This window comes from Hyla sarda, chromosome 1 (genome assembly GCF_029499605.1).
Source record: "Hyla sarda isolate aHylSar1 chromosome 1, aHylSar1.hap1, whole genome shotgun sequence".
Taxonomy (NCBI): Eukaryota; Metazoa; Chordata; class Amphibia; order Anura; family Hylidae; genus Hyla; species Hyla sarda.
Window position 1 is genome coordinate 383,302,782 of NC_079189.1, and position 144,179 is coordinate 383,446,960.

Sequence of the window (144,179 nt, forward strand, 5' to 3'; positions counted from 1 at the left end):
GCAACAAACTCCAGGCAGTCATTCAGCCACTATATGGTCTCCTCATACTGATGCCACCTCCAGGCTCTGTCATTGTGCTGCCATGTGACATGTGACTCCTTGTTAAATTTGGTCCTTTGTAGCCACACGCAGGGGCCTGGGACAGTAAAACTTGGGAGTGTTAGCTAAAATTTAAATTTCAAAATCTTACATTTCAATTTCAAAATCTTAAATTTCAATGGTCTCCTCATGCTTCTGCCAACTCCAGGCTGTGCCATTCAGACACTATATGATCTCCTCATACTGCCACAAACTCCAGGCACTCATTCAGCCACTGTATAGTCTCCTCATACTGATGCCACCTCCAGGCTCTGTCATTGTGCTGCCATGTGACATGTGACTCCTTGTTAAATTTGGTCCTTTGTAGCCACACGCAGGGGCCTGGGACAGTAAAACTTGGGAGTGTTAGCTAAAATTTAAATTTCAAAATCTTACATTTCAGTTTCAAAATCTTACATTTCAATGGTCTCCTCATGCTTCTGCCAACTCCAGGCTGTGCCATTCAGACACTATATGATCTCCTCATGCTGCCACAAACTCCAGGCAGTCATTCAGCCACTATATGGTCTCCTCATACTGATGTCACCTCCAGGCTCTGTCATTGTGCTGTCATGTGACTCCTTGTTAAATTTGGTCCTTTGTACCCACACGCCGGGGCCCATGACACTAAAACTTGGGAGTGTTAGATAAAATTTCAATTTCAAAATTCTAAATTTCAAAATTTTAGATTTCAAAATCTTAAATTTGAATGGTCTCCTCATGCTTCTGACAACTCCAGGCTGTGCCATTCAGACACTATATGGTATCCTCCTGCTTTAGTCACCTCCAGGCGGTGCCATTCAGATACTATATGGTCTCCTCGTGCTTCAGCCAACTCCAGTCTGTGCCATTCAGACACTATATGGTCTCCTCATGCTTCAGCCACTTCCAGGCTGTGCCATTCAGACACTATATGAAATCCTCATGATTTCGTCACCTCCAGGCTGTGTCATTCAGCCAATATATAATTTACTGATGCTGCTGGGCCAGGGACATTGACTACAAATATTTTATGGTAGCCCTAGCTAACATAATTCTTCAATTTCAATTTTAAAATTCATCTTTTAATCTTAGGGATTGTGAAGCCCTAGTGTCTACTGATGCTGCCGACTGCTCCAGGCTTTGTCATTCAGCAACTATATGGTTTAGTGATGCTGCTGGGCTTGGGACATTACCTTAAATTCCAATTCCAGGCTGTGTCATTCTGCCAGATTATGGTCTCCTCATGCTGCTGCCAACTTTAGGCTCTGTCATTGTGCCGCCACGTGACTACTTGTTGTATTGGGTTCTGTAGTCATACAGTATTAGTTCAAAGTAAACACCGTGACATTAAACTTTGGAATCTAATATAAATCTTAAATAAATAAAAATCGATGTAATCTTTTCAAGACTGAGGTCCCATGATCGCCTATAGCATATTATCTGTGGATTTATCACAAGAATCCAATGAAACAGCTTGGAGCGATAACAATGAACCAAAACTGATGAAATGAAACACTCGCACTTTCATAGTCAGGGGGGTGCTGAGAGGCAGGGGCTTGAACAGGTGGTATCTCGCCTGGCGGAGGACCGCCAGCTTGATGCTCACCAGAATGGGTACTGAAAAAATTTAAATAAATTCTAATTAAATTAAAATGAAAATTACATTAAAAAATCTCTTTATCCTCTTCAATTTTGACACCATATGGTCTCCCTGCTGCCACATTGACGCTCTGCAGCAATGATTCTGATAGCAATGCCTGTAAACTGCATGTCATACTGAATAACAGTATTATTTCACCAACACAGCACACTCCCTATGCATGTTAGAACAACGCAAACTGTTCTACGCCCCTATTGAGGCTCTCTGTAGGCCAGAAATGGCAGTTTTGCCGCAAATAAAATCGACTCGAAACAATTTTTTTCTGAAAATTCGGCCGAATCGAATTTTTCTAAAGTTCGCTCATCTCCAGACAATACTGTACTTTTTTCATGCCTTTGTTCTGAAATTCCAGTGCCTATAATAGTGTTAGAAGCATTATGTACAAAAACCGAATTTGCATCACAGTCATGTCTTATTTACACATAATTGGACTAATTTATTAGTGAAAACAGTATATACAATTTTACAGGGTGCCCCTAAAGTCCGGACACATAGGAAAAATCACTCACTATAGCTAACTGCAAGGAGAGCAAAAGATTGTGGTGCAGTTTATGGAAATCTCATGTCCTTTGTGGACATACCTCACCATGTTAATAGACCAGTTAATCCCCCAAATTAAAAGTTTAGTTTAAGAACTTCCTAACTAGTTGCAATAGGGCGGAGCCCTTGCCTATTAGTCCATGGTAGTAAGAGATTGGCAGAATGACAACTTCTCTATCTGGATTGGAAGATTTGGTCATGTGGAATGATTCTTTCTGGAGCTATCATAGCATAGGTATATTGTTATTTAACCAGTTAGCTGCTATCAATTTTACAATATACGTGTTACAGCATTTTTTGTGTACCATTACCAAAGCATTCTCCATCCAACCAGACTAATGAAGAAGTCAAAATATGTATTTAAAGCACATTATTTATGTACGATAGAAGTAATGCTGTACATGTGTATGAAATCAGTGGAGTTATAATGAGGCCGCAGATAACCGAGAGTCGGGGAGTACAGTGCCTAACCCCCTATGGACAATGGATGTACATCCTGGTGCCCTGGCACTTAATGCACCAAGACGTACATTTATGTCATGAGCGGCCTTTAGACTATAAAGTGTGCACAAGAGCAATCAGCAGCCATGCACTTACAGTCAATGAGGGAGAATGGTGATCCCGCCGTTCTCCGTCATTAACCTCTAAAGTGCTGTGATCAATAACGATCATGGAACTTAAGTGCCACAATGACAGTCCCCCTAACCATTTGGCACCTCCAGCTAAATTTATGTGGGGGTCCAAATGGTTTGTTTGCAAGCCTGAGGTCCTCTCACCTGCTCTGTGTGGGTCCCAGGTCTGATCTGCGGATAGATCCTGCTGAGCATGCATAACATAAAACTATTCAGTGTTTGCAATCTAATAAATGCTTTTAAAAGTTTGCTATGGGGGCTTAAAAAGTGTACATAAAACAATTAAAACAATTTTTAAAACACACATACGCCCCTTCTAATAAAAATAAAAGCACCCCTTTTTCCCATTCTTCAAATAAACCCCTCTCCTCCATATGAGATGACATAGGGAAAGCAGCAGATCACATGATAACCCAGGTTACTCAAGCATAAAGGCCAATAGGACACAGCCAGGGACACATAAAAGGGCATTGACATCACCCACAGCGTTCAGAGCGCTGGGAACTTGTGCAAAGAGCAGAGAGAGGGAGGGAGACAGACATAGGGACAGTTAGTGGTTAGAAAGATAGAGACTGAGATAGAAATTACAAAGAGAGGAGAAATAGGAACAGTTAGTGATTACGAATTCGAGTAGAATACAGACATAGCGCACATCTACAATCTTGTATAATGATCTGATTGCTTCTCAGCATAATATCAAAAACTAACAGGTTGTTAGTATACATTTTTGATCAAAAAGTACAAGCCCACTCGCCACGTCAAGGCCACCTATTCAGAGTGGGTCCCTAACGTCCCTAGCATAAAATGGCGTAGCACCAGGCGGCGACCACCACCGCCGCGACACAGGTGCCCACGGGGGGGGGGGGAGCGACCCACTGGCAGAGCGGCCCCAATGCCTCTCAAACCAGTCTATAGGCCGCACCCGCCCGCAGACACAGCGCCACGGCAGCAACAGACACCGCCCCGCACCACACCAGTGTGAACAAGGTGTAATGGCTTACTTACCTTGCTCTCCCAGTCAGACTGGGAGGCAGCTAGGAGTGAAATGGCCCTAGTGTGGCTAATTACCACCTATATAGGTTTGGGCTGAGGGGGGTGGGGAAGAGTGCAGCACATGTTCAAAAAAAAAATAATTACACTGACTGAACACCTTCAGTAATCATTGTGCTGGTACCATTGGATTGCTATGCTCCAAATAAGATTCCAGTTTGCTCCACCGCTCCAGCAGACTTAATTCAGGATTGTGATTTAGTGCTTACCAACGCTATCAGCGCTTACCAGCCCTACGCCTGTGACGTCAGACGCTGCTCCTGTCCTCGCCAGCCACGATCCTGGAACATTAGTGATACAGGTCTCACCACCAACCTCTCGCAGACTCTGAGTACCAGCTGCTTCTTTGCATGCAAGCATTTGTTCGGCTCCTGCCAATTATTGTGCCAGCAATTATTGACCCATCAAGGACTGTTTCCTTAAAGGGGTACTCCGCCCCTGGCATCTTATCCCCTATCCAAAGGATAGGGGATAAGATGTTAGATCGCCACGGTCCCGCTGCTGGGGACCCCGAGGATCGCCGCTGCAGCACCCGGCCATCATTACTGCACAGAGCAAGTTCGCTCTCTGCGTAATGACGGGCGATACAGGGGCTGGAGCTGCGTGACGTCATGGCTCCGCCCCTCATGACATCATGGCCCGTCCCCTTAATGAAAATCTATGGCAGGGGGCGTGACGACCGCCACGCCCCCTCCCATAGACTTGTATTGACGGGGGCGGGCCGTGACGTAACGATGCTCCGGCCCCTGTATTGCCCATCATTACGTGCAGAGCGAACTCGCTCAGTGCAGTAATGATAGCGGGGTGCTGCAGCAGCGATCCCCGGGGTCCCCAGCAGCGGGACCCCGGCGATCTGACATCTTATCCCCTATCCTTTGTACAGGGGATAAGATGTCTAGGGGCGGAGTACCCCTTTAATCATAACGTATTTTGGGCATGTGGCACAGTAATAAGACTGAAGTCCAGTGTTTACACACTCATACCAGATATATCAGATTCCGGACAATCATATCTACTTATCATATCTACTACTAATCATATCTACTACTTCTTAAACGGTTTTATTGTTTAAATCTGCCGAGATCTTTGCCTAGGACCAATTTTTTAATGCCATTTACATTTAAAAAAAACCAAATCATATATTTTATCTTTTATTGTATATATATTGGCAACAGTTATATCTAAATTTGTATAAAGCTATATTTATATATCATTCTCTTCTATTAGCAGTCCAGCATATATACTAGGTGTTTTATATGTATTTACATCTAACTAATCTCCTCACAAGGGCCCTGTGTTGAGATAGTATTATTCATATTTTAATGTTTTAATAAAATCATCTATATTTGAAGCACAGTCTCCTTACCATATATTCATTATTGGGTTCATCATGTACCAGATATTTTAGGTTTTGTTATGTGCTTGAGGTCTGAATCATTTTATGCAATTGTATTGTATAATTCATAGTCTTATTGTATGTCCTTTTGCGCCATAGGGTATTGGCAAACATCCTTAGTCACCTCGGACAGAATAGCTGTGAGCTACACTTTCTATTTAAGTCTCTGTCTTTGACTGCATGGTAAGTGTGTTTTATCACCTGTTCACACTGGTGCTGTTCTTTGTGGCAGCCATTGCTGCCGTGGCGCTGTGTCTGTGGGGAGGCGAGGCTCAGGGTCTGGTTGGGGTGGAATTAAGGCTGCTCTGCCAGTGGGCCATTCTCCCTGTGGGCACTGGTGTTATGGCCGCTCAGTGCAGCGCCATTTTATGCTAGGGACCTGCTAATAAATTTTGCTGAGAAGCCAAGGATTACTGAGCGACCATGTCTGTTTTTTTTATTTTATTTGAATTCCATCAATTTTAGTCCTTATTCCATCAAGCAACAATGCATCTAGTAATTGGAATAAAGCCTACCTCCCCTGAAACCACTATCAGTAACTTTCCTGTATGCTTTCTAACAGCCACTAATTTAAATATTGTAAGTATAATGCATTCCTTAAATCTTCAGACACTTTCACAATTTTTCCATGTTGTTATGCTGTGAATACTGTGGCCTTGTGCTAAAATAACACATTTTCCCCATAATGATCAATCCCAAAACCCAGGGCACAAAGGCCCGGGGCACTAAATCTCCTTATAATCCCTTCTCTTAAAACTTAACTTTTATTAACACAATATAGACAAAAATATCAAATACAGTGGTAACAAACAATATGTGTGTTAAAAGATATAACTGTCCCTATGCACTGAAATCTAGTATAATTATACTTGGGATAACTATCCCTTTTGCAAATTTATATTTAGATCACTTAGGAGTCTGCAGAACCCCTAGTGTAACACCAGTGCCCACAGGGAGAATGGCCCACTGGCAGAGCAGCCTTAATTCCACCCCAACCAGACCCTGAGCCTCGCCTCCCCACAGACACAGCGCCACGGCAGCAATGGCTGCCACAAAGAACATCACCAGTGTGAACAGGTGATAAAACACACTTACCATGTGCTTCCAGTCAAAGACAGAGACTTAAATAGAAAGTGCAGCTCACAGCTATTCTGTCCGAGGTGACTAAGGATGTTGTAAGGATCATACATACACTTGCCCCTGCCCCCCCCCCCCAAATCATATATTACATACATACACACATCACACATCCACTCACACCATATATACACAACCACCCTTCCTGCCGCCACCGCCGCCTGCATTCTTGGCCTCCTCACCTGAGCTGGTCGTGAGTGGACATCAGAGCTGTAGTCCCGGCACAATAAAGACCCGCCTGCCGGTGTGAGGTTGCATGGGTTTGAAAATATCAACTCACACCGGACATCCTATCCCCTCCCCTCGCTCTGTGTTTTCCCCGTGCAAACTTTTAACCTCCCTGTGGTAGATTAGGTCCTGTGGAGACAGAGCAGGGGGAGGGGATGGAGCTGTGTGCGGGGGAGAGGAGGAGCTGTGTACTGAGCTGTGTACGTCCTCGCTCTCCCCCTGCTTCTTGTGTAATGTAGAGCTGCGTCCTCCGGGGGGGGGGGGAGATAAGGGGGCTCTGCCGTCAGCTGGGGGCCGCCCCCTACATACACCCTGAGCGCCGGTGTGAGGTGCAGACTTGCATCCGCTCCTGTGCCTCACACCGGCATTAAAGAAAAATACGGGGGAAGTTGGTCTGTCCCTGCTTGCCCGATACAGGGCTAAATCTATAAAAAAAATTCACCTGCCCGGCGCCCAGAACTACTTGTCCCGGGCGTCGGGTGATATGATTTCCACATCCCTGACTTTTTGATCAAAACGAGTCCCCAATCCACCACACGGAGTTAGCCTCAGTTTGGATGAGACCCTAACATGCTCATTCCATTCACCTCTGATGGGCATATAGGGGGAGATTTAGCAAAACCTGCCCAGTTGCCCATAGCAACCAGATTGCTTCTTTCATTTTGCAGAGGCCTTGCTAAAAATGAAAGAAGTGAGCTGATTGGTTGCAATGGGCAACTGGGCAACTTTTCCTCTGGACAAGTTTTGCTAAATCTCCATCATAGCCTTTGACTAGGTGACCTTTAGGATGCAATTTAAAAAAAGCTCCTGTGAACAGGGAGGGGTGCACGGCTAAAGAGGGTGCTACTCCCCCTAATGTACATAACTTAAAGGTTCTCTCTGTTTTGGACATAAAAACAGAGAAAACTGACAACAGGAAAAGGCCACATTGTCCATCTGCCCATCTTACATCTTTTTCAATTTTTTTTATTTTATCTTAGAGTACCTGTCATCAACTAACCCCCCCCCCCATCTGTCCCTGACACTAACTAACGCTATCCCTGTCTTTATTTCTACTTAAAAATGCCCATACATTTTCCCCCTCACTATGGCTGCTCAGTCCTTCTGCTGTCTGCGAGGGAGGAAGGGGGAGTGGCCCGGCAGGCACAATGTCATCTGAAGCCTGGACGGGCTCACTTCCGCCCTTCTTCCTGATATATATCAGGGTTTCACAACCATGGTGCTTGCAGCTGTTGCAAAACTACTACTAGCAGCTGGAGGCACCCTATTTGTAAAACACTATGTCCAAACGTATATGCCCATGTTAACATTAGCTATCACATTAGCTATCACCTGATCCTCATTCATAGCAGCGCTGCACTGACATATGGCCAGCGCTCGTCGGCTCTCCTTCTCAGGCAGGAGGAGCCTGATGAACTTGCCAGAAAGTAAGCCCAGCAGCATGCACAATGATTGCTCCCGCCTTTCTGATTGACAGGCAGGGAGCAGCGCTGTGCGCCTCATGTGTCCCGGTTGCACTATGAGATTTCGGACTCATGCCAGGCCAGGCATGAGTCCGTTTATATCAACTAGCGGCCGAGCCATCGAGGGAGTGCCCTAGTGGTAGATTTTCAAACATAAAATTCCCAATAAAATATACATTATATTTTTTTTTTTTATTATATGCATTTAGGAAAGTGTTCCAAATGCATTAATGTAAAACATATCAAAAGTTTTTTTCGGGACAGGTACTCTTTAAAGGAGAACTCCAGCCAAATGAAATAACCTTTATCTAGCTGCACATATTAACGTTATGTAACTTTGTACATAAAGTTATATAATCTTTGCTGAGCACATTCCCTATTTCTCTCAGCTTTTCCTTCAGACAGGAAGTCCAGTAGTTTCCATCACAAATGCTGACTGGCACCACTTTCCTGGGCCCGGCACATCACTTTGCAAGGTCACACTCCCTACTCCTCTGTTCAGAACTTCAGGCTGAGGCGCACACACCTCCCTCATCTATATTCACTGCATCTCTAACCATGTGACCTGCTAAGCTTTCAGTCTTTCAGTAAAATAATATTTTCTAATACTGTAGATGGATCCTTTGACAATAAGCTGATCACAACGTGCCCCTCTTCCTTAAACCCAGCAAACTATGGAACATCCTGGCCATAAATGCCCAAGTTCACTGCAGTGCCACAAGTGACATTATACAATGTCCATTTATATCAATGGGTTGCCTGTGTAATGCAGAACAGCACAAACAAGTCACCACCCTCGGCTTAGTCCAGGGAATAAGGATCCTGACCAGGGGACCCTACCTCTATCTATTTAGAATTACCTAACATTTTTTTATAAAAATGTTTTTCAATAAGTCAAATTAATCCTAAGGCTAGGTTCACATCTGCGTCAGAGCTTCATTCAGAAAGGTCTGTTTGCAGAATCTGTCAAGAAAGTAAGGTATGACAGAGAAAAAGTACTGCGAGCAGTAATTCTCCACTTATATCCTGCAAATAAGTGGACAACAGACGGACCACAGTAAAGTCAATGGGATCTGTCAGGATCTGGTGGTGTCCGTTGTGCAATGGACTGTCCTGCACATTTTTCTTTTTTACGTGAGCAGACTCTGCAACAGTGCTCCCAAAATGAGTTCTGACGCAGATGTGATCTTAACCATAGAAAGATAAAATGTATTGCCAGATATGAACCCTTTTACTCATCTAGTCTGCTCAATATTCTGAATACTATCAATAGTCCTTGTCCTTATCTTATATGAAGCATAGTCTTAAGCCTATCCCTATCTTATATGAAGGATAGCCCTATGCCTATTCCATGCATGTTTAAACTCCTTCACTGTATTTGCAGCTACTACTTCTGCAGGAAGGCTATTCCATGCATCCACTACTCTCTCAGTAAAGTAATACTTCCTCATAATACTACAGAAACCTTTGCCCCCTAATTTAAAACTATGTCCTCTTGTGGTAGTTTTTCTTCTTTTAAATATACTCTCCTATCCTGTGTTGATTCCCTTTATGTAGTAAAAGTTTCTTTCATTACCCTTTTGTCTCGGCTTTCTTCCAAGCTATACATGTTAAAGGGGTATTCCAGGCAAAACCTTTTTTTATATATATCAACTGGCTCCGGAAAGTTAAAGGACAACTGCAGCGCAATATACACTTATCCCCTATATAGAAGATAGGGGATAAGTGTTTGATCGCGGGGGTCCGACCGCTGGGACCCCCCACGATCTCCTGTACGGGGCCGCGGCTGTGCCGTGGCTCTCCCGTGCAGGGGGCGTGCCAGCCGCAGCATGACGTTGCGGCCGTCACGCCTCCTCCATGCATCTCTATGGGAGAGGCGGGGAGGCAGTGTTCGTGCCTCCCCGGCTCCCCCATAGAACTGTATCGACTGTATCTAGGTCGACGCTACGCGCCTTATCGCTCACTATGAGCGCTAATGGCGGTGCCCCGTTAGGGAGATCTCAGGGGGGTGGGGGGTCCCAGTGGTCGGACCCCCATGATCAAACACTTATCCCCTATCTTGTAGATAGGGGATAAGTGTATATTGCGCTGCAGTTGTCCTTTAAACAGATTTGTAAATTACTTCTATTAAAAAATCTTAATCCTTCCAATAGTTATTAGCTTCTGAAGTTTTCTGTCTAACTGCTCAATGATGATGTCACGTCCCGGGAGCTGTGCATGATGGGAGAATATCCCCATAGGAACTGCACAGCTCCCGGGATGTGAGTCATCAGAGAGCAGTTAGACAGAAAACAACAACTCAACTTCAGAAGCTAATAACTATTGGAAGGATTAAAATGTACAAATCTGTTTAACTTTTTCTGGAGCCAGTTGATATATAAAAAAAGTTTTGGCCTGGAATACCCCTTTAAGGTCCTTTAATCTTTCCTGGTAAGTTTCATCCTGCAATCCATGTACTCGTTTAGTTGCTCTTTTCTACACTCTCTCCAAAATATCTATATCCTTCGGGAGATACGGCCTCCAGTACTGTACACAATACTCCAAGTGAGGTCTTACCAGTGTTCTGTAGAGCGGCATGAGCACTTCCCTCTTTCTACTGCTAATACCTCTCCCTATACAACCAAGCATTCTGCTAGCATTTCCTGCTGCTCTATGACATTGTCTGCCTACTTTCAAGTCTTCTGAAATAATGACCCCTAAAATCCCTTTACTCAGAATAGGTGTTACAGTCCTAACCTCAATATATATATTCTGCTCTTAGGTTTTTACACCCAAGGTGCATTATCTTGCACTTATCCACATTAAGTTTCAGTTGCCAAAGTTCTGGCCATTTTTCTAGTTTTACCTAAATCCTTTTCTATTTGGCGTATCCCTCCAGTAATATCAACCCTGTTACAAATCTTTGTGTCATCAGCAAAAAGACAAACCTTACACCGAGTCCTTTTGCAATATCACTGATAAAGATATATGACCGTTCATATGAAAAGAATAGTTTTTCACTGGAATACCCCTTTAATGTGTTGCCACCTGGTTCCCCAGTGTAGCTTTGTATTAATGGGATATTCCCATCTTAAGGGTCTATGCAGCCATTCTCCTGATAACTCATGAATATCAAGGATGCCAAATGCTGCGCAATAGTCCTATCCATTACATGAATGCACTCTGTAGACCCCAGTATACATGAGGACCAGCTCCCAGGCCACTGATTGGCAGCTATTAGTATATACTGTGTATAATTAGACAGCTAGCTGTCAATCAGCAGCCACTGAGCGGAGGGAGTAGAGCAGCACATAGCCTTTTCCCCCCGTATATCAATAGTTACACAGAACAATGAGTCATATATCCTTCTGTTCAGTGTCTCCACCACTCGTTGACGCTGCATTAACATTGTGACAGAATGCCTTAAAGTTTGCGAGTTGCCCTCACACAGAGGTGCTACTAGCTGTGCAGGGAACTGCAACAAGCACCATTTACTAAGCCACACTACAGTTTAAGGCACTTTACAGAGATTGGTAGGGGTCCCAGAGGACCTAGCAATGTGACCTAGAGCTGAAGGCAAAGAAAGATACGGTAGGGTCCCATTGAAATCAGCCCCTGCCCCCTTATGAACTCTGACATTGTATGGGGCACTAATATGTCACTATGAAATGTACACCAGCTGTCACATTTCAGATACATTTTAAACAGCAGAAACGTACTGTGGTAGGTTTGCGTGTGAAAAAAAGACAACAAACAAACTGCGTACCCAATAAGTTATAATAATTTTTATTCATGTTAGAAATTCTATCAGTGTTCGAACATTAATATTTAGAGAGTTTGTACAATTTCCATTTTCAATGTTTGAAATGTAAACCACACTAGATCACAAAAATGAAACAAACACATTCTGTATGGTAAGGATTATACCGCTCTCTCTCCACATACTTAACCCGTTCTCTGCTGAAGTGGTTTAGCAATAGCCATCGTATTGGTGTCTTGCTGGCCAACTCAAAACCATGAAGGGGCTAAGTGATTATTTTTTTGTCCGGTGTTATTTAAAGTATGTGTGCACTGTACCCAAATTTCATGTCTCACAATGGTATCAATACATATAAAAACTCTTTAAAAATATACTTCTGTCAAAAAGACTTGATCGCTACTATGTACACTACAAAAATAAATTTTCATATAAATAAATTATATGGCATATGTTTATCTTTGTAAATGAAATGACACAACACCCACTCCTGCCAAATAAGGCAGACAATGAGACCCAGTTTGAATAGTTTTCCTTTTAACTCCTTAATCTAAAATGCTATGAGTCTTCAATGTAAATGTTATATACTCTCTCCTATTTAACATTAGTAAGCACTCTATACAAATAAAAATTCCATTAAAAGTAGCCCATAGCTGTAATAGTGTTTTCCAATAGAAATAAAAAAAATATCCCTGCATTGTTTTGTTATAAACTGGCATGACAAATACTGTAAAAACACATTCTTATTATACAAAAATATAAATATAAAAAAACAAAACAAAATAACAAACATACAAAGAAAAACATTGCCAGCTACTGTTCTCCCTTTGCCAATGTGACTATAGGAGATATAGATATATATATATATTTATATATATATTCATTTATAAAGTCTATACTGTGCAGAAGGCAGCAGACACACCAACAAGGGAACGGGGAGATTTGGCCATGTAAGTGTGTGTAGTATGAGACTTAAAGGGGTATTCCGGGCAAAAACACTTTATCCCCTATCCAAAGGATAGGGGATAAGATGTCTGATTGCGGGGGGCATGCCGCTGGGACCCCACCGCGATCTCCCTGCAGCACCCGCAATTCTATGCGGGAGCTGCGTCACCAGTTTCGGAAACCTCCAGGTTTCCGGGACTGGGGACGTGACGCCACGCCCCCTCCATTCATGTCTATGGGAGGGTGCGTGACGGGAGATCGCAGGGGGTCCCAGCGACGGGATTCCTGTGATCAGACATCTTATCCCCTATCCTTTGGATAGGGGATAAAATGTTTTTGCCCGGAATACCCCTTTAAGGAATGGGGAAATACAGCTTAGAGTCTATTATTATTATTAGAAATGCCAACATGTCATGATAGCACAGTGCTGCTCAAAAATTACAGTAGCAAGTAAAATAGTGATCAGCTTAACTTATCACTTTCCAGACATGGCATCATTTCTTTGATCTATGTTCACACGGCAGAATTTCTTCACAAAATTCTGCAGTAAGTTCCGCAGAAATGAATTGCCCATTCACTTCAATGGAATTCCTGCAGCGGAAATGCTGCTGCAGAATTCCTGCAGAAATTCTGTCATGTGAACATAGCCTTACAGATTAAGAACTGAACCTACTTGGGAATTGTCTTATATCATAAATATAAATAAGTTATTTAAATGACATATTATAGGAGGTTGAATTAAAGCATTAAACAATTTTCCAAATATTCTTCACAGCTCCAACCAATCTAGGCAGACTAGAAGAATCTTCACCTAGAGATATAAAATATACTGCCAATAAGTCAAAGTTGTCCCAATGGCAGCCTGAAGCTTTTATGCGTTCTCATACAATGTATTATATTATTTCCCCTTGTATGATATTTTAAGAGGATATGGCTCCAAGTAGAGATGAGAGAACTTACAGTAAATTCGATTCGTCACAAACTTCTCGGCTCGGCAGTTGATGACTTATCCTGCATAAATTAGTTCAGCTTTCAGGTGCTCCGGTGGGCTGGAAAAGGTGGATACAGTCCTAGGAAAGAGTCTCCTAGGACTGTATCCACCTTTTCCAGCCCACGGGAGCACCTGAAAGCTTAACTAATTTACGCAGGATAAGTCATCAACTGCTAAGCCGAGAAGTTTGTGACGAATCGAATTTACTGTAAGTTCGCTCATCTCTAGCTCCAAGGTTAAGCAGCACTGGAAGCTGCAAGGTGAGACTAATACATGACCAATACTACCAACTCTTGGTTTGCTTATCACGTCTATAGCACTGTACATTGTATAGTTGAGTAATTCTGTCTTGCACCTGGGGAGCTTCCACTGTTTAGCAATCTTACAAATTCTAATTTGGGGCTGAATGGTTAACGCTCACTGCGCCATACATGACCATTTTGTAAAATGAAGGTAGTTTTTCAGGTTGTGCCATTAGGGTTTCGCTTTAAAGTGTATTACAAACATGTATGTGGATCTTAACACTGCAAGCAAACAGGGTCCCTTGTTTTATTGCTATTTATACTGATGGCAGTGATCTGGACACAGAGACAATTGTGGTGGTCTCAATGTGCTTATATAACAATAGCTTATCGTAAGAAAAGGCAGCTACATATTCCTTGTTAGATTTGTTTTGAAGACAAGTGCCTTAAAGTTTGAAGTATTTCAATTCAACTTCTTCAATGACAGAGCAGCATGCAATGTGAATTATATACACTGCAATGCACAATGGCACATGAAGAATGTATACAGTATATCAATGTACAAAAAGAAAAAAAAAACATAAAACTTATCATCTGAATTAAATTAATAGTATAAAGGTAAACTCTGAGCAAAACAACATATCTATGTATGTAAAAGAGGAAGGGAGGTAGATAGGGACCCATTTACATTTTCAGAGGCAAAAAGGAATAGTAGCACCAAAATAAGGAAAAGTTCATGTAAGCCATATAAAAATGTATCATTCAATTGTTGTTCTGTCCCCTTTATCGCTTGAAGTGCTTTTTATCACAAAAAAAAAAAAAAAAACTAAAGACAATTTTAGCGCATAGCTACTGGTAAATGACAACGCCCATGATGGCCAAGTAGCCTCTAAGTTGGAATGGCAGCATATCATGTTGCCAGTCACTATTTCGTAAAACTACACACAAAGGGTATAAATAAAAGACTGAATTGTAGAGTCTGCAAATCACATTTGCTACTGAGAATGCAAGTATCCTGCAGGTAAGTGCTGATGGTGGACGGGAGGAGGCTCCCAACATTGCAGGTTTACATAAGCACACCAATAATACAGAACACAGTGGAACAGACTCTACAGTATCACATGAGACAGGTGCACACATCCAGACACAAGGACAGGCAAGAAACGACATTGGCTACGACAAATTCTTCATATCTGCCCATTTGAACGAAAAGAGATACTCACGCATAGCGTGTTTGAAAATTATCAGTAACATACTACCACAGGGTTGTGATATAAACATTAAACATCAAAACAGGAAACCTTTACACATATAAAATAACACCTATCACATAAGCAATATTTGCATAGAAATTATACAAGTACATTATACAATATTTAAGCAGCAGAAAAATATGCTGGATTTTATACCTAGATTAAAGTGTGGCACAATTCATGTACATTAAGAAGAGAGGGCAAACAAGCTTTGCCCTATCTGTTAAAAGGAGTCAAGGAACTCCGCAGTTATACTAACTTTACATAGTTCTTTTGTATATTACATATGTATACATCTTTTAAATATTTATATCAATATTTAACACATTTGTACAATAGATACAGTAATAATGAACTGTTAATCTTGATGCAGCATGTCCATTATATAAAACCTCCAGCAGCTTTCACAAACAGTCTGGAAATTCTGTCCCGTCTTTGGCCATCAATGATTCAGAATGTGTAGACTCTGTAAGAAAACAAAACAAATGGCTTATTACAACTGACATGATTTTTTCCCCCTAAGTTGTTCCTCTGTTATTCCTCCTGGAAATATATGGTTAAATTGTCAATTGTATGTTACAATTTCCCTTTGTTAAAAGAGAGTGTCCCTAAATTGTCTGACATTGTCAGAAAGAACTCCACTGAAAATGGTGACACCCCACTGACAATGTCTATTCATACTGAAGAATAACAGAGTATTATGACACCGTTCTTTGATTATCCAGAGTTGTTATTTTTACATGGAATGTTAGAATTGACTAAAACAGAGATGACAGGAAAGTTGGACCTATTTCAAAGCCTTCTTTCCAAATGTAAACTACTTCATGCTATATAAAGTTTTCTTTGATGATTCTAAATGCATTCTAGAGATTTTCCACCTCTGCAGGTCTGTGTGATAAATTAGTACAGGGATATTTATTTAAACCTCTAGGTCAATAGAAATAAAAAGAAAGAAAATACTGATAGAAATTTGTGAATGCATTTCTTCATTACTGCATTGTACTTAGGCTGGTGTTACATAAAGAAAAAGCTTTTACAAGAGGTCTTTATTAAACATTTTGCTTAGTTTCTCTTCTGCAGAATGCTCTTTTGTGTGCTGCTATATATAGTGCAAGGCATTCTGTCCTTTTCACAGTGACCAGACCAAAGTTTATTCTGGACAGAACACAACAAACTGCACATGAAAAGAAGGATAAAATGTTAAGTAAAGACTTATCACAAATATGTTTTCCATTAAAATAAGTGTATTGAAATAAAATAACAAAAAATGCTCATAGTTATTAAACAAATAAAGTACCTTATTTAGAGACATTCCCTCGTGTCCTTTCTTTGCATTCAACTTCTTGCAGCTCTATCACTTCTACTTTAGAGTCCCTTCTCTCATAGCGCACATTAAAAGGCACATGAGGATCCTCATAAGGTCCATGGTCGTCTTCGTGATAACCACTGTAGAACGGGTAGCTACCACGATTATTGTGGCTACACACTGAAGGGTGAACAGCAACAGTAACTAAAGCCGAAGCAGTCACAGTAGTAATAGGCTGGCAGTATGCAGGCACTGAAGTACCTGCTGGAGCAAAAGCAGTTCTCCTATTGCTTTGTAAGTGTGGTCTGTGTCCTGAGCGATCTCTGGTACTAGGACCAACATGGTTTTCAGTAGAAGTTTCAAAAGCATCCCTGCGTGGTCGATAAGGAGGTGGCCGTGACTGTTCCCTTGACTCCCACCTCTGATTTCTGTTAGGGTGCCATTGTTGTTGAGGTTTTGGATCTTGTTCCTGCTGAGTCCTCTGATTTGACTGGCTATGTGTGGCATCTGGCATTACAACCTGGAAAAGGAAATACAAAATTGTTTTAACGATAAACTTGCAAGAGTATATTATTTTAGAAAAGAAACATTATATGGTTTACACACTATGGGGGAATTTTTGGGAAATGTCTGTTTGGCATCTTTTCGGGTTGGAATTTTGTCTGTCATGCAAGTGACAGGGGCTGCACTCATTCCCTGGCCAGATGTGACAACCTCATTGGTAGCTTGGTTTCCTATTCTTTATAATGATGCTGTAAGGGAAACCCTCACTATATGGACTATATGCATATGAGCCTATGCTGAGCTTTGGCTTTCACGCAGTAACTATTTTGAGTATAGAAATAGGGCAGTAGCTGTAGCCATTGATAGGACAGTAGGTGCATGTTCAGTCTTTCGTCAGAGTTTGGACTACCATGAAGCTTTGTTCTTAAGTCTGAGTATAGCTTGTTCTGATTAAGCAAAGCTGAAAAGCAGCCAAGCAGCAAGTATCCCTCATAGGACAGAGGCTTATAAATCATTTTTTGGACCTCAACTTCACTTTTGGTAGCTGTAGACAGATTATAATTATCCGTATGGTTTACCATAAGTACATTTTAGTGTATAATGCAACTTTTAGGTACTTTCACATGAGATTGATTCTCTGTGTATTTTCTGCTTAAAATCTATAGTTTTCTACATGTAAATTTGCATAAAATCATGCAGATTGTGCTGCATACTGGCAGCTGTGAGCTCCTGTTGACAAAAAAGTTATTTTTACTGAACATGTAGCATCTGAGAAGGCTTAAAGGTACAGCTTCAGAACACTTTGCATTACAGCTAACAGATAATAGGAGAAGCTTACAGGACATTAGGGAGCTGACAGGTTTCCTTTATGTCACTGGTGCCACAAGTCCACAGGGTATCCAATCTGTGTGAAAGTACTAGGGATCGACTGATATTGTTTTTTTTAGGGCCGATACCGATACTCTATGGAGGTTAGGGCCGATAGCCGATAACTTATACCGATATTCCGGTATAAGTTATCGGCTATTTATCCCCCCGGTGACACCGCTGCAGATCATTGATTTAAAGCGGGCGCTTTAAATCAATGAACTGCAGTGGCTTTTGCAGTGCCAGAGACCGCTGCCGCCACCCACTTCTCTCCCCCTGCCTGTCCTGCCGCCACCACCATACCCCATGCACCGCGCCGTGCCGTACCCCCCACCGCACCGCCCACAGACCGCCGCTGCCCCATTGCCTCCCCCATCCCCGGTTTTATAATTACCTGTTCCCAGGGCCTGGGGTCCACGCTTCTTCTGGCTCCTGCAGTGTCCTCCTGAGCTGTCACTGTGCGCACTGACGGTGACATTGCGTTGAGAACATCACTCGTCATTGCGCTACGCAGCGCACAGTGTAACACAGGACGCGCAGGAGCAAGAATAGCACGGACCCCGGGAACCTGTAATTATAAAACGGGGGATGGGGGAGGCAATGGGGCAGCGGCGATCTCTGGCCGGACCGGTGTGGAGGTGGAGGGTGCGGCTGAATATCGGTCGATCCCTAGAAAGTACCCCAAAAACACATTTGTATAAATTACAAGCAGTACTTACAGAACACCTAGGGAAGACTGGATTTCTTGTAGCCTCAACAATAACTTGATGTGGGGGTGCTCCACGTCTTTGGGCTTCATACTGGTGAAATTCCTCGCTGAAGCCAGATACTGTAGTCTGTGAGCTTGATTCAGAGTCTGAAGAGTCAGACCCAGTATGTGTTTGTTGCTTTAACACTGGAAACCTCACAACGTTTGGTGGTGGACCTAAAGATGGTGTGGGTAGCTGGTCTGCACCATTGGCTGGGGACACCTAGAAAAATATATTGTTTGTTACCTACTATACCATATGTACTATATGTAGCTTTGTTATGAAGCAAATGTGTATTTCAACACAAAATATCTAAACAGCATTTAAAGGAGTCATCCAATTTTTTGAAAGCGAGTCAGGGTGGTATGAAAAAGTAAAGATAGCCTACTTACCCGCTCCCGATCTGCCACAGTGGTCATTCTGATGACTCCTGGTCCCACTGCTTCCTGTGATGTGTTGTCCGTTTAGACCTTTAGAAACTTCCGATCAGCAAATCAGTGGCTGTTGCGGTGACCCAACTTAGTCAGTGACTGACTTAGGCAGGGTTCACATCACATTTTATGCGCTTTTTCCCCGGACCTAAAACTGTGGTCAACCACGGTTTTAGGTCCAGTTGTATAAGCGCATACCGTGCAAAAATGAGCCGACCGGACCGAACGTTTCACTCTGGCCGGCTCATTGAAATGAATTACATACGGGAGCGCATAGAAAGGCATACGGGAGCGCAAGGTTTTAGCTCCCCCCTGCCATATGCGCTCCCGTATGGGAGAAAACGTGATGTGAGCCAGCCCTTAGCAGGCAGTTCATGTAGGGACAACACATCACAGGAAGCAACAGCAGGTCCAAGAAATGTCAGAACAGCAACTGTAGCAGTTCAGGGCAGGTGAGGTGATTGTGTTTTTGTGTGGTCTTTGAGCCTGGATTTCCCCTTTAAGGCCATGTTCACATCAGGTTCACGGGGCTCTGTTAGAGTTGCTGATAACTAGGCTGAGACATCAATGGATTACCCCCCCCCCCTTCCATTTGAATAAGGTAATTGGGGCTGTTAGATGTCCATTATTTTGCAAGACTTTATCAGAGAGAAAAAAAAAAAGACACCTGCAGAATTTTCTTCTTCTCAAGTCTCATCATTTTAGCAAAATCATCCAACAGAGCTCCATAATAGAGCTCCGACCGCTGATGTGAACATAGCCTTACATATACATACCATGTCAAAACAGTTTATTAGACTAGGATACCTACCTCAGGATAAGGACCAAGGAAAGACAGGAGTACCGGAAGGAGCACCAAGCCATTTAATACACCAAGAAGGGTTAATATTGCCAACACAGCAAAGAAGTACCTGCAAATAGAAAACAGCACATGAAGGGCCACTGTATTTCAGAGAAAGATGCAGTTTATTAAAACAGAACATGCAATACAATGGACAAAAAAAAACGACATTACAGCACACATCCACAACAACAAGCATCGGAAGCACTTGTATTATTTTACCTTGAATGTTAAATCCCACAGTTCGCTCTTAGTTAGCAGGAAAGAAAATGGTTAGATTGTTACGACAACAGAAGGCTTGATAAATTGCTTCTATTCATGAAAGTGTAACACAAGAAATATGGAATGTAAAGTGAATAAAACACAATACCAGACTCTGCTATTCTGCCCATTAACTAAGAAAAAAACCTACAAGAGCAAAAGAGCCACTTCTCCCAAATGCTAATCCACAGTCCTAAAACCTACTATAGCAATCTCCAATTAAGTCACTAGTTGTTCAGGTGAAGACCTTTTTCCCTGGTCTCTAACAACTATATTCCTCCTGGAATTCAATGTGTTTCAGTTTTACCACATGGCTTAAATTGCAAACCGTTTTGAGTAGAGGAACAAGCTTTTTGTAAAAAGAAAATGCTTTCCATTCTATGGTATGCCTGAGCATTGTATGCAGTAAAAGGCTCCACAATGGCTGAGCTGCATTGCAGCCTAATCTTTTGTTGATCAATTTAGCATCTCTGAATACTCTTGTTTTGAGTCGGCCAATTCAAACATAAAGGCTAAGGTAATGGGGAAGAGGAGGGAAGTGCACAAGTGGATGCTGTTTCCCACCACTAAGGTTTATTCAGAAATACGCTGGCGGACCCTTCCATAAAAGTTATCACTGAAGGATGTTTATTTTTTCTAAAAAAAAAAAAAAGTTCATAAAAGTTAATAAAATGTAGGATTATTTAGTGAAGGTTTACGAGAACAAAGAGGTGGCTGGCAGAAGTATATTTTCCCCTTCATTTCACATAATTTAGATGTGAAACACTTCACAGAAAAGGTTAACAAAGGCTTGGCTGAGGATGGAGCTCTTGTTTTCCTTGTATTTCTTTTTCTAGCAAAATCACAACATACAAATAACCTGGTTCTGTAAACATCTTGGAAAATCTTAACTCCATTAGTACAATGAACAAGCCAATGTCCTCTACAAATGTAAACCAAGCAAAACTTTAGACTGGGATTTGTATCAACAATAGGCCCCAGAAACATTTGCATGTCATCCATCTAGCTCTAGAATAAACAAGAAGATTAGATTTCGGTCTGCTTTGCATATACAATGTCTGTTAATTTACTCCATTTTAGTGGAGCGCATCGTTGAGCTAATCTCTGTCTTTCCAGAACATTTGGAACATTGGTAATCCCCTGGAACAATGGAATATCATTTGATCACTTTATATCCAACCCAGAAAAGAACCAGGCTTCTATTTAGCATAAGCATGTGTTGAGAAGGGGGTAAACATGATGGTTCCCCAGCAGAATGCCAGAATGCCAATATAAATACCATCTCACATAGCCATAGAAGCCATCTTACTGGAAGGGATGTAGAAAAGATGTGGGACCTTAACAGATTGCGTATACAGATGAAGTTCGGCTACAAAATGAAACGGAGCAGAATTGACTCAAACAACCAATCTATAGGGGCCTCCCCAACCGGTGCTGTATATGTACACCATGCCTGATTGATTCTCTGTTCCAGTGGGAGACATACCACACCAAATGTTTGATGCTCTCCTCAAATAAAAACTTAACTCTGTGAGTCCCATGACAATGGCCTCTCAGCTAACCAGCACCTGGCACTGTACTAAGGAAGGGCAAGAATCCTAAAAGACTTGTCTACGGATGGGTAACTCATCATTTTGGAGGAGATTCAGATAATAGACGTGCAGGGAGGCTACCTCCAATAGGTGGCAGCACAGAACTCTCTTCTTTCTGCACGTGGGTACTTTGCAGACTTTTTTCCCAGTGGAGCACTGCATGGCCTGTAAGACTCCATATACCAGAAAGATCAAGTAAAAGGGTCCACTGGTTCAAAATGTGTCAGACAGCATGGCAGAATTCAACATTCTAATTCCCAAAGTACAATGGTGGAAAGCTGGGTCAACCTTGTACCCATAACACTATCTGTTGACAATAAGTATGGGAGGTTTAAGGAGGCTGGGGTACTATAAAAACACAAAGTAGGTCATTAACCTCTCCAATTCCCCACCGCTGCTGCTCTGATACTCCAGGTCTCTTGTCACAGCTTCTTACTTGTTCCTGTAACATATCCCAATGAAGTGCCCTGCTCAACCAATTACTGTCTGTGGCGGGACACTAGTGCTGTCAGAATTGGTGGTAGATATGTCAGAGGAACACGTAAGAAGCAAATGACAAATGTAGACTTGAAGCATCAGAGCAGGGAGGCTTCAGGTTATAGGTTACACATACACAAAACCTACACATGCCCAGTTAGCATTCAGAACCCATTAAAGGGGTACTCCCCTGCTCAGCGTTTGTAACAAACTGTCCCGAACGCTGGAGCCAGCGCCGGGAGCTTGTGATGTCATAGCCTCGGTCCCTCATGATGTCACACCCCGCCCCCTCAATGCAAGTCTAGGGGAGGGGGCGTGACAGCTGTCACGCCCCCTCCCATAGACCTTCATTAAGGGGACGGGGCATGACTGCATGAGGGGGAAGGGCTATGATGTCAAGAGCTCTCGGCGCCGGCTCCAGCGTTTGGAACAGTTTGTCCCAAACGCTGAGCAGTGGAGTACACCTTTAAAAACCATATAGAGATAAAACATTTCTACAACAGATGCACATAGTCTACACCTTACTGACATTGAGATAAAGCAAGCCTGATGTCCAGACGTGTGATTTTCCTCAGCTTACATACCACAAAATGACATTTTCCAATCCATGCTACAACGGATTTTTACACAAATTACGTCCAGTGCAAAGTAAAACATGGCAGTCAAATTTACATGGTTATAAGTATCTATTCTAAATAGAAGGAATTTCATATGCCCATCCTCCATCAGGCTTTGTTCTTGCTCTCAGGCATTTTTTTTTTTTTTTTGCGAAAGTAGTCCACCACAATGAAGCAGTGTTACATCTAAGATTAGTCATTTTACATAGCTCCACAGGTTGTTTGTAAGAGAGAGGGATCTATTTCACTGCACTTATCAAATTCCCTTCAAAGAAAACCTCCCAGAGCTGACAAACTTACATTCTTAATTAAATCCACAAGAAAACAGCCTCCCTTTTAATTCCCTGCAGAAGCCCCCTAGCCCCTAATGCCATCTAGCAAATGGGAATGATAATGCTGCTGCTCAACCAGAAGTGCATTGTTCTGGGGGTTCTAATATTTACCTGGACCAAAAATATAAAGATAAGCTAAGTGATCTAAAAAGCACAGTGGTGTTATATAAGATATTGTGGGATATATTATAAAGGGGTACTCCGGTGGAAAACTTTTTTTTTTTTTTTTTTAAATGAACTGGTGCCAGAAAGTTAAACAGATTTGTAAATTACTTCTATTAAAAAATCTTAATCCTTTTAGTACTTTTTAACAGCTGTATGCTACAGAGGAAATCCTTTACTTTTTGGATTCCTTTTTTGTGTTGTCCACAGTGCTCTCAGCTGACACCTCTGTCCGTGTCAGGAACTGTCCAGAGCAGCATAGGTTTGCTATGGGGATTTTCTCCTGCTCTGGACAGTTCCTGATACAGGCATTAGGTGTCAGCAGAGAGCACTGTGGACAAAAGAAATTCAAAAAATAAAGATTTTCCTCTGTAGCAAACAGCTGCCAAAAAGTACTGAAAGGATTAAGATTTTTTTATAGAAGTAATTTACAAATCTGTTTAACTTTCTGGCACCAGTTCATTTAAAAAAAATAATAGTTTTCCACCGGAGTACCCCTTTAAATATCTTGTGTTAGATTACTGTCAGGATCAAAAACTTGTACAGTGGTCCCTCAAGTTACAATATTAATTGGTTCCAGGACGACCAATGTATGTTTAAACCATTGTATGTTGAGACCATAACTCTATGGAAACCTGGTAATTGGTTCTGAAGACCTAAAATGTCATCCAAAAATAGGAAAAAGTGAGGATTAAAGAAAACTAAGTAGATAAGTAATTTAAATAAAGCAATTCCTTACATATAAAAGTAAGAAAGATCTGCTGGGAGCTGTAATCACTGTCTATGTAGAGGACAGGAGCTTCTTCAGGGTCCTGTACAGTACACAGTGTCCCAAAAATGTAAAATGAAGCTGCCCCACCTGGAGCAGCTATCCCTGGCACAGGTAAAGAGTAGTACAGAACATGTAATACCTCCCTGTACTGTAGGGGACGCTACAAGACAGCCAGTCAGTGCATGAACTATAGGAATACAGGGGTTTTACCAGTGAAATGCCCATTCTGATTGGTTGGTTCTTCCAGTCATTGACAGGTATCACAGATCTGGACTGTCTGAAGCATTGTATGTGTAGTCTGGTTTCAAGTTACAATGGTCCAGAAAAGACCATTGTATGTTGAAACTATTGTATGTTGAGGCCATTGTAAGTTGAGGGATCACTGTACTTGTTTGCACATCCTGGCAAAACATTAACCTTTCTAACATACCTAATAAAAACACTGTATCTCCTTTCATGGAAACCATGGCTGTCTGGTTGCAGTATTATCTTTGTCCCAGCTGAAGCACAGGCAGGGCCAAAAGGGGGAGATTCATAGCAATCAGATTGCTTCTTTAATTTTTGAAAAGTCCTCTGGAAAATAAAAGAAGCAATTGATTGGTTGCTATGGGTAACTGCACTCCACTGTGCTTACTCCTGTTCTTTCTCTCAGACAGCGGCATGAGACCAAAGAGGAGGGTTTACACAGCAGTCCACAGTGATTGGATGAAGAGATCCAGCACTGCACAGCAGACTAAGGGAGGGAGTAAATGCATGGTGAGTGAGGGTGCGGCTCAGATATGCCCATTCTTAAGCAGTGGATGTCAGAATGAGTAAGCAGAAGACAGAGGGATTTGTGAGCATGCATTTACCTGACAATAAAGTCGAATTCTGATCCAGCTAACATAAGGACTCCCAGTAAAGTAGACACAGCCCCATCGAGTACCGGAGCAAACATATGTTCCAAAGCCAGGACAGCCCTACGGTTCTTATCTCCAATAGCTGTGAGAAAGGCCTAAGGATAAAGATAACATTTTATTAGTCTTTAGAACTAGGTTTAATGAAAACAGCAGTGACACAAAATGCATCAGGGCCCGGTATATGTGGGCACTATGGAGACCACTGGTCTAAACAATTGTTGTGTACACTTTTCTGTCAAACTGCAGTCCTCCAGATGTTGCAAAACTACAATATCTGGAGGGCTACTTTAAACACCACTGGTCTAGACTGTCAGCCCTATGGGCCTTTGCATCTGCCCAGATCCAGATAGGCCTGGTGCTGATGCCAGCTCTGCAATGCATGTTTTTGTAAGTCTTCGATATTTGCCAGCCTTCTGTCCAGTAACTGCAATCAGGCCTTAGATAAAATGCATTGGTAATGGTAATTTTTTTGCATGTAGCCATGCCAATTAGAAGTGTATTGCCTTCACTAAATATATGTTTTTTCAGGGGTCTGTATATAGACAAAGCACAGTGCAGATGATATAGTTTCTAAATTTGCTTTGTGAAAAAAGATAATAAATAAAACGTTATAGCCAATAGTAGGAATCAGATGAGTACAAGTTATGCTATAATAAAATACATATTCAGAAATTAATAGGTGGTCAAGAGTAATGTGTACATACCAAAGCTACATGTACAGTAAACTCTACCCCAATGCCCACAGAGGCTATCAGGATCACCACAGGCACAGCACTCAGCTTAATCCCAATGAGCCCCATCATTCCAAAGAGCTCTACTGTCATAAGGGCCAGGACCATTACCTACAAAACAACAAAAACACAACACAATGTCAAAACCCACAGAAGATGCATTAAAGGGGTACTCCGCTGCCCTGCTTCGGAAGCTCCGTTCTCCAGCGTCCGGAAGTTTCTTGCTCCGAACGCTGCGTGATGGCTTCCGTGTTCAGGGCCGCCCCTCGTGACGTCACGCCTGCCCCCTCGTGACGTCACCCCCGCCCCCTCAGCGAAAGTCTATGGGAAGGGGGCGCGACGGCCGTCGCGCCCTCTTCCCATAGACTTTTGTTGAGGGGGCGGGCGTGACGTCACGAGGGGCGGCCCTGAACACTGAAGCCCTCACGCAGCATTCGGAACAAGAAACTTCTGGACGCTGGGGAGCGGAGCTTCCGAAGCAGGGCAGCGGTGTACCCCTTTAAGTAAATTAAAACCGTTGACTACATCAATACATTGAAAGAAACACAAAATATGCATATAATAAGAATCTGTATATCTGAAATGTAATATCCTTCTAAAGCAGCGGAGAATGTTTGACATGAAGAGGCTTTCTCCAGCAAGTCATAGGACAACTGCTTACAGTTCAGCATTTGTCCACAAGAGGGACTGTAAATAGAACATATGACCTTGTTTGCCCTTGCATCAAATAAAGAATATAAAAGACATTCAGAGAAGTATGACAACAAGCACTTTCCAGGATATTTAATGTTAAATCCTTAGCTAGCCAAAAAATAAATAAAAAATAACTGAGAAAACTAATGGGTGTCAGATTGCAGGGAGGCCTCCAGGCTTTTAAGGAACTAGGGAAGATTGCTATAGACAAAGCAGGCAGTGAAGCACATTTCACTGATGAATTTGAGTTGGGGCTTAGAAAAAGTAGTTGGCAATTCTGCCAACTAGTGATAGTAATATGTGCTATACAAACAACATGCGTTCAAGGAGATCTTTATTCCTGTAATAAAGAAGCCCGGCCTAAAGGTTGATAATGAGAAAATTGGTGAATCTTAATACAGTGGTCCCTCAAGTTACAATATATAATGGTTCCAGGGGGAACATTGTATGTTGAGACCATAACTCTATGGAAATCTGGTAATTGGTTGCGAATCCCCAAAATGTCATCCAAAAATAGGAAAAAGTGAGGATTAAAGAAAAATAAGTAGATAACTAATATAGATAAAGCAAGTCCTTACATATAAATAAGAAAGATCTGCTGTTAGCTGTAAATTACTGTCTATGCAGAGGACAGGAGCTTCTTCAGGGTCCTGTACAGTACATACAGTGTCCAAAAATTAAAATGGAGTTGCCCTTACCTGAAGCATCTAACGCTGGCACAGGTAAAGAGTAGTACAGGATATGTAGTACCTCCCTGTACTGTAGGGGACGCTCCCAGACAGCCAGTCAGTGCATGCACTTCAGTAATACAGGGGTTTTACCAGTAAAATGTCCATTCTGATTGATCAGTTCGCAGACATTGACATGTATCACAGATTTAGACTGTCCATACCATTTTATGTTGAGTCTGGTTTCAGGTTACAATGATCAAGAAATAATGATAATATTGTAACCTGAAACCATTGTAAGTTAAGGGACCACTGTACTGTACAACATGTGACTTTCTCGTAATTCTGCGACAGTCATCTATGTTATGTGTCAAAAACAGAATTGCACTATTATATTGCTTATTTCTCCACTTGTAAAAAATGCCTAACAGGAGACTAGCCAAAACCACTGTGTTCATCATTTTCACACTATATGTGCTTAAGTAAAACTCCATTGTAAACTAAAGTTAATTTCTATCAATTAAAAATGTGCTTGTACTTGAGGGAATATGTGGATTAAGTTTTTCAGGTTTACTCTGTAGCTATGAACCCTCCCTTTCTTTCCCCTTCGAAGTCGAATAAACATATCATGAATGATGTAACATACTTTATTCCACCAGAGATCCAGACATAAACAAACCTTACGGGCTGTAGCAAGAGCTATGTTGAAAGGAATTTCACTGCAACAAAGAACTTTATTAACTTACAATGATTCCAGCAGTCCAGGGGTTCAGAAGAAAGAGGGCACACACTAGGAATGTGCAGGCCAGAACCACACTGATGGATAAGAGCAGCCAGTGCCGTAGCCCAATGTATTGCTCCCAGAAGAGGAATGGGTAGCCATTTGGATAACTCGATACTCCCAGGCTGGTGTAATTGTTGCAAATGGCTCTAACTTTCTCTATAGCTTCCACAAAATCTGAAGTCTCTCGTAGTCCATTGAGGTAGAAAGGAAACTGGGCATACTCTATTGGCTCAGCTGCATGGACTGAAAGACAAATAAACACGAAGATCAATGAGGGTAAACACAAAATAGAACATTAAAAGAAGTTTATTGTACGGTGCCGCATGAAAAAACTACACATACAGAAGGACTGGTAAAAGTTGTTGACAATGACTGAGCCAGAGAAATATCTACGAAGATGAAAAGGTCTTTGTTTTAAGAAATTTAGAACATATGATCATTTAATAGTCTGGGAACCTTGATTTTCCCTGCTTCTTTTATCATGTAACGGTAACCCTAGATCTACCACAATAAGGGAGAAAAAAAGCTAGATATATAAATTCCAGTCAGTCATACTGCTAGCGTTCAGTTACTGTCGTTGTGTGTTCCAGACCCTGCAGGGTCATTCAGTTGACTTGCTAAACATGATTTGCCCTATTATAATCTCAACTATAAATTTTCATTAAGACAAGGTTTGGCTGGCAGCCAGAAGGCTCTAGGGTTCAGATACAGTAGAGCTATTTTTTTTCTTGACTTTTTAGCCAATCACATTTTTTCCCTAAATATGTAAATCTCCCTCAAATCTACCATTCTTAACCGACGTCACAAAAAATAAATGCTAGAAAATAGGAACAAAAAGATTTATGTAATAGCCGGATTTACTAACATATTATTTCAAAACATACAATTGGGGCAAGCAGCAAACAAACAAAAAAATGCAAAAACAAATATTGTATTTTTTGTTTAATAGCTAGTAAAAGCTTTTATGTAAATTAGCAAATAATAAAATCAATCAAGTGTTGACCGTTAAGGCAACCTTTATTTCTGGCTGAACGGAAAAAAGCTATTTTTTTTTTATTTTAACAGAAAATGTAACACTAAAATGGCTGTCAAATTAAAACAGACCAGTCTTGGAAAGTGTGGTAGATCTGCACAATATCATCCAAAAACAGAGCCAGGATGGAGGAAGCTGTTCATAAACAGTTTAAGGCTTGAGGCAAAGTCCTACTTACTTGTCCTGGTTTCAGGCATGTAGTCTGCTTTGTCGTGGACCCACTCTGGAGGATGCGGGCGGATATTGGCCTGAGAAGCAGCATAGGCTACAGGGTCATTACTCACCCAGGCCGTTAAATAGATGTAGAAGGCATTTGGATGAATGATCCCATCTGCATCCACAAGGCGCTGTTTAGTCAACTGTAGAACAGACATAGATGGAGAGATGTCACATAACAGAATTAGATTTGGCTCATAGATAATATAAAAAGCTAATTTTGGGAATGCAAATATGTGTAATATGACAAACTCTTAATATGTCAATAACAGCCATTACAACTTGCATTTTTGATATCTTATTTATCTGGATTGTCGTGCAAAGATAAATAACATTTTATTCCCACACAATATAACAGTGCATATGAGCATTACATAGTGGACAGATATGAGATACATAGATATAAGCTAGACCTAAAAATATCAGAGATAGCAATACAGTTGCAAGAAAAAGTATGTGAACCCTTGGGAATTATATGGAATTCTGCACAAATTGGTCATAAAATGTGATCTGATCTTCATCTAAGTCACAACAATAGACAATCACAGTCTGTTTAACTAATAACACACGAAGAATTAAATCTTACCATGTTTTTATTGTACACACCATGTAAACATTCACAGTGCAGGTGGAAAAAGTATTTGAACCCTTGGATTTAATAACTGGTTGAACCTCCTTTGGCAGCAATAACTTCAACAAAATGTTTCCTGTAGTTGCAGATCAGACATGCACAACGGTCAGGAGTAATTCTTGACCATTCCTCTTTACAGAACAGTTTCAGTTCAGCAATATTCTTGGGATGTCTGGTGTGAATCGCTTTCTTGAGGTCATGCCACAGCATCTCAATTGGGTTGAGGTCAGGACTCTGACAGGGCCAATCCAGAAGGTGTATTTTCTTCTGCTTAAACCATTCTGTTGTTGATTTACTTCTATGCTTTGGGTCGTTGTTCTGTTTCAACACCCATCTTCTGTTGAGCTTCAGCTGGTGGACAGATGGCCTTAAAGGGGCACTCCGCTGCTCAGAGTTTGAAACAAACTGTTCCGAACGCTGGAGCCGGCACAGAGAGCTCGTGACATCTTAGCTGTGTCATCACGAGCTTCCGGCACCGGCTCTAGAGTTCGGAACAGATTGTTCCAAACGCTGAGCAGCGGAGTACCCCTTTAAGTTCTACTGCACAATGTCTTGATAAACTTGGGAATTAATTTTTCCTTCAATGATAGCAATCCGTCCAGGCCCTGATGCAGCAAAGCAGTCCCAAACCATGATGCCTCCACCACCATACTTCCCAGTCGGGATGAGGTTTTGATGTTGGTGTGCTGTGCCTCTTTTTCTCCACACAGTGTTGTGCGTTTCTTCCAAACAACTCAACTTTGGTTTCATCTGTCCACAGAATATTTTGCCAGTACTGCTGTGGAACATCCAGGTGCTCTTGTGCAAACTGTAAACGTGCAGCAATGTTTTCTATGGACAGCAGTGGCTTCCTCTGTTGTATCCTCCCATGAAATCCGTTCTTGTTTAGTGTTTTAAGTATCGTAGATTCGCTAACAGGGATGTTAGCATATGCCAGAGACTTTTGTAAGTCTTTAGCAGACACTCTAGGATACTCCTTCACCTCATTGAGCAGTCTGTGCTGTGCTCTTCCAGTCATCTTTAGAGGATGGCCACTCCTAGGGAGCGTAGCAGCAGTGCTGAACTTTCTCCATTTATAGACAATTTGTCTTACCGTGGACTGATGAACAGCAAGGCTTTTGGAGATACTATTATAACCCTTACCAGCTTTATGCAAGTGAACAATTCTTAATCGTAGGTCTTCTGAGAGGCATCATTCACATCAGACAATGCTTCTTGTGAAAAGCAAACCCAGAACTGGTGGGTGTTTTATATAGGGCAGGGCAGCTGTAACCAACACCAACACTCCAGTTTCATGACACCTCACTCCAATTAGCTCTTGGAGATGTCATTTGTCTAGGGTTCACATACTTTTCCACCTGCACTGTGAATGTTTACATGGTGTGTTCAATAAAAACATGGTTTCATTCTTTGTGTGCTATTAGTTTAAGCAGACTGTGATTGTCTTTTGTTGTGACTTAGATGAAGATCAGACCACATTGTGTGACCAATTTGTGCAGAAATCCATATAATTCCAAAGGGTTAACATACTTTTTCTTGCAACTGTAACTAGAACTCATAGGGCCTCATAGCAAAATAAGATTCACCACTTAATAAGGTTCCACCACCTAAACAGTAGCATAAATGGCAATTATTAGAAAACCAACTTAGTAGTGCTACGAAACAGAAAGCCATCATCACCACCATAGTTATTCCCTCGTCTAGACCCCCTCAAACTCTGGGCTCTGAGGTCAATATGGCTACAGTTTTGTCCATGGACTGACAAACACAGATATGGTAGGCTTTTGACTACTGCATTAGGTCTTGTGCACATGAGCATATGAAATATTGTACAAATACTGTATGTATGAGCAAAATGCTGTATAGAATGCCATGCTGGTTCTAGGATTCTGTTTTACTCTTTATGCCCATGATAGAACACAATATTATTAAGCATGTGTGCTTTGCCAGTGCAAAGAGAATCGTTTTATGAATCCACAAACAGTACATTTTTGAGGTTTCATCTTACATATGTCATGCAATAGATCATGGCTAATAGCTGTCACGCCCCCTCCCATAGACTGGCATTGAGAGGGCGGGGCGTCGTGTCATGAGGGGGCGCGGCTATGCTGTCACAAGCTCCCGTCTTTGGCTCCAGGGTTCGGAACAGTTTGTTCCAAACGCTGAGCAGCGGAATACCCCTTTAATGATCCTTCATTTAATGGACTGAACATGACTAGTGACAATGTTTGGGCATCTTCCTGCACATACATGTTTATTTTGCTAAACTCAATAGTACAGCAGCCCACGATAATGAATCCAGCAAAATAGCATTTACATATGGGACAGGGGCCAAAGATTGTCACTAGTTGACTACAGTTTATCCATTAAAGTAAATTAACCAGCTGTCAAACACTGCAGTGTAAATCGGCATCTCTTTTATGAATAAATGCCAAAGTATACTGTACCTGGGATGTACAGCAATAACTTTGTGTGAACCCAACCTAACATTAACTGGGAACTCAAAGCAAAAGACGGCCCACATTTATTTAACAGATAATGAAATTTCATTATCCACCAGAACAGAATACTATAACTGTATCCTGTGAAAAAGAAAATATACGGAATGGATAAATCCTATGTGGCTGGAGCTGTGCTTTTCTGCCTGAACTCCATAAAACCGGCAAGATTTCTAAGTTGGGGGCCTCTCATTCAGAACACTGGAAAAAGGGCTGTTTGCTTAAGAGTTACATAACAGTATATCGTCTTGAAGCTCAGTATACATATAGCCACATTGTCCTCCTTAAGTGATTCTATTGGAAGTAAAACAGGATCTAGCCATATGAGGTTGATTTGTTTTCTTAAACAAAAATGATAAACATCTCTGTTTTTTAATTACCCTTGAAGTGAATGGAATGGCAATGAATAAACAGTTGCTGCATTCCAAAGAAATATGACTCCCCATCTAACAAAAACATTTCTCCTTTCTTTCCCTCTTTCCCTTGTAATTACACTAGCAACCCTGTTCCATTCTTGAATCCAAGCCCCTCCTGATGGACCAGTGTGCTCAACAAATGTCTACAGCTGGGGGGTGAGTGTGGTTCTGGGAGGGATGACCAAGCTAGAGAAACATTTTGCAGAAACAAAGCAATGCAAAGAAAAAAAGAAAAAGACCTGGCAAACATCCCCCCCCGCACGTCTGGGTGCAGTTAACCTCCGCTGTTAACACTGAAGGAAATGCCACCCAGTAAATGAAGGAGAGCAATAAAAAATAAAACATCTGTATATGTGATCTTATGACTTTTCTTCCGTGGCTTGAGTATTTACTAAATGACCATTTATTTTAATATTAACTCACTTACTGCTGAGATCTGACTACAAGCAATGGCGGCCCCTGTGGGGCCAAGGAGGGTGACCTTGCAAGTCGAGGGCGGTCACAGAAGGATAGGCACATTTACTTAACCACTATTTTTAAAACAAGGCTACACACGAAAATTCCTGGCACAACTCCACACTGAGGTCTTCTGAATGAAATGAGAAACAGTGACAGCAGCACAACTCTCTCATTCGTGCCCCCAATGATTTGAAGGATCTGGACCTAATTAATCGTCTGGAGATGGAATAACAGCATGTCTTCAAGATGTGTCTGGCATAGAACATCTCTACTGCAAGACCACTGCTAGGAGATATTTCATCTCAGCATCAGATTCCACATAGGACTTGAATGTGATTACTGCAGCAGAAATAATTAGGGCTTCTCGTCGGCTGTCTCCACACTTTCCATAACAGTCTTGCTTCCTAAGCTGAAATCAAATGTCTATGGCAGCCTTAGCTCCTCGGAAATCAACTATGCCCCCAATAAACAATCCCATATAATCGCATCTATATTACCATTTGTGGCTAAACTGGACCGACTGATTGACATTTATCATTAAAGGGACCTTCTGGGACTTTAATATCAAAATCTGACTTGTGGGGGTCAGTAGGGGGCAGCATGGTTAGCACTGATGCTTTTCAGCACTGGTGTCCGAGGTTCAAATCCCACCAAGGACAACATCGACAGCGATGTTGTATGTTCTTTCAGTGTTTGAGTGGGCTTTATTCGGGATCTCCGGTTACCTCCCACACTTAAATACGTACTGATAGGTGAATTTGAGTGTACAGCGCTGCAGAATCTGTAAGCGCCATATGAATAAAGAATTATTATTATTAGAAAAGCCCATTCATTGTTTATACATGCTCAGTGCTATACTAATGTGTATAACCACCCTTATCTTCATTCTACTCACAAATGGTTTCCCACCAGTCAAAGATTGATGGCCTATCCTAAGGAAAGGCCATAAGTATTTAATATCTAGGACTTAGGGGGTGTTCCAGGCAGCATCCAATAACTTTAGGTTTGGTCATCTGACATCACTGGGTCATTATGACATTGCAAGGACATCAAAACATGGAAAAATTACTGAAAAAATTACTAAAAACAATTATATTAAAAATTGTGTAGTTTCTTTATGAAATGGTAATTTTTTTTTTAATTAATTTAAAATAAACTGAGTTTATATTTTGAATTACTGTCTTACCCGACTGAGGTCAATAGGTTTATCTGCGTTGCCAGTCTGTATTAACAATTTGTAAGCTAGTACGGCATCATCAGACCCATTCCTGTAATTGTTATAGGTAATTTTCCCAGCTTCCCATTCACTGTCAAAGGTATCTTGAAGTCCTATTTGGGGGGGAAAATTTTTTATAATTTAACAATATAAGTCCTGCATGCCAGAAAACTGTTAAACATTACATCATCATGTCACTGGAAATCGAATTTGCAGATAAGCTCCATATTTTACAAATTATAATTCATATGTTATTGGTCAGCTACCCACTCATCATAAGGCCGAATCTATTACAATAACTAACACCAGTTGTTGAATAGGTTTTTAAAATTTCTATCAACATTTGTTAAAAAGAACATGAATTATTCAACAGAATAGAATAAAGAACAGACAATAGATTAATAGTTTTAAGAGATTTTATTGAATATGATGAATATATTACTCAGGAAAATAAGAAAGCTATTAATGTAAGTAAAGGCAGACAAATACATCTATGTGCAGGGGAACTACCTTCTTTAATTCTCTTCACATAGGGTTGACTTAAAGGCTTGTCTCTGAGGAAACAGATAAAACACTATTAGGGTGCATTCACACGCTATTACTAGCAGCGGGTTGCCAGCTGCGCGTTACGCTACCATTGATTTAAATGGGTCCACAGACAGTCCGCAATAGTGTCAGATTTGCGGACTGTCCGCGGAACCATTCAAATGAATGGTAGCGTAACTCGCAGCGGGTTTCCCACAGCAGGAAACCCGCTGCTAGCGTGTGAACACACCCTCAGACTGAAAAATCCAGATGTTCAGATGAATTCAGTGATGGCTTGAGTAGGAGACGCTTTATGACCCCTACTATAATGTCTACAGGCATAATATGAACAGGGCCAAGAATTGCCATATATTAGGAATCAAGAACAGTAGTCATAACTTTGGTCATTATGCTTCTCTTACAAATACATTTATATTTAACTGTTTAGTTTGGGGTGGCTACTTTTCTGGCAATAAGAAGGACATATTGGTAGCTTCAGTAGCTTGAGTTATGATATTATGTTCTTAAAGGGGTATTCCGCTGCCCCAGTGTTTGGAACATTTTGTTCCAAACGTTGGGTGCGGGCGGTCTCTGATGTCATGCCACGCCCCTCAATGCAAGTCTATGGGAGGGGATAAGATGTCTAGGGGCAGAGTACCCCTTTAAATGGGCACTGTCATTTGCAAAAACTTGTCTATATACATGATATATATTTTTGTAATATACATAGGTTAAAAAATGTGTATACATATATAGTTATTTTCTGCTTTATATAAAGTTTTTGCATATGACAGTGCCCATTTAAAGTGTTACTATCATTTGAAAAAACTTTTGACGTTGTCCAGACATTTCAAAAGTTGAATTGCATGGGGTCTCACTTCTGAGGCCCACTGCGATTGCTAGTTATAAGCCAGTAAAGTGCACAAAACCATGCTCGACGCCAGTTCTGACCTTTTTGGTGCATAGCCTTCTATAGTGAAAAGGTCGGATTTGATTGACAGCTTGGGAGTGAGGCACACGCTGACATGAACTTCCCCGACCTATAACTCAAAAGTGAGACCCCATGCAATCAAAACTTTTAACAAGTTTTGGCAACATGTCCAAAGTTTTTTTTTCGAATCATCGTAATGCTTAGTTGAGTATCCAGGATTTTTTTTTTAAATCTTCTTTACTGATATGCACACAGACAAAAATCTCACCCATGTGCAGTGCTGTGCTGCAGCATGGAACCCAGCCCCAAAGCTCCCATTAATGTCAATGGCAGTGTGTACATACATAAAGTGATAAGTATGCAAAGTTTTCAAATATTTACATATATTTTAACTATATGGACAACTTTCAATACTTTCTGCGGAAGCTGGAACAGGAATTTCTGAGACATATGTTTTTGCAGCGAAAATTCTACCGTGTGCAATGGAATTTTCAAGCAGAAGTTTTCCGCTGTATTCCGCTCAGAAATTCAGCAATGCGAATGGGGCCATATAGAGAAGTTAGATTGAGCAATCTTAGGTGCATAGCACTGTGGAACATGGTTGTGCTATGTAAGTGATGTTAAACAAGTACATATAACTGGATTTGTGTTAAAATGTAAATATTTTACCACCCTTATAGTGATATTTTCAATAGTATAGATTACAAGCTGTGTACATATACTACTTTAGGGAACTTCTGCCTCGCAGAATTCAAGACTGTAAAGTTCACAGACGATGTACAACTAGAATACAGCAAATGTTGCTAGGCATGACCAAGAGAAGGGGGGGTGCACGCAGTATTCCTTATGAACCATACCAAGCTACTGTTCAGCAGGTTAAAATAGAAAGTTTTGTGACTAGAGAACACAAGAACTCATAAAAGTGCTTCAGTTTTTGGGCTTCATATAGCATCTCAGCTGCTTCTTGAGCACAGTGTGAGGGAACACGATTTTGTCAATTTGTTCCATCTGTTCAACTTGTGCAGCTAATACAAGATGTGGGATCTGCTGCCAGCATGTGTAAAGATCACAGCCAACATCTATTCACTCTCAACTGCTCCTTTCCTCTCTGCCATCCTGTTAGGGGAGAGGGAGCAGAGAGGGAGAACGCAGGGACACTGGATGCCTCTCAGCACACCAGCGGTGGCAGGCAGGTAATGTGGAGCACATTTCATGCAGGAAGCCATAGCTCAGCACATGCTGACCACTGCACAAACATACAGAACAATTCACAGCCCGGACAGAAAGAAGAATGGCAGACCCCCTACACTTGCACTAGAAATGTGAAATCCAACCCATCATTATAAACCATCAATCCCAAACACATGTTGTCCTTCTCCTGGAGAGGTGCTGAAACCAGCATTCTTACTGAAAGCCAGTTAATGCCTTCCATTGTTTTTACAGGAAGTAATATTGAGTACAAGCAATCCGTGCAACTATGACCATGGTTTATTCATTTATATACAGAAACACAAGTAAAGTTATTCCCATATGTGTCTAAGGTAGTGTGTATGACTAGAAAATGCCTGAATGGTTAGGATAGGGCCTAGAATGCACTATAAAACAATATTAGGGGAGATTTATCAAAACCTCTCCAGAGGAAAAGTTGCTGAGTTGCCCATAGCAACCAATCAGATTGCTTCTTTCATTTTTAACAAGGCCTCTGCAAAATGAAAGAAACGATCTGATTGGTTGCTATGGGCAACTCAGCAGCTTTCCCTCTGGACAGGTTTTGATAAATCTCCCCGATTGTCTGTACACCTCGTGTTCAGCAAAATATACACATATCTTATATATGTTCAATGCATTCAGAAACCGTGATTTACCTAACCACTTTCTAGGGGTGAGTCTAAACAGAACCACCACAATTTAATTTTAAAAAATTGGTCCCTTTATGCCATTTTATCACATGGTTTTCAAACTGACCACTAGATTTTGCTTTATCTGTAATTTTTAAGCTGCACCAACTTTTAAGCTGCACCAAATGTTGGTTGGGCTGGGCGGTATGGCCAAATATGTGTATCGCTGTATTTTTGTAACTTACAGCCGTTCCACGGTGTATAACGGTATTCCCACCCCAAAAAAAAAATTTTTTTTTTTTATCAGTAGCCCAGCGCTGTGCTGTCCCCATCAGGGTACTACTCACGTCACCCGCAAACACTGCCCTACTCGGCATCCTGTTTGTTGCGGCCACCGGCGCTGACACTCTATAGCTGTATCACTATGCCCGGGCTGCAAAAGGTAAACAAAAATAAACTTTAACGCATGTTCCTACGTCAGCCTTACGCTCTTCCTGGGGACGTGAACGTTGGACAGCCGTCAGCCTATCACAGGCCGCAGCGATGTTCCGCCTGGCCCGGTGATCGACTGAGCCCACTGTCATGTAAGAAGCCAGCTTCTTAAATGACAGTGGGCTCAACCTATAACCGGCCGAGGCGGAACATCGCTGCGGCCGGTGAGAAGTTGACGGCTGTCCGACGTTCCATTCCCTAGGAAGCTGGTCCGGACCGACAGGGAAGGTGAGTTAAAGTTTATTTTGTTTACCTTTTGCAGCCCGGGCATAGGGATACAGTATAGAGCAGTGGTCTTCAACCTGCGGACCTCCAAATGTTGCAAAACTACAACTCCCAGCATGCCTGGACAGCCAACGCTGGGAGTTGTAGTTTTGCAACATCTGGAGGTTGAAGACCACTACGATTAGTTCCCCGATGTGGGGACAGCGCACTGCGGCTGATAATTCATTCATTCCTGAGGGGGAGGGGCCAAACCGGTATTGCAGTATGGGGAAAAATGAACCGGTATACCGCCCAGCCCTATATGTTGGTGCAGTTTTTCGCCTGGTCCATGTGGCCTTAGCCTTAAACCTCCGGTCTTAACAGCTGCAGAAGAAATCAGAGTACTGTTTCCCAGATGGAAAGCAGGGGAGCTCGTAAGATGAAAAGATATCAGATTAAAAACAAATATAAAATTACAATCAGAGTACAAAAAAAGAAATCACTTGGAAGGGAGATGTTATCATTTTTAAGGAATGCAATTACACTGCTACAGTTGCTTAAGCAGAATTTAGTCTAATCTGTTATCCTTTAGCTATGTGGTGTTTTCTTTAACCGATCACTGACACTTTCTTTGCTTTGTAAAACTCCCCAAAGCAGTGAAAGGCCTAAAACAATAAGACTAGTAAAAACTTGTGAAACCCAGAGAACAATGAAGCATGTCTCAAAGAGATTACACACAGCGAGACCTACCCGCCAGAGAATGTGACCAGAAATGCAATACCACCCAGGTCTAGCAAGCCACAAAACCACAACTGACACACAAAGTTCTTCCAATAAATAGCCAACAAAGACTTAGAAATAGATCAGAGTATGTGTCAGCCAACAGTAAGTAAAGCTTCCCTTTATCACTCCTGGTATTTTTTCCCAATCTGGTGAAAGAACAGGATAAAAGGGAATCTGTCACTAGAGTTATGCTGTCTGTGCCGGCAGTATCAAGAAGACAAAGAGACTGAGATTCCAGTACTGGGCCACTCACTTTTTTCTAGCAGTTTTTATGAAATCAATGTTCATGAATTGTAGTGCGCAGTAGTCCTCGTTGACGTGTGCACTCTGTCGTCCTCAGTACTCATGAGCTGCCACTCCACCGCCCGCCCACTGCTGCCTGACAATAGGAAGAAGGCTGTCAGTCAGCCACAGGAGGAGTGACAGCTCATGAATATAAGTCACACAAAGCTTCGCTCATGCTGCAGCTAATAAACATTAATTTTATGAAAGCTATTGCAACAAAAAATAAGGGTCTTGGTGAACTATTTTATGTTGCCTTCAAATAAGCACTATAAACATGGTGGCAGATACCACTTTAGGACAAAAAGAAAAAAAAACCCTCTCTTTTCTACATTCCCATTTACAGTAACAACATCAATAGACAGAAAAAGTTGAATGCGAAAGCCCTAAACCCATGATTTTCAAGTGACAATGATGTCAGACATGTATATATAAACTGTAACAACAAAGCATTTTCACCCATTTGCTAACAGACCATTGGAAGACTGAACCTGGAAATCTATGGTCAAATATTTCAGAAGGAGCTAAAACATTTCCAGACAAAATCTAACCAGTCCCTGTATCTCTCCCAAATAGCCTGACTGACTTTCTACTGACTTTGTGTAGTGAAATATGTAATTCTAGAATATATTTAAAGCCTTCTATGTAAATAAATTACCGTATATACTCGAGTATAGCCGACCCGAATATAAGCCGAGGTCCCTAATTTCCCCCCAAAAACCCAGGAAAAATTATTGACTCAACTATAAGCCTAGGGTGGGAAATCATCCCCCCATGTCATCACCCCCCCCCCCCCCTTCATCATCACCGCCTGTCAATCCCTTCAGCCATCGGCTGTCCGGGCATGCTGGGAGTTGTAGTTTTGAAACCTCTGGAAGTCCGCAGGTTGAAGACCACTGCGGCCTTTGTCATCATCCAGAACCCCCTCCTTGAGTTTTCTACTCACCTCCCCTCGGTGGGAAGGAAGGGTGAGCTGATCCGGGCCATCTATGCTGCAGGGACCGTCCGGTGGGGAGGGTTAGTCGTTCCGGGCTGTCCATTTTCACCCTCTACTACGCGCCTGCCCCGGACTAGTGACGTTGCCTTGACGACGACGCACAGGGACGCGCATGAACGTCCCTGTGCGTCGTCGTCAAGGCAACGTCACTAATCCGGGGCAGGCCCGGAGCACGGAGAAGAGGCCCCCCCCGGTGAAGATGGACAGCCCGGAACGACTAACCCTCTCCACCGGACGGTCCCTGCAGCATAGTTGGCCCGGACCAGCTCACCCCTCCTTCCTACCGAGGGGCGGTGAGTTAAAAACTAAAGGGGGGGTCTGGATGATGGCGAAGGCCGCAGTGGTCTTCAACCTGCGGACCTCCAGAGGTTTCAAAACTATAACTCCCAGCATGCCCGGACAGCCGAAAAATCGTGTGGAAAAACTTGGCTTATACTCTAGTATATACGGTACATCACATTCATTATTCTGTGGGATTTCTAACTTCATATCCTAAACTTAAATCCATCCATTCATGAAATATACTGTTCCTTGGTGCACTAATCTATTCATAGGATGATATGCAAGGATCCATGGTATTTATCTGATATTTATGGCTCCTTGTAGTCAATACAGACATTTTTCACAGACGTCTGGGTTTGTACATATAGTCACATAATCTTAGATTAATCATCCTGCTACATCTTGGAAAGTGGCATCATATAACCTTACCTTGCAGCCAGTCTCTGAAGTAATGGAGCCACATTTTAGGAAGCTGTTTGTCTCCCTCCAGCAAAACATATTTAACACTGGAAAAACTCTTGTGCAGGTCATAGAGCAGTCGCTGAGCACGAGGATAATCTGCCTTCTGTGTCACCACATACATGTTGTAGAAAGAAAAGTATTTAAATTGGGCTGCAATGAAGTCATACTCCCGGGTTTCCCGAGGCACAATGTCAGTGAGGTCCAATCCATCTCGAACACATGTGGTACCATATAGGCTAACTCCAAGCAAGGCCAAGAAAACTAATATCACCACTATCTGAAGAAAAAAAAAAAAAAAAAAAAAAGAAGGAAAGAAATTGTAAGCAACTTCTACAGCTCAAGACAGAACTAGTATTTATGCCATAAACTTGCATGCATTGATAAATTTAAGTGATTAAACTAAGTATAGTGCTGTATATTTAAGTAGTTAAGGAAAATGGTCACGCGTTCACTCACACTAAACCCGATACACCAGGGCATAATGCGGGTGAACAGGAGACCGATGCAGGGTTTCAGACCGATATACGTACCTGCAGTCCGGCGCCCGGTCCCTCTGAAGATCCGCTTCTGTCTTCACTGAATTGCGCGCTGGAGGCGGGCCCGCCAGCTGAATTTCAATATTCATGGTCGCTGGTCACGTGAGCGCTCAGTAGGCACAAGTACTCATGTGACCAGCGCCAATGAATAATCAAATCCAGCCGGCGGGCCCGCCTCCAACGCGCAATTCAGCGAAGATAGGAGCGGATCTTCAGAGGGACTACAGGTACGTATATCGGTCAGAAACTCTGCATCGGTCTCCTGTTCACCCGCATTATACCCCGCTGTATCGAGTTTAGTGTGGATGAACGGGATGACCGTTTTCCTTTAAACATATATAATTCTGTATATTTACTGTATGTCTTGTTTTACTTAGATAGATAGAGATAGATATATATATATATATATATATATATATATATATATATATATATATCTATCTATATATATGCTTTAAGCCTCTTCATTGCACATTTTTTCTAAGCATATTTTCATTACTGCTACACAATGTAACGGTTACAGGTCTAGGTGGGGGGTATAAAATGTAGACTGGAATGTTTGTTTTATATCTTTATATGGTTGCAGAGGGGATTTACCTTGGTTGTTGGTTTTAATAGAAAAGGGGCATAGTGCTTCTCGGCAAATGATGAAAGCGTCCACTTGGTGCAGGAAGGTGCAACGCAGTTAAAGCTAGACTCAAGTAGGTCCCGTGTAGAATTTGTGTTCTCGGGAGCAAGGCTGTTGCCATCATGGGATGTAGAGATAGATGGCTGTACAGAGATTTCAGACAGAGGCTCCGCTGTGGTGTAATATGACTGTGTCCGAGGGTCATACTCTGTCCGCAATTGGACGGTTGATTGCATAGTGATTTGTGTCTCGTGAGCAAAGCTGTGGCTACTATATGGTGGAGGAAGACTGTAACTTGAATTCTCATTGTTATCCATGTAGGCTTGGGGCTCAATCTGGATGACTCTACTCACACAGGGACTAGGAGGAAAAAAAAGAGTCGCAGTTAATTGCAGAAAAGCCTTAATTCCAGTAGGGAAATCATATCTCCTTTAGTACTCCTTAAATGGGTTGTCTTACCGTATATACTCGAGTATAAGCCGAGTTCTTCAGCACGATTTTTCGTGCTGAAAATGCCCCCCTCGGCTTATACTCAAGTGAACTCTCTGCCTGCCAATGCCTTCTCAGTGGTCTTCAACCTGCGGACCTCCAGATTTTGCAAAACTACAACTCCCAGCATGCCCGGACAGCCATCGGCCGGGCCTTCGTCATCATCCAGACCCCCCCTTTAGTTTTATACTCACCTCCCCTCGGTGGGAAGGAAGGGTGAGCTGGTCCCGGCCATCTATGCTGCAGGGACCGTCCGGTGGGGAGGGTTAGTCGTTCCGGGCTGTCCATCTTCACCGGGAGGCCCCTCTTCTCCGCGCCTGCCCCGGACTAGTGTTGTTGCCTTGATGACGATGCACAGGGACATCCCTGCGCATGAACGTCCCTGTGCGTCGTCGTCAAGGCAACGTCACTAGTCCGGGGCCGGCCCGGAGCGGAGAAGAGGGCCCCCCCGGTGAAGATGGACAGCCAGAAACGACTAACCCTCCCCACTGGACGGTCCCTGCAGCATAGATGGCCCGAACCGGCTCACCCTTCCTTCCCACCGAGGGGAGGTGAGTAGAAAACTAAAGGGGGGGGGGGTCTGGATGATGACGAAGGCCCGGCCGTGGTCTTCAACCTGCGGACCTCCAGATGTTTCAAAACTACAACTCTCAGCATGCCCGAACAGCCGATGGCTGTCCGGGCATGCTGGGAGTTGTAGCTTTTCAACATCTGGAGGTCCGCAGGTTGAGGACCACTGATTGAAGGGATTGACAGGTGGTGATGATGAGGGGGGGAGGGGGGGGGGATGATGACAGGGTGATTATGACGGGGGTCTGGATGATGACAGGGGGGGATGATGACAGGGGGTATTTCCCACCCTAGGCTTCTAGTCGAGTCAATAACTTTTCCTGGGTTTTTGGGGTGAAATTAGGGGCCTCGGCTTATATTCGGGTCAGCGTATACTCGAGTATATACGGCATATCACAGTACACAGAAGAGGTATCCTGCATTAGACTCCCCTATATAAACCAAATCAGAAAGCTATCAACAAAGGGCAGCTATTGCTCTGGAAGACCGGGCACAGCTATGTATTACATCATCGTCATTCATAAGCATGGGAGCCATGCAATAATACAATACCTCTGCCTCTACCAATAGCATGAGATAGTTGTGGTTATGAAACAACCACCTTCTTAGTTACAAGCTTAGCTGTGCAATAGGAAATGAGATATACATTCTGCATAACAAAATCCTAATTGAATCTGTAGAATAGTACATACATGAGTACACGAGATGCACAAAGTTAGCTGCTATGTTAAAATAAGTGAGATATGTATGGACAATCAATGTGCATAATATAATTTTAAGCAGGTTTATGAAAACCAAAATACTATCCTAGTATAAATGCTTACTAAAATAATAAAATTTACCTGCTAAAGCAGCAAAAGATATCAAGCCTGCGATCTCTTCTGCGATACAGGTCCATGCTTAAGATGGCAGGAAATATCAGAAGGACCATGGCAAAATTGAACACTACCACGACAGCAGCCTGAAGCAAACAACAAATAGATACATAGGTTTTGTACATAAAAGCAAAAAAATAAATGCCAGTTTAAATGTTCCTATTATCAATACACATAGCTAAAAATAGCAACATTTGCAACATTACCATTTTCATTATTTTGTCTCATAGACCTAGCATATGTATCCAGTTACATTATGAATTATACTTTGGTTCCTATGCATTGCGCATAGGCCTTAAGCTTTTGTAGCAGAGTTTATTGTTTTCCCTTTCTCCAGCAATACTATGGTTACTAAGACCCAGAACGAGCAGGCCACATGTCCACTGCAGCAAGTGATCAGCAGTGATCAGCTAGACTACACAAGTCTTTCCTATTTGGTCCCATTTAAATCCCTTGTAAGGTTTCACTGTTCCAGTGTTTAAAAATCTGGAGCTTTCTGCCTGTAACTGATGTCAGAGAAGAATGGGAGGTCTGTGTTAGAACTACCCATGGAAAAGCTAGTATGCCTCCTCAGATGGGGCCCTGCCCAAGGTATGTGTGTTTTCTTTGCCATTCCTGGCAGACCACACAGGGAGAGTGGGTGTACTGCATAGCTTGAAGTGATGAGCAGATGAGGATGCCTGTCAGTTCAAGCTCCACATTACAGCTGCTCCTCAGTAACTCCCTTCTTTTTCCAGCTATTGTGTAAAGCCTCTTTTTGTCCAGAACATGACTCCAACATTACCTATTATCTATTTAAGACAGAGGTTAGCAAAGGTGACAGCAGCACTAGATGAGAGGCAAAGAAACTGCTACTTTTTTCCTAGAAAGACTTTAAAATCCATACACTGCTGATCAAAACAGAAGCATGCATAGAAGAGCACAACTTGATTCCATCTCTACAAGTGTATATCTAAGGGCTCGTTCACACGGCCGACTACCTCTGTTAATAAATGCCCATTATCAATCCGTTTGATCATTTTTCAAACCGGTTGTAAACAGCTGCCAAATAATCCCAATGATGTCAATTAGATATTTTTTTACCATCCTTTATCACCTGCTTTCTTTCTGTTCAGTTTTTTTTTTTTTGATGGTCACAAATAATGTAATAGAAATGGATATTATAAATTTAACATTGAAGTCTATGGCAAATGGATGAGCCTTTAATGTCATCCGTTTCAACCCGGTTTATAATATCCGTTTTTGAACCGTTATTACTTCTGAGCATGCTCAGAAGAGGTGACATCAGCAGACTCCTGCAGTGCTGAGGGACTACTACTACTCCGATCATGGAACAGACTTGTTTCTATGATGGGACTAGTAGTTCCCCCGGCTGCAGGAGTCTGCCGGTGGCTGGGGAGGCTACATTAGTGATTGTACTACTTACCCTCATGTTGGAACAGAGTCTGTTCCATGTTGGGAGTAGTAGTACAGGGGCTGAGTGATTGATCGTACCGGGTATCATTTCTGAGACCCGATACGATCAGAAGTTATTAAACAGGGGAGCGGGCGACATGCTCCGCTCCCCTGCGATGTATATAGTGAATTTTCACTTTCATTTTTTAATTCCCCACCAGGAGCCCTGAATTGCCGACACACAGTGTCCATTCAGGGCTCCCGGCAGGGTTTTTAAAGTGCCATATGTATATAAAGGACCATATGTATATAGATGAGCTGCGGGGGGCCAGACAAATAGGCCCCCGCAGCGCTTCTATATAGATATACACACACACACATACATACATATACACACATATATATATGTACATATAGTATATATACGCCCTCCACAGCACTTATAAATATTTACGTCTACATAGCGCTTTTATATATTTATGCCCCTGCAGCGCATATATATATATATATATATATATATATATATATGCCCCCGCAGCGCTTTTATACATTAATGCCCCCCGCAGCACATCTCTATATATTTATGCCCCCATAGAGCTATGTGTAAAAAGTATTGTATTAGTGCACCGGACTGGCGTGGGAAGCAAGCAGAATTGCGCTGGGGTCCCCTGCCGGCCTGATGCGCTAATACAATACTTTTGACACATAGCGCAGCTATATATTTATGGCCGCCACTGCGCTGTGTGAAAAGTATTGTATTAGCGCATCATGCCGGCCGGGGACCCCAGCGCAATGCCACTTACTTCCCACGCCAGTCCGATACACTAATACAATACTTTTGACACATAACGCAGCTATATATATAGCCGCTGCACTGTGTGTGAAAAGTATTGTATTAGCGCATCAGGCCGGCCGGGGACCCCAGCGCAATGCCGCTTACTTCCCACGCCAGTCCGATGCATTAATACAATACTTTTTACACACAGCTCTAAGGGGGCATAAATATATAGAGATGTGCTGCGGGGGGCATTAATGTATAAAAGCGCTGCGGGGGCATATATATATAAGCGCTGCAGGGGCATTAATATATAAAAGCGCTACGTAGACGTAAATATTTATAAGCGCTGTGGGGGGCGTATATATATATATATATATACACACACACACACACACAAGTGCTGCGGGGGCCTATATGTCTGGCCCCCCGCAGCTCATCTATATACATATGGTCCTTTATATACATATGGTACTTTATAAACCCTGCCGGGAGCCCTGAATGGACACTGTGTGTCGGCCATTCAGGGCTCCTGGCGGGGAATTAAAAAATGAAAGTGAAAATATACTATATACATCGCAGGGGAGCGGACCATGTCACCCGCTCCCCCCCCCCCCCCAAGATGCACTGGGGGACATAAATACATAGAAGCGCTGCGGGGGGCATTAATGTATTAAAGTGCTGCAGGGGCCAGACATATAGCGCTAGATGTCTGGCCCCCGCAACGCATCTATATACATATGGTCCTTTATCTACATACGGTACTTTAAAAACCCCGCCGGGAGCTCTGAATGGACACTCTGTGCCAGCCATTCAGGGATCCCAGTGGGGTATTTAAAAGTGAAAGTACAAAACAAACTATATACATCGCAGAGGAGCGGGGCATGCCGCCCACTCCCCTGGTTAATAGATTCTGATCGCATCGAGTATCAGAAGTGAGACCCCATGCGATCAATCCCTCAGCCCCTGTACTAGTACCCCAAACATGGAACAGTAGTAGTACAAGCACTACAGTAGTCTCCCCAGCCACCTGCAGACTCCCGCAGCAGGGGGGAACTACTACTCCCATGATGGAAAAGAGTCTGTTCCATGATGGGAGTAGTAGTAGTCCTAGCTGCAGGAGTCTCTAGCGGCTGAATTTTCATACTAACGGATGAAAAACTGAAACAAAAGGATGACACTAAATGGCATCCCTTTGCATCAGTTTACATCCGTTATTAGTATGGTCCATTTCTGCAGAATTAACTGAGAATACCAGGACGGGAGACAGATGGCAATCAGATGGCAATACATCAGTTAGCACCAACATATCTAAACAGGATATTACAAGTAACACTCTTTAGCACTACAGTGGCAAGAACTACAAATTCTGATCTTGCATAAGATGAGCCAATTTTTCATGCTCCAGGACGTTTCTTACAGTGGGGTGCTGGTATACAGAGATCTCTATACACAACATTAACGCTAAACTATTGTCACATTACCACTGTGTGAACTCAGCATAAAGGAGTACTCTAGCATTTAAAAACGTACCCCCTACCCACAGGACATACAAGAATACAGAGTTTCGGCCCTCCCATAGAGGATGCACAGAGCTTGTACTGACCATGTGCTCCATTTGACCCCCCCCCCCTTCCCCTACATTCGGGCAATCACTTATCCCCTAGTGGATATGTCTTATAAAAGCTTTAGAGGGGACTTGCACATGCATCAGAAAATCCACATCATTTTTCCCCATGTAAATGTTGGTGTGAGCTTTCTGCTGCAGATTTTCAGTTTAGAAAGATGGAAACAGTAGAGGATTAAACATCCACAGAACTGCAACATTTTCCACAGTTAGATCCTCAACAATTACACTAAAGTCATAGAGGAAAATCTGCAGCAAAACTGTAGTGTATTGGAGGATTAGGCTGGGTTAACATGACAGAATCTTTGGCAGGAAAATTTTCGGACTGAGATTCAGAGGGCAACCAGCGCCGCCAGCAGTCTCCATAGACAGCAATGCACTTGTAATCGGATCTGCCCCAAAAATTAACATGCTCATTCTTTTCAGCGGAGTCCGGAATAAAAATTTCCCCAGCGGAGATCTCCACCGTGTAGCATAAACCCATTGAAAGCAACAGGAGGCTGCAGCACCAGAATTTCCGTGTGGAATTCTGCAGGGGGAAAAAATCTGCACAGAATTGATCTATGTTATGGATTTTAAGGGCAGTGAATACCCAACCTTAAAGGGGTGCTCTGGTGGAAAACAATTTTTTCCAAATCAACTGGTGCCAGAAAGCTAAACAGATTTGTAAATTACTTCTATTTAAAAATCTTCCAATACTTATCAGCTGCTGTATACTACAGAGGAAGTTGTATAGTTCTTTTCAGTCTGACCACGGTGCCCTCTGCTGATACCTCTATCCATGTCAGGAACTGTCCAGAGTAGGAGGGGGAATTTGCTATGGGAATTTGGTATAGAAATTTTCTTGTACTCTGGACAGTTTCTGGACAGAGGAGTCAGCAGAGAGCACTGTGGTCAGACTGAAAAGTACTATACAACTTCCTGTGGAGCATAGAGCAGCTGATAAGTACTGGAAGGATTAAGATTTTTAAATAGAAGTAATTTACAAATCTATTTAACTTTCCGGATCAGCGGATTTGAAAAAAAAAAAAAAAAAACTGTTTTCCATTGGAGTACCCCTTTAAAATCCACACCACATAACAGGTTAATTGTAGATGTTTTTTTTCTGCACCCCGTGAAAAAGATTTCCTAAAACCTCATTCACATTTCTGTTACTGTATTGTGCTGTGGGTTTTCCATTTGTAAATCCATGTGGAATATTCACATTGTATCCAACCTTCATAAAAGAACTCTAAGGCTAAGTTTCCATGGAACTCTTATGTAAAGCGCTTCAATCCATTTGTGTTTGAGCATATTTCATACATAGATCTTTAGATGAGCTGGTCCCTATCCTTAAAAAATTGCTTATCCAGTGTCCAGCAATACAGAGACTTGGAAGACTTTTTGTCTACTAGGGGGAGGTTACTTCCTTTGTACAGACCACATGTACAGCCCATATGTGTGTCACTAAGGCTAAGTTTCTACTTGGTTTTTTGCTGGCAGTTTTTGGAACACTGCCACTGTAGTTTTTGAGCCAAAATCAGAAGTGGATCCAAAAGTAATGGGACATATAATGGAAGGACTTACACTTCTCCTCCCTTATGGATCCACTTCTGATTTTGGCTCAAAAACTACAGTGGCAGATATCCAAAAACTGCCAGAAAAAAAAACACCAAGTGGAAACTTAGCCTTAGTGACACACATATGGGCTGTACATGTGGTCTGTACAAAGGAAGTAGCCACCCCTAGTATACAAAAAGTCTTCCAAGTCTCTGTATTGCTGGACCCTGGATAAGCAATTTTTTAAGGATAGGGACCGGTTCATCTAAAGATCTATGTATGAAATATGCTCAAACACAAATGGATTGAAGCGCTTTATATAAAAGAGTTCCATTAGAAATCTATTTTGTATCTGGGGACACAAGTGGAAAATAAAGTCTTACCTGCAGAGAGAAAGCCCTGAGTGCAGGAATGGGTATTAAGGCAGCCATGAAGAAGGCGGTGACATTGCTGATAGAGGTTAGGGCTACACTAGCACCCGTTCTTTTCAAACATTCCCCAGTTCTGTCCTGAAATAAGAAAAACATTTATAAAGTAGGAAAACTGCTTAATTTTCTTATAATAGTATTAAACTGAATTACTAGCAAATACAACTTCAAGTAAGTCCATAACAAGAGACCGCTACGTCCCTGACGTTGTGCACTGAACAAAAAAAAATTCTAAGAATCGGCCCAGAATCGGCGGGGGAGCAATCCAATATTATGTGGATTATAAAAAAGGACAAGGCATATCATGCTAAAGTCGGCACTGCATAACGTAATGTCAAACTCTGTTTTTAAGGCATAGCACATGCCTCCTGGAAAAAATAACTTGAAACAAAGACACTTTTTAATTTTCTAGTTTTGTAATTACCTCAAATGGAATCCTATTATTTTGGCCCGTTTCACTAAACGCATGTGCCAACAGAAAGACATCGTCTACACCAACCCCAAGAGCAAGAAAAGGCAGAACCTGTGGGGAACAAAGCAGGCAGTGAACACTTGACACACACATCCAGTCTTTGGCAGCCATACATGCACCCTAAGTAACATGTCCATTCATCTCAGAAGCTTGCTAGATTAGAATGCTGCCTTTAATACAGACATTTTTTGCATTCAGGAAACTTTCATTGGCCCTTCTATAGTCTGAACTGCAATTAAAGTGTAGGTTTACCTTTGGTGAACCCAGACTAACACATTAGAGAATGCCATAAATAGCAGTTCTAATATACACCTATTATTGGACATGTGATCAGAGGGCAGGGAAGTCGCAAGGAATTTGAATTCCTTATTGCTTCCCTGTCAGCAGGCGTAGACAGTCTGCAGAAGATTTATCAAAATCTGTGCAGAGGAAAAGTTGCCCATAGCAACCAATCAGATTGCTTCTTTCATTTTTAAAAGGGCCTGTGCAAAATTAAAGAAGTGATCTGATTGGTTTCTATGGGCAACTTTTCCTCTAGACAGGTTTTGATAAATCTCCCCCTCTTTGTCATTTCTTAGGCACGCAGCAATCTTCTGACAGATTTTCAAGGCAAAGGTTGGGGAATCTGAATTTCCCACAGCCATACAGCGATATTATTGGAAGGCCGCTGATAATAAGTCTGATGATAACAAGTATACATGTAAAATACCAATAATGTTTGCCAACAGTTAGAATCTATTGTTGGCTCAAGAAGTAGTTCACTGGGGACAAAGATGACAGAAGGGAAATATACTGTTTTGCAAGCTACATGAAGCAGTTGTTCATAGACAAGAGTTTATTATGAGCATTAGCCAATCAAAATGACTGTAGCTTTAAAAGTAAGTTTGGTCACCTTAAGACTTGGACAAAATGAATAAGATTAAATACAACCTTCATTTAGTTTTCTCACAGATCATGCATCTTATCTTATTCTATGATGCTGCATAGAAGTTAATACCTGAGTTGTTGCGGCATTAAAGGAAATTCCAATCAATGAACACAGGCCCAATCCTGCTGCCACTGAAAGCGCAACGAGCAAAACTCCAGCCAGCCCCACGGCACCCTGAGACTTGGCACAGTCCCACCTCAGCATGGTTAAACAGGCATAGGCAAGCTGCAAATGAAAGATTTGGAAACAAAAAGCAAACCACATTAAAATGCGGCAGGTCCCCCCTGTCCCTTGGCAATACCCTAAGGAGGAAACTACTTTAAACATGCATGTTAACATAGTAAGTGTCAAAGCCACATGCCTACAGCTCTTGTTCTCGAACTCTTAGACTCACCATCAGCAGGTAGCCGCTGGCAACTCTGATGACGCTGACATCTGAAAATGACTTAAGGATGTCGTCCAGTGTAGTTGTTGTGAAAGGAAGAACTTTCTGGGTGGAATTTGATGCAACACTTTGATGTACACCCTGAAAGTGAAGACGACAGAGGGACATTTATCATTATGTGCCCTTAGGAAGCCATTCTTTAGTGATTGTTGTTAAAATCCCTTTAGCAAAAAGTCACACAAATTTTGCCCAACAGACACTTTTCTACATCAAAAAAGGCTCCAAAACTGTAGATAAATTCCACCCCCCATAGACATTACAAGGAAAGCTGGGCAAGAATTCCAGTAACCATTTACAAGTTAGTAACTTTATCTGGTACCTGATCCCCTCCTCATTCCTGATTTTATTTAATGCATTGAAAGGCAATAACATGAGTATTGTATCTTTTTACGGGGAGGCGGGATGGTAGAGCGGTGCAGGGCCATCACTCATCTCCTATGTATCACTCTGCAGTGGTCTTTTAGACATTGCCAGGAAGAGCAGCCTTTCTTTTTAATTGGTTGGCTGACTCACAGAGGTCACATGCAACTCGGTAAAGGTCAATGCTTGGAAAACAAAGGCCAAAAAAATGTCACATGACCTCACCAATGGGACCACAGCTGTGAACAGATTCTCTGGCTCACTAATGTGTTCCAGACACCTTTCCTTACAAGTCACACTTGCTTTTTATTTCAGTTCTCTTATCCCTAGCCTGCATCCTATATTAGGAAGTCTCACCCTGGCAAGCTGCTACAACTCTAGGAAAAGAAAACAAATTCTTCTAACATAATAGTAACATTTAGCCACTTTCAATCTGTGTGTGTATATATATATAACAAATAAAATTCTGCTTAGTATTTGGAATAGAACATTGCTATAATGTTTTGTTGGCTCCTATATATCTGTTTGCAGTCAATGTCAATATTTCTCACCCGGGGTCAGCTACTGGTCTCACATTAGTCCACTTATAGTTACAATATAGGTTAAAGGGGGCCTAACCTAAAAACTGAATGCTATGTAAGGCACCGCCATAATGTGGCTCCATGAGGGAGCCGTATATTAAAAGCAAAAAACAGGTGCAGAACAACATAGCTTGGGAAAGGAGTTCCGGATTACACATGATGGATACAGTCCTCTAAATATACGGCTCCCTCATGAAGCTGTATTATGCCTGTGTACATGCAGCCTAAAGGTTCTAGGAAATATCTTGTCATGTTTTAACAAGAAATTGTACTTAAAAATTGCAAATAAAAATATTTTTTTCTTTACTCTTTTCTCAGAAGTTTATAGGATAACATTTAAAAAAAAAAAAAAAAAAAGCATCCCCGTGATCATATCATAAGCAGATTTAGAATGTAATGTGAATGCGGAAGAACTTTGCCAGTTGCACACGAGGCACATTTTTGCCACTGTATTACGGCCACAAGTTACAGACTGAAAGCATCTTAGATCAATAAGTTTGGGTCCATAAGTTTGTTAGCTGTAAGTTTGGGTCCATATTACCCTTCTGTGAAACGAACCTTGGGGTGCTAATTAAGGCAAAAAAAAAAAAAAACTGGCTTACATGATTTGTACAATATTTATTATGTGTTTTAGGAATTTTTAGAGACTTTTGTGACTACATTGAGTGGATGTGGCTTAGCAGAAGGGGGCTGGAGATTAGGGCTGGGCGGTATGACCAAATGTGTGTATCACGGTATTTTTTAAACTTTTGGCGGTTCCACGGTATATAACAGAATTTCCTAGCCCCCCCCCCCATATTAATTATCAGCCCACATCCACATCGGGGTAAATACTCACATATCCCCCGCATGCGCTGCCCTCCTCGTCCTGTTTGTTGCGGCCACCGGCGCTGGAACTCTATACTGTGCGGTATCCCTATGCCCGGGCTGCAAAAGGTAAACAAAATAAACTTTAACGCACCTACGTCGGCCTTATGCTGGGGACGGGAACGTAGGACAGCCGTCAGCCTATCACCGGCCGCAGCGATGTTTCCCTCAGCCGGTGATAGGCTGAGCCCACTGTCATGTAAGAAGCCAGCTTCTTACATGACAGTGGGCTCAGCCTATCACCGGCCGAGGCGGAACATCGCTGCGGCCGGTGATAGGCTGACGGCTGTCCAACGTTCACGTCCCCAGGAAACAAGTGAGGCCAGTACCGGACCAACGGGAGGTGAGTTAAAGTTTATTTTGTTTATTTTTTGCAGCCCGTGCATAGGAATACCGCACAGTTTAGAACAGTGGTCTCCAACCTGCGGACCTCCAGATGTTGCAAAACTACAACTCCCAGCATGCCCGGACTGGGAGTTGTAGTTTTGCAACATCTGGAGGTCTGCAGGTTGGAGACCACTGGTATAGAGTGTCAGCGTAACAAACAGGACGAGGAGGGCAGTGCATGCGGGTGACATGTGAGTAGTACCCTGATGGGGACAGCGCTGGGCTGATAATTAATTGGGGGGGGGGGCAGAACAGCGCTCGCAGGTCACATCGGATTAGTTCCCAGATATGGGGACAGCGCAGCGCTGGGCTGATTCATTCATTCCCGAGGGGGAGGGGCAAAATCGGTATTGCTGTATGGGTTAAAATTCATATCGTGCAGCACAAAAATGTCATGTTTAATTACAAACAGTATAAAACTGTCTATTTCTTTATGTACTGGAATTTTTAGTCACGGGTTACAGATGGTCCAAAGTCATAAAAAAGATATGAACACAGCAGAGTCCATCACTGAATATCACCATTTGCACCTATGGTAAAGAGTTTCCAATATACAAGGTATCTGAATGTAAATTTATAGGTGGTGATCTCTTAATACACAATGTCCTCGGTCATACCTGAACATAAACTCTCTGCCAGGCCTCCAGAATGGCTGCTGCCTTCTCTTCATTCCAATTGATCTTAGAAACGTATTCGTATCCCTTGAAATGCTCATACATCTGCTTCGGAGTCATTAATTGAAACATAGTCTGTAATGCTTGAGCACTGTAACACAGAAATGCATAGAAATATTTTACTAGCAAATCCAGTAAGTTTTGTAGACACTGTTGCATTCCTTTTTTCAAAAGTGCATTTTACAGAAATATAAAATTATACACTGTGGAGCCTTGAGTCATTAACTTTTCCCTTTGTTAAGCAAAAGTCAAAAGGTCAATATTGCATGTTAGAAAAAAAAGAGATTTCTCGTAGCAGTGAAATGTGTAGTAACCCTGTCTGCAATCACTACAAATCTGGCTTAACTTGAGAGCTCCACCAGACTAAACTCCTGACACTCTGCAGGAACCTAGGAAGTACACAAATGGTGATTATTGTTTAACCAGACGTGTGGAAGCCTTGCCCTCTTTACTATGCAATCCCCTGCATCCAGCTAATTGCATTTACATGAGAGCCGGCCTACAAGAGTAGTTAACTGCAAATGGTTACAGGAACAAGGGTGGCAAAAGTTACTGCAAAAAAAATGTGAAGAAAATAAAACAATATTTGCATCCAAGGTGGCAGTAGCCAATATATAACAAGTTATTACTATGACAATCGGCTTGTAAGACGTGGTGTTAAGTCAGGTCTCCAGTCCTGGAGACCAGGAGGTTTCCGAAACTGGAGATGCAGCCCCGCATACAATGCGGGTGCTGCAGGGAGGTTGTGAGGGGTCCCAGTGGCAGGACTCCGCAATCAGACATCTTATTCTTTGGGTAGGTGATAAAATGTATGATCCCGGAATACCCCTTTAATCCCGATCTAAGTGACTTCCTTATTTTGCTGCATTACTCTAAAAAATGACACTTTTTGAACCGAATGACACTTATAAGTCATGTAGCTTATTGTGCTATGCTTTACCCTGACAACTTTGCCAGAAAGTTAAACAGATTTGTAAATGACTTCTATTAAAAAAAATCTTAATCCTTCCAGTACTTATTAGCTGCTGAATACTATAGAGGAAATTCTTTTCTTTTTGGAACACAGTGCTTTCTGCTGACATCATGATCACAGTGCTCTCCGCTGACACCTCTGTCCATTTCAGGAACTGTCCAGAGCAGCATATGTTTGCAATGGGGATTTTCTCCTACTCTGGACAGTTCTTAAAAATGGACAGAGATGTCAGCAGAGTCAGAGTAATTTCCTCTGTAGTATTCAGCAGCTAATAAGTACTAGAAGGATTAAGATTTTTTTTTTTTTAATAGAAGTCATTTACAAATCTGTTTAACTTTCTGGCAGCAGTTGATAAAAAAAAAAAAAAAAAAAGTTTTCCACCGGAGTACCCCTTTAAAATAAAAAAATAAATATATATATTATATAAAATATATAAAATATATATATATATATAAAATATATATATATATATAAAATATATATATATATATAAAATATATATATATATATAAAATATATATATATATAAAATATATATATAAAATATATATATATATAAAATATATAAAATATATAAAATATATAAAATATATAAAATATATAAAATATATAAAATATATATATATATATATATATATATATATATATATATATTCTGATACTGTTTGCTAGATAGCGGGACAATTAAATCAGTATTCTGCTGGGACCCTGTTCTCATAAGCGGAGAGTGAGTCCAAATAGCCAGACTCCACCAATGAGATGTTTTCTATGGAGACCTTAGGTGTCAATTAACCCCTTAAGGATGCAGCCCATTTTCACCTCTACGACGAAGCCCTTTTTTTTGCAAATCTGACCACTGTCACTTTAAACATTAATAACTCTGGAATGCTTTTACTTATCATTCTGATTCAGAGATTGTTTTTTTGGTGACATATTCTACTTTAACTTAGTGGTAAAATTTTGTGGTATCTTGCATCTTTTCTTTGTGAAAAATCCCCAAATTTGATGAAAAAATTGAAAATTTAGCATTTTTCTAACTTTGAAGCTCTCTGCTTGTAAGGAAAATGGATATTCCAAATACATTTTTTTTTTGGATTCACATATACAATATGTCTACTTTATGTTTGCATCATAAAATTGATGAGTTTTTACTTTTGGAAGACACCAGAGGGCTTCAAAGTTCAGCAGCAATTTTCCAATTTTTCACAAAATTTTCAAACTCACTATTTTTCAGGGACCAGTTCAGGTTTGAAGTGGATTTGAAGGGTCTTCATATTAGAACCACCCCATAAATGACCCCATTATAAAAACTGCACCCCCTAAAGTATTCAAAATGACATTCAGTAAATGTTTTAACCCTTTAGGTGTTTCACAGGAAAAGCAGCAAAGTGAAGGAGAAAATTCACAATCTTCATTTTTTACACTCGCATGTTCTTGTAGACCCAATTTTTGAATTTTTAAAAGGGGTGAAAGGAGAAAATGTATACTTATGTTTGTAGCTCGATTTCTCTCGAGTAAGCACATACCTCTTATGTCTGTGTAAAGTGTTTGGCGGGCGCAGTAGAGGGCTCAGAAGCGAAGGAGCGACAAGGAGATTTTGGAGAGTACGTTTTTCTGAAATGGTTTTTGGGGGGCATGCCGCATTTAGGAAGCCCCTATGGTGCCAGAACAGGAAAAAAAAAAAAACACATGCCATACCATTTTGGAAACTAGACCCCTCACAGAATGTAATGAGGGGTACAGTGAGCATTTACCCCCCCCCCCCCCCCCCCACTGGTGACTGACAGATCTTTGGAACAGTGGGCTGTGCAACATTTTTCATTTTCACGGACCACTGTTCCAAAGATCCGTCAGACACCAGTGGGGTGTAAATTCTCACTGCACCCCTCATTACATTCTGTGAGGGGTGTAGTTTCCAAAATGGGGTCACATGTGTTTTTTTTTTTTTTTTTCTTGCGTTTGTCAGAACTGCTGTAACAATCAGCCACCCCTGTGCAATTCACCTCAAATGTACATGGTGCACTCTCCCTTCTGGGCCTTGTTGTGTGCCCCCAGAGGACTTTGCGCCCACATATGGGGTATCTCCGTACTCGGGAGAAATTGCGTTACAAATTTTGGGGGCGTTTTTCCCTTTTACCTCTTGTCTAAATGAAAAGTATAGGGCAACACCAGCATGTCAGTGTAAAAATGTTTATTTTTTTATACTAACATGCTGGTGTAGACCCCAACTGTTCCTTTTCATAAGGGGTAAAAGGAGAAAAAATCTTAGAAACACTGCCGTACAATACGTTTTTCATTTTAATTGGGGAAGGGGGGTGGTAGGGGGACAGTGTACGTTTGTATTTGTAGTGTTTTACTCTTTATTTTATGTTAGTGTAGTGTAGTGTTTTTAGGTTACATTCACACTGAGGCAGATTACAATGAATCTCCCGCTAGGAGTTTGAGCTGCGGCGGAAAATTTGCCGCAGCTCAAACTTGAAGCGGGGAACTCACTGTAATCTGCCGCCAGTGTGAATGTAGCCTGTACATTCACATGGGAGGGGGGGGTCAAAACTACAACTCCCGGCATGTACTGACAGACCATGCATGTTGTAGTTTTGCAACATCTGAAGGGCTACAGTTTGAGACCACTGCATAGTGATCTACAACCTGAATCCCTCTAAATATTGCAAAACTACAAGTCCCAGCATGCCCACACAGCAAACAGCTATCTGCAACATCTGGAGGGCCACGGTTTAGAGACCACTGTAAACTGTGGCCCTCCGGATGTTGCTAGGCAACAACTCACCTGGCAGGACCCGGATGAATCGCACATGGGGGATTCCCGCATGGAGGATCGCGCTCCGGGATCCAGGTAAGGGACCTTCGGCGCCGGTCCCTGGACAGTTCCCCCGTTTCGCCCGGATACCGATAGCTGGGCAAAGTGGGGGAACCGAACTTTAACCCCCCCCCCTCCCTTGGTCTGCTATCGGTCGGTCGCTCGGCCGACCATTAGCAGGGATAGGAGGAGTGGCACCCCTGCCACCAAACTCCTATCCCTTCAGGGGGGTCGAGGGTGTCTCCAGGAACCCCCCCGCGCCGTATATGTACGTCGCTCGTCGTGAAGGGGTTAATATTGGGTGAATTGTAATAATATGCATAAGAGACATGTATCCAGCTTTCGTCTGTCCGGGCATGCTGGGAGTTGTAGTTTTGCAACCACTGGAAGACCCCTGGTTGGGAAACACTAGTATAATGTCTAGTATTATGCATAATCACGTACCTGGCAAGCTTTCCACTAGCATTTTTCACTGTGCCCCCAATGATCAATTCCTCTTGCCAGTGCATATACTTTCTGGAAAGACCATAGCATCCTCCACTCATGACAAGAGCAATATCCAGAGGCTAAACATAAAATACAAGAAAAGATAATTTAGTGGATTAAAACCCAAAACAAGATTTATTAATTCTATTCCAATACGAACATTTTCTTTCTGTACTTTCCCCGTCTTCCTTTACAACAGCTCTAACAGATGTCTTTTAGCATAGAGAAGCAATTAATTACGATGTGTAGCCATGATTTGTACGCCATTACCAACAAGCGATACATAGTGCAAGAACAGCGTGAAGAATATTATCCGATGCCTGAACTCACTTTGGTTGAATTTTTATTAGGTGCCGTAGGCGGACAATCCGAATCGAATGGGTTGAGGCAGGGGCGGTCCATATACGCGTGACCAACTTCAGCCTTTTTTAGCATTTCCTCCCAGATGTCTACTTGGAACTTTTCTCTCTTCAACTCCTCCAGCAAGCCCATGGGGTCAAAGTTTGTCCATTGTAACGTGGGTTTACCTCTGGAGAGAAACCGGTGTGAGCCAAAAAATGACAACATACAATCTGCGCTGTAGCGTAGCCGCTTGGAAAAAATGAAAATGAGAAGGCAGAGTGGGAGGCAAAGCATATAACTAATGATGACAAATTAGATCAGCGAAAAAAGTAGTGAAAAAGCAACGCAGACAGGAGCAGAAAATATCTTTTAAGCAAGCCTGATGACTTGGCAATGTCTCCCAGTACAGTGGCTACTGCGGGCACTTTTCAAGCTTCAGCCGGGCAGATTACAAAGGCTTTCTGGCTGCCTCATGTATTTGCCCATCCAGGCTTAAGTCATTATTTCAAGTCTCCCAACTAGAAAAGTGAAAAATGCTTCACGTCCTACATCCCGAGCTGCACATTGTAGGTTAGGGGATGGCCATTGCAAATTGCTTATTTTCAGAGACAAGCAAACCAGGACATGAACAATTACTCAGACACGAACTCTTGCATAATCACTCAAAAATGCCAACATATGCCAAATGCACTAAACAATTAACTCTTTGTTGCACAGGGACTATGAAATATAAAAGCTGCTCGATTGTAAAAAAAAAAAAAAATTCTAAGATGGGAATTAAAATGCAGGTTTTATTTTAATTTTTTTTGTTCCATTAATCAAATGAAATAGTAAAAAAAAAAAAAGAAACCCAGTTGCTTCTGCGCCTCTGAATACTTTAATCTTTACAAGCACATTCCCAGGCGCATGCTACAAAAAGTTCCCAAGGAGAGAGCAATAAAAGGAAAAAAGTCCATGCACGTCAGCTCTGCACCCTAGAAACATCAAACCTTTTTAGAGAAAATGAAACACATTCTAGCCAGTCACATAACTACAGAATAATATGAATTACTTACGGTAGATATGCCCGTCCAGAATGAAGTTTTGCTCCTTCCCAAAAGCAGTCCAACGGTGTAATAATTAAACAAGGGTATAGTGATTCTATGATCTAGGAGGTAAAACAACAGCATTCCAGTTATATAAGGTATAGATAGTGCACTTTTCTCAGAATGACCTAACATTTTTGGGTCGTCCATTATGATTCCATAGCAAGGAGTAAATCTCAGTCTGGAGGACCCAGAACATCCATACATAGCAGTACAGATAATGTATTGCTAATTATGTAATACTTAGTTCCCCTATAGCGCCACCTAAGGGAAAATTAAGTTAACTGTAAAGAGCTTATCACAGGGAATCGCAGCAGCTAATCATCCTTCCAACAAAAACGGATGGTTCACACCGGACAACCCCTCTAAATGTTTTCTAGTCTGAGGGATAGGGTTGTGCCAACTACTCAGGAAGCCATTTTAACTTAGTGGTGGGCACTAATGTAGACTATAGTTGGCATCAATCACATACTTCAGCTATTTTTTCAGTTTTCCCTATATACATGAGTGCTTGTCTTTTAATGGGGAGAGGAGAGAAAGCCACTTCCAGACCCCTCTGGCAGCAGTAGATTTTTTGCTAGGGAAAACAAAAAGATCAGGCATGTTGAATTTCATTTCACGCCCCTACATTATCTGTAGAATCAGGAGTACCCATTACACATTAGTCAGTTATCCAGTCCAACCAAAGTCAGCTACGTGTATAAGCCATTACTCTCCTCATGTAGTATGATCTCTAGGTTTAGGTGAACTTCATCTTTCAAGGCTGCCAGGGTGCACTGTGTCAGACCTAACTCCCAAGTTTGTAGTACTAGAATGTCCTTGTCAGAAAGTACATGACTAGGTCCATTATAATATACATCATAGATCAACATCTAGTAAATTTATCTCATCTCATTGTATTTTATGTAATGGTACTTTAACAGTCATGAGCAGCAATATCATTTGTATCATGTTTGACAATTACCTGGCTCATATACCCAGCTTCAGTTATAAGTTCTCCTGATTTAAAACATAGCTCTTCTAGTTTCCACGACCTATTGGATAGATAAAGAAAACACAAAGTATTTCTTTGTATCACCAAAAACTATAAACATTTTATTTATTTATACTTGTTATGTGTCCTTCAGAAGTTACAGTATGGTTCTACTAGTTAGGCCAATTTCACACAAGCTTGTTTTGCCTCTACACCATATCCAAATGTATATGGTGTGTGTGTGCGCATATATATATATATATATATATATATATATGTACACACACACACACATAAATACACAAACACACACACACACTGGGGTCAAGTCCTGGGGGAAAAAGTTGGAAACTCACCCAAGATTTTCACTCAAGGGCTGATCATGCTAACTGTTCCCATGCATTCCTGCAGGACTTGAGCCCTGTTTGTATGTATGTATATATATATTTATATTTAATGGATCTAGAGGTGAAAACTTACCTAAAAGGGAATCTGTCACCAGATGTGTGCTGTCCTAACTCAGTAGTGACAAACGCCCTGATTTCAGTGGAGTGTCTGCATAATGCTTATGTGTATGATATGCATTGCTCAGGATTCCTCCTAATCACATGAACAAGCTCAGGAGTCATCAATGATATGTATGCATGTGCTCGGAGACCGCTAAGTATAAGCACGTGCTTAGGAGTCCTCTCAGTAACATACACGTTTTCAGGAGTCCGCTAAGTATAAGCACGTGCTTAGGAGTCCTCTCAGTAACATACACGTTTTCAGGAGTCCGCTAAGTATAAGCACGTGCTTAGGAGTCCTCTCAGTAACATACATGTTTTCAGGAGTCCTCTAAGTATAAGCACGTGCTTAGGAGTCCTCTCAGTAACATACATGTTTTCAGGAGTCCTCTAAGTACTATGCACATGCTTAGGAGTCCTCTCAGTAACATACATGTTTTCAGAAGTCCTCTAAGTAATATGCACATGCTTAGGAGTCCTCTCAGTAACGTACATGTTTTCAGGAGTCCTCTAAGTAATATGCACATGCTTAGGAGTTCTCCAAATGAGAATATGAACACCAATTCAAATATGGATGCTATATGATTCATATTCTGCAACAGACAGGAGGGCATTTAACGTACAGAAAATTACTACACATACAAAAAAAAATACAAGCATTTAAAACAGACATTCTAACACATTGGGCTGTTTAATATCTTCATTAGTGATATCGCAAAAGGTCTCGATGGTAAGGTGGTAAGGTATGTCTTTTTGCTGATGACACAAAGATCCTTCCAGGGTTGATGTTCCTGGAAGGATACGCCAAATGGAAAAGGATTTAGAAAAACTAGAAGAATTCTGGCAACTGAAATTTAATGTGGATAAGTGCAGGATAATGCACCTGGGGCGTAAAAACCCTCGGGCAGAATATAGAATATGTGAACAGTCCTGAGGAAAGGGATTTAGGAGTAATTATTTCAGAAGACTTAAAGGTAGGAAGACAATGTCATAGAGCAGCAGGAAACGCTAGCAGAATGCTTGGATGTATAGGGAGAGGTATAAGTAGTAGAAAGAGAGAAGTGCTCATGCTGCTGTAAAGAACACTGGTGAGACCTCACTTGGAGTATTGTGCGCAGTACTGGAGGCCATATCTCCAAAAGGATAGAGATACTCTACAGTGAGTTCAGAGAAGAGTTACTAAACTAGTACATGGATTGCAGGATAAAACTTACCAGGAAAGGTTAAAGGACCTTAACATGTATAGCTTGGAAGAAAGAAGAGACAGAGGGGATATGATAGAGACTTTTAAATACATAAAGGGAATCAACACAGTAAAGGAGTAGAGCATATTTAAAAGAAGAAAAACTACCACAAGAGGACATAGTTTTAAATTAGAGGGGCAAAGGTTTATGCAGTAATATCAGGAAGCATTACTTTACTGAGAGAGTAGTGAATGCATGGAATAGCCTTCCTGCAGAAGTGGTCGCTGCAAATACAGTGAAGGAGTTTAAACATGAATGGGATAAGCATAAGGCTATCCTTCATATAAGATAGGGCCAGGGACTATTGATAGTATTCAGACTATTGGGCAGACTAGATGGGCCAAATGGTTCTTATCTGCCGACACATTCTATGTTTTCTATGTTACCTGTCATACATGTAGACTTGCACCTTGGTGGCTTCAAGTGCAGAGTGAAGATGTTGTCTCAGAGCATCTACTGTAAGGATATTAGCACCATCCTCTAGTGGAGTCTGGATCATCAGCTGTGGATTAAACATGGCTTCCTCTCCGATCTTTTGGCGAGTATAATTTAATTCACGACTTACTCTTCCACCAACTGCAAGAAAAATACATTTCCTGATCATTGAGAGGACAAGGATCCAGCGCTTACACAATGCCAGAGAACATGAAGGTGTCATGCAGCTACTGAACTACTATTCTCAGAAACCTCTGCCAGGAAAGAAGTACTTAACCAGCTGCAGGGTACTTTCTCCTGCGCTGTGATGTACAGATATTTGTTGACGATAAACTATAAAAGAGAGTAATAATTGCATTACAAATAGCCTTAATTTTTCTTCCAGTTTTTTACCCCCTCCTGAATATAAGACTTCCATATGGAGAAAGTAAATCACTTTAAGAAGGCTTTCTATAAAGAGCAGACTGAACATTTTTTGTACAATTTCTTGCACTTGTATAAACAGTCTGGTTCTATAGCTCATTTCACGATCAATGGCTTTTATGTATATATATCCATGCATAGAAAGAAAAAAAAAAAGTTGGCACTGTTAAAACAATTTTCCTTTGCAACAATGCTAGAGTTTGGTAAAGGACAGCGGATTGTTAGGCTATGTTCACCCTTGTTTCATTACTTGCACAGAAAAAAAAATATTTTTATAAATATATTTCTCACAACGTTCCCATTTATTATTATTATTTTTTTCTTTTTAAAGCAAGTGTGTATCTGTTGGATATCTGTTTTTGGAAGGCAGATCAGCATAGTCTGATGTAAACCGTAAGGTGGGCATACACTGAAGATTTTTGCCTGCCAAACAATCTACTCCTTGTTCAGCCAACAGCTATTTCTCCCAATGTCCCCTTCTTTTACCTGGACTGCAGAGTCACAAAACTTAAAGGGGTACACCACTGTACAAGTGTTCGGAACATTTTGTTCAGAACTCTGGGTGCCGGCTGCGGGGGTCGTGATGTAATGGACACGCCCCCTCAATGCATGTCTATGGGAGGGGGCGTGGCAGCTGTCACGCCCCTCCCATAGACATACATTGAAGGGGCGTGTCCATGACATCACGACCCCCGCAGCCGGCACCAATCATTCGGAACAAAATGTTCCGAACGCTGGGGCAGTGTAGTACCACTTTAACTGGATTACCCCTTTAACAGATAATCCAGTAAGGAAAAACTTATCCCCTACATACAAAAAATGGGATAAGTGTCTGATCCCCAGGGGACCGACCGCTGGTACCCCTGGCAATCTCCAGAACAAACCTTGTCTCTATGCGCTGAGGGCTCCGTCCCCCACATTCCGAGACGAACTTGTCTCAGCAGTAACAGGTGGCTCAGTCAATCCCCAGCCACAGTGGTGTCCATCCTGAGCCAGTGATTGGAGGTGAGGGCCAGAGCAATGAGCGGTAAGAGACGGGCCCCCTTCTGGAGATGGCTGGGAGTCCCAGCAGTTGAACCACCCCCTCTCCCCTCCAATCAACACTTATCCCTTATTCTGTGGATAGGGAATACATTTTTCATAAATTAAATACCCCTTTAAAATAGTTAGATCCTGAAAATTTTTAGGTTTGGCTGACATTTATCTAACATGCATGACCATGATAACTGTGTGCCAACTGTTGGGTTGCATAAAGAGATGACTAACCATGATGACATTTTGCAATGGTATCAACCTAAGTTAGGAAACCTATGACTGAAATATTTATTACACAACTCCTGTAAATTTCAATGGCCAGTTAATTTCGCTCTCAGTTAAGGCATTCTTATTTATACATGCATTAAAAAACAAGTTTTAGTTTTAAATATAGAAGTTTTACTGTGGGTGAATTACAAAATGGCATTGAAAGCCAGCAGATACTATTCAGCAGATATCAGACACCCTAGATACTATTCACACACACAGTATTTTGGTCACTATTTTGATCAGAGGTGGAAGTGCCAGCAGAAAGTAGTATATTGTTTACAGTCCCCACCCTTTTTAAGTCTGAATCAACAACTGTAACATTTAAAGCGTACCCGTATTAGTCAGTACCTAATCCCGACCATGTACATCTAATTTTTGTGTCTAGCGCCTTTATTTATATTTTTATTACACTTTTAAATTTAGCTCACTAGTCTGAATTACTCTCAAAGGGAGGGGGTGTGGCATCACTGTGAGGGCTCCACCCCCTCCCTCAGTATGCTGTCTGCTACCCTAGCATTAGCAAAACTACAACTCCCAGCTTGTCCTCACGGACAGTAGCGGGACACAAGCTGACAGTGGGAGGATTTTTCCTCCAGTTGTGAGCCCTGCACTCACAGCTGTCAATCAAGGAAGTGTGTCCATGACATAGGTGATGATGCATGGACACAGCAGGACTAGTATGTGTCCAAGCAGGCAGGGGGGGGGGGGGGCAGTTGTTTGACTGGCTTTTTCAGCACGAAATACAGAAAATTTTGAAAGCAAATGAAAGCAATTGCAAAACCTACTGTTTTTTAATGCTTTACAAACATATCAAAAGTTTTTGTATCTGACAGTGCCCATTTAAGAAAAAAAAGGTATCCCACACATCCAAAAAGGAAGAAAAGATTTGCTAACATAAAGTAAGCTGGCCTTACACATTAGACAAAACACTGCTTAACTTGCCAATATCAGCAGGGTAGCCCAATTTTTTAATGTGTATAGGGACCTTTAAAGCTCCCTGACCACAGATGTTGGGGAAAAGGGGCATTAATATGCCTGATCCTTTCATCACATGGGAGATAGACTGCTGCCACAGCCCCCTGAAACAAGCACATGTGGACTTTGCAGACTCCCCCAACTTCCCCGTAAACATGCAGAACAAGCTTTTCTCCCAGCTAAACCAATGACTGGCCACACTGAAATCCATGCCCCATCACAGCTTGGTCAACATCTGGAGCATTTATAAACAATAGACTATGAACAGTTTCCTCTGCCCTGGCAATTAGATATTGTGTATGGGAATATTAACACTGGTATAACCGTGGTTTATGATAAAAATCATATGTGATCACTAGTCTTTTGGAAAAAAAAAATCTGAAGTCTATTGCGAGGTGCCCGTTTAACAAATTGGACCATAAGACTCCTCTTGGATTCTTATGCTAACAAATTTTTATTTTCTCCCTGTGAATATATTTTTAAACTTTATTTTTGTTGTATTGTACAGGGAAGTGATATTCAATGTGATTTATTTTGGTACCTAATTAAAAAAAAAAACACAAGTAGATGCCTTACTTATGCTTATTATTGTGCAGGGGTTAATACCACACTGACCAATTCAGTACTATGAAATCCATGACAATGTCAAAAATAACAACATTTTGGATCATAGGGATGACTGTTTGTGACAAGCTGGTGAAGTCTCTTTGGCATACCTGTTACAGCAGTATTCACTTATGCTAATAATTCAGAAAGTTGACCACGATTTTGTCTCCGGTTTACAAACCGTACTGCAACCGCATACTTTTTTTTAACATGGACGTCAATGGGAAACGCACATGTATACGGTTCCATACAGGAAAAACATATACGTTTTTACTTTGCACATGCGCATTTGAATCCTAAAGTCCCCACCCAAGACCCCTCCCATTAAAAATGGACAAAATTTTCAAAAACATATGGTTTTTTTTTCTATAAAAACTGACGGAACTGTATGCACTTTTAAAAACAGTATACTGTTTAAAAACGCATACGGTTTACTTTTTCCATACTGTTCCATCCGTTTTTTTTGCCATACGGCAAAAACGTAGTGTGAACCCAGCCTAAGTTAGAGCAGTTCTGTGGTCATTCACCAAAGTCCGTGCTACTTTTCATTAATATGGCACACATCCGCCCCATTCTATGGGACATTTTTGCTCTAAACAAATTCACAACTCACACCAGTCTTCATAAATGACATGAAACCATGAACCGTGACAAGTAAAGCACAAAATCATTTCTTTATTATACCAGGCCATGGCAACATATGAACCCCAAAACTCCATTCTATGAGAATGTCTGACACTGGACCACTTATAACCAGTGACGTGGTCACAGGAAAGCCAATGATACCTGAGAACACTAAGAGGAAAAGGGATGAAGGACACGGCAGCCCATAAACATCATTTTAGCAGGTAAAAAAAATTGTCTCCTCACGTACCAGATGTGCAGCTAACAAATGATAGAAATAAAGGGCCACACAAATGATCCATCTTTCACTCCTGTGGCCCTGCCTGATACTTGAGTTATGTCAGATCAGCACTCTCTTAATGCACGTGCTGGCCTGTCTAAAAGGGCCCTAAGGCTGTTTGATGAGAGGTTAGATCTGGGTATACCAAGTATACTGGATGGAAAACTGAACACTTTAAAGGGTCTGTTTTTCTACAGCAGAAGCCTACATTCCATTTTTAGTGGCCAGTGATCAGATCTTTCATATACAATAAAATAACTCAATAAGACAGACGTCAGTAGCAAATATGTAGACGTGGCTACTGAACACCTAAAAAAAAACATACTAGAGTTTGTTTTTCACTGATATAATCAAAACAGTGCCACATAGCAACAATATAAAATTCCATAAAAGAAATAAGCCATGATACCTTAATGTCAACATTATTTGATTTATATATGTGAACTCCAGGTACATTAGCCAAATAGGACTTAAGTTGAAGCCAGGACAGGTCATAATGTTAAGCACACAAAACAAAACTATACGAGAACAGTTTCATATACAATATTCGTAAAAATGCAAATAAAGTTAAAAATAATCGTCAGATTAATTAGGACAAGCCAAGCAAGAACTGATAAAAACACAGAGGAAAACAACAATATGAGCAAAACAAAAATACCGTTAAAGAAAAAACAGACCTCTCCATTCTTTTTCACAATTTCTAACCAGCTGCTTGTTATGCCATCTGTTGTTACCTAAAAGGTTTACTATTGAAAATCCTTGCAGCGAAGCAGAACTGCTCTCACTGTCAGAGACAATCAGGTCAGGTCAGCGCTCCCCCAGCATGAAACTGCTGCCTGTCATGGCCCTCCCTGTCTCCATATTTTTTACATGCCCACCAGTTCCAAACACAACATTGGACCTGTCATGCAGCCTATTTTTCACTGGATACCTAAATGGTTCATTCAGAAATCTCCACAGACAGCACTGCAAACAAGGAGCTCACTGTCAACTGCGCTTAGCCACCTAACACATGCAGAATAATTATACCCCCTTTAGAGCATGCTCTTTTCCTCATGTATTTCTACCATTGATCAACCACATACAAACAAATATATGGAGATATGAAGGCAGCAGTTTATAGAGGGGAGCGGATGCCAACAACAAACTGTCAAAGAAGCGCATGCTGCAACCAACACTAATAAAGTAAAGGTTACATAAAAATGCACTAAATATCTATGTCCCCTCTTCGCCAGAACTATTGCATAATGTTAACCCCTCTCCTCTTCTCTCGACTTGTGTGAGGCTGACATCACTTCATGGCTCTGAACGCTTCTCATTATGCTTCCACCTCTCCTTTCATTGGCTTTCCACTTGAGGCCGCATGGGGCAAAACACAAAGGAATCCCCCAGCTTCACACAGGCTCCCCAGCTCCATACTGCACTGATTTATACCCAATCCTGTTCCTCCGCTGCATCTGTGCAGAGAAACACACAGCACTGGGGGCCACTTTCATGATTTTTGTTGCGATCAGGATTAGCTGGATTAGGGTTTGATTCATAAGGACCCCCTGCGGCCGTGAGGAAGTTTCATCACAAGGTCAGTGTGGTGTGAAGTATATTCTGTCAACACCGCTACTACTGGCAAAAAAAAAGAGAAGACCCTGACATGAGTATAACAAAAGGAAATGTCACGTCTCAGCCTTACAATGCGGCTTCTGTTTAGAAAATAAAGTTACAGTTGTGTGAAAATCGCCACACAGGTACATTTTAATTTCCAAAGAATGCTGCGGTTATAAGACGTCTGGAGGGGCCGGGGGAATCGGTACACTAAACTGCACACAAAAACCACATAGGGACATTTCTTGGCTCCAGTTCCAAATTCAGCCAGACGGCTAGAAAACTGTGGCACTGACAAGTTACTATTACATTTACTCTGTCACATTTGACTGGCTACATCTTGCTCCACAAACAACTGCTACAAGAAAGACTTCATAGACGCCTAAGCCATACATGTATCATTAGAAACCACAGTCAGTCATTCGGCTAACGTCTGAAATCTGGTGCGCACTTTAACTGGGCATTTTATAGCTGGGGGGAGAAGAGGAAAAACTTCCCCTGTTGCTTACTGCTCGGCTCCTCATCTATGCTATGTTTCTGCTTTTCTATTCTGCAGTTGCATTCACCAACAAGAGAAAAGGGTGTAGGCAAAGGAGGCTTTGACCTGCAGCGGTAACACAATACTTTCGCACAACCCTGTCGACCCCTGACATAAATTTTACACCGCAGCTGGCATTTACACATTTAACATTACCATATGTATAGCCTACTCTGTGCTAATTATGCTAATCACCTGTCTAACTCTCTGCTGCGAAAAATGGTTGTATTTAGCAGTCCACTGCCTACCAATGCAGCTTACTGTGTGGCTGAAATGTACATTCAGACGGCCTTGAATGGCAAGATTTTTCCACGTTGCTGGCTTCATTCAGACCACAGAAAAATGTATTCAAGTCAACTGGTTTCGGCCCGCAACAAAAGTTACGATAGAAAAGTGAGTGTGTTCGTGCCCTAACATTCAAAGTCTGCTTGCAAGCAAAATGATAAATCAATTGGTGTGGGAAACAAAGAGAGGCATTTCTTCACAAGTCCTGTGAAACTGTTGCACATATTTTATGTGTTGGTGTGTGCTACATATGCACGCGGGCCATGTGGCATTTACACACCTTGAACTCAAATGTTTAGAAGTGCACCCTTTGTAAATCAGTGAAGTCACTTCCGGGTTGATGTTTCGGAGGCACAGTAATGAGTCAGCGAGACATGTCAAAAGAGGGCATTTATAAAAGGCCTATAAAATGTGTGAAATGGTGGACATAGCCTACTAGATGACAATGACTGAAGCAAATGATTGTCGGCCTTCTACTTCGGAAGTCCTTCCAACATGCCCTTGTTGTACACACAACCTGAGTCAAAGAACCCTGAACTTGGATATTGGGGGCGGGAAGTAGGTCAAGCAATCTAAAGCTGGCCATTCCCATTAGATACCTGCCGGTAAACCTATCAGTTTCAGCAGGGCCAACCAACCATCTAAAGTGCATGGTAGCCTCCCAACTCTTTTGTTCTCAGCAAGATAAACCACTGCCCCAAAAGAAGTCTGGTAGTGGCTTACCCCTTTCTTTACAATGATGTACACATGCATGCTTCCCTTAGTATATTGGAGAAACTGGAGAGATAGCAGTCGGCCAAATAAACATTCAGTAGACTCTCTTATGTCTATAGCCACATTTAGCTCAGTAATTTAAAGTGTACACATCATATAACCGGGGGAAAAAAATGCTTATACAGTCATGGTCGTAAATGTTGGCACCCTTGAAATTTTTCAAGAAAATGAAGTATATCACACAGAAAAGGATTGCAGTAACACATGTTTCTCTACACGTTTATTCCCTTTGTGTGTATTGGAATTTAAACACAAAAAAATTATTGGCACCCATAACTTAATATTTGGTTGCACACCCTTTGGAAAAAATAACTGCAATCAGTTGCTTCCTATAACCATCAATAAGCTTCTTACACCTCTCAGCCGGAATGTTGGACCACTCTTCTTTTGCAAATTGCTCCAGGTCTCTCTTATTGGAAGGGCGCCTTTTCCCAACAGAAATTTTAAGATCTCTCCACCGGTGTTCGATGGGATTTAGATCTGGACTCATTGCTGGCCTCTTCAAAACTCTCAAGCGCTTTGTTACCATCCATTTCTGGGTGCTTTTTGACGTATGCTTGGGGTCATTGTACTGCTGGTAGACCCAAGATCTCGGATGCAAACCCAACTTTCTGACACTGGGCTGTACAGTGCAACCCAAAAAACCATTGGTAATCCTCATTTTTCATGATGCCTTGTACACATTCAAGGCACCCAGTGCCAGAGGCAGCAAAACAACCCCAAAACATCATCGAACCTCCACAATATTTCACTGTAGGTACTGTGTTCTTTTCTTTGTAGGCCTCATTCTGTTTTCGGTAAACAGTAGAATGATGTGCTTTAACAAAAAGCAATATCTTGGTCTCATCTGTCCACAAGACGTTTTCCCAGATGGATTTTGGCTTACTCAAGTTCCTTTTGGCAAAATGTAGTCTTGCTTTTTTTATGTCTCTGTGTCAGCTTGAATATCTTTGGAACTTGTTTGGGGCTGCTTATCCACCATCCAGACTATCCTTTCTTAAAATTTTCTCTTCCGTCCACGTCCATGGAGATTAGCTACAGTGTCATGGGTTGCAAACTTCTTGATAATGTTGTGCACTGTGGACAAAGGCAAATCTAGATTTCTGAAGATGGACTTGAGAACCAAAATTGTGGAAAAATATCAACAATCTCAAGGTTACAAGTCCTCAGACAGTTCTCTTCTCTTTCTGTTGTCCATGCTTAGTGTGGCACACACAGACACACAATGCAAAGGCTAAGTGAACTACTCTCCTTTTATCTGCTTTCAGGTGTGATTTTTACATTGCCCACACTTGTGACATGCCCCAGGTGAGTTTAAATGAGCATCACATGCTTGAAAGAATCTTATTTTTCCACAATTTTGAATGGATGGCAAACATTTTGTCCAGCCCATTTTTGGAGTTTGGTGTGACATTATGTCCAATTTGCTTTTTTTCCTCCTTTTTTGGTTTAGTTCCAATACACACAAAGGGAATAAACATGTGTATAGAAAAACGTGTTACTGCAATCCTTTTCTGTGAGAAATACTTTATTTTCTTTAAAAATTTCAGGGGTGCCAACATTTACGGCCATGACTGTATAAATATTATTCACTAGATCATGCAAATTATTTGCATTTGTCTTTTTTATGTGTCTAGCTTCCATATTCGACTCACAAATCCCTTTGTTGTGCTGCTCACTCATTCTGACATCAATTGCTCAGGAAGGGGAATGTCCGAGGCAAGCACTGAGCCCACCCTCACTTCCCATGCATTCACTTCCTCCCCGAGTCGGTTGTGCTGTGCTGGGTCTCAACATCCTATCACTGCAGGCTGCTATGTAATCTCTTACTCTCTGTTATCAGACAGGACAGGACAGGACAGGAATGAGCACAGAGAAGTGTTAGTCCTGCCCTTACTTACTAGACTTTGTCCCCGCCTATGCTTCAGTAAGGACAAAGATTATGCTGCAGCCAGACAGGATTCTGTTCTGGATGGTATGGGCACCTCTAGTGGTCTTTTTTTAAAAGCCATCATTTCTTTAAAAACAGAGATACAATTTTTTTATGAAGTATATTAGAAAGGCTAATGTTTTGCCAAGATGTACAACATATAAAAAGTTTTTGATTCTGACATGCCCATTTAAGGCTTTATACGCTTTTATAGAAGCTCTTTATGACTCTATAGCAAGATCTCTTTAAATTAAGTTGGTGGCAGACTTTACCCATCGCCTAAGTAAAAAAAAAGAAAAAATAGCTCAAGATGATACATTTATAACACATGGTACTGTGTACTTTCTGGTGACTTTTTTAATCTTCATAAAATTGTATGGGTTATTGTTACATAGACATAAAATGTGTTGGCAGATAAGAACCATTTGGCCCATCTAGTCTGCCCAATAATCTGAATCCTATCAATATTCCCTGGCCCTATCTTATATGAAGGATAGCCTTATGCCTATACCATGCATGTTGAAACACCTTCACTGTATTTGCAGCAACCACTTCTGCAGGAACGCTATTCCATGCATCCACTACTCTCTCAGTAAAGTAATACTTCCTGATATTACTTTTAAACCTTTGCCCCTCTAATTTAAAACTATGTCCTCTTGTGGTAGTTTTTCTTCTTTTAAATATGCTCTCCTCATTTTACTGTGTTGATTCCCTTTATGTATTTAAAAGTCTATCATATCCCATTTGTCTCTTCTTTCTTCCAAGCTATACATGTTAAGTAGAGAATATGAATGGAGCCACTAAGCTCACTGACCACATAGCCCAGTACAGTCCTTCCAAGGATACACCAAGTAATCAATATCGCTGGAGCTCGGAAATGCGGGCCGCCTGCCCATAGCACAACTTGTATAGAAATAGAGGGGTATCCGGCTTCTCAGCAGACTGTTAAAATTCCAAGCTTTAATTCAATCCATTAAAATGTAAAAAAAGGGGTTAAAACAACCGCGCCGACGCGTTTTGGACCAACAATGGGCCCTTAGTCATTGCCATGAATCCGAAACGCGTCAGCGGGGTTGTTTTTAACCCCTTTTTACATTTTAATGGATTGAATTGAAGCTTGGAATTTTAACAGTCTGCCGAGAAGCTGGATACCCCTCTATTTCTATACATGTTATGGTCCTATAACCTTTCCTGGTAAGTTTTATCATGCAATCCATGTACAGTGACCCCCCGACCTACGATGGCCCCGACATACGATCATTTCAACATACGATGGCCTCTCAGAGGCCATCGCATGTTAAAGGCAGCATCAACATACAATGCTTTTTTGTCGGGGCCATCGCATAAACGTCTATCCGGCAGCGCAGACTGCTTCAGCTGCTGCCGGATAGCTGTTTAAGTGCCCCGTGTGGTGGGTGTCACTCACCTGTACCGGCGCTCCGGACAGTCCTCTTCAGGATCCACTGCATCGCCGGCGCTCTCCATCGTTGTCATCACATCGCACGCCGCCCCGTCATCCAATAGGAGCGGCGTGCGCAGCGACATGATAACGGCCATGAAGAGACGCAGCAGAGATGGTCCGGGGACACGGCAACAGCGATGGGCAGGGCAGCGGTGAGCGGCGGGGACAGGTGAGTACTGTATAACCTCCTATACCAGTGGTCTTCAACCTGCGGACCTCCAGATGTTGCAAAACTTCAACTCCCAGCATGCCCGGACAGCCGTTGGTTGTCCAGGCCTGCTGGGAGTTGTACTTTTGCAACATTTGGAGGTCCGCAGGTTGGAGACCACTGTCCTATACTTTACATTGCACGTATCCCTAAACATACGATGGTTTCAACTTACGATCTTTCATTTGGAACAAATTACCATCGTATGTTGAGGGACCACTGTACTAGTTAGTAGCTCTTCTCTGAACTCTCTCTAGAGTATCTATATCCTTTTGGAGATACGGCCTCCAGTACTGCGCACAATACTCCAAGTGAGGTCTCACCAGTGTTCTGTACAGTGGCATGAGCACTTCTCTCTTTCTACTATTTATACATCTCCCTATACATCCAAGCATTCTGCTAGCGTTTCCTGGCTTTAAGTCTTCTGGAATAATTACTCTTGAATCCCTTTCCTCAGATACTGAGGTCAGGACTGTGTCAATTAGTCTACATTCTGCCCGAGGGTTTTTATGCCCCAGGTGCATTATCTTGCACTTATCCACATTACATTTCAGTTGCCAGAGTTCTGACCATTGTTCTAGTTTTCCTAAATCCTTTTCCATTTGGCGTATACATCCAGGAACATCAACCCTGTTACATATCTTTGTGTCATCAGCAAAAAGACATACCTTACCATCGAGACCTTTTGCAATATTACTAATGAAGATATGAAACAAAATTGGTCCCAGTACAGATCCCTGAGGTGCCCCACTGGTAACAAGACTTTGCTCTGAATATACTCCATTGACTACAACCCTCTGTTGTCTGTCCCTCAGCCACTGCCTAATCCACTCAACAATATGGGAGTCCAAGCTCAATGACTGTAGTTTATTGAGAAGTCCTCTATGTGGGACAGTGTCAAAAGCCTTACTAAAATCTAGATATGCAATGTCTACTGCCCCTCCGCCATCTATTATTTTAGTCACCCAGTCAAAAAAATCAATATGATTTGTTTGACATGATCTCCCTGAAGTAAACCCATGTTTTTCATCTTGCAATCCATGGGATTTTAGATGTTCCACAATCCTATCCTTTAATAGGGTTTCCATTAATTTCCCCACTATTGATGTCAGACTTACTGGCCTATAGTTGCTTGATTCCTCCCTACTACCTTTCTTGTTAATGGGCAGGACATATGCTAATTTCCAATCTTACGGGACGACTCCTGTTACCAGTGATTGGTTAAATAAATCTGTTAAAGGTTTTGCTAGCTCACCACTAAGCTCATTTAATAATTTTGGGTGTATCCCATCAGCAAACATAGAACCTCTTCCTCTCTAAAAGACACATGCATCAAACAATTCATTAGTCTTCCTCCCTGAACAGAAGTATTCATTAAGGCAATCGGCTAGCCCCTTATTCTCTTCTACATACCTTCCTTCGTTTTTAAATTTAGTTGTTCCTTGTTTTAATTTCCTTTTTTCTTTTAACTATCTGAAGAATGTCTTCTCCCCTTTTTTCATAGACTGAGCTAGTTTCTTCTGCCTGCGCTTTAGAAGTTCTTATAACTTGCTTGGCCTCTTTCTGCCTAGTCTTGTAGATTTCCCTATCTTAATTGCTCTGGGTTGATTCATAATTACTAAATTCTAGCTTTTAGTTTTTTAGGATTTTGTCCACTTCTGCTAAGTACCACATTGGTCTCTTCCTTTTTCTGCTTTTACTGACAATTCTAATGCAATTTTCTGTTGCCTTCAATAATGCGTCTTTTAAGTAGTCCCATTTCTCCTGGACTCCATGTAATCCGTTCCAGTCTGATATGGACTCATTTATGACTAATCTCATTTTTGAAAAGACTGTTTTTCTAAAATCAAAAACTTTTGTTTTTGTGTGGTGTGACTCCTTCACTGTCCTTAAATAAAACCACACTGACTGGTGATCACTAGATCCCAAGCTTTCGCACCTACAATAACATCATATACAAACTCCCCATTTGTGAATACCAAATCCAAAATGGCCTCCTTCCAGGTTGGCTCCTCAACCCCTTGTTGTAGAGATAATCCCAGTAGGGAATTTAGAATCTCTGTACTCCTGGCAGAACTAGCTATTTTGGTTTTCCAGTTAATATCCAGAAGATTGATTTCTTTTCTCAAAGGCCTTATGCAGACCCAGTCCTATAAATTGTATGCCTTAGACATTTTTCCCTGCATGGGTGCCTTGTTCAGACCATGGCTTCAATGTGAAGGGGGGAAAAAAACAGGACAGTGAACAAAGCCTCCCGAGATACCTCCACGCATTCCGGAAATGAAGCGGTGATGACAAGCCTTACTGACATAGCACAAATCAGCTCTGGGTACTTTATCCAACTTGCTGTCCAGATAAAGTGGCTCACCTCCCTTTTCACACTTAACACTGCAGTGTTCTTTACAAGCCCAAGTCTTGACTTTGCCCCATATCCCTTAACTTCCTTTCCATCTGTTCTTCCAGGGCTTGTATCTGCTTGTAATAAATATGAGGTGTTATATTTAAACACTTTAATGGTTATTTTTCACTCTCCCTTGTGTTACTTGAAAATTTGTGTCTAACTGGTTCTTCAGTCTATATTTAATGTCACCAAAAAACTGTTATTTTGATAAGAGAATTATATAACAGAATGGTCTCCAACTTCCAAGAGCCTATTGACTGAATCAGATATTGGGTTTAACACTGTGTGTGGCATGGATATTCCGGAGTCCACATGCACTACATACCCACAATACTAAACAGCAATTACTAAAGTATAACATACGAACATATACATTTCCACACATCCTTCCAGCTATTATCGAGCCAAACCAAGCAACGATATCCCAGCAGCATTTTCTAACACAGTATCTCAACGTTTCAGATGCTAGTTCCTGCCTGTCCAAGATATTAATTCATCTGTACTCTCATACTGTAGCTCATAAGAAAAACCCATCTGTGCAGCCAAAACACAAATAACACTACAACTACTGTGCTGTGAGCACAGGCATTTTTCCCTCCTCCCCCCTCCTTAAAGGGAAAAAAAAAAAAAGGACCACCCTGCTCTTATGGCAGAGAGCACTGTTTACATTGCAATCCTTGACTGTGTAATACTTCTGGCATTTTGGTCAGGATTCCTGAGCTGGAGGCCAGAAGCCCTTAAGCAATGATTTCAGAAATAAAAAAGGAAGAAAGAAAGAAAACTTGTATTAAAATACATGTTTCCCTTTTGAAGTTTCTCACGTGGCTTCAGCTGAAAGCAGAGGGATGCGTTTACCATATGTATACATAATAACAGCATACAGTAAACTATCAATGAAGGGGCCTATTGAGGGCAGGCTGACACAAAAGTAAGAGTATGCATTCTGGGGATGGCAATGGAAGCGAGAGAGAAAAAAAAAAAGTCAACTTGCTTAGCCTTTGGATTGAAGGAAATGATTCCCGGAAATATCACATTGCTTGTGTTCTCCTATTTCTCTACAGTAAACTGCTGTATCCAGCTCACTATTAGCACAGGCATCAATAAGTCAGTCTAACTGTAATGGTGCAATGGGAATCTGAGGAAAGACGCACACTTCTTGGCAGAAATGCCAGACTGGACTTTATTTCATTGATGAGGTCATCAATTTGTAGAAGATCCTTTCTCTTTACTCGTCATGACCACCCAAGATTCTTGAGTCATCATTAGACGATAAAATCAATGATACAAAACTCACCCAGTCCCACCTAGACATTGCGCAAAGACTTGGATGGGAGTCAGGTAGATAATAAAGTAAGCTATTCTTTCACAATGTTCAGTGTTATATACTTGGAAAGCACCCATCTCTCTCTCTCAATGTAATGTGCATACTACCTTTTCACAGGATACTTATACTACAGTGTATACCAGGAAAATGACAAGCCAAATATGGTGAAGAAACCCTTGGGCTTCCAAAACAGCCTTGACCTATTGTGTCCAAGCTTTTTTCTTAGGATTGGGTGAGATGGGTGCCCAAGATTTTTTATGCCAGTTCACCAATTGTCTTGGGCTGGGCGGTATGACCAAATACGTGTATCACTGTATTTTTGTAACTTATGGCAGTTCCACGGTATATAACAGTATTTCTTTTACCCCCCCCCCCCCCCCCCCAAATCATGTTACCCGCCAGCGCTGTTTTGCTCCCCCCAAATCATGTTACCCGCCAGCACTGTTCTGCCCCCCCCAATCAAGGTTACCCGCCAGCGCTGTTCTGCTCCCCCCAAATCATGTTACCCGCCAGCATTGTTCTGCTCCCCCCCCAATTAATTATCAGCCCAGCTGGGTACTACTCACATATGTCACCCGCAAGCACTGCCCTCCTCCTCTTTGTTGGGGGCCGCCGGCGCTGGAACTCTATATTGTACGCCAGTGGTCTCCAACCTGCAGACCTCCAGCCGTTGGCTGTCCGGCCATGCTGGGAGTTGTAGTTTTGCAACAGCTGGAGGTCCGCAGGTTGGAGACCACTGCTGTACGCTGTATCCCTATGCCCGGGCTGCAAAAGATAAAGAAAATAAACTTTAACTTACCTACGTTGGGCGCACGCTGTTCCTTGGGATTGGAACGTCGGACATCCGTCAGCCTATCACCGGCCAGAGCGATGTCACGCCCCGGCCAGTGATAGGTTAAAGGAGTAGTCCAGTGGTGATTCAGTGGTGAGCAACTTATCCCCTATCCTAAGGATAGGGGATAAGTTGCAGATCGCGGGGGGTCCGACCCCTGGGGCCCCCCGCGATCTCCTGTACGGAGCCCCGACAGCCCGCTGGAAGGGGGCGTGTCGACCTCCGCACGAGGCGGCGGCCGACACGCCCCCTCAATACAAGTCTATGGCAGAGCCGAAGCGCTGCCTTCGGCAATCTCCGGCTCTGCCATAGAGATGTATTGAGGGGGCGTGTCGGCCGCCGCCTCGTGCGGGGGTCGACACCCGCTATCTGGCCGGAGAGCCGGGGCCCCGTACAGAGAGATAGCAGGGGGCCCCAGAGGTCGGACCCCCCGCGATCTCAAACTTATCCCCTATCCTTAGGATAGGGGATGTTTTTCACCACTGGACTACCCCTTTAAACGCACTGTCATGTAAGAAGCCGGCCAGAGCTCCTTACATGACAGTGGGCTCAGCCTATCACTGGCCGGGGTGGGACATCGCTGAGGCCGGTGATAGGCTGACTGCTGTCCGATGTTCCAGTCCCAAGGAAGTTAAAGTTTATTTTCTTTATCTTTTGCAGCCCGGGCATAGGGATACAGCGTACAGCAGTGGTCTCCAACCTGCGGACCTCCAGCTGTTGCAAAACTACAACTCCCAGCATGCCCGGACAGCCAACGGCGTCGGCGGCCGCCAACAAAGAGGAGGAGGGCAGTGCTTGTGGGTGACATATGTGAGTAGTACCCCGCTGGGCTGATAATTAATTGGGGGGGGGGGAGGAGCAGAAGAGCGCGGGCGGGTAACATGATTTGGGGGGAGCAGAAGAGCGCTGGCGAGTAACATGATGGGGGGGGGAGCAGAACAGCGCTGGCGGGTAACATGATTTGGGGGGAGCAGAACAGTGCTGGCGAGTAACATGATTGGGGGGGGGGGGGGAGCAGAACAGCGCTGGCGGGTCACATATAATTTGTTCCCCGATGTGGGGACAGCACTGCGCTGGGCTGAATTCATTCCCAAGGGGGAGGGCCCAACCGGTATTGCGGTATGGGGAAAAATTCATATCTTGTAGCCCAAAAATTTCGGTATGAACCAATATACCGCCCAGCACTAGTAGGTACTAACCACTGCTTACTGGGAACACCCCACAAGCTTATCCATGTGTCTTGTTTCCAAAGCATGAACTTTAAGAACTACTTGAACATTTGTCGCCTAATGCATGTCACTTGTTGACAAATGCCACTGTCACCATATAAACAAATGTATAAAGTAATGGCTGACTGTGTATATTCTCGAACTTTGCTGGGTCATTCGTGCTAGCAATTGCTACAATAAAAAAATAATTTTCAACCTGTATTGTAGTCATCAAAGTTAAAGGGGTTATCCAGGAATCGAAAAAACAGAGATAATTCCTTCCAAAGACCGCTCTGTCTCTGTCTCCAGGTTGGGTGTGGTTCTGCAGCTCAGTTCAATTGAAGTGAATGGAGCCAAGTTGTAATACCACACCCAAAGTGGACACAGACAGTGAGAGGTCTTTGAAAGAAATAAGGCCTGTGTTTTTGATTCCCAGATAAACCCTTTAACTGGACAAAAGGGCTGATTAAGAGTAGCAGAGGGGTAATAGCAGAGGGGTAATAGATCGTCCCAAATATTTTCAGCAAACAGTTGATTTTCCAATGAATCACTGGAAAATCTAGCATTAGCTGTATGGCTCTCGAGCTTGGGTTAGCGGTTTTCTGCTCTGACTCCTGGAGGTGTATTCTGATCACTCCCCATCCCCCGGATACAGCATAAGGAAAAGTTAAATCTTAATAACCCATATCTAGCGTTGCTCGCGAATATTCGCAATTCGAATTTTATTCGCGAATATCGCATATTCGCGAATTCTCGAATATAGCGCTATATATTCGTAATTACGAATATTCGTTTTTTTTTTTATTTATATTTTTTTTTTCACAGTACACATCACAGTGATCATCCCTCTCTGCTTCCAGCTTATGTGGTGTAAGAAGGCTCTAATACTACTGTGTGAGACTGGTGTGCGCATTTTCGCATATGCGAAAATATGCATATGATAATTTTCGCATATGCGAATTTTAGCTTATTTTAAATTTTGTATATGCAAATTTTCGCATATGTTAATTTTCGCACACGCGAATATTCGCATATGCGAAAATAAAACGAGAACATTACGAATATGCGAATATGACGAATATTTGTCCATATATTCGAGAATATTCGCGAATTCGAATATGGCCTTTGCCGCTCAACACTACCCATATCCCATACAACCTTGTGTTGTTATCTTAACATCCTTTATAGTAAGGATTTCTTTATAAATGTAGTCCAATGAAGAGGCCAGGGAAGATAGATGTCAGGCCAATGACTATGTCTATGGTCTTTCTTACACCCTCACATTCTTCTTATCGATTTTATATGTTGCTTACACCACACCTTTAAAAAAGGAAGCTTACAATGAAATAGATCCCGATGTTTTCAAGAAGAATCTGTTTCAAACTAAAAGTGGCCAAAGTCGTCAGTTTTTATGATCGACAGTCTTTTATATAGTGGAGTAACATTGTATGCACCGACTGATTCTAACACTGGACATTGATTTCATTGGCTCAATTAGATTTTATTGGCGTTATAGTTTTCAATGGATTGTTGGATGGCAATTATCTGGACCCACCCTTTTACATCCCGTCAGATGGTCCCTCTCCTGAATGACGTGAATTTTCCCTAAAACAGCATACATATCTCAGTAACTAGTCCAACAGATTAAAGGGAAAGTTTAGATTAGCTCTAGATGGCATCTTTTGAGTACATTTAAGAGGTCAAAAGAAGGTCACCCTTCAAGGAGAAGTCCCAATTAAACATAAACATCTCATTGTACAAATCTCCTCCTACCTCATCCGGTCTGCAGAAATAAAGGTATCAGCTGTACATCATCCAAACAAATGGTCAGACAATGCAGACATCTGGAAAGTGACACTTTCTGTCTTGAAAGCAAGTAGCTGTCCTCCATGATAACTAGTCACTCCCCTTCTTTACTGACTTAATATCAATGGACAGCTTAAAGCTTGTCAAACCTGTCAAATAGTTTGGGAAGAAGCCCATGTAACTCACAGCCCCACAGCCTTTCAGGGGACCCAAGAGAGGGTTATATTATCTCCAAACCCCACTAGAAGTACCAGTCTCTAAGAAGTAGAGGCTCGCCAACTCTAGCACCTTTGGGCCATTACCTGGAGTAATGACAAAAATACGTACAGTAAGACTGAGATTACCAATAAACTTAGCTAGGAGGTAGGGGCAAGCTGAGGGGTATTTTAAATAACCTCCCCATAAACTGCAAAACTCGGCTTGGCCAAGTGTGTATATTTGTTATTAAAGGCTCCGTCCCCTGTATCGCCCGTCATTACGCACAGAGCGAACTCGCTCTGTGCTGTAATGATAGCGGGGTGCCCCACCGGGGATCCCCAGCAGCGGCACCGCGGCGATCTGACATCTTATCCCCTATCCTTTGGATAGGGGATAAGATGTCTAAGGGCGGAGTACCCCTTTAATAGGGGAATAGGCCAGCATTTATCATTGTAGGTGTAAGTGAAGAATTTTTCTACACCTTTGTGTGCTGTAATGTGTAGGAGCACCACAATTATTAAATGGTCACAGAGCATTTGATACATTTTGTGCAGGTCACATTTTCTGAAACCAAAAAGCTAAGTCTGGGTTGGTGAAGTTTTAGAGACTTTTCAGTGGCTTTGCGCCTTTTCACAAAAAGGCGCGGTTCATAAAACCCATCCGTATCATGTGTATTGCCAAAATCTGTGGATTGCAACTCAAAATCAACAGAAATGTGTAAACCAAAAAGCGTAAAAAAGGCGCAAATAAACCCTGCTTGCGCCTTTTTTGTCTAAAGACAATGATAAATGTCAGCCATAGTGGCTATAGAGGATTCAATAGACACTTCTGGCAGCACATTATATCCCATAAGAACAGAAGGGTAGGGCATGTTGAAATACAGTATATCTGGATATCCCCTACAAATGCCGTCAGGGGACAGTCTTGATGCTTACTATATGCATCATATTGTAAGCAGATCAAAGTAAAATTGACAGAATCTATAAACATAAATCTACTGTGCGTGACACAATAAAATAATGCCTATGATAGGTTACCAAAGTTTAATATTAATAATTCTATGCATCTTGAATGCATCTTATAGTTCTGTAATTTGGTTTTCTCATACTGGTGCCAGGTTGTATGAATACGTTTTTCTAATTAATATATTCAGAAAATCTTTTCTTGGCATCTGTAACTGCCAATATTTACCTTACTGCTGTGTCAGTCAAGTGTTGTAAAGCGTCTTTAAAAATGTTTAAATGTCCCAACAGAATCCATTCCACATTTTGTATAAAGTAACAAATGGGCAATTTAAGTGTGTGCTTACTATGTGACGACTATACAAGTATCATTAGTTCATACGAGTATTAGTTCACTCCTGTGCAGTATTTTGTAATTGCTATTGTTTTTACCAGTCATATCTTGCTACAATTGGTTCCTAGTTCAGAATTGCTCAGCCTCAGTTTTCATCTTTTGGTCTTAAAGGGGTTCTCTGATGGAAAACAATTTGTTTCATATTGGATTTGTAAATTACTTCTATTAAAAAAATCTTAATCCTTCCAGTACTTATCAGATGCTGTATACTACAGAGGAAGTTAAGTTGTTCTTTTCTGTCTGACCACAGTGCTCTCTGCTGACACCTCTGTCCATATCAGGAACTGTCCAGGGTAGAATCCCCATAGCAAACCTCTTCTGCTCTGCACAGTTCCTGAAACGGACAGAGATGTCAGCAGAGAGCACTGTTGTCAGACAGAAATGAAATTCAAAAAAGAAAAGAACTTCCTGTGGAGCATACAGCAGCTGATAGGTATTGGCAGGATTAAGATTTTTAAACAGACGTAATTTACAAATCTTTTTAACTTTCTGACACCAGTTGATGTGAAAAAAAAAGTTTGTTTTCCACCGGAGTACCCCTTTAAATCCTTTCAGTTTTTTTTGCATTAGGGTAATTTTTTTCCCCTAGGAATATTGATGATCAGTGGTTTCTGGTGTTAGTGTCATTGTTCAAGGAAAAGGAAAAGCAATTTAGGGCAAGTTCTTGTTTATTTTCTCCTTCAATTCCTAATTGTCATCCTTACTGTTTGTGCTATCTATCATCCATTGACATTAGGGGTTTGTCATTTATCAGCGGTTTTCTAGTCTTGTTATTGATTACTGTTAGATTTTTAAGGCTAGGTTCACATTGCCGTTTGAATCCAACCCACTAAGGGTCCGATCGGCTCCCCCCCATTCACTTGCATGGGGTCCATCGGTAATCCGGTAATTTTACAGGAATCTAGTGGAGATTTTTTCATAGTGCTTGCATTATTTTTTCTCTGCTAAACTCCCGTCCTTCTGGCTGAATAGGTGACAGAACTCCGAATAGCGGAGTCCAACGGCAATGTGAACAAGACCTTACACAGTTCAGCCATTCTATAAGTCCTGAGGTATCTAAGAACTGGGAGCCACTGTTAGGGGCTAGGAAGGTCACCGTTATAGGTGAAGTCCAGTTCCACCATCTTATGACCCCATATATATGTGGTTGTGGAACCTGTTTTATACCCCAGATATTTAGTAATCAGATCCATTACAGCTGTTCTATACACAAAGAGTACCAGGTGACTTTCTATAACTCATATCTTGATCATCTAAACTGTGAAAACCAACCTGTGATTGTGGATCTCAGCCCCTGGCACATAACTTCACATAGGGTCAAAAATGAGTTAGATGACAACTAACACTCAACCAAAAAACACTGTCAAGGCTTCAACAAAAGAGTCAAAGTGTTGAAAGTTTGTTTTTGTTACAAGACCCACCACTACCCCCTCTATTTAGCACTAACAAAAATTGTGTCAGCACAGCTGGATATGCATAGCATTAAAGATAAGGGGGACATTTATCATTGTTTGTTCTGGTAAGAGAGTTCTGAAGGCATTTTTTTCCTTTAGCTTTTCTTGTGCCACATATTTCTTACTCTATCACAGGGGGTTGATACATTTTTAGCACATAGGCAAAACAAAAAAGTTGCAGCCAAGACTTTTGTGAGACATTTTTTGCGACTTTAATTTGTTCACGAGTTTTGTACTGGATCAGACTTGCGACTTTTTGTAAGGGGTTTGCAACTTTATGTTGCCTACATGCGACTTTCGCACATCATAAATTTGGGACCACTGCAAAGTGAAAACTGAAATATGCTTAGGTAAGGCTGTTTGTAACTTTTTGCTTACCCACAAAAGTGCCACAAAAAAGTACTTAGGCGCAAATGCAACTTTTTGTGCTCCTGAAGTAAGCAAAAAAATAAAGGCTAAATTCAAATTGATATAGGTGGACACAGATAAATTTGAAGCAACAGGGGTGAATAAAGGTGGCGGTGGTTAACCCCTTCTTGTCCAGCTGGTTTTTCACAAATGCCGGCAAAAGACGCACTTGAGCTGTGTTCACCAAAAGCGCTTAGTGTGAATATAGATTAGAGTTTGTTCATCTGCATGCTCAAATAAGTCTCAAAAAACAAACGCGTTTCGGGGGTATCTTTCAGAATACCCCAGACATGTTTGGTGATTTTTTGAGACTTATTTCAGCATCTGGATGAACAAACGCTAATCTATATTCACACTAAGCGCTTTTGGTGAACGCAGCTCAAGTGCGTCTTTTGCCAGCATTTGTGAAAAACCAGCTGGACTAGAAGGGGTTAACCACCGCCACCTTTATTCACCCCTGTTGCTTCAAATTTATCTGTATCCACTTATATACAACATACATTTGTGCTTCAACTTTGAATATCTAAGGGAGCGCGCGCCCCTACAGTCAGCTGATCTGCAGTCAGCTGACCTTACCTGCCGGAAGCTCGCCAGCATGCGGCCGTGAGGAACATCACAGATGCCACCGACACGCGGCCACAGCAAGATCTATCGCCACTGGCTTGAGCACCGGATCATGGACAGGAGCCCCGACATAGAGCGGTGAGTGGCACCTATTGCCAAACAAATCTTTCCTCCCGCAGGCAACCCACGATATACCAATTAGTACATAAGGTGGAACTTTACATTCTTTCCTACAGGGGATATTAACCTTAAGGTGGAACTGTATATCTTTCTTTATCACAGGTGGACATATATTGTCACTATCAGGTGGAACCATATATTTTTTTCTCTATAGGTGGACATCAGTCATTGCCGGCATATAGGATTAATTTTATCCACAGCTTGTATGAACAATCCCTTAACAAAAGGTGGACTCTTATTATCCAAGCGACACTAGAAGATATTGGCAATACATCAGCCTTACATTTCCTATGTTATTAGGTGGAACTATTCTTTCCCACTGCAGGTGGTCAACGATTTCTAATATATAGTCGGCATTAAGTTACTGAATCATTGGAATTTCAATAGCTAGTGTGAATTTTTGCCATTACAATTGGACTCTATTGTTGTTCTATTCTGCTCTTTCTATTTTGAAAGTATTATAGGCTGTTAATTCATGCGGATACTATTTAAACCGCGAGAGCCCTGCGGAATATTTTGTATTATTATACAGTATATCCATTTTTTAATAATTATAATATTTATGCATTGGTATTCTATGTAATTGCTATATGGTTATATTAAAAAATATTGAACCACATGTCCATCACACACTCAATTCCCTGGGTAAGACACATAGGACTGTTGGCTATTTTTCTTTTGTTACAATTTTATTTCTCTCCAGGTGAGAGGATTAGGCTAGGTTCAGACAACAGAATCTCCGGGCAGAAATTTTCCGCCTGGAGATTCCGAGTGCAGCCAGCGCTGACTGAATCAGTCGGCGCTAGGACCGCGCGGACACTGCAGTCTCCACTGCAATGTGTTCCGCTCGGATTTCCGCCTGAAGAAAGAGCAACACCATTCTTCAGGCGGAAATTTCCAAGCGGATTTTCCGTTCACAAATTCGACTATACAAATTCCGTGTGAATTTGTGAACGGAAAACCATTCATTACACTATACATTTTAGCATTTCCGCCTGCAATTTCAAAGCGGAATTGCAGGTGGAAATTCCGCAGTCTGAACCTAGCCTTACAGTTAACCTCATGTTCTTTTGTTGTGAGCTCCACATTTTCTATATTTATTTTACAGAAGGTCTCACATTTTTTGTGAAATATGTTTTAGAACAAAAAAAGCCCTAAGGACTTATATCTAGAGAACATCTAAATATTAGGTAAGACCTCTAAAAAGCTAAAATGTTGCTCTCAAATTAACATACATATTGTCACAAGTATGGCACAGTTTATTTATTTTGTGGTACAGTTCTCTATTGGCAAGCCAACACAAACTGAATAGCAATTCTTGTCGAGATCAAAAGGTGGACATCACCAAGTGCTCTCGCAGTACAACTAAAATGTTTGTGTATGGCCTTATCAAATCCCAAACTGACTATTGCTACAGCCTCCCCCTAGGGTTACTGAACTAGGGTATCTTTTCTGACTTGAGGTTTTTAGACACAGACCATGGAGGAATGGCCTAGACTGGTCATCAGACATTACATGGATGGCCTACAGCAGTCTCTCCTAATATAAGACCTATTTAAGCAGGATAATGCACTCTGCCACTGGAAAAATAGCTCAGGAATGATTTGAAGAACATGGACAAAATCCTTAATACTACAAAAAATGTGTGGGATGTGCTGGAAAAACAAGTCCAATCCATAGAGGTCTCCCTGCACAATTCACAGGACAAATCTGCTGATAATGTATATATGCCAGATACCACAGGAGACCTTCAAAAGATCTTGTGGTGTCCATACCATTATAGGTCAACACTGTTTTGGCAGTATGAGGGGGGCCTACAGAATATTAATAAAGGGGGGTTCAATGTTATGGCTGATCATTGCATATTTTACCAGTCCAAATGCTACCACCATGCAGTACATGACCGTATGTTCTCCTTTACACTCATTGCCTACTCACATTCCTGCTTTCAGAATTTAGTGTTTCCCTTCCTATGGCATTAACTACTACAGCCCATCTGACACACTACGACTCTTCAGGTCATAAAGCACCATATAAAAATCCACCTATTCAGACAAGTACATAAACTATTATACTCTCCCCTTCAATTCTACCAACACTATATTCTACAACCCCTACCTTCTGTCTCCTGTAGCCCACACCAGAAATGTCTTTCATCATTGAAAAGGCTTTGGTGTTTTTTTTATTTTAAAGGATCGAATGCTTTAAAATAAAAAAAGAATGGCCGCAAAGGTAACTCACTACAGCCAGTCATTGGCTCCTGTGATCACATGTCCTGTGTTATGAGACAGGAGACCAAGGGGACTCAGAACATGTCAGAACAGAAACAGCAGGACATCAGCAAGATGAGTCTTTTTTTGCCCCCAATGTTTCCAGCCTTTAAAAATGTAATGCTGACAACACCTTTAAACCGTAAGTATCAACCTACTTTCTTTTTTCTTGGTTGGAAAAAATATTTGTTCTCCAATCTGCCTTAAATGGACATTGTCAGAGTCAAAAACTTTTTATATGTTGTACATCTTGGCAAAACATTAACCTTTCTAATATACTTCATAAGAAAATTGTATTAACTTTTTATAGAAATCATGGCTTATAAAATCATGGCTTTGTCCAAGCTGAAGCACAGACATGGACAAAGTCCTGTATAGGTGGGCTAGCACTCCTCTGTCTGATAGTACAGAAGAGAGCACAGAGGAGTGCCATCAGACAGGAGAGAGCACAGAGGAGTGCCATCAGACAGGAGAGAGCACAGAGGAGTGCCATCAGACAGGAGAGAGCACAGAGGAGTGCCATCAGACAGGAGAGAGCACAGAGGAGTGCCATCAGACAGGAGAGAGCACAGAGGAGTGCCATCAGACAGGAGAGAGCACAGAGGAGTGCCATCAGACAGGAGAGAGCACAGAGGAGTGCCATCAGACAGGAGAGAGCACAGAGGAGTGCCATCAGACAGGAGAGAGCACAGAGGAGTGCCATCAGACAGGAGAGAGCACAGAGGAGTGCCATCAGACAGGAGAGAGCACAGAGGAGTGCCATCAGACAGGAGAGAGCACAGAGGAGTGCCATCAGACAGGGGAAAGTACAGAGGAGTGCTATCAGACAGGAGAGAGCACAGAGGAGTGCTAGCCCACCCTCACTTACTGGACTTTGTCCATGCCTGTGCTTCAGCTTGGACAAAACCATGATTTCTATAAAAAAGGAAATACAATTTTCTTAGAAAGGTTAATGTTTTGCCAAGATGTACAACATACAAAAAGTTTTTATTTCTGACAGTGCCCATTTAGGGTCTATTCACACATACAGTATTCTGTGCAGATTTGATGCACCGATTTAAAGCGCAAGATTTCAAGATGTTCAGTCATTCAGTTTACATTGAAATCTGCAGTAGAAAATCCTGCGCATCAAATCAGCGCAAAATACTGTACGTGTGAATAACCCATTAATGCACACTATCTGCAGTATAATCTTTCCAGACAATCTTCTTAAATGTCATTTTTTAAGATTTTAAAGAGATAACAGCACTTTAGTTTTAGAATTGGCGTGCATTACCATGTGTAAGTCTTTCGGAGGATTGATGCAATCGCAGCAGACTTTTAAAACCATGGAAAAAAGCTGGATCTCCATAAACAGGCAAGATTGTCCATCAGGAAGCATCCATGTGCATTAAATTGTCAGCAAATCCAGCAAACATTATTTGCTGACAAGTTAACCCCTTAAGGACACATGACGTACTGGAACGTCATGTGTCCACTCCCGATCTATAACGCGGGGCCACGACGTGGCCCCGCGTCATAGCGGGTCGGGCCCGGCCTCTAACAACGGCCGGGACCCGTGGCTAATAGCGCGCGGCATTGATCGCTGTGCCGCGCGCTATTAACCCTTTAGACGCGGCGTTCAAAGTTGAACGCCGCGTCTAAAGTGAAACCGAAAGCATGCCGGCTAGCTCAGTGGGCTGTTCGGGATAGCCGCGGTGAAATCAAGGCATCCTGAAGAGCTGACAGGACAGCGGGAGGGCCCCTACCTGCCTCCTCGCTGTCCGATCGCCGAATGACTGCTCAGTGCCTGAGATCCAGGCATGAGCAGTCATGCGGCAGAATCGTTGATCACTGGTTTCTTATGAGAAACCAGTGATCAATGTAAAAGATCAGTGTGTGCAGTGTTATAGGTCCCTATGGGACCTATAACACTGCAAAAAAAAAGTGAAAAAAAAAAAGTGAATAAACATCATTTAACCCCTTCCCTATTAAAAGTTTGAATCACCCCCCTTTTCCCATAAAAGAAAAAACACAGTGTAAATAAAAATAAAAATAAACATAAATGGTATCGCCGCGTGCGGAAATGTCCGAATTATAAAAATATATCGTTAATTAAACCGCACGGTCAATGGCGTGCGCGCAAAAAAATTCCAAAGTCCAAAATAGTGCATTTTTGGTCACTTTTTATATCATGAAAAAATGAATAAAAAGCGATCAATAAGTCCTATCAATGCAAAAATGGTACCGTTAAAAACCTCAGATCACGGTGCAAAAAATGAGCCCTCATACCGCCCCATACACGGAAAAATAAAAAAGTTATAGGGGTCAGAAGATGACAATTTTAAACGTATTAATTTTCCTGCATGTAGTTATGATTTTTTCCAGAAGTCCGACAAAATCAAACCTATATAAGTAGGGTATCAATTTAATCGTATGGACCTACAGAATACATATCAGGTGTCATTTTTACCGAAAAATGTACTACGTAGAAACGGAAGCCCCCAAAAGTTACAAAACAGCGTTTTTTTTTTAATTTTGTCGCACAATGATTTTTTTTCCCGCTTCACCATAGATTTTTGGGCAAAATGACTGACGTCATTACAAAGTAGAATTGGTGGCGCAAAAAATAAGCCATCATATGGATTTTTAGGTGTAAATTTTAAAGAGTTATGATTTTTTAAAGGCAAGGAGGAAAAAACGAAAATGCAAAAACGGAAAAACCTCCGGTCCTTAAGGGGTTAATACCTATGGGAGCCTCTCGGCTGTCCCATTACAACCAACTTGGCCTGTTTATGGGACATCAAGCCTACCTTAGGCATATGGCCATCTTTACACATAGTAGATAACTTAGATCATAAGAATTCAGAATCTGCAGAAAAAAATATTATTATATAAAATGTCTCAATGTGCAGTTTAAACTAGAACTAACTTGTAAACCGTGTTCATATAAGACTTCAAATACACTTTCCAAATCTATACATATGAACCGCCTTAGATGTTACAAATACCATTTTAGCACACAGTCCACTCTTGAAAGTATATTGCCCAATATTCTACATTTCAAAGACTGTTCACACAGCTGTGACACCTCTAGCTTAAACCTCACAGTAAAATATCCACATAGCATTGGCATGCATTCACTTCTATATACAGTATAGCACATTAAAAGGGGTACTCCGGTGAAAATCTTTTTTCTTTTAAATCAACTGGTGCCAGAAAGTTAAACAGATTTGTAAATTACTTCTATTAAAAAACCTTAATCCTTCCTGTACTTATTAGCTGCTGAATACTACAGAGGAAATTATTTTCTTTTTGGAATTCTCTCTGATGACATCACGAGCACAGTGCTCTTTGCTGACGTCATTATAATAAAAATAACTCTTTATTTATTGTTGTCCTTAGTGGGATTTGAACCCAAGTCCCCAGCACTGCAAGGCAGCAGTGCTAACCACTGAGCCACCATGCTGCCCTTAGCATACATCTGCTATGCACGGTTGCTAAAATGAACAGAGATGTCAGCAGAGAGAACCGTGCTCATGATATCATCAGTGTTCCAAAAAGAAAGGAATTTCCTCTGTAGCATTCAGCAGCTAATAAGTACTGGAAGGATTAAGATTTTTTAATAGAAGTAATTTACAAATATGTTTAACTTTCTGCCACCAGTTGATTTAAAAGAAAAAAGGTTTTCACCGGAGTACCCCTTTAAGCTTTCACTTGACCAATGAATTAGAAAACCTTATATGGAAAAAAAACTATGGATAAAAGAAATCCCCATTTATTCAACCAGTTAAACACGGACACATCACCTAACTATTATGGGTAAGAAAAACATCATAGAATAGCAATTTTTTTATGAATTACTGTACTGATTCTTTTTTACTGTTATTCACCCCCATTCAGTTAAGGCAGCATCTATGCATTACTCAGGCTACTTGAGGAATTCCTCTTTGCATGACCATGGATTACTAAGTGAATATGGGTTGTAGTCATTTAAAGAATAAGCTCCTAAAGCGGCAGAGAATGCCAACCAATTTAGGAGCCTACGAAGCAACACCATTGTGATTCCATGCCAGGAATTCAAACATCAACAACTATACATAGAAATAAGAGAAACTTCCAAGTCTACTAACTGAAACAGTTTTTACAGCTCATCTTTTTGAGAGTGTTTTCTTTTCATATCATTCATTTGTTTGGTAGCTTAAAAATACTTTTAGTCAGAGAAAGCTCCTATTGGTTCCCATTCTATGTGAACCAATGAAAGCCAAGAATGATGTTCATTATATTTATAGCATGAAAGGCCTAAGTGGATAATATAAATTATCTAACCATAATATTTATATTTTATAAATGAACATTAAAGGAGAACTCCAGAATATAAAAATTGTCCCCCATACTGCCAACAGTAAAAAAAATAAAGATGTACATACCTTCCTTCGCTCCCCCGGTGCCTCCGGTAACCGGCTCCGGTCTCCGCCGCGATCCTCTTCCTGGTTGCTGGTGGTCGGTGAGTCATACTGCGCTCAGCCAATCACCGGCCACAGTGAAGTCCCGGCTCGGCCGGTGATAGGCTGAGCGGCAGTGTGACGTTTTCGGCCCTGGCAGCAGGTGCCGATGTGGTGAACAATTTTGTGTCCTGAAGCAATGTCACACTGCCGCTCTGCCAATCGCCGGCCGAGTCGGGACTTCACTGCGGCTGGTGATTGGCTGAGCGCAGTATGACTCGCCGACCACCAGCAACCAGAAAGAGGATCACAGCGGAGACCGGAGACGGTTACCGGAGGCCCCGGGGGAGCGGAGGAAGGTATGTACATCTTTATTTTTTTACTGCCGGCAGTATGGGGGACAATCTTTATATTCTGGAGTTCTCCTTTAAAGGGGTACTCCGCTGCTCAGCGTTTGGAACAAACTGTTCCGAATGCTGGAGCCAGCGCCGGGAGCTCTTGAAGTCATAGCCCCGCCTCCTCATGACATCACGCCCCACTCCCTCAATGCAAGTCTATGGGAGGGGGCGTGACGGCTGTCATGCCCCCTCCCATAGACTTGCATTGAAGGGTGGGGCGTGACGTCATGAGGGGGCAGGGCTATGACGTCAAGAACTCCCAGCGCCGGCTCCAGCGTTCAGAACAGTTTGTTCCAAATGCTGAGCAGCGCAGTACCCCTTTAAGGAGGTTTTCATAGCTCAGGTGATAAGTGTTAAAATGCAGGGGTTCCCCCGGGGGAACCCTCATGATCACTAGGTTTGGATAGTTCTTATTATGAGCATGGAAACATCAGACGCAATATCATTAAAATGAGGTACTGTTAAAAACAAAACAATGAAAATGTTTTAAAACAAAACTTAACACCAAAATACTAAGTGTCAGCACATACAAATAACATAGAAAGCTGGGTAATGGAACCAACCCACTCACATATCTATCTAATCTTTGTCTGTTCTAAAGAAGCACTCAAGCACCCCTTTGGGCTCTTATGTCTGATAGGACAGGAGAGAGCACAGGGGAGTGCTATCAGACAGGAGAGAGCACAGGGGAGAGCTATCAGACAGGAGAGAGCACAGGGGAGTGCTATCAGACAGGAGAGAGCACAGGGGAGTGCTATCAGACAGGAGAGAGCACAGGGGAGTGCTATCAGACAGGAGAGAGCACAGGGGAGTGCTATCAGACAGGAGAGAGCACAGGGGAGTGCTATCAGACAGGAGAGAGCACAGGGGAGTGCTATCAGACAGGAGAGAGCACAGGGGAGAGCTATTAGACAGGAGAGAGCACAGGGGAGAGCTATCAGACAGGAGAGAGCACAGGGGAGTGCTATCAGATAGGAGAGAGCACAGGGGAGTGCTATCAGACAGGAGAGAGCACAGGGGAGTGCTATCAGACAGGAGAGAGCACAGGGGAGTGCTATCAGACAGGAGAGAGCACAGGGGAGTGCTATCAGACAGGAGAGAGCACAGGGGAGTGCCATCAGACAGGAGAGAGCACAGGGGAGTGCCATCAGACAGGAGAGAGCACAGGGGAGTGCCATCAGACAGGAGAGAGCACAGGGGAGTGCCATCAGACAGGAGAGAGCACAGAGGAGTGCCATCAGACAGGAGAGAGCACAGAGGAGTGCTATCAGACAGAAGAGAGCACAGAGGAGTACTATCAGACAGGAGAGAGCACAGAGGAGTGCTATCAGACAGAAGAGAGCACAGAGGAGTGCTAGCTCACCCTCACTTACTAGATTTTGTCCATGCCGGTGCTTCAGCTTGGACAAAGCCATGGTTTTATAAGCCATGATTTATATAAAAAAAAATTCTCATGAAGTATATTAGAAAGGTTAATGTTTTTTCCAAGATGGACAACATGTAAAAAGTTTATGAATCTGACAGTGCCCATTTGAACATTTCCATAAGTAAACACACAATTAAGGAAATCTGTTAAAACATAAGCAACAGTCAATTATGCAAGCAATATATATTCTCTATATATGTGAAGCTCTTATTGCTATGGTGAGGCCATCTATTTGAAGGATTACATTCTTATTTTACCTTGAGACATAAGTCTCACAACTCCACCCTCATGAAGTAAAACTTGAAAGCTTTCCAACATAGGACCACACACACACACAAGACTCTACAGGTTGTATTGTGCATAATGTATTGCTAGACAACTAGTACAACTAGTTAATTTCAGATTAAATAAATTTGATATTGGAGGCAACACATGTTAAAACAAAATGTTCACCAAAGTTGAAAAATGTACAAGACCAAAAACCATTGACTGCACAATACTAAAAAGCCAGTGCCTGCTGACATAAAAAAACCACTAAATACAAAGTGCATTTACGTCATCAGCACCACAATATAAAATGGTATCAAGTGGCATGTAAAAAAGCTTCTCTTACCTTCGACCCAAAGCTCCTCCACATTAGTCTCTAGATTTGCTGCTCGTAATCCTACAGCAAAAGCACCAAATATCAAGAGGCCCACAACCAAAAATTTTCCGCAGTTTTTTTGTATGTAGCAACCAAGTTTAAATAACAGTCTTTGAAACATTGCTCTGAGCCATAGAGGTGCTTTCCTGCCCGTAGCTTTCCCCTAAAAAAAAATTGGAATGATTAGAATATAGGACAGTTTCTAGGGTGAATGTCACATTAGTCAAACATGATATATGTACACACACATTATTCCTTGTACAGCACCTGTATAGCATCAGTCAAAATACAGCTGCCACACTGATGTCTTATTAGAATAATGCAGGTCTAACAGCCATTGGCCATTCAAGACGAGCCATGACTGCCTACCTGGTGAGTCAACTATGACAGTCAGCTTCTTATGTGTTACAACACTTTATTACAATGATGGAATAATAAGTGATTTCAACTGACATAGTCCTCAGCAGGTACCCTATTCCTACTTAATAGCAACCGCCTAGGTGGTCTCGGCAGGACCTTGCTAGTTAAAAGTATAGTTGCTATATTTTCAGCTATTTCAACTATTTACACCTGAAGAGCCTAAAATTAATTTGTGCATAATCACAATCACCATCTCAGAGATGACAAGTCTGCCCACCCAACTGGAGGCTGGCACCATGTTTATTTTTCCCTCTGGATTGTGACAGTCTTACTGACGGCCCATCTGCCAACAGCACAGTTACTGAACCAAAATGATTGTCAATGTCACTTTAGACTGAATGGTGCAGTTATGTGACACAGCTGGAAGCATTATGGTTCTGTGCTATATGTACTATCAATAGTCATACTGCTCTAGGTAAACAGATCTAAAGTCATAAGCCCCATCTAGCATCACTGCTGCCTAGTGAGCCATGTATTCAGTTATCGCTATTGTTAAACTGTTACTGGATGTATCTGTACAAAAACAAATAGCAGGCTGAGATCCACAGCGTAAGTGCTGGAAGCCATGTTTCTGTGCTCAGCACTAGGAGCAGCTATTGACTACACACGTGGTTAAATGCAGACACATGGACTTCGTAGTAATGTCCACAGAGACTGTGAATGGAGAAGCAGATCAGCCCTATGGTGCTCACAACAACCTCAGTGAACGGAAGAGGGCAGCCACATGGTCTATCCTTGTTAGGAGGAAAAAGGGGGGACTGTTCCCTGTGGCAGACACACTGAGAAAATAAACAGGATGCCTGCAGGCAGGTATATACAACTTGTGTGCAGGGAGGGGGCAGGCAGGGGGTTTACCTCCCCTCTCACCTTCTACAGCTACTCTGGAACTTTACAATGTCCTATGGAGCTAAATGGGATGAGATCCAGAAAGCCCCACAGTACGATGCCCGGATGGGAGCTGGAGATGCACACACTACACACAGCTCATTCCTTCCTCACTATTTATGAATGGTGCTACAGCTCCGCTACCTAGTACTCTAGAAACTGCACTACAGCACGCTCCTGCAACTGCACTATAAAAGCACCCCAGGACCAGAGCAGTGCACCCTCCTGCGACACCACTATAATAACCCCCAGAAACCAGAGCAGTGCACCCTCCTGCGACACCACTATAATAACCCCCAGAAACCAGAGTAGTGCACCCTCCTGTGACACCACTATAATAACCCCCAGAAACCAGAGCAGTGCACCCTCCTGTGACACCACTATAATAACCCCCAGAAACCAGAGCAGTGCACCCTCCTGTGACACCACTATAATAACCCCCAGAAACCAGAGCAGTGCACCCTCCTGTGACACCACTATAATAATCCCCAGAAACCAGAGCAGTGCATCCTCCTGCGACACCACTATAATAACCCCCAGAAACCAGACCAGTGCACCCTCCTGCGACACCACAATAATAACCCCAAGAAACCAGACCAGTGCACCCTCCTGCGACACCACTATAATAACCCCCAGAAACCAGAGCAGTGCACCCTCCTGCGACACCACTATAATAACCCCCAGAAACCAGACCAGTGCACCCTCCTGCGACACCACAATAATAACCCCAAGAAACCAGACCAGTGCACCCTCCTGCGACACCACTATAATAACCCCCAGAAACCAGAGCAGTGCACCCTCCTGCGACACCACTATAATAACCCCCAGAAACCAGAGCAGTGCACCCTCCTGCGACACCACAATAATAACCCCCAGAAACCAGAGCAGTGCACCCTCCTGTGACACCACTATAATAACCCCCAGAAACCAGACCAGTGCACCCTCCTGCGACACCACTATAATAACCCCCAGAAACCAGACCAGTGCATCCACCTATAACACCACTATAATAACCCCTAGGAATCAGAACACCACTATAATAACCCCTAGGAATCAGAGCAGTGCACCCTCCTGTGACACCACTATAATAACCCCTCAGTACCTTCTATAACTCTACTGATTAAACTCCAAGAACCAAGACTGTATCCTCCTACAACATGGTGACCTTCTGTAACACTACTGTACTATTTACCCCCCCCCCTCCCAAGAACCATGGCAGTGCACCCTCCAGCAACGTGACCTTCTGTAACAACATTATATTAACCCCCAGATATTAAAGCAGTGCACCCTCCAGTAATATTTTAACCTTCTTCAACAGCACTCTATTAACAGCCCAAGAACCAGAGCAGTGCACCCCCCCCCCCCTCCAGGAGGCAGAGTAGTGCACCCTCCTGCACCCCCCCCCTCCAGGAGGAAGAGTAGTGCACCCTCCTGCACCCCCCTCCAGGAGGCAGAGTAGTGCACCCTCCTGCACCCCCCCCCCCTCCAGGAGGAAGAGTAGTGCACCCTCCTGCACCCCCCCCCCCCCTCCAGGAGGAAGAGTAGTGCACCCTCCTGCACCCCCCCCCCCCATCCAGGAGGAAGAGTAGTGCACCCTCCTGCACCCCCCCCCCCCATCCAGGAGGCAGAGTAGTGTACCCTCCAGGAGGCAGAGTAGTGCACCCTCCTGCATCCCCCCCCCCCCCTCCAGGAGGCAGAGTAGTGTACCCTCCAGGAGGCAGAGTAGTGCACCCTCCTCCATCCCCCCCCCCCCCCTCCAGGAGGAAGAGTAGTGCACCCTCCTGCACCGCCCCCCCCCCCTCCAGGAGGCAGAGTAGTGCACCCTCCTCCATCCCCCCCCCCCTCCAGGAGGAAGAGTAGTGCACCCTCCTCCATCCCCCCCCCCTCCAGGAGGAAGAGTAGTGCACCCTCCTGCACCGCCCCCCCCCCCCCCCCCCCTCCAGGAGGCAGAGTAGTGTACCCTCCAGGAGGCAGAGTAGTGTACCCTCCAGGAGGCAGAGTAGTGTACCCTCCAGGAGGCAGAGTAGTGCACCCTCCTGCATCCCCCCCCCCCTTGCAGGAGGCAGAGTAGTGCACCCTCCTGCAACACCACTGTTAACCCTCTATGAAGCAGAGCAGTGCACCCCCCCCAGGAGCCCAGTTCACCTCTGAGATCTGCTGGAGGGCGAAGGTCGCATCACAGTAGCTCGGCCGCTGTAGATAGTCCCGGTCAGGCGGTCCTGTGGTCCTGAGATGCGGGTCCCTGTTGCGCCCCCTCCTCCTCGCTACCCTTGGCCGGGCAGCTGGCTCCCGGGTGCCCTGCGGCTCAGTAGCATAGGCGGCCAGGGCCATGTTGTGGCCGGGTTCTGGCCGTAGCTTGTGCGACTGTGGTGTGGGGCAGCCAGGGGCTCGTACTCCGCTTTAGCCCTCCGGTTTAGCTGGGTCGTGCTGGGGGAGGCAAGGCTTCGTGTTCCTGGGCTGGCACGGCGCTCGTCTTCATGCTTCTCCAGGCTCGGTGGCGGAGGGCGGCGAGTCACACTTTGCGCCTTCCATCCCCACATTTCGCGATCCGGAGGTCTGCGCCGCTTCCCACATTCAGAGAGTGTTTGTTTATGTGTGAGAGCTGGAGAGGGGCGCAGAGCAGCCGCGGCACACTACACCAACATGGAAGCAGCTAATCCCACATTGCATCCAGATCTCCCACCGAGGAAAGGATGGAGACCAGCCGGGGACAGCAGCGCGCTCCTCACTGATGGGTCCTCCTGCCGGGCTCTCCACAACAGCAACCCGATCCCTAGCTGGGGCCCTGGGAGACTCCTCACTCAGCTGCCTGTGCGCTTCTCGCTTTCTCCCTGGCTCTTTCCTAGCTTCAATAGATGAGATGTAGAAGAAGGGGGGAGGGAGACAAGAACTCGCTTTCTCCATTTGGAGAAAGAGAAAAGGAGGGGAGAATCCGGAGAGAGCCGCCCCCGGGGCTGTCAGATGGCTGGGAATCCGCTCCTGCCATTGGCTAAAGTGCAGCAAAAAAATACTCAACAAACATGACTATTATTAGCTGCTTAGCAACAGCTCACCAAAGTAGAGGACCACCCAGGCAGCCAGGGCTTGTGTGTGTATGTGTGTGAGAGTGTGTATCTCCCAGCTTCAGGGGGAGTCTTAAAGAGAACCAAGCCTGCCTCGCATGCAAGCCGACATGAAGAGCCTTCCCTCGCTCGCCAGGCTCTGCCCTTCTCTCACTCTACGTTTCCCTCTTCTCCAGTTTTTACTTTTTCTGCAGTTTTCTTATATTTATATACTTTACTCTCAGCCTTTCTGTTCTCTCTCCACTCCAGTTCCTATATTTTCTCCTTTACCTTTTATGCAGTCCCTACTCTTCTCGTTTTTCCTTCTTCAGTCTCTGCACTTATTATTATCCGGTCTCTCCTTCTTTACTCCTTTACCTATCACCATATCTCTTCTTTCATTCTTCACTCTCTACGCTCATGTTCTTCCACTTCTCCAGGTTTTTTTTCCCTTCACCTCTTAACCAGTTTCTCTTATTTCCTCCTTCAGCATTTCCATTCTAGTTTTCCTACTTCTTCTTCTGCATCTACCATTTTCCTTCACCTCTTATCCAGTCTCTACTCTTCTCTGCTATTCTTCTTTAGTCTCTATCATTCTGTTCGCCTTTTCCTCTCTAGTTTTTATCCAGTTTCCACTTTTTCCTTCTTCATCATTTATCCGGTTTCTGCACTTTTCTTCCCTCTTGTTCTCCAGTTTCCATCACACTTCCCTGAGTTCTCTCTTTTCCTGTGTTCACTTTGCCTGCTTTCTTCCTTCATCTACAAATTCTTAACCTCTACTCTGCTCTTTTTCTATACTTTTCCATTTCTTTTTGTAGTCTCTAATGTAGTTTTTCTTTTACATCTTTTATGTCTCCATGTTCTTATGCTTTCCTACTCTGTGTTTACACTTTGTTCTTTCTTCTTCTCCAGACCCCTCTCATTTCTTTGCATTACTCTGTTCTAGTCTCTGCACTTGTCTCTGTTGTCTCTTAATCACTTTTCTCTCCTTCCTTTACTCTCTTAAGATCTCTCTGCTTCTCCAGTTTCTAGTTTGTCTCCATTGCTTCTCTTATTCACCAGACTCTACGCTTTTCTGTTTTCCCTTTGTCTGTAGAATCTTCACTTTTCTCTGCTTTCCCTCATCTGTACTCACTACACTACTGCTTTCCAGTCTGTATACAGTACTTGTTTCTGGAACTCTTTGTATCTTTTCCCATTCCTGCAGATATCTTTCATTCCCCTCTTCTCCTGTCTCAGCACCTCTCTCTGCTTTCTTTTCACCAGTTTTTACATTTTCCCTTTGTCTTCAGTTTCTGCATTTCTCTCTCCTTTTTACTCAGACACAAAACAGACTAATAGGTCATAGTTATAAAAAAAAACAAAAAAACAGGCCTCACCAAATAAACACTGTTGTGTGGAAGTTACTTTACATGTTCTGTGCCCATCTAGTGGGAACTCTTCAGAGATTCTTTAAAGAGGCGCCTTGGCCCCAAGCTGAAACAAATACTGGGAGGTCCAGCTTGAATTCCCAGGCTTGCACAAATAATGACAGAGTGCTTGTGGGAGAAGTACTGGGAAGTGCCAGATTTTTTCTCTCTTTTCTTCTAACATTCCATTTGCAGGAAAATAAAAAGGCACCCATTCCAAACTAACCTACAATAATAGCTATCACCACATCGGCTTCATATCCTTTTGCATGAGCAAATATGTAGGATATGTAACCTCTTATTACCCTCACATAATTCATGGTTGTGGCTTTTGTCCCACAGCATGGTATGGGTTAACGACCCACCACACGCTACGCTCTAGAATTCCAATGGAACACATGATAGAGATTTGTGGCAAGGATGTATGCTACAGCAAATATATCCCCTATAATAGAGAATGGATGGATTTTGGTGCTAATACATTAGGAATGGAGAGATAATATTTAACTGTTGCAAATCCAAAAAATCTGATGTTTATTTTTACACTCAGTATTTATGGCAATATATTTCTTAATATTACGGCAATTTATAAACTTTTCACCATAAAGTAAATTGATGTTTTTTTCTGTGGGCCATCATTTTTCGCTCACCTACATAAGGTTGTAACTATGCATCAGAAGTTACCCTCACAAGTTCACTTGGGCCTCTAGTAGACACAGCTGGCTGCCTCGGAAAAGAATTATTACCTGTCTCTGTTGACACTTTGCAGCAAAATGATGTCACATGAAATCTGAGTAAATGGAAATAAACTATACTAAATGTATGACATGCTGACATTTTCTGAACTAAAGTGAACAATGCCTTAGCTTCCTCTTTTTCAACTCTGGTATAGCATTGCTTTTCCATATGCAGACTTACCACACGTTGCGGACCACATTAAAATGGATTTTATATAAATAGCTATTTGGCCTAATAAAATAATCACATCTTAAGATATGCTCTTATTTTGAGCCTTGATTAGCCACAAGATATATAATTCGATATTATACTCTATAGGGGGTTTCTGACACTTATAGGGGTATTTCAGCAGATATCCATAATAGGGAATAACATAACAGCACTCACCATCAGAAAGATAAAATCTTGGCGGTTATTTTGGTTCATGTCTTGTGTGCGGTATCTGGCCACGTGAACCACAACAAATGCCAAGATTTTATCTAGCTGATGTGAGTGTTGTTATGTTATGCCCTAGTCTGGATATATGCTTAGCTGCATCTGTTAATTTTGTATAATACCTGTGCACCATTAAAAGGGAAGGAGCCCAGGGGTCAGCAATGTGTCTGAACAGACGGGAAGAGACTAAATTTAAAGGATTAGTATCATGAAAAAAACGTATCCCCTATCCGAAGGAAGGGGTCCGAGCGCTAGGGCCCCCACGATCTACTGTTTGGAACCCTCGGCTCTCCATCACAGGGGCACGTCGCGACCCCCGCCAGATGCGGGGCCACCACCTCCACATAGCTCTATCGGAGAGCCGTTCGGCAATCTTCGGCTCTCCCATAGAACTATATAGAGGGGGCGTGGCAGCCCCCGCTTTGGGCGTGGGTCGTGACGCGCCGTTTTAAAGGAGAGCTGGGGCACCATACAGATTGCTGGGGGCCCAGTGCTCGGACCCCCGCGAACTAAAACGTATCCCCTATCCGATAAGAAAGAAAGCATACTCACCTGCCATGATCCCCTGCAGCTTCCACTCTGACGGCTCCTGGTCCCCGCTGCTCTTGGCTGCTTCATGTGATGTTTTGTCCCTGTATGAGCCAACCACTGGCTGAGATGAGTAACTAGTGGGGAGTTCCTACAGGCAACACATCAAAGGAACCAGGAAGCAGCAAGAACCAGGAGCTGTCAGGGTTTGGAGCAGGTGAGTATGCCTTTTTTTATTTTTACAGCACCCTAAGCCAAATACTACATTTTTTTGCCACTTAATCCCTAAAGGGGTACTCTGGCGCTTAGACATCTTATCCCCTATCCAAAGGTCCCCAGCGGCGGGACCCTCGTGATCTTGCACGCCGCACCCCATTAAAATCAGTCTGATTACTGTCGATCACGGGGACGGAGCGTTGTGACATCACGCCTCCGCCCCCGTGTGACATCACAGCTCCGCCCCTCAATGCAAACCTGTGGGAGGGGGCATGACAGCTCCGTCCCCGTGATCGACAGTTATCAGACCTGGAGCAAACATGCTCCAGGGACTGATTTTAATGGGGTGCGGCGTGCAAGCTCACGGGGGTCCATGCGGCGGGACCCCCGCGATCAGGCATCTTATCCCCTATCCTTTGGATAGGGGATAAGAGGTCTAAGTGCCGGAGTACCCCTTTAAGTTTCCACTTGTTTTTTTTTCTTGCAGTTTTTGGAATACTGCCACTGCAGTTTATGAGCCAAAGCCAAAAGTGTATTCAAAAGGAATAGGACATATAAAGGAAGGACTTATACTTCTCCTCCCGTATGGATCCACTTCTGACTTTGGCTCAAAAACTGCCAGAAAAAAACCAAGTGTAAACTTAGCCTTAAAGAGGCTTTCTGAGACTGTAACAATAATATTAGTCCTGGCAAACCCTTTTAAACACTGATGGCTTATTAATATTTGATTGTAAGCTTGTGGCTTTTTCCAATACTGCAACTCCAAGCATGCGCAGTTACACGTGTTGTAGTAAGATTAAGTGAACACCGCAATCCTAATTATTTCCTATGGCAAAACATCTGATTTTAGTGACCTTTAGCACAAATGCCAGGTCTGAGGTGCAGTACCAGGAATGGCCACCAATATAAACAGCGGTGCCTGACTATGTTCACAATTCTGCTTATCATTAGGCATCCTGACTGCCTCACCCCCACCAAACACTATGGGAGAGATGTATCAAAACCTTTCCAGAGGAAAGTTACTGAGTTGCCCATAGCAACTTTTCATTTTTGAAAAGGCCTGTGAAAAATGAAAGAAGCAATCTGATTGGCTGCTATGGGCAACTCAGCAACTTTTCCTCTGGACAGGCTTTGATAAATCTCCCCTTATTTTCTTCCACTCTTTACCTCAGGTTGTGTGTGGTGTTTGCAGTGCAGGTGAAATGAATAGATAAAAGCTGTAATACCACACACCACCTGAGTACAAGAGTGGCGCTGCTATGGGAAGCTGCTATGTTTTTCTAATCAAACCTGAAGTCCTGAAAAACCTGAAAGCACCAAAGTATTCTCATTCGCAGAACTATATTAGCTAAATGTGTGCCACATGGAGATAAATATACAATTTTCCAATTCATATATCTCTCCGACAGGCTTCCTATAACGTCAATGCCTGCTATGAAAGGTTACAGTAAATACAGTGACTTGGACTGGACGACAGGCTGTTCCAGCAGAGAGGGAGTTAACCGTAGCACTGTGTGTGTCCATTGAAAAAAGAAAAAACGTGAAGCGTTGCAGGCGGGAGGAGGGTCCGGGGGAATCGGCCTGTGGGAGAAGCGCGGCCCGAATTAGGCGGGACCTGCGCCTTCGTCACGTGATGGACGGGCCCCCCCTGAAGGAGGCGCGCGCCCTTCAGTTTGCTCTCGTGTGTTTACTGTAGTGCGCGCGGTTGCTCGTTCACGAGTGTGTGTGAGTACCCTGCGGCTTTCGGACAGAAGAAGTACCGCACTTCAGCTGGTGTATTTACTACAGTGATGTAGGAGGCGGCCTTTTGCTGCAGTATAAAGAAATAACTCACAAACCGTATTACATTCCTGAGAGGACACCGGCCATCCTACGTTACCCAAGGAGCTGTTCACACAGGATAGCCGTCACTGTGGGCACCATTCATACAGCAGAGCCGGACATGTGCTGCTCCCTTCTGGCGTACCGTGAGAATTCTTCCAATCCACCACCAGATAGGGGGTAGTATGGGGTCACATCACTGAAATGAAAAGGGATCCTGCCACAGCTAGAGGCTCCGAATCTAAATATGGACACTGGCACAGTTATGTTTGAGCCTGTTTGTAAGGCCAGGTTCACACACAGTTTTCTGGATACATTTTTTTTTTGCCACAAAAGGTGCGCAGTGAACACGCCTGTTTTCAATAGGAATGTACACTGCAGTCCACATTTTGAATAGCAGAACAAATCTTTTCAGCAGGCATATTAAATACCCCAGAATATCTGACCTGTCTCTTACTCCGAATGGATGCCAGATATACGGGGCATAGGTTAGCCCCATTGAATTAGGAAATATGCAATCCGAAATGTCAAAATACAGAGATAGGAAGCTGCCCTCTGAACATACCCCAAAGGTGCCTATCCATTTTCAATAATTGCTTGATCAGCTGAAAGTTATTCCTCACGGCCTTCCCATTTGTTCGGCCTAACTGAATGTTCCTGTGTTGTCTATGGGGAGGGGTAAGCCACAGCCAGACTGCTCTGATACCATCTTATTCCTCTGAGAACAAGAGCCAGGACCACCATTAGGAATTTGGGCCCCCATACAGGGGAAGCATCTGAGTTCGCCCTTACCAAAAGTTGTAAAAAGGACCCCTTAGTATATCTAATTTGTACGGTGTCCGTTTTAGGACATAGTCATCAGCCACACCTCCCTCAGGCAAAACAGCGCCTCGCCTCGGACCAATCGTTGTCAGACGCAACTACTTTCTCCGTCAGGCAAAACAGCTTCTCACCTACTCCCTCGGACCAATTGCCGTCAGCCGCAACTCCATCCTCCTTCAGACAAAACAGCATCCCGCCTCCTCCCCCGGACCAATCGCTGTCAGCTGCAACTCCATCCTCCGTCAGGCGAAACAGCGACCCGCCTCCTCCCTCACACCAATCGCTGTCATCCTTCAGCCACAACTCCCTCATCTGAAAATCCCTCATCCAAAACACCGTCATGCCTCAGACATTTCTCCCTCAGACGTAACTTCCTGCCGCATAGTACAGCCGGCGCTGCACAGCACTGTATAGCAGAGCCGACATTGAATAGCATGTGCAACAGAACCCGTATAGCAGAGAGCCAACACTGACTCTGCTCTGCTAAACGGCAGGAAGGTTTTTCCTCTTAGGGATAACGGAGTTTTGGATGAGAGACTTTAGGATGACAAAGGAGGTAGGAGGGAGTTGCGGCTGACACCTGATGGAGATTGGTCCGAGGGAGGAGGCGGGACGCTGTTTTGTCTGACGGAGGACAGAGGTACGACTGACGATGTCCTAAAATTGACACCGTATAAAATGGACACCCTATATTTGACCTGGGTCCCACAGAGGCAGTACTGTCCTGATGGCATCCCTGCGTTCAAACCTTCTCCACCAACATCATCGATCACTGGAGAGTTGAAAGGTCGCCATAACCTTTAGTCAGTCCGCCATTGACCAGCAACAATTTTTTGTCAGGTTAAAAAAATGCGATTAGCAAGCAAATGAATGTTTACTTGTTCGTCACCTGATCGCGTGTTTTAAGTGTGTATTCCGACATAGCAGTTAAGATGAGCCTCTTGCACACAGTTCTTATTCATTGCTGCTGATACACAGCTGGCAAAGAATAGGTAAGGCTTACTAAAACTGCCACAAATCATGGGTTAACTGTATAGCATTGGCCTGTGCATTAAGGATTTTAGCTTAACCCCATAAGGACTGAGGGTTTTTCCGTTTTTGAACTTTCGTTTTTTTTTCCTTACCTTTAAAAAATAATAATTCTTTCAATTTTGCACCTATAAAAACCATATGATGGCTTATTTTTTGCGCCTCTCATTCTACTTTGTAATGACATCAGTCTTTTTACCCCAAAATATACGGCAAAACCAAAAAAAAATATTGTGCGACAAAATTTAAGAAAAAACGCCATTTTGTAACATATGGGGGCTTCCATCTCTATGCAGTACATTTTTGGGTAAAAATAACACCTTATCTTTATTCTGTAGGTCCATACGATTAAAATGATACCCTACTTATATAGGTTTGATTTTGTCGTACTTCTGGAAAAAATCATAACTACATGCACGAAAATGAACAAGCTTAAAATTGTCATCTTCTGACCCCTATAACTTTTATATTTTTCCACGTACAGAGTGGTATGCGGCATGATCTGAAGCTTTTATCTATACCATTTTTGTATTGATCGGACTTTTCAATCGCTTTTTATTCATTTTTCATGATATAAAAAGTGTCCAAAGATACGCTATTCTGGACTTTGGAGTTTTTTTGTGCGTACGCCATTGACCGTGAGGTTTAATTAACGATATATTTTTATAATTCGGACATCTCCGCACGTGACGACATATGTTCATTTTTATTAACACAGTTTTTTTTTTTTAAATGGGAAAAGGGGGTGATTCAAACTTTTATTAGGGAATGGGTTAAATGATCTTTATTAACTTTTTTTACTTTATTTTTAATTTTTTTGCAGTGTTATAGCCCCCTCTAGTGGCTATAATACATTACATCGATCGATGATTCTGCAGCTTGACTGCTCATGCCTGGATCTCAGGCACTGAGCAGTCATTCGGTGATCGGTGACACAGGAGGAAGGTAAGGACCCTCCTTGTGTCTGCCAGCTGTTTGGTAAGCCGCGATTTCGCTGCGGCGGTCCCGAACAGCCCGCTGAGATAGCCGGGAGCAGTTTACTTTCACTTTAGATGCAGCGATCAACTTTGAACGCCGCGTCTAAAGGGCTAATAGTGTGCGGCACCGCGATTAGTGCTGCGCGCTATTAGCCACAGGTCCTGGCCATTAGAGGCCGGGCCCAATCCGCTATGATCATGGTGCCGCACACTATGTAAAAGATCAGTGTGTGCAGTTTTATAGCCCCCTGTAGGAGCTATAATGTTGCAAAAAAAAAATGCGAAAAAAAAACCTGTTAATAAAGATAATTTAAAGCATTCCCTAATAAAAGTTGGAATCACCCTTTTCCCATAAAAAAAACAAAACAAAACAGTGTAAATAAAAATAAACTTATGTAGTATCGCTACGTGCGGAAATGTCCGAATTATAAAAATATATCATTAATTAAACTGCACGGCCATAGTCCAAAGTAGCGTATTTTTGGTCACTTTTTATATCATGAAAAAATGAATAAAAAGCTATCAAAAAGTCCGATCAATACAAAAGTATGACAAAATCACACCTCTAGGGTAGGGTATCATTTTAATCGTAAGCACCTAAAGAATAAAGATAAGGTGTCATTTTTACTGAAAAATGTACTGCGTAGAAATGGTAGCCCCCAAAAGTTACAAAATTGTGTTTTTCTTCAATTTTGTCGCACAATGATTTTTATTTTCCGTTTTGTCGTAGATTTTTGGGTAAAATGACTGATGTCATTACAAAGTAAAATTGGTGGTGCAAATAATAAACCATCATATGGATTTTTAAGTGCAAAATTGAAAGAGTTATGATTTTTTAAAGGTGAGGATGAAAAAATGAAAGTGCAAAAACAGAAAAACCCCCAATCCTTAAGAGGTTAAAATTGCCTGAATGTAGTCAGCTAGGGGGAGATTTAGCAAAACCTGTGCAAAGGAAAAGTTTTCCATTGCAACCAATCAGATCCCTTCTTTCATTTTTCAAAGGCCTTCCTAACAATGAAAGAAGCGAGCTGATTAGTTCCTATGGGCAACTGGGCAAGTTTTCCTCTACACAGGTTTTGATAAATCTCCCCCCTAGTGACTACGTTGAGGTAATTTTTCAAGCATGTTTGGACTCGGACCCACAAGTTTAGCACACCACACTTTTTGCTCTGAGTACAAACACACATACACACGGAAAATAAACTAAAAGTAGTCAGTAGCTGACTATGTTTGGGCCAATAAAGTCAATGGGGCCCATGCCTGACATGGACATATTTGTCGACATCCAGTTTTGACAGGATGTTAATGTATATGTGCAACATGTTGGCAAATTGGATATGCACCTAACCTCATTTGTAGAAATTATGTGTCATGGTGTCAGCTGCCTGTGCCTCACCACTGTTATGGTACATCCACACGAGCGGTTCCACAGCACGTATTACACTGCGGATCCGCAATACGCCGCTTCAAGCAGACACACTGAAGTGTTGTGCGAGTCGTTGCGCATGCGCGGTGTACTCGCACACATCGCGGCCACTCCCCCCTGCTCTATGAGCTAGGCCGAGAGCTGCCGCGATGTGCGAGTATACTGCACATGCGCATGGCAACTCGCACACCGCACTGTGTCTGCTTGTAGCGGCGGGTTGCTGCTCAGAGCAGGCACCTGTAAAGGCAGCATACAACAGTCCTTCAGTGGCGGATCCGCAGCGTAATACGCGCTGGGGATCTGCTCATGTGAACGTACCCTTAAGCTAGGTTCACATGGTAAATTGTAGGACTGCTTGGATATGTGCTGTCTCCTTGAACAGCAATGCATATCCGAGTGGATTCTGGCGAAAGAATAAGTTAGCTATAGGCTTAGGGTCGATTAACATTACGGAATTTCCGAGCAGAGAAATTCTGGTCACATATTCCGATACAGCAGCTTCCATCGTTTTCAATTTGATTGTGCTTCACTGTGCACACTGCTGAATTCTGGCAGAAATTCAAATTTTTCTGAAAGAATGTTCAAAATCATTATTTTGGGGGAATCTGCTTGAAAATGCATTGCCGTCTATGGAGACAGCGGATATCCGAGCATTCCTAGAGCCAGCTGGTCACTCGGCGCCAGCAGCAGACGGAACCTCAGGATAGAATATTATAAACCAAAGATTCCATAATGTGAACATATGGGCACGTTACATATGCTGAAATATATATGCAATGTGTGTCCTATTGTTTCTTCGGCACATAGTTAAAATAAGTGGATACATGACATTATTCACTAAAAGTCCACATTAAAAATGTGTCAGGTAAGAATGCTGATTAGCCCAACTGAATGGGGCTAATCCATGTCCAAAACTGTGAATAAATATGTGGTTAATTAGAGGAAAATACACCTTGTAAATCTAGTCATAGGTGCCAGGACAGTATTGAGGAGGTGGTATAGACTTTACCTATGATCCATACAGGCTAGAGGGTGTAAGACATATTTTTACATAACTTTTAGGGTGTGTTCACATGCTCAGGTTTTAACTGCAATTATTGAATACAAGGCCAGGAATGCATTTTAAAAGTGAAGAAGCCTCAGTCTTTCCTGTATATGTTCTGTTTCTGGCTTTGAATTCAATAAATTCAATAATTGCAAGTAAAAACCTGAACATGTGAACACATATAGTTCATGAGGTTGGAAAAAAAAAACAATGTGCATACTGACAGAGAGTGGTGAAAAGTGGCGATCATGAGTGTTCCGTGCCGGGTCTATCCTAATCCTTGCCATTCCCCCTCTATAGTTATAGGTGACTGTACCAAATGCCATAGTCCTCTATACTCCAAACCCCCCTTTTCCTTGCCTACACACACTTTATCTACCCTTTGGTTATTCAGTACACTAATTAAATATCTATGTTTACTGCATGAGCTCTTCACACCCAGCATGCACTAACATATCTCTGCATCTATAGTATGTCTCAGCACGCTATATGTTTTCTAACATCTCACTTAGTCTCCTGATGAACCCATATACAGTGGCCCCTCAACATACGATGGTAATCCGTTCCAAACGGACCATCGTTTGTTGAAAGCATTGCATGTTGAGGGATCCGTGCAATGTAAAGTATAGGACAGTGGTCTACAACCTGCGGACCTCCAGATGTTGCAAAACTACAACACCCAGCATGCCCGGACAGCCAACCGCTGTCCGGGCATGCTGGGTGTTGTATTTTTGCATCATTTGGAGGTCCGCAGGTTGTAGACCACTGTTAAAGGAAGTTGTACTCACCTGTCCCCGCCGCTCCGGACCGTCACCACTCGTCACTGCTGCCCGGGATGTCGCCGTCCATCGCTGTCGCCACGTTCCCGGGGTGTCCCCGCAAGGCCTCTGCTTCCCCGGCATCCGCGCTCTCCCTTGCCGCCATCACGTCGCTACGCACCCCGCTCCTATTGGATGACGGGACGGCGTGCGCAGCGACATGATGACGATGGAGAGCGCCGACGATGCAGAGGATCCCGAAGAGGACGCGCCGGAGCTCCGTGGACAGGTGAGTGACCATCACCAGAGCTCACAGGGCACCATAAACGGGTATCCGGCGGCAGCTGAAGCAGTCAGCGCTGCCGGATAGCCGTTTATGCGATGGCCCCAACATAAAAAAGCATCGTATGTTGATGCTGCCTTCAACATGCGATGGCCTCTGAAAGGCCATCGCATGTTGAAATTATCGTATGTCTGGGCCATTGTAGGTCGAGGGGTCACTGTATATATATATATTCTTTTGGTTTTGGGGGAAACACGTTGAGACCCAAGACTGAAATACTTTATGTGATATAAGTCAGTCTATGGATGGTAGGCTTACTCTACAAGAGTAACTCACATGTAGACAAACAGAACATGGCAGCACATCCACAACTTGTACATTCTTCTTACTTCTCAGCATAATTTCAAAAACGAACAGGTTGTTAATGTATCTTTTGATCAAAATGTGCAAGCCCACTCACCAAGTCAAGGCCACCTGATAAGAGTGGGTCCCTAAACTAACACTGGCGTAGTGCTGGCTAGCGACCACCGCCGCTGTGACACCAAGCCCACAGGGGAAACTCACTGACCAGGCAGCCCTACTTCTACCCGACCAAGCCCCCGGCTCCAGGCCACACCACTGGGAGAATGCTAGGAGGAAACACATGTGAGAGACTCTACAAGAGTGCTTGTTTGTAGCAATATAAGCTGGATATTGCTTTTGATATTTTGTGACCAAGGTGAATGTCTTGGCCCATTACTAAGGATACATTCCGTTTTTCGTACTGTATGTGATTAGTGATTTTCTTTTGCACTAGGTGTGGATTTTTTGTTTGTCTGTTTGATCGTGGATATCCTATTACAATAAAATCTCCCTTATTGGACACCTCCCAATAGGGGACACCTTCCAATAGTGGACAGTTTTTAATTCCCCGGCAGAGTCCCATAAGACGTAATGTACTTGCAACCACTGAATAAGGGACATTCCCAATAGCGTACGTGGACACACCTTATAGGGGAAAAACAATCCCATTAGGGGACAAAACACTCCCAATATGGGACAACTAGGCTTATGTGCCGGTCCTACATTGCACAAGGCTCCCGTCAGGGGGGTACAGCCAATACATCAGTAAGGGGCCCAGGCTCCCAGGGGGCTATGGCACCCACTGCACCCCCCTGCAGCAGCTTCAGCATAGAAGCAGAAGACCGCTGTTTAAACAGTGGTGCTTCTGTACGTCTGCTGGCCACATCATTCGTCCACCCCCCTGACCCTCCTCATGTCACTTTATTTCCTCTGTGCCAAATCATCCCTCCCCCCCCTTTATTACCCCAGTGCCACATCACTTCTCCTTGATCATCCCCTGTGCTATTTCATTCTCCTTTATTACCCTTTGTGCAAATTCATCACCCCCTCTTTACCACCCGTGCCATTTTATCCCACTTGTGACATTTCATCCCCCTTTATTCCCCTGTGCCACTGCCCCCCCCCTCTGGCACAGATGGGATCAAGAAGAAATGATGTGGTAAGGGGGGATTGATTTGGCACAAGGCACAGGGGGAATAAAGTGGCACAGGGTATAAATGGCACAAGGGGTTGATAAGGGAGGATTCTACTGTAATATTGCTTTTTATCATGTTTTTTTAAGGTCATTTTAGTAGTTGTTCATTTAGAATAATTTTTGAGCATTTTTTCCCAGAGAACATCTTTCAATAGAGGAGACTTTTTTATTTTTATATTTTATTTATTTAGTGTCCGCTATTGGGAGATTCTACTGTAAAAGTTTTTTTTTTTTTTTTAATAGTTGAAAAAAAAAAAGACCATGACTAATGTGTTGATCCAGGGGAAAGAAAAAAAAAACCTTTATGAGGCAAATGCCTGTGGCTCCATACTAGAGAAAAATTTCTGGATCAACGTCCCACCTCTAGAAAACTATTATATTTTTAAAGACATCCAGGCTCCTCTTGAACTTGTTCAATGATTCAGCTATCACAACATCATGTGTCAGAGAGTTCCTTAGTCTCTACTGCTCTTAGGGCTCATTCACACTACGGGAGACTGCTGCACCCTATTTTCCACAGCAGAACTCCAGAGCGTAATTCCGCTTACAAAATACAGAGTGTGAATCTTTCTTTATATAAACATTGAAGATTCCCCATTGTCATGGTTATCAGCCTAGGTATATCACAACAAAAATCTATTTCTATCCATTACTATCCATTTTTATATTTATACCAGCCTAAATTCCCAGCAAATATATTGCAGCAGAGTTAAATGATAAAATTCTGTCTGCCTCTAGCCTCCACATGGGAGAGTGTAGAAGTTTACTGTTTCATTAATAGCTTATTGCTTATGAGCTCCCACTAGTGGAGACTATAGGCAGTCAGAATGTTATGTCTGTGTCCTGCAAGGGATTTAAAGGAGTACTCCGGTTCCCTAGCATTTGGAACATATTGTTCCAAACACTCGGAGCGGGCGGCCGGGGTCGTGATGTCACACCACGCTCCCTCAATGCAAGTCTATGGGAGGAGGTGTGCTGCACAGTAGCGGGACCCCCATGATCAGACATCTTATCCCCTATTCAAGATGTCTAGGGGCAGATAGGGATTTTAGGGATCTGGTTGACTAACTAAACCTTTCCCTGAATAATCAAATGAGAGTAAACTTTATTTCAAAAAGGGTGTAAATGCAAGGCTCCGGGTATAATATTCACACCACTTAGCCTCATATTAATACTCCCTGAGACTAAATAACACCCCCTCATCCTCATATTTACACCTTGGGCCTGATGAAGGTCCCATTCATCTTAAAGGGGTTCTCCGGTGCTTACACTTCTTTTCCCCTATCCAAAGGATAGGGGATAAGATGCCTGATCGCTGGAGTCCCGCCGCTGGGGACCCCCGGGATCATGCACGCGGCACCCCGTTTGTAATCAGTCCCCGGAGCGTGTTCGCTCCGGGTCTGATAACAGGCGACCACCGGGTCGGCGGCGTTTGACATCACGCCTCCACCCCCGTGTGACGTCACGCCTCTGCCCCTCAATGCAAGCCTACGGGAGGGGGGTGACAGCTATCACGCCCCCTCCCGTAGGCTTGCATTGAGGGGCGGAGCGTGACATCACACAGCGGCGGAGGCGTGACCTCACACGCCGCCGGCCCGGTGGTCGCCTGTAATCAGACCCGGAGTGAACACGCTCCGGGGACTGATTACAAACGGGGTGCCACGTGCATGATCCCGGGGGTCCCCAGCGGCGGGACTCCCGCGATCAGGCATCTTATCCCCTATCCTTTGGATAGGGGAAAAGATGTGTAAGCACCGGAGAACCCCTTTAAAATTTAGGGAAAATGTCAGATAGTCAATCACATAATACAATCCCTATAATGTGGGAACCAGGGCATATAGAAACAACATAAAAACGGATTTGGAATCAGGACACCCAGAGCTATAATAGAGATAACATTGATTGTATTTATACTGGCCTCTATAAGTTATTTTTGGAAATAAGTTAGCACAGACTTTTAAACCTATAGGGTTCCATGGTGGCAAAGTAAACCCAATTTTTGCAATGATTTAAATGTTTCATATGTACTACCATAGTATTTCTACAGGTTATGACACAGCATGTGTACATACAACTTTATGTGAACTTTATGATTATTCTATAAGGCTTAACTAAAGTGGTGTGCAATATTATTACATTTAGAGTTTACTTGATATATGGTTATTTATGTTATTTTCAAAAAGAAGGCTCCAACGCTAAATAGCAGTGCCCCCCAATCTGTGGCTTTCAGGCTGTTGAAAAATTACTACTCTCATCATATCCCAACAGCTGAATGCATTCAGCTGTCAGGGAATGATGGAAGTCGTAGTGTTGCAATAGCTGGAGAGCCACAGGCTAGGGAACAGTGCTATATATTAGCCTATGGCTATGTTAACATCAGCATTCAGAGCTCAGTTCGCTGATTCTGTTGAAATGATTGGAAAATTCTGGATGTCAGGTTTTTATTCTACGCTAATGGAACCCCAATGGACTTTATTGGGTTACGTTGGTGTCCATTGTCATAACCTCCATCCCATCTCATCATAGAGTGATAAAAGAGAACTGCATGTTGTAAACTTGTTAGGCTGCAGCTCTTGTAGAACTACATGTCTAAGCATTTGTCGGGAAAAAGAAGCTTCAATTAGTCAAGAATAAAACTATAGAAACAAGAATATATCCAGTGTCCTGGAATATTATTATGAATGAAGCAATGCCTGTAACTGTAACCGACTGACAACCCCTGTGTTAGCTGAGCTCATGTTGTACACTTATTGCACACTTGGGCTTGGCCAACACGAGTTGGATACAGGACAGCACGGTGGAAACAGTCTGGGCACAGAATGAATTATAACCACTGCCACTTGTCATCTTTCACACACAGGAGAGTACACTGGCAAGAAAAAAGTTCCATTGACGATGCTGGGTCTTAGGAGTGGTGGATAGTGGAGGGCATCCTGCACCTCTGTGTGGTTACCGTTCCTAAACTGACCTAAAATAGCGCTACCAGCACATTCCTAGCGCTGCTTGCAGAGCTTTATGAGTAAGCTAGCACTAAACAAGTACTATCTTAATGCTTCTCTCCCTGTGGTCTAGTCTTCTTCATATACAACTGATAAATTAATGTTAGAATATAGCTGGCCTTGTTTCAGTAATGTTCTAAAAGGAGGAAAAGGTGTCATTGTAAAAGTCTGATCAACTTGGGTGGTCAGAGGCATTCCTGCCCCCAATTTCATTGAGTGCTGCAACCCTGGCTATAATGCTCTTCCTAATCAATCTGCCCTTATTAACATGTGGAAGCTTTGCTGGCTTTAATATGGATATGCTGGACAGGCATCACCAGGTTCAGTTACCTTTAAACAACTGGCCATAGTCATTAGATATATATCTGCAGACTATTTGCAGAGATCTGCTTATGATCTGATGGCTAGACTTGATCTGCCAATGTTCTGCTGATAAATACATCATATTTATGGCAAACTTTAGATGGGTAGCAAGGAAAGACATGACCATATTGTCTTCTTCATATCTGGATAACTTGAGACAGGTGAGCAGACAACACTTGTCATAACTACACTGGAAGTAATGATTCATCAGGACTTAGGCAGCATGTCTAATGCCTGTCAACCAGGGTCACCCAGATGATAACATGCTAACTTCTATATTTATAATGGCATCATTCAATCATGGTAGTTCTACAGGATACAGGTATATTCTAGTCTGCACCTGCTTCCTTACAGGCTGAAGAGCTAGCAGACGAATACCTTAAAGCACATGTTGTAAAACTTCTGGAAAACATTCAAACTCTTTGTTACAGATTCACAGCTGTCTATGGGAAACTACTGCCACTACTACAAAAGTGAACTGGGTAACCAAGGGTGGTCACTGACCTCACCTGTAAGTCATGTCTGTTGTCTATTATCATAAGTAATAGACACAAGCCACTGGAAAATCAAAGGGAGACATAGAGCAACAGTTAGTTAAATGTTATGAACACTATGGATTACATAACAGATACATTTGTATCTTCCCTACAAGATACACTGTACATGGTTTTGAAGGAACATGGAGTTCACCCAGCCAAATAATAAGCAAATACATTTTCAAGCCATTGCTTCCTACAGCTTCAGCTTTCACCAGCACCTGGACATTTCTTGGAGGTGTCTAAGTTATGACTTCCCAGCTGTTGAATAACTTTCAGGCAGGATAAATGATGTTCCCATATAACACGTTGTGCAGTGTGCTGCTATATTGGAATCAGTTATAATACATACATGTAGCTACACCGCATAGACAATTCTTAGTAGAGATCAATTTGACAGTGTGCAGCCAGCACTGCTGATTCTAATAATGGTGTAACATTCTAATTCTCGTTCTAATAATGGTGTAACATTCTAATTCTCGTTCTAATAATGGTTTAACATTCTAATTCTCATTCTAATAATGGTGTAACATTCTAATTCTTATTCTAATAATGGTGTAACATTCTAATTCTCATTCTAATATTGGTGTAACATTCTAATTCTCATTCTAATAATGGTGTAACATTCTAATTCTCATTCTAATAATGGTGTAACATTCTAATTCTCATTCTAATAATGGTGTAACATTCTAATTCTCATTCTAATAATGGTGTAACATTCTAATTCTCATTCTAATAATGGTGTAACATTCTAATTCTCATTCTAATAATGGTGTAACATTCTAATTCTCATTCTAATAATGGTGTAACATTCTAATTCTCATTCTAATAATGGTGTAACATTCTAATTCTCATTCTAATAATGGTTTAACATTCTAATTCTCTTTCTAATAATCGTGTAACATTCTAATTCTCATTCTAATAATCGTGTAACATTCTAATTCTCATTCTAATAATGGTGTAACATTCTAATTCTCGTTCTAATAATGGTGTAACATTTTAATACTCATTCTAATAATGGTGTAACATTCCAATTCTCATTCTAATAATGGTGTAACATTCTAATTCTCATTCTAATAATGGTGTAACATTCTAATTCTCATTCTAATAATGGTGTAACATTCTAATTCTCATTCTAATAATGGTGTAACATTCTAATTCTCGTTCTAATAATGGTGTAACATTCTAATTCTCATTCTAATAATGGTGTAACATTCTAATACTCATTCTAATAATGGTGTAAAATTCTAATTCTCATTCTAATAATGGTGTAACATTCTAATTCTCGTTCTAATAATGGTGTAACATTCTAATTCTCGTTCTTATAATGGTGTAACATTCTAATTCTCGTTCTAATAATGGTGTAACATTCTAATTCTCGTTCTAATAATGGTGTAACATTCTAATTCTCGTTCTAATAATGGTGTAACATTCTAATTCTCGTTCTAATAATGGTGTAACATTCTAATTCTCATTCTAATAATGGTGTAACATTCTAATTCTCATTCTAATAATGGTGTAACATTCTAATTCTCATTCTAATAATGGTGTAACATTCTAATTCTCATTCTAATAATGGTGTAACACCTGTAATAACTACAGTACTTGCTTTTGCCTTTAGTATTAAAGTAAAATCTAAAGCTCCTGAATATGTTATCTAAGTGAAAGAAGATGCATGAGGTGGCCTGCAGGTCCTAGTAAACCAGTGATGGCCCACAGCAGAAGAACTTTCCTGAGACAAAACACGGTGCAATGCTGGGAGACACGATCCCTTTGACTCTGCTGGGGTAACACATTTATTAGAGATATAAGCGTAAAAAGTGAATGGCTAGTAAAACAATTCCGTTTCATTGTATGTCTCTTTCATACAGCTAATCCGGTTTACACACCACGCCTACATAATTCAATAGGGCTTTCTACATTGAAAGTATAAAAGGTATAATGGTGTGTGGGTGAAATAAAGATGAAAAAAAAAACTCGCACTGATCTGTCACTTTTCTATGGGAGTTTTGCAAGGGGATTGGATTTCAAGCCTGTGTCATACCCTACCTTGTCCTGTCCAAATATATTACCATATTATAGACATTGCGCTATTACTGGAGACAAACACTAGATACACCTTTTATAAGGCAATGTCACCAAGAACACTAAAGAGTCCTGATAGAAACCTATGATTAGTCAATTGTAACATTACAATAAGCATTACGTGAAAAAGGAAACATTCCTAGATAAAAACGGGGTACAATCAGGGTAACTGTACGGAGAGATTATAGCTTATATTACACCATGCCTTTTCCCAAACTCTCCCTATTACACCACATAATCCCCATTCCCAGATCCTGTATCCACATACATAAACACACACCCTGCCAACCCTTCCCTGCCCTCCCTGCAGTAGCAAGATCACAACACAGCCGGTGCCATTTGCCAACATCCCACTCCAGAGAGTCATTTATGTTATTATTATCCCCCAGCTTTATGTTACTGCATGCAATAGAGCATATCATTGTACTTACCATCAAGTCCCTTCTCTCATGTGCTAAGCCCCAATGAAATGGAAGATGATATTTTTCCCTGTATCCTTAGGGGGGGCCTTTGAGATCACATCAGTTCCTTGCCATCAGGAACTGAGAGTGTAATAATCCTTCTGGTGTGCAGGCATTCTGCAGAGTGCTGGAAGCTCTCACAATTACATGACTGTTTCTATTAAGCAGCTCCATCGTCTTCCATGTGGGTGGTCTGCCTCTCAATAGGCAGGACCTGTCAGCGTCACGTGATTCCCAGAAACAAGAAAGAAGAAGAAGAAACACGGTGACCTTTTTAACACAATAAACTTCTACAAGAGAAGGCAAAGTAAAGCCCTGTAACATGTTATGTGCACTAGTCTGGCCATGCAGGCAAACATACTGTTCCCCATCCTTTCATCTGCCTGACAGTGCAAAATGGAACTGATAAGCCAACAGAAATGCTCATGAATATGTCCATAAAACTGCAGAAATGATGAATGAAGATCCAGGAAATCTCATTTTATGTGAACTTCCCCCTAGGTTATTTATTAATGTATTTATTTATATACTTTCTTTATAACTAGATAGTTATATTGTAACACGTTTATATTGAGTTTACAACGTACAGTATATCACTGAATGAATCTGCAATGCCTAAAGTAACAGCAGGGTCACAGGTTCGGGTTGGTGTGAGTGACCCTGCTGTCAGTTTCCCTTTAAAGGGGTTGTCCAACTATAAACACTTAGGGCGGCATTTACAAATAGTGGTGTGAATTCTTAACTATGTTAGAGCACAAAAGTTGCTGTAATAGTTGCAGACGTGTGCCAAATTTATCAAATCACCAAAAATGGAACTTCAGGCGCTGAGGGACCAGATAGTGGTAGAGACTGCAATCTGGTCCCTCAGCGCCTGAAGTTCCATTTTTGGAGGTGGATTGTGATTATTTCTGGTTACTTGTGGAATGGCAGCAGTGGGCTATTGATATATACTCCTCTCCATGTTGTGCTGGCCGTTGCACAACATTTTATGGTAAGCGCTCGTTCACATTTGGCGTTTGTCGTTACTGGTGATATTACACTATGGAGCGCTCCTTCTCTCCCTTTCTCTAAATTTATCAAATGGCACACAGACTTTGATAAATTTCACTTCTAAAAAGGTTGCAGATTTTGTGCAGACATGCAACTTTTGTGTGAAAATTCTATGAATACCAATATCATTCAGTCCAGGTAAGTGTATTACTATCTATGCCCTAATTGCCTTATTTGCCTGTTGCTGTCTCTTTTGGAATAAGCTAAAGATATCCCATATGTGTGTATATTACATTGTGTGATGTTATCAGTTCACAATATGTATAGATATCTGCAAGGAGGAAAAAAATGAAAATGCAAAAAAAAAAATTGGCCTGGTGGGGTTAAGGACCAAGCCCATTATGACCTTAACCCCTTGGGGACGGAGCCCATTATAACCCTAAGGACGGGAGCATTTTTTGCAATTCTAAGCATTAATAACTCTGGGATGCTTTTACTTTTCATTATGATTCCGAGACAGTTTTTTCGTGACATATTCTACTTTATGTTAGTGTTAAAATGTTGTCAATACTTTCATTTCTTGGTGATAAATTCCAAAATTTGATGAAAAAATTGAAAATTTAGCATTTTTCTAACTTTGAAGCTCTCTGCTTGCAAGGGAAACAGACATTCCAAATAAATTATATAATGATTCACATAAACAATATGTCTACTTTATGTTTGCATCATTTTACTTTTGGAAGACACCAGAGGGCCTCAAAGTTCAGCAGCAATTTTCCGATTTTTCACAAAATTTTCAAAATCGTAATTTTTGAGGGACCAGTTCAGTTTTGAAGTAGATTTGAAGGGCCTTCATATTACAAATACCCCATAAATGACCCCATTATAGAAACTGCACCCTCAAAGTATTCAAAATGACATTCAGAAAGTTTGTTAACCCTTTAGGTGTTTCACAGGAATAGCAGCAAAGTGAAGGAGAAAATTCAAAATCTTCAGAATTTTTTACACTCGCATGTTCTTGTAGACCCAGATTGTGGCAAAATGACAACTCCCAGAAAGCACTGATAGACCGTACATGCTGGGAGTTGTAGTTTTACAACAGCTGTAGGCACACTGGTGGGGAACCACTGTTAGAAAACAGACTCTAGCTCAGTGATTCCAACCCATGTGCCTCCAGCTGTTGCAAAACTACAACTCCCAGCATGTATGGTCTGTCAGTGCATTCTGGGAGTTGTAGTTTTGCAACAGCTGGAGGCACACGGGTTGGAATCACTGAGCTAGGAAACAGATTCTAGCTCAGTGTTTCCCAACCAGTGTGCCTACAGCTGTTGGAAAACGACAATTCCCAGCATGGCCAGACAGTCAGGGATGCTGGGCGTGTAGTTCTGCAATATCTGGCCCTTCAGATGTTGCAGAACTACAACTCCCAGCATGCACTGACAGACCATACATGCTGGGAGTTGTAGTTTTGCAACAGCTGGAGGCACACGGGTTGAAATCACTGAGCTAGGAAACAGATTCTAGCTCAGTGTTTCCCAATCAGTGTGCCTACAGCTGTTGGAAAACTACAATTCCCAGCATGGCCAGACAGTCAGGGATGCTGGGCATGTAGTTCTGCAATATCTGGCCCTTCAGATGTTGCAGAACTACAACTCCCAGCATGCCTGGACAGTCTGGGCATGCTAGGAGTTGTAGTTATGCAACAACTGGGGAAGAACAGTTTGGAGACCGCTAAGTAGTGGTCTCCAAACTGTAGCCCTCCAGATGTTGGAAAACTACAACTCCAAGCATGCCCAGACTGTCCAGGCATGCTGGGAGTTGTAGTTCTGCAACATATGAAGGACCAGATATTGCAGAACTACATGCCCAGCATCCCTGACTGTCTGGACATGCTGGGAATTGTACTTTTGCAACATCTGGAGGGCTACAGTTTGGAGACCACCGTATAGTTGTCTCCAAACTGTGCCACTTCAGATGTTGCAAAACTACAACTCCCAGCATGCCCAGACAGTCAGTACATGCTGAAAGTTGTAGTTAGCCCGGTTCGCGGCAAATCGCCGGTCTGAATTGACCTCAGGACCCCCCCCTAGGCATTGCCACGGGATGCCTGCTGATAGATAGCAGCAGTCATCCCGATCCGATCACCGCCCCTTAAGTGACGGGACGCGAGGGCCCGACATTAGCTGAGGGTCCTGGCTCCTCGTAGTAACCAGCACCCTCCGGGTTTAAAGGGGTACTCTGATGAAAAAAAAAATTTTAATCAACTGGTGCAAGAAAGGTAAACAGATTTGTAAATTACTTCTATTTAAAAATCTTAATCTTTCCAGTACATATCAGCTGCTGTATGCTCCACAGGAAGTTCTTTTCTTTTTTAATTTTCTTTCTGCCTGATCACAGTGCTCTCTACTGACACCCCTGTTAATTTTAGGAACTGTCCAGAGTAGGATCAAATTCCCATAGCTCTATCCTGCTCTGGACAGTTCCTGACATGGACAGAGTTGTCAGCAGAGAGCACTGTGGTCAGACAGAAAAGAAATTCAAAAAGAAAAGAACTTCCTGTGGAGCATACAGCAGCTTATGAGTACTGAAAGGATTCATATTTTTTAATAGAAGTAATTTCAAATCTGTTTAACTTTCTGTCATCAGTTGATTTAAAAAAATAATAATAATGTTTTCCAGTGGAGTACCCTTTTAATTTGTTTGACTGTCAAAGGCTATATTCATAGTTTTTTTTGCCTGTAAATGTCCATTATAAGTCCCAAAAAACAGACAAATAACTGCCATCATTTTCCCATTGTGTTGTATTGAACTGAATTGGACAATAGCTGTTTTGTGCAACACTATACTGTACTTTTTTTTACAGCCATAAGATTAATTACCTTGCCCATTTATGGCACTAAATGCAGCCATATTTTCTGATATATTTACGGCCATTTTCTGGAGGGCATAACCATCCCAAAATAAAGCTAAACACATACAGCCATTTTTTGAGCTGTAAAATTACAGCTCAATAAGAACAAAGTGAGAATATAGCCATATACTTGTTCTTAGTGGTCTTATTTAGGCTAGGACTGCACTGAAATTTTTGCCCTGCGATTTTTGTGGCATAACAACGCCAGAAAAACTGCCACAGTTTTTCCCTGCGTTTTGGCGTTTTTTTCTGGGTTTTTTTCTGGCATTTTTACCTTTGTGTGGAATTTGCCTTTTTTGGCCCCTTTTGCCATTTTTTTACAAAATAGTTGGGTACCAAAAAAAAAAAAAAAAAGGACGCAGTAGGGATGTAAATTTTTTTTAACTAAATGTTTATTTTTTATAACAGCATCAGCCGTCAAGCTGTACCTCGCTCATCCTTCAGCAAAAACGGCGTCCCGCCTCCTCCCTCCTCTGTCAGGCGTCAGCCAAAACCTTTGTCATCCTTAAGTCTGTCATACCTCAGATGAAAATGAAAGTGCTGAGTCAGCAGAGTTTCGGCATACCTGCTAGCACAGTTTGTGATTGGCTGCCAGCACAGATACTTGGTTGATGGGAGCGTAGGTGTGTGCAGTCCCGCTCCTCTCATGCACCCAGCTTTTTCCAATTCCTGCAAAACAAACCTACGCTCTCAGCTTTTCCCCTATTCCTGCAAAACCTACAGTTATGTACTCAACTGTAGGTTTATCAAGAATTGTTAAAAGCTCAGTACATAACTGTAGGTTTTGCAGGAATCGGGAAAAGCAGAGTACATAGCTGTAGGTTTTTCAGGAATCGGGAAAAGCTATGTACTCAGCTTTTCCCAATTCCTGAAAAACCTACAGCTAGCATAACTGTAGGTTTTGCTGGAATCGGCAGAAGCTGAGTACATAACTGTAGGTTTTGCAGGAATAGGGGAAAAGCAGAGAGCGTAGGTTTGTTTTGCAGGAATCAGGAAAAGCTGGGTAGATGAAAGGATTAGGGTTTGTAAAGAAGTGTGTCTAAACAGTGGAGCGGGACTGCACACGCCTACGCTCCCATCAACCAATCACAGTATCTGTGCTGGCAGCCAATCACACACTGTCAGTCTGCCGAAGCTCTGCTCTGCTGACTCAGCACTTTCGTTTTCATCTGAGGGATGAGAGCGTTTAGGTTGACAAAGGTTTTGCCTGACGGAGGAGGCGGGATGCAGTTTTTCGCTAAAGGATGAGCGAGGTACAGCTGACGGATGATGCTGTCCTAAAATGGACACCGTAGGAGAAGCTCTATACAGCGCTCACATCTCTGCTCTGTACTCTGAGTGATGTTCTATTCATATTTTCCGCTCAGAGCTGTGATTGGCCGGATGGTTGCAGCCAATCACAGCTCTGAGGAAAATATGAATGAATGAGTGGTCGGCCCGGAGTACAGAGCAGAGCAGGGATGTGAGCGATGTATACAGCCAGGACGGTCACAGCGGGTGTCAGTAGTGACATCCACTGTGATGTCGGCAGGTACTACTACTCCCAACATAGAGCACACTCTGCTCCATGCTGGGAGCTGTAGTACCTGCATTAATAGACAGATCGCAGCGAGTGTAACTTCTGACACCTGCCGCAATCTGTCTATTAATGCAGGTACTACAGCTCCCAGCATGGAGCAGAGTGTGCTCCATGTTGGGAGTAGTAGTAGGAAAAATCACAGCGGATATCACTCTTGACACCCGCTGTGATCCTCCGGTATAATGTATGGATGCAGCGGCCTGCGCTCTCCTATGGTCCCCTGCACTCCGTATATATACACATTCCGATTTCTCACAGAGAGCGTGATTGGCAGGAACCATCTGGCCAATCACAGCTCTCTGCGGGAAATATGAATAGGTGTGTATATATACGTCAGTGCAGGGGACCATAGAAGAGCGGCCGCATCTATACATTATACAGGATCGCAACGGGCGATCTGTCAATTAGTACAGGTACTACTACTCCCATTATGGAACAGTGTGTTCCATGCTGGTAGTAGTAGTACTAACTAAAAAATGTAAAAAAAAAAAAAAGTGAAAAACACACACACACTACATTTTTATTATTGTCGGCTACATTTTTAGTGCTTTACCCGCTCACATAAATTGATCCCTGTTTAAAAATTTATATAATAATATTATATAATTTATAATAAAAAAACCCATTTTGTTAGATACAATTTTTTCCATCACTACTGTATCTTTTTTATTGTTATTTTTTTATGGTATCCTACGAAATTTTAATAAAAAAGGTATCGCCATAATTTTTTAGGATCGCTAAAGTCCAAAAAAGAATAAAAACCGCCTGCAAAAACGCAAAATTTAAAACCAACATGGCGTTTTTCTTGGCATTTTTGCTCTCCCATAGACTTCTATGGGAGGAAAATGTCACGATTGCAGGGCAAAAAACGCCAAACTAGGTTTTGTCGGTTGTTTTGAAATCCAGCCTCTGAGCCCAAAATTGCTGAAAAACACCGAAAGGATTAAAAAAACGCCAAACTGAATACTATTGACTTGCAGCCAACATCTAGCTGCGGCGTTTTTTCAAAAAAAAAAATTTTAATGGCGTTTTTGCAATAAAACCTCATTGGAGTTCCAGCCTTGGGCTTATGATGGTAACCACAATCCCTTGATTTGACAATAAAAAAAGTACTGAATGTAGCCTCCAACATATATGTGGACCAAATCTGCCATTATAGTATGCTGCCTTATTAAAATGTGTCACTAACATGTTATAATGACAGATCTGCTGAACTGTTATACCAGCTGGAACAAAAAATAATGTTCTGTTTGTATAACAGCTGTACGATAGTTATAGTAGTAATTCATGAGCCTGGTACTTTCCCCACTTTCGTCTGCCCCCTTTCCTATTCATACGGCAGAATTTCTGCCTCAAATTAAAACCCATAAACTTCTATGGAAGTCTGCACTCCCATTCACACTTCTGAATTTCCGCTTGTGGAATTCCGCAAGCAGAAATTCAGAAGTGTGGTTCAGACTACGGAATCTCCGGGCAGAAAATTTCCGCCCGGAGATTCCGAGTGCGGCCAGCGCCGACTGAATCAGTCGGCGCTAGGACCCCGCGGACACTGCAGTCTCCAATAGACTGCAATGTGTTCCGTGAGTATTTCCGCCTGAAGAAAGAGCAACGCCATTCTTCAGGCGGAAATTTCCAAGCAGATTTTTTCTGTTCACAAATTCCGCTTCACAAATTCCGTAGTGTGAATTTGTGAACGGAAACCCATTCACTATACAGTACATTTTAGCAAACTGAATTTCCACCTTCAATTTCAAAGCGGAATGGCAGGCGGAAATTCCGTAGTCTGAACCTAGCCTAACAACTTCTTTGTACAGGTAGTTACTTCAGTGGTCATCCATCATTGGTGAATAAGTGAGGGATTATTCCTGACTAATATACAGATCTGTCACTATAATTCACTGCCTTTAAATAGGGTGGCATTTTGTTGTATTTTTAGTTGCAAAACTCCTTATCTATTGGTAGTGATTTTCTCTGCTGAAAAAAGTTTAAAAATATGTCACAACCAGATAATGTGTGGTTGTTGAAATCTGAAGAAATTTGAACACTTCTTTTCATTATGACAGGCGTTTGATGATTAAAAGACATTGAAATTCAGTCTTACATACAGTAATAAACATTTACCATGTATGAGCTGTGTATAGAGTTCTTTCAGAAATATGTATATACTGTATATGGAAAATAGACCTGTTCTGTTTATTCCAGTGTAATTGTGTTTTTACATTCACATTCATGGCATTTCAGTCTACTTAAAATATGTCTAGTGATTCCTCTTTGCATACAAATCCTGATTTTTATTATGCTCCGAAAGTATTTGATTAGGAAATGGGAAATATAAACAAAACTCACAGATTCATTAGCTGACTGGGACCTTCAGATCAGAAAAGGGGTACATTGCATAAAAGTGAATTTCCACACTATTTTTTTTCAATTTTATATTGTTGATTATTTTTTTTTTGTTGGGTAGAGTCACACACAGTGCATACGCAGCATATTTCATGCTGCGCTAAATCAGCAACCCAGCGAGAAATACGTAGCATTTTCTCCTGTCAGTACACACAGGGCTACCCAGCGGCAGCCCTGTGTGTACAGTGAAGTTTGGAGATGGGGTCGGCACCAACATAACAAACCTCACTGTGCACACAGGGCTGCTGTCAGGTGATTCTGGAATCACCAAGGAAGAGCGTGCATGCACTTTAAACGCGTGTTATGCTGATGTTATTCTCAATGAAGCTGAACTTGATTAGATGTGCTTGATCACAGTTTTTTTTTTTTTTGGACACGCTAGTTAAAGAAATCAGCTAAAGAAATCACCCTGGCACCAGTTGATTTAAAAAAATTTTTTTTCAGGGGAGTACCCCTTTAATATTTATAAACAGGCACAAGCCTCTTTATAACATTGATGCATCTTTCTTATTCCCCCATGCACCACAATTTGAAATCTACTCTGGAATCCCAAGTAGATTTGTGACATAACCTAATGCAATTTCTGTTTTAAGTTGCCTTATGTTACCTGGGCCGGGGACGGTTATGCCACTCCCACTAAGCCCTTCCCAAACCTTAGGCATCAGCTGTCTAAAGAGGTAAAAAAAAAAAAAAAAAAAACACTGATTTTTGCGCACCTCAGGGCATCTGATAAATAATATATATTTATTTATATTTATAAATATATATTTATAGATGTTAATAATCTGATAAACAATAAATGTTCACACAATGTTTTTTAGGCATATTTCATTTGTAAAAAAATGCGACTTCAAAACTGCATCTGCATTTTTAACATTAGTGTGGTCTATGTAAGTCTACGGGAAGGTGGTTGTCTGTGCTCAAAATTTTAAAAAATAAGGCTGCAGTTTTACAACTCGGAAATAAATGACACGTCACTTATTTACTTGTAAACATGCGGCTGTATTTTTTACATACTGTGTGCACAAACAACCACTTTCCACTTAAAATAAAACATTTAGTGTAGATGCCTTTTTTTTTTTTTTTTAGTTATTAACCTAAATATATTCTTGACAAGCCTGTTATCAGAATTTTGTAAGCTGTAATAGTTTCAAAATAAATTTTCAGAAGTTCAAGGCTCTTGTTGCTTCCTCAACCCCTCTAATATTCAATCACACATGTGTTTCAATTCCATTGGTCTCTAGGGGCAATAAAATATTTGAAGGGGTCTGGAGTTCAGCAGACCTAAGAGAACTATAGTCCTATAATCACTTACACCTTTACATTGGATCTTAGTAGATGGTCCAAAAGATGTGTATACCTGATTTGGCTGTTGTGTCATTTATAACATGAACATCTTACCTTGCCTAATATCAAATTACCATTTGAGCTTTTCAAGTTGCTTTCCAGATATCTGTCTAAATTCATATAGACTAAAAAGCAGCTATAATCTTATCTCACATTATATTCTCCTCATATCCAAATACAGCGGTGGCATGGGTCTACACTATGCTTACTGGCCTCCATGTTACCTAGAGTCTTGGCTGGTGCTTATAAGGAATGATTAAGCAATGGGTAATAATAAAACAATCTTTCCCCCTCTGTGTCACTCCAGCACCACTCCTTCACAAAGGTTGTGTGTAGTACTGCAGCTCAATCCCATTCACTACAATGGAACTAAGCTTCAATACCAGACATGACCTGAGGACAGGAGTTGTGCTGTTTTTGCAAAAAAAGAAGCAATACTGGACAACCCCTTTAAGGTCTCAATCAACCAACAGTCTGTGGGAAATTGTGCCCTCTTTTCCATTGCACCTATTTCCAGTCCTTGGTAATCTGCAGTTTCAAACAGGTATGTTTTTTGGACCTTTCAAATGGTGATGTCTGGCCTGTAAGTGTTCAGCAGCACCTTTTCTTTGAAGATCAAACTATGGATCCCTAACTATTAGGTCATTGAAGATCAACCTGCTCACTCATTGTTAATCTGTTACCTGTAAACTCCACATTTTCTGGGACTGACCAAGTTTGCATACATTTTGTGATGGTGTCCATAATCCAATTCACAAGATTTTTCAAATTCAGTTATCCAAAAATTCAGCTTTGTTATCTCTCTGTGAGAATATATTAATCACTTCTAAAGCACATTGCCACTGCTTCTAGACCTTGTATCATAGCTCACTAGAAATCTTCATCTATTACTCTGACTCGAAGGGAGATTTATCAAAACCTGTGCAAACAAAAAAGTTGACCAGTTGCCCATAGCAATCAATCATATCACTTCTTTTATTTTTAAGAGGCCTAAAAAAAATCTGGTTGTTATGGATAATTGGTCTACGTTTTTGTTGAGAAAGTGCTCCGGACTGGCACAGTGTAGGCACAAATTCTCATTGCGTCGACGGGATCTTTCCTGCTGTGTTAAGCAAAAACAGTCCACTTTCATAGCCTCTTCGGCAGGAGGCAAAGAAGACAGTAGAGGTGGATGTTGGAACACGGGTGCTAGACGGGTAATCGCCGTGTTCGGGCAGGTTCTTTTTCCAAAGGAAGTTCTTCCTGCCTCTCGGCAAAACGCACATCAATTCGAGTGGCTAAATGGATAAGTTTGCTCAGGTAAGTCAGAGAATCTCGTGCAGCGAGAGCATCCTTGATTCTAGAGGAAAGTCCTTTTTTTGAAGGTAGCACACAAGGCCTCGTCATTCCAAGCAAGTTCAGAAGCAAGTGTGCAGAACTGAACCGCAGAGTTCCCTTGGCAGAGGTTCAGAAGAGCCATCTCAGCAGAGGAGGCTCACGGGGGTTCTTTAAATGCATTGCAGAATTCTGCAAGGAAGGTCGACAGGTTCAAGGAGACTGGATCTCTACGATCCCAGAGAGGAGTAGCCCAGACTAAAGCTTTTCCAGACAGTAGACTGACCACAAAAGCCACTTTAGCACGCTCTGTCGGGAACAGATCCGCCATGAGTTCTAGATGGATAGAACACTGTGTCACAAAGCCTCTACACAGCCTGGGATCTCCATCATACTTAGAAGGCAAGAACAAATGAAGCTTGGTCCCGGGAGAAGCTGCAGACACAGGAGGAGGGTCAGATGGCTGCTGCTGTTGCTGTTGTTGCTGCTGAGCGGCAAGAAGCTGTTGCACCATGGCTGAGAGTTGATTCAGTTTTTGTGCCTGATGGGCTAACTGCTGCGACTGTTGAGCAACGACGGTGGAAAGATCTGAGACATCTGGCAAAGGCACCCCAGCAGGATCCATGGCCGGAACTTACTGTAACGGGTCACAGCAGGTGGTGGATCCTCCGGGCCTGTGTGGATGATGACGTGAGCCGTGCCAGGGAGCGGAGTCTAAGGTGCCGCTGGTTTTCACCAGAGCCCGCCGCAAAGCGGGATGGTCTTGCTGTGGCGGGCGGCACCCAGGTCGCCTGGACTCATTCACACAGGTTGCTGGGATGTGGCGCGGCACAGAAGAAAACTGGCAAGACATCGTCAAAGTAGCAGTAGGTCAGGGCAGGCGGCACAGGTTCCACTGCAGCAGAGTCCCAGGTCACCAGGACACGTCCACACAGGTTGCTGGAATGTGGCGTGGCAGAGAAGAAAACCGGCAAGACATGGTCAAGGTAGCAGTAGGTCAGGGCAGGCGGCACAGGTTCCACTGCAGCAGAGTCCCATTGAATTCAATGGGATTCTGCTGCACTGTGTACATAGTGAAATTTCTGTGCCGGATGTTTCCGGCACAGAAATTAAGTTATCCATGTATGCACAAAGAATAAAAAAGTAAATTTTTTCACGCTCGGAATGCATAGCCGTCTATGAGACTATGGTCCAAGTGCTGGTGCCCGCAGTTTGCAGAATGTCCACACGAAGACTTTCCGTGTGGACATTCCATAGTGTGAACATAGCCTTATTGATAAGAGGGAATGCTCATGTATTTGTTAACTTCCCAGAAGAATAACAGAGGAATGGCATAATGCAGAGTTTTATGGATAGATGCTTCAGAATTGTTTCAAAGGGAATGTACTAAAACAGTCATGTTAGGAGAGTTTATGGGATATTCCACAGGATAGGGGTAAACTGTTATACCCAATCACAGGAAACCCACTAAATACCAGAATTAAGAGCTAGTAAATAGGTAATAATTGTTTCAATGGAATATCCCTAATGGCACTGTAAAAGCATGGTTATAGGGGAAATGTGGATAGCTTTATAAAAGGAGTACTCTCGTGGAAAACTTTAAAAAAAAATCAACTGGTGCCAGAAAGTTAAACAGATTTGTAAATTATTTCTATTAAAAAATCTTAATCCTTCCAGTACTTTTTAGGGGCTATATACTACAGAGGAAATGCTTATCTTTTTAGATTTCTCTGATGTCATGGCCACAGTGCTCTCTGCTGACCTCTGCTGTCCATTTTAGGAACTGCCCAGAGCAGGAGAAAATCCCCATATCAAACATATGCTGCTCTGGACAGTTCCTAAAATGGACAGCAGAGGTCAGCAGAGAGCACTGTGGTCATGACATCAGAGAAATCTAAAAAGATAAGCATTTCCTTTTAAGTATATTGCCCCTAAAAAGTACTGTAAGGATTAAGATTTTTTAATAGAAGTAATTTACAAATCTGTTTAACTTTCTGGCACCAGTTGATTTAAAAAAAAAAAAAAAGTTTTCCACGGGAGTACCCCTTTAACCCCTTAAGGACGCAGGACGTAAATGTACGTCCTGGTGAGGTGGTACTTAACGCACCAGGACGTACATTTACGTCCTAAGCATAACCGCGGGCATCGGAGCGATGCCCGTGTCATGCGCGGCTGATCCCGGCTGCTGATCGCAGCCAGGGACCCGCCGGCAATGGCCGACGCCCGCGATCTCGCGGGCGTCCGCCATTAACCCCTCAGGTGCCGGGATCAATACAGATCCCGGCATCTGCGGCAGTTCGCGATTAAAATGAACGATCGGATTGCCCGCAGCGCTGCTGCGGGGATCCGATCATTCATAACGCCGCATGGAGGTCCCCTCACCTGCCTCCGCCCGGCTCCCGGCGTCTCCTGCTCTGGTCTGTGATGGAGCAGACCAGAGCAGAAGATGACCGATAATACTGATCTGTTCTATGTCCTATACATAGAACAGATCAGTATTAGCAATCATGGTATTGCTATGAATAGTCTCCTATGGGGACTATTCAAGGGTAAAAAAAATGTAAAAAAATGTAAAAGTAAAAGTAAAAAAAAAGTGAAAAATCCCCTCCCCCAATAAAAAAGTAAAACGTCCGTTTTTTCCTATTTTACCCCCAAAAAGCGTAAAAAACATTTTTTATAGACATATTTGGTATCGCCGCGTGCGTAAATGTCCGAACTATTAAAATAAAATGTTAATGATCCCGTACGGTGAACGGCGTGAACGAAAAAAATTTTTAAAAGTCCAAAATTCCTACTTTTTTAATACATTTTATTAAAAAAAAAATTATAAAAAATGTATTAAAAGTTTTTTATATGCAAATGTGGTATCAAAAAAAAGTACAGATCATGGCGCAAAAAATGAGCCCCCATACCGCCGCTTATACGGAAAAATAAAAAAGTTATAGGTCATCAAAATAAAGGGATTATAAATGTACTAATTTGGTTAAAAAGTTTGTGATTTTTTTTAAGCGCAACAATAATATAAAAGTATATAATAATGGGTATCATTTTAATCGTATTGACCCTCAGAATAAAGAACACACGTCATTTTTACCATAAATTGTACGGCGTGAAAACTAAACCTTCCAAAATTAGCAAAATTGCGTTTTTCGTTTTAATTTCCCCACAAAAATAGTGTTTTTTGGTTGCGCCATACATTTTATGATATAATGAGTGATGTCATTACAAAGGACAACTGGTCGCGCAAAAAACAAGCCCTCATACTAGTCTGTGGATGAAAATATAAAAGAGTTATGATTTTTAGAAGGCGAGGAGGAAAAAATGAAAACGTAAAAATTAAATTGTCTGAGTCCTTAAGGCCAAAATGGGCTGAGTCCTTAAGGGGTTAAGTTGGCATTGTGGCTGGCATTACAGTGAGTGAACTAAGGCTCATGCTGTTGTAATGATTATGTGGCTAGCTTTCCTATCTGGTACCATAAAATTTACTGTGGATGGTAAATACTTGGAGGCCCCAGACTGTATGGAAAATGTGGCAGAGTTGATTATCATTGTATAAAATTGTATAACAATTTTTTACTGATGTTTTATGGAAAGAACGTATGTGTGGTAAGTTTCCTTGTGAGTTTTTTTTTACTCGCAAGGTTACAGTAAAAAAGGAAACAAAAACTTCCCGAAGTGTTATTCTACAGGTTCTCAAAGATGATTTGGCTGACGTGATTTACTAAATACTTGCATTCCTCATTAGGGTACATTCCCACACGGCGTATTCGCTGCGTATTTGCTGCTGCGTATTTTATTTTCTCTGTTGAAGTCAATGGGTAGGAAAATACGCAGCACCAAATACGCAGCAAATACGCAGCAAAATACGCCGTGTGGGAACGTACCCTTAAATAACAATGCCCAAGAACCTTCCCTTAGAATTGTGTTCCTCTGTTATTCCTCCTGAGAATGTATGGGTGTTTCCTATTCTTTTTCTATGCGGAGTTTCCTTGTATAAACTGAACAGGGTGTTTTATAGCACAATTATCGTCTTGTAATATGCACTATTATGTGGTCACTTCAATCCCTATAATCCCTGGTTTATGACGTCCATTTACATCATAGGTTTGGTGAAGGAGTATGGGTGGGCTTGGAAGCAAACCCGCTCCATACCTGGCGGGTGCTAATTGTTATCTCAAGCTGACACCGGCCGGTAATGAGCAACATGGGAGGTCACTCTGATGCTGGTCATTTTGCAAAGATTGGTGCACAATAGAGCCCTGCATTGGGATTGGGATCCCACGGTATCCAATAAAAAACATGCTGACAGCTACTGACAAGCTGCCAATTTATTGACCGAATTAAAGTGGCCGCAGCAACAGCAGTCTGTTCAGAATCTGCAGCATGAGCCGTAGCCACTTTCATCCAGTAAATTAAAATGCCACTTTGGATTAGTACAGGGGCAGGGATTAAAATGGCACGGGGGGGGGGGGGGGGGGTTAAGAATGGCACGGAGGAGAGAGGTGTGGGGTGGCGTTAAAATGGCATAGGGGGTGGGATGGGATGGATTAAAATGGCATTTTGGATTAAAATAGTACAAGGGCGGGGGACTAAAATGGCACAAGGGTGTTAAAAATGGCAAGGAGGAGATTAAAATGGCACAGGGCTAAATTGTGGGTAATTAAAATGGTATGGGGGGCATTTTAGCTGGAGTGGTCAGGAATGGTAAAAAATGCAGCAGAGCGGGATTAAAAAACAGTAATTGAGAAGTATTGTCGGATGCCAGAGGAGGTAGGAGGTGTATTTTGTCCAGAGCCAAACTTGGCACTCAATATATTGGAATTGTGTTTTTTGTTTATAAAGCAAATATATATATATATATATATATATATATATATATATATATATATATATGTATATATATATATATAAAACGTCATACCAGAAATTGCTGCTGGATTGCTGATGATAGTCAGAACATTGAGTTACTGTGTGTGTGTGAACATGGCCTTAGTGCGTAGTCACAGCACTTAGCATAAAGATGGATCATGGGATAGCCCATTTAAGACTGATGCTATTGAGCCACAGAATACAGAGAGAGAGTGAGAGTTTTAAAAATAAATCAAAAATATCTGAATGGGCATGGTCCCAAACTCTGAATCCACTTCATCACAGCTTCTGACCTAGAACCTCCTACAAAAAAAATTCAGTGTTTCTATGGTGGAGCTAATGTGTTACAATGGCAGAATGTGGGCATATTTAGATTTGATGTCTAGAGCTTTATCAGCCCTGATCGCACTACCAGTAAATGCAGTACAGTCATAACACACCTGATGCTTTTCATGCATATGCATTTTGATACCACTATTTTCTTTTATGAAACATTTGAGCAGGAGTTTTGTCAAGCTGTAGTTGACCTTATTCCATGTATGGCAAGTTATGAATGGCAGGTTGCCAAAGCACAGGTATAAAGAGAAAACCGTAAACATTTCTGGCATAGTTTGTCTCAAAGATACAGTCCTTATGTATAAAACAACTTGGATCTACTAGACAAATACATGTGCAAAACTAAACATGAGTTTTCAAAGTAGGATTATGCGTGCAGTGAGTTTTGGAGGCGGGGCCGTGTGCCGGTGTGACTGTGACATGTGGCTCTGCCTCCAAAATTCACTGCACACATAGGCCTGCCACCGGAAAGCCCTGCGTGTTTGATGAGCGAGGGATACGCAGCGTATTTCCCGCTGCTGCAGATTTTGCGCAGCGGGAAATATGCTGCGTATATGCCAAGTGGGAATGTGCCCTGACAAAGAAATCCATTTGAAATAAAGGAAAACAAAAATGTTTTCACAAAGGAGATAAAATCCCCAAAGCTTCCTGTCAACTCTGTAAAGTAAATCATTTAGAGTGGGGCAAAAAAAGTATTTAGTCAGCCACCAATTGTACAAGTTCTCCCACTTAAAAAGATGAGAGAGGCCTGTAATTTTCATCATAGCTATACCTCAACTATGAGAGACATAATGAGAAAAAAATCCATAAAATCACATTGTCTGGTTTTTAACCCCTTCAGGATCAAGCCCATTTTGGCCTTAAGGACCAGAGCGTTTTTTGCACATCTGACCACTGTCACTTTAAACATTAATAACTCTGGAATGCTTTTAGTTATCATTCTGATTCCGAGATTGTTTTTTCGTGACATATTCTACTTTAACATGGTGGGAAATTTTTGTGGTAACTTGCATCCTTTCCTTGTGAAAAATCCTAAAATTTTATGAAAAATGTGAAAATTTTGCATTTTTCTAACTTTGAAGCTCTCTGCTTGTAAGGAAAATGTATATTACAAATAAAAAATTTTTTTATTCACATATACAATATGTCTACTTTATGTTTGCATCATAAAAGTGACGAGTTTTTACTTTTGGAAGACACCAGAGGGCTTCAAAGTTCAGCAGCAATTTTCCAATTTTTCACAAAATTTTCAAACTCACTATTTTTCAGGGACCAGTTCAGGTTTGAAGTGGATTTGAAGAGTCTTCATATTAGAAATACCCCACAAAAGACCCCATTATAAAAACTGCACCCCCCAAAGTATTCAAAATGACATTCAGTCATCATTTTAACCCTTTAGGTGTTTCACAGGAATAGAAGCAAAGTGAAGGAGAAAATTCACAATCTTCATTTTTTACACTCGCATGTTCTTGTAGACCCAATTTTTGAATTTTTACAAGGTGTAAAAGGAGAAAATGTATACTTATATTTGTAGCCCAATTTCTCTCGAGTAAGCACATACCTCATATGTCTATGTAAATTGTTCGGCGGGCGCCGTAGAGGGCTCAGAAGGGAAAGAGCGACAAGGGGATTTTGGAGAGTACGTTTTTCTGAAATGGTTTTTGGGGGGCATGTTGCATTTAGGAAGCCCCTATGGTGCCAGAACAGCAAAAACCCCTCACATGGCATACCATTTTGGAAACTAGACCCCTTGAGGAACATAACAAGGAATAAAGTGAGCCTTAATACCCCACAGGTGTTTCACGACTTTTGCATATGTAAAAAAAAAATTATTTTTTTTCACTAAAATGTGTGTTTCCCCCCAAATTTCACATTTTTCCAAGGGTTAAAAGCAGGAAATACCCCCCAATATTTGTAACCCCTTCTCTTCTGAGTATGGAGGTACCCCATAAGTTGACCTGAAGTGCACTATGGGCGAACTACAATGCTCAGAAGAGAAGGAGTCATATTTGGCTTTTTGAGAGCAAATTTTGGTCGGGGGGCATGTCGCATTTAGGAAGCCCCTATGGTGCCAGAACAGCAAAAAAAAAACACATGGCATACCATTTTGGAAACTAGACCCCTTGAGGAATGTAACAAGGAATAAAGTGAGCCTTATTACCCCACAGGTGTTTCACGACTTTTGCATATGTAAAAAAAAAAAAAAAATTCCACTAAAATGTGTGTTTCCCCCCAAATTTCACATTTTTGCAAGGGTTAATAGCAGGAAATACCCCCCAATATTTGTAACCCCTTCTCTTCTGAGTATGGAGGTACCCCATAAGTGGACCTGAAGTGCACTATGGGCAAACTACAATGCTCAGAAGAGAAGGAGTCATATTTGGCTTTTTGAGAGCAAATTTTGCTCGGGGGGCATATCGCATTTAGGAAGCCCCTATGGTGCCAGAACAGCAAAAAAAAAACACATGGCATACCATTTTGGAAACGAGACCCCTTGAGGAACGTAACAAGGGATACAGTGAGCATTTTCCCCCCACTGGTGTCTGACAGATCTTTGGAACAGTGGGCTGTACAAGTTTTCATTTTCACGGACCACTGTTCCAAAGATCCGTCAGACACCTGTGCGGGGTAAATTCTCACTGCACCCCTCATTACATTCCGTGAGGGGTGTCGTTTCCGAAATGGGGTCACATGTGTGGTTTTGTTTTTTTTGCGTTTGTCAAAACCGCTGTAACAATCAGCCACCCCTGTGCAAATCACCTCAAATGTACATGGCGCACTCTCCCTTCTGGGCCTTGTTGTGCGCCCCCAGAGCACTTTGCGCTCACATATGGGGTATTTCTGTAGTCGGGAGAAATTGCGTTACAAATTTTGGGGGGCTTTTTTCCCTTTTACCTCTTGTGAAAATGTAAAGTATAGGGCAACATCAGCATGTTAGTGTAAAAAATTTAATTTTTTTACACTAACATTCTGGTGTAGACCCCAACATTTCCTTTTCATGAAGGGTTAAAGAAGAAAAAGCCCCCCAAACCTTGTAACGCAATTTCTCCCGAGTACGGCGATACCCCATATGTCGCCCTAAACTGTTGCCTTGAAATACGACAGGGCTCCAAAGTGAGAGCGCCGTGCGCATTTGAGGCCTAAATTAGGGATTTGCATAGGGGTGGACATAGGGGTATTCTACGCCAGTGATTCCCAAACAGGGTGCCTCCAGCTGTTGCAAAACTCCCAGCATGCGTGGACAGTCAACGGCTGTCCGGCAATACTGGGAGTTGTTGTTTTTCAACAGCTGGAGGCTCTGCTTTGGAAACAGTGGCGTACCGGACGTTCTTATTGGGGGAGGGGGGCTGTGTAGGGGTATGTGTATATGTAGTGTTTTTTACTTTTTCATTTTATTTTGTGTTAGTGTAGTGTAGTGTTTTTAGGGTACAGTCACATGGGCGGGGGATTACAGCGAGTTTCCCAGCGCAAAATTTGCTGCATCTCAAGATGCGAGAAACCCACTGTAAAAGCCTCGCCCATGTGAATGTACCCTGTACATTCACGGGGGGGGGGGGGGGGGGGGGTGCACCAGCTGTTGCAAAACCACAACTCCCAGCATGCATGGTCTGTTAGTGCATGCTTGGAGTTATAGTTTTGCAACAGCTGGAGGCACACAGGTTAGGAAACACTGAGTTAGAAACAGACAATGTTTCCCAACCAGTGTGTCTCCAGTTGTTGCAAAGCTACAACTCCCAGCATGCCCAGACAGCTGAAGGGCATGCTGGGAGTTGTAGTTCGGCAACATCTGAAGGGCCAGATGTTGCTGAACTAAAACTCCCAGCATGCCTGGACAGTCAGTGCATACTGGGAGTTGTAGTTTTGCAACAGCTGGAAGAGCACAGATTGGAGACCATTATACAATGGTCTCCAAACTGGGGCCGTCCAGATGTTGCAAAACTACAACTCCCAGCATGCATGGTCTGTTAGTGCATGCTGGGAGTTATAGTTTTGCAACAGCTGGAGGCACACAGGTTAGGAAACACTGAGTTAGAAACAATGTTTCCCAACCAGTGTGTCTCCAGTTGTTGCAAAACTACAACTCCCAGCATGCCCAGACAGCCAAAGGCTGTCTAGGCATGCTGGGAGTTGTAGTTTTCAGACTCCTAGAAGCAGCAGTGAAGATCTTCACTGCTGCCTCTGAGGACCACATACTTACCCGTCGCTGCTCGTCCACGTGGCCGGTCCCGCGCTGCTCCTCGGTCCCGCCGCTGGATCTGGTAAGGCTGCCGGTCCCCGCGTGTTCCCCCTCCTATGCTGCAGGTCCCCGCGAGCCCCCGCAGCCATCGTCCCCCGTTCTGCCCGACTTCCAGGGGCGGGCAGTGCGGGGGATCTGAACTTTCACCCTAGATCACTGTGATTGGTCCACAGGGACCAATCACAGTGATTGCTGACCAGGACCATCAATGGATGGTCCTGGGGGTGAAGCAGAAGTTGTCCCCTGCTGGAAACAGCGGGACTTCTGCCAGTTAACCCGTGCGATGCTGCGCATCGCCGGGTTAACTGAATGTCATTTATAAACGCCGGGATGCGCGAACGCACTGCACAACCCGGCGTTTATATATGACATTCTGCGGGAAGGGGTTAAAGGAGTACTCCGGCGCGCACTTTTTTCCTTTTATGCCGTCCGGGCTGCAAAATAAAAGAAAACACACTTTCTCTTACCTGCCAACGAGCCCCCGGAGCTCCAGTACACTCCGGTACAGGTGTTCGGTCCCCGGGCTGTATTCTTCTTACTTCCTGTTAGCCCGGCACGTCACACGGAGCTTCAGCCTATCACCGGCCGCAGCGATGTCCTGCTGGGCGAACAGGAAGTAAGAAGAATACAGCCCGGGGACCGAACACCTGTACCGGAGTGTACCGGAGCTCCAGGGGCTCGTTGGCAGGTAAGAGAAAGTGTGTTTTCTTTTATTTTGCAGCCCGGACGGGATAAAAGAAAAAAAGTGCGCGCCGGAGTACTCCTTTAAAGAATTTATTAGCAAATTATGGTGGAAAATAAGTATTTGGTCAATAACAAAAGTTCATTGCAATACTTTGTTATATACCCTTTGTTGGCAATGACAGAGGTCAAACGTTTTCTGTAAGTCTTCACAAGGTTTTCACACACTGTTGCTGGTATTTTGGCCCATTCCTCCATGCAGATTTCCTCTAGAGCAGTGATGTTTTGGGGCTGTCACTGGGCAACACTGACTTTCAACTCCCTCCAAAGGTTTTCTATGGGTTTGTGATCTGGAGACTGGCTAGGCCACTCCAGGACCTTGAAATGCTTCTTACAAAGCCACTCCTTTGGAGTGTTTGGGATCACTGTCATGCTGAAAGACCCAGCCATGTTTCATCTTCAATGCCCTTGCTGATGGAAGGAGGTTTTCACTCAAAATCTCACGATATATGGCCCCATTCATTCTTTCCTTTACACGGTGTTCTTTGGATGCAACTCTGCATTATTTCTCCTTCAAACACAATGAGTAGAGCTTTTGCCAAAAAGTTCTACTTTGGTTTCATCAGTCCATATGACATTCTCCCAGTCCTCTTCTGGATCATCCAAATGCCCTCTAGCAAACTTCGGATGGGCCCGACATGTACTGGCTTAAGCAGGGGGACACGTCTGGCACTGCATGATTTGAGTCCATGGCAGCGTAGTGTGTTACTGATGGTAGCCTTTGTTACTTTGGTCCAAGCTCTCTGCAGGTCATTCACTAGGTCCCCCTGTGTGGTTCTGGGATTTTTGCTCACTGTTCTCGTGATTATTTTGACACCATGGAGTAAGATATTGCGTGGAGCCCCAGATCGAGGGAGATTATCAGTGGTCTTGTATGTCTTCCATGTTCTAATAATTGTTCCCACAGTTGATTTCTTCACAAGAAGCTGCTTGCCTATTGCAGATTCAGTCTTTCCAGCCTGGTGCAGGTCTACAATTATGTTTCTGGTGTCCTTTGTCATATAAGAAGTGGAGGACAGAGGAGACTCTTAACCCCTTAAGGACTCAGCGTTTTTCCATTTTTGCATTTTAGTTTTTTCCTCCTTACCTTTAAAAAATCATAACTCTTTAAATTTTGCACCTAAAAATCCATATGATGGCTTCTTTTTTTGCGCCACCAATTCTATTTTGTAATTACATCAGTCATTTTACCCAAAAATCTATGGCAAAACGGAAAAAAAAATAATTGTGAGACAAAATTGAAAAAAAAAATCCGCCATTTTGTAACTTTTGGGGGCTTCCGTTTCTACACAGTACATTTTTCGGTAAAATTGACACCTTATCTTTATTCTGTAGGTCCATATGATTAAAATGAGACCCCACTTATATAGGTTTGATTTTGTCATACTTCTGAAAAAAATCATAACTACATGCAGGAAAATTGATACGTTTAAAATTGTCCTGTTCTGACCCCTATAACTTTTTTTATTTTTCTGTGTATGGGGCGGTATGAGGGCTCATTTTTTGCGCCGTGATCTGAAGTTTTTAGCGGTACCATTTTTGCATTGATAGGACTTACTGATCGCTTTTTATTCATTTTTTCTTGATATAAAAAGTGACCAAAAATGCACTATTTTGGACTTTGGAATTTTTTTGCGCGCACGCCATTGACCGTGCGGTTAAATTAACAATATATTTTTATAATTCGGACATTTCCGCACGTGGCGATACCATATATGTTTATTTTTATTTACACTGTTTTTTTTTATGGGAAAAGGGGGGTGATTCAAACTTTCACTTTTTTTTTGCAGTGTTATAGCTCCCATGGGGACCTATAACACTGCACACACTGATCTTTTACATTGATCACTGGTTTCTCATAGGAAACCAGTGATCGATGATTCTGCCGTTTGACTGCTCATGCCTGGATCTCAGGCACTGAGCAGTCATTCGGCGATCGGACAGCGAGGAGGCAGGTAGGGACCCTCTGGCTGTCCTGTAAGCTGTTCGGGATGCCGCGATTTCACTGCGGCTATCCCGAACAGCTCCCTGAGCTAACCGGCATGCTTTCACTTTCACTTTAGACGCAGCGTTCAACTTTGAACTCCGCGTCTAAAGGGTTAATAGCGCGCGGCAGTGCGATCAATGCCGCGCGCTATTAGCCACGGGTCCCAGCCGTTGTTAGAGGCCGGGCCCGACCCGCTATGACGCGGGGCCATGGTGTGGCCCCGCGTTATAGATCGGGAGCGGACTCATGACGTACCGGTACGTCATGAGTCCTTAAGGGGTTAAAGAAGAAGTTACAGGTCTGTAAGAGACAGAAATCTTGCTTGTTTGTAGGTTACCAAATACTTATTTCCCACCATAATTTGCAAATAATTTCTTTAAAAATCAGACAATGTGATTTAATGGACTTTTTTTCTTCTCATTATGTCTCTCATAGTTGAGGTATACCTATGATGAAAATTACAGGCCTCTTTCATAATTTCAAGTGGGAGAACTTGCACAATTGGTGGTTGACTAAATACTTTTTGCCCCACTGTAGATGAGTCTCAAATGTGATTACAAGCAGCAAATATGATTCCACACATTAATACGGTTTTGTGATTTTAGACTTCCATGACTTCTCAATCAGACATGTCATAGCAATCCAACAGCTGGGAAGTGAAATCCCTAACAATCTTAAGAAAGAGGGTTTATAGCTCTCACTTTTCAGTGTGGTAGTGCATACGGAATGATTCTAAAATGATATGGACTGTACCAAGATGTTTCCATAATGTCTACAAAATTCATTTTATTGTAAAGTAATCGGCTTGTCATAAATTATTATATTCACATAATCCTTGTAAATTACCTACTGTGGCAACCTGGTAGAGAATTCACTGTGCCACAGTTGAATTGATAGTGGATAATCAATTGTAATCCGCGGACTGCAGCTGGAAGGGCCAGCTGTATCATTTGTATGGTGGCCTCCTGACTCTCCCCTGACAGATGATGTTAGGAAAGAGAAGGGTCGGCCATATTTGATTGTAACCCCTTAAGGACGGACCCATTTTTTACCTCAATGACCAGGCTCTTTTTTAAAATTTGACATATATCTCTTTAAATGGTTATAACTTTAGAACGCTTTTTCTGAGCAAAGCGATTCTGAGATAGTTTTTTTGCGGCACATTGTACTTTATATAAGTGGTGCATTTTTGTTGACATGCAGCATTTTTTGTGAAAGACTTCAAAATATTGTGAAAAACTAAAAAAATTTCTGGCGTTTTTTTTATGGTGCACACTGTGCGGTAAAAGTGATGTTATATTTATTCTGTGGGTCAGTACGATTATGGTGATACCCATTTTATATAGCTTTCTTTGTTCTTTTTCCTTTTCTGAGCAAAATTTTTTTTCTGCCATTCATTTTCCAACAGCCTTAACTTTTTTAATTTTTGTCCGACTCCATTGAGTAAGGGCTTATTTTTTGCGGGGTGAGCTGTACTTTTTATTGGTATAATTTTTGCGATACGTGCTACCTTTTGATATTTTTTTATTCCGCTATTTGTACCAAAATTGATGAATTTTGCGCTTTTTTTATGTTGTTTTTTTTTTACGGCGTTCACCGTGCGGGATAATTTACATTATAATTTAGTACACGTCATTACAGACGTGGCAATACCTATTATGTATATGATTTGTGTTTTTGATCTTTTTTGGTGATAATACAGGGCTTTTATTGGGAAAGGGGCTTTTTATTTATTTTTTACACTTCATACTTTTATTGAAGAACTTTTTATTTTATTTTTTACACTATTACAAGTTATACTATTTTTTACAGGTTATACTATGCTGCAATACATTTGTACTGCAGCACAGTATGACCTGATGAACTGCACACACTACAGTCTGTGCAATCCAGCCTCTGGCTGATTCTCACAGGCTTCCGTAGCAGGCAGACAGGAGGTCATGATCTGACGTCCTGCTGCCATAGCAACCAATGGCGACCCGTGATCATATCGGCGTTGGTGAAAAGGGGGAGAGCGCTCCCCCTGTC

At 42.3% G+C, this 144,179-nt stretch overlaps 1 protein-coding gene across 12 annotated transcripts; it reads right to left on the minus strand.

Annotated features, from left to right (window-relative positions):
- Window positions 1-13,996: 13,996 nt before the first annotated feature.
- Window positions 13,997-119,587, minus strand: PTCH1 (patched 1). 12 transcript variants are annotated; one of them, XM_056524801.1, is made up of 24 exons: window positions 119,408-119,587; window positions 95,594-95,786; window positions 63,674-63,863; window positions 61,529-61,598; window positions 60,535-60,626; window positions 59,468-59,666; window positions 59,096-59,217; window positions 54,804-54,951; window positions 51,941-52,072; window positions 51,616-51,771; window positions 50,571-50,669; window positions 50,102-50,227; window positions 44,350-44,468; window positions 42,418-42,808; window positions 41,252-41,561; window positions 34,459-34,601; window positions 29,231-29,411; window positions 27,982-28,262; window positions 25,848-25,985; window positions 25,096-25,238; window positions 20,002-20,101; window positions 18,730-18,981; window positions 16,631-17,159; window positions 13,997-15,799 (listed from the first exon to the last, which is right to left on the minus strand). In XM_056524801.1, the coding sequence occupies exons 1-23, from the start codon at window positions 119,408-119,410 to the stop codon at window positions 16,632-16,634; spliced, it is 4,116 nt and encodes a 1,371-aa protein (XP_056380776.1). In that variant the 5' UTR covers window positions 119,411-119,587; the 3' UTR covers window positions 13,997-15,799; window position 16,631. The 12 variants fall into 12 exon arrangements, 11 of the variants coding, with proteins under 11 accessions (XP_056380776.1, XP_056380768.1, XP_056380791.1 ...); XM_056524793.1 differs by lacking the exon at window positions 119,408-119,587 and adding an exon at window positions 104,742-105,839; XM_056524816.1 differs by lacking the exon at window positions 119,408-119,587 and adding an exon at window positions 102,125-102,543.
- Window positions 119,588-144,179: the final 24,592 nt, after the last annotated feature.

Bases quoted from the DNA above. Each gene is read 5' to 3' on its own strand.
- PTCH1 (XM_056524784.1), bottom strand. From the start codon at position 99,259: ATGGCCCTGGCCGCCTATGCTACTGAGCCGCAGGGCACCCGGGAGCCA. The intron at 63,864-95,593 runs GTAAGAGAAGCT...TTTTTCTTGCAG, and splicing joins GGAGGAGCTTTGGGTCGAAG to TTGGTGGAAGAGTAAGTCGT. The intron at 52,073-54,803 runs GTATGACCGAGG...CTTCACTTTCAG, and splicing joins GGCAGAGAGTTTATGTTCAG to GGTGTACATCAAAGTGTTGC.